Below are 144179 nucleotides of genomic sequence, written 5' to 3' on the forward strand. Positions count from 1 at the left end.
TCATCATTCTTCTTCCTCTCCTGAAATAACATTTAAGCCATAATAGTTTAGATAAAGTAGCTGGAAGATTTGATTTATATTCGGTCTTTCATACAAATACCTTGCCCAGCAAATAGGTATCCCTCATCCTCTTTGTCATCCTCTTCAAATATACTGCCCTCATCATCATCTATGGCCGTCAAAGATAGCATGAGTTAGTAGAACTATGGGTAAAAATAAACAAAGGAGTTCAGATAGTTTAAAGAATGTTACAAAATAGTGTAAATTACCACTGTCATCAAATAGTGGTGTCATCGATGCATCTGATGTAGGCTGAGGGCTAGGTCCTCGTCCTTTCTGATAATCATATAATGACCATGGTTGAGTTAGGTATAATATGGTATACAATATAGGTCACCTAAATGGGGTCATGAGGCATTAGTATTTACCGTTGTTGGTCAAGACTGATTGAGGCAAGGGTGTGTTATCATTCAGGTATTCTTCAGCCATGCATTCACAATCATCAAATAGTGGTGCCGTCAGTGTGAATGATGTAGCCTGATTGTTGGGTCCTGCCCTTTCTATTAATCACAGAATTACCATGGATCAGTTAGGTATAATATGGTATATAGGTCCCCTAAATGGGATAATGAGGCATCAGTATATACCTTTGTTGGTCACGACTGATTGAGGCAAGGGTGTGTTAGCACCCACTCGGTCTTCAGCCATGCAGTCACTATCTTTATTAGATGCCCTTGTGTTCGAACCAATGCGATGCTCAAACATCATGTTATGACGCGTTAACAACGCATGTCTTTGTCCAGATGGAACATGTGATCTCTGTGTCATATTGTAACACCCTCGGTGTTACACTATACAGCCTTTTGCTAAATCACTGCATGTGCATCATGTTTATATGATAATGTATGAATTGTAGAATGTAAATCAATTCCTGTCACTTGAAATGTTCTACGAAAACGTGAAACGAATGTTATATTTCATGTCGCGTTATGTCACTTAGAGTTCTAAACAAATTTTTATTGAACGAAAATGCTATGGAGCGCATATCCGGCACTTTAATAAAGTTTGTAGTGTAAGCTTTGTAGCTGCTCGTGAAATACTTGTGGTCGAGAACGGGATTCGCTAGATAGCTTACTTAATAGCTTGGAAATCGCATTCGACACGAAACCGTTTAAGACTTACCCGAAATTCCTAAGCCGAACAACGCTTTGACGAAGCTAGGTTTGGGAATTTTTGTAGGCGAATTAGATTAAGTAGTGTAATTTCATGGTTGGTTTTAGTAGTTTGACATACTATCTCGAGCGTAAAATAGGTGTAGCCACTGGATTATCGGGTTGGAATTTTAAGCAGCTTTAAAAAGCATACAAGTCATGTTTTTGAACAGTGCCAGCGTCTGGCCACGGTCACCGTGACTTGGCTGGTGTTGCCACCAGCAGCACGCGCGTGCCATCACGTACCGCTGCCTAGGCCACACCACCATTGCCGCGCCATGGCACGCAACGCGCGCGCACACGCGCCCGCTGGGGTCCAGCGAGCCAGGCCACTCTGCTCGCCGTCGCGTCTGCCTGAGTCACTCTGCTCGCCATCGCAGTCGCGTCGAGCTATGCCACCGGTCGCGCTGCGCTCTGACCGCCGTTCGCCCGGTCACCTGCTGCTGCTGACCCTTCACGGCTGCACGTGTATGAGCTTGCACTGCCTGCCTTCGCCATCAAGTCCACGCTCGGTGCGTCGCCATGCTACTGCCTCCCTGGACCGGTGCCAGCCACTGCGGCGCGCAGTGTCGTACCGCCGTCGTCTTGTGGGTCAAGGCGCTGCAGTAGCACATCGTCGTGCTAGACTCGTACGCGCATGTGGAGCCATCACCCGTCACACTGCCGTCCTCTCCCATTTAGTGACTATACCATGCCACGCTCCCCATCACATTGCCTTGAATGGCGTCGCGCTGGCCAGCCGAGCCGCGCCAAGGCAAACCTGTAGAGCTTGGCCCTACCTCATAATTGCTCGTGTCTGGAGCTTGGTCTGGAGTCTAGCATCACGCCAAGCCTGCCACTGTTGTAGTCGTACGATGTTGGGGCGTCGATTTGAGTTTTCCCCATCACCGGCCACCATAAGACCGAGTTGAGTCATCCATCTAATTAGCCTTGCGTAGTCCACCTCCTTCCAATTAACTATGCACTCAACTGGCCCTGGTAGTTAGCTCACGATTGGAGTCGACCCGATGAGCTTTCGTCCTCCAATGAGGTAATGCGGGGCATTCTCCTCGCGGTGGTCCTCCATGGCCGTCGAGGCGGAGTGCTCGGCCAGGGCATCGCTTCTGTGCTCTGGTGTTTCAATTGAGCGGTGCCTTTGCGTCGTGTTGACTTGGTTGCCTTCGCTGTGTAGCAGTTTCACCGGTGGAGCAGCAGGTCACCGGGGATGCCGTCACCGCGCTTGCTGTGAACCAAAATGACCTCATGCTCATGGCCAACCACCCTGCCAAGCCCCATGACTTTGTCCTAGGCCGTCCTTCACGTATCTGGTGAGGCACCTTCGCTCCTATGGTAACGGTAGAGGCGTTGGGCTAGGCTAATTCGCCGGCGCCATTGTCACCATGGCCAAACCCTGCCGTGGTGCATGGCCATGCCTCTGTGCAGCACCAATTGTGGTGTTTAGTACCTCTATCGAATGCGCTTGTGATGAGGAGTGTCGTGGTGGTGAGGACTGTTGTCGAAGGGGTCCGTGCTCGCCGGCTGTTTGGTCGGAGATGACGTGGCCTCTGTTAAGTTCCGGCCAGGGACCTCGTAATGGGAATTCGAGGTGAACCAGGGGGGGTTAAGTGCGAGCGTCAGTGAGAGAGCTGAAATAGTGGAAAGGACTATAGGGTTAATTTAGTTGAAAGCCAGGGTCTCTTTTGCATAATTGTTGGCGCGCGCGTGGGTCTCCCCATGTTGGGACACTGTCGCGCGTGGGCTGAGCCACGTGGGCCGCGCCGGTGTGCTACACATGCGCGCGCGCGGGGCGCTGGAGTGGGTCGAGCCGCTCGCTCACGTGCCGCACTGAGGAATTTGGTTTTTCATTTTCCAATGAATTAATAAATATTTATTCAATTTAGTTTTGAGCTAAACTTTGAAAAATGATATTAAATGTTGTAGGCATCCAAAAAATAGTGAAACAAAATTTGTTACGTTCATAAAAATGTCATCTATCTGTTGGTGTAGTTAGTTTACAGTTAGCTTGTGATAATGATAGAGTCATAAACTCAATTTAGAAAGTTTAGTATTATGTAGATCAATATTTGTAGGAATTTTTGTGGCAAATCGGTGATAGCTTTAGCCATGAAATTTTTATAGTAATCTCATTAGATTATTGTGTACTCACTGTAATTTTTGTAGTCCTATAGTAGGTTGATGAATAGAGTAGCTAGTACTCCCTAGTTTAATCATATATAGAGTAAATCGGATATTAAGAGTAAGAATACTTTTAGTTGCTAAGATAATATATATCATGCTTCATACTTGTTAGTGGTAATAGTAGGTAACTTAGCACCTTAGTCGAAAGAACTCGCTTAGTAGCTTGATAGACGTATTTTTATTTAAGAGTTTCTGTTATCGTATTACTAAGTGTTGCATCATCATTTCATGCATGTAGATCACGAGTTGGTAGAGTTCGTGCCTACGGATGAACAGGACTATGAGGAGGTCATTGAGGAGTATGAGGAGATTCTCGTGCAAGAGGGAGCCCCGGAGCCTTTTGGTGCTGACTTTGTTGACCCACCTGCCTGCCCAAGGACAAGCCCCGGTGCATAACCCATATTTTTAATGATCACTGAATATATATATATATGATGTGCATTTATGTATAGGCATTTTATAGAAACTATATGCATAAATATATCTACCTATGAGTCCTACTAGTACAGGTCGAGTAGCTGCTATGCTTAGAATTTCGGTAGCGTGAGTAACCTACCGTTACTCGCAATAGGTGACAATTATGACCACTCATGATAAAATGGTGGAAAGGAAAATGGTGACCGGGACAGGGATATGGTTTGGGTATTGGTGGGTGTAAGAGGTTGTGTCCTACAGGCCAACAGTGCATAGCTTGGTTACACTTTTTCCCTATTTGTGTCGGTTAAGGACCGGTCGTTGCATTGGGCTCTAGGCAAGTCACAGATTTATTATCCCGAGCATATATTTGGGTATGGGCGTAGGGAAGACTTGTTGTTCTCTTAGTCGTGGGTTCCGGCTCTTTCTGGACCGACTGATTGGAGGCAGGGAATGGTGGAGGTCCTTGCACCGCACTGAGTCTAGGACTCAAGAGCGGGGGCTTGGAGTCCAAGTTTGGACTGGGGACCTAGACCCCATGACAAGAGGGTGATGGGTTGGTCCTGCTTGTGCCTGGGGTACAAGCAAGGCATGTGTTTTTAGGGTATCCAGCTAGGGGCATTGATTCACGAAACGCCAGCGTTCCGGTACGGCTTGTCTATGGTCTAGCACTGTAGTAAGAACTGAAAGATAGAAGGTGATGAAATGGAAACTAATTGCTCAACTCTTGCTTGAAAGTAGAACAAGTGCTTACATAGAATGGCTAGATAATAAATTAATCATGGCTGCTAACAATAACATAAATAAGGACTCACTATTAGTATTGCCTTCTGCAAAAAGGAAACCAGCAAACTATACAGTTTTGCATATCCCTTGGAGTCAGGAAACTATTCTGACTAGTCAGATAAGTCTTGCAAGTACATTGTGTACTCAGGGTTTATTTACCCCTGTTGCAGGTAATGCTTGAGGAAAACTGTTGTGTGAAGGATTCTTCTGGTGGGCACAGACAGGATCCTTGTTCTTTATCGATAGATGTTTATTATTATTTCAGCTGTTTAATATTCCGCACTCTGAATTTGGCAATGTAATAATGAATTTCTAAGAACTCTCGATGTATGAGATGTACTAAGTATTATAACTCATTCTCATTATTAGATCCTTGGGGAAAATGTGGATCTTATCGGGCTCTCCATTGGGGAGTGCCCGACGGAAACCGCCCGTTGTAGCTTGCTTACGGGGTGCTTAGTGTCTGGTGAAAGACGAGCGTCTTCGTAAGTGTGTTATTTCGGGCAGTTCTGCCACAATTGGTACCAGAGCCAATAATGAGTTTATGAGTTCATCACTCTTTTCTAAAACTTAAAAATTTGACCAACAAAAGTTTTGCGAAAAGTAGGATGCGATAAAATTATCTAAATAAGTATAAGCCCTAGCAATATGGTTTATCTAGGATAGCGGCACTAATTTTATCTAATCAGTTTTCTGCAGGTATACTGACTTACATTGCGTAAGAAATCGCTTAGCATACGGAAAGTGAGTGTGCGATGTGCCAAAATTTTTGTGAATGCCGCTATATTCCGACTTGAGTGAACATATAGGTCGATACATGCATCATGATAATAGCATCTTGCTTAAACTAAAGTCCCCCCTACACGTATAATTTGGATTAGTAAATTGATAGGATAACAAAATGAATGCTTTAATAAATGTCTTGTCATCTCTCTAATCCCTTGCTTCTGATCTGGAAGGATGTCCTAAGTGGTTGGTTCCTATCTCTTACAGATGAATCTGAGGTCTGGACGTGGGAGCACCAGTGCCGGGGTGGGCCACGGTCTTGGTGAGGGCCAAGGTGAAAGTGGCCGAGCCAATGAGCATGATAACGGGGAGAGCCATGAGGCTCCACTTTTGGCTCCTCCTCCTCTGCCACCACCACCGCCACCGCCGATGACTCGCACAGAGCAGAAATGATGGTTGCTCACCATGAGTCAGCCCGTGCCATGGAGCTACTGGCACAGGCTATCGGTGGCTTCGCCCACGGAGGCCACGGGGGCAATGGTGGGAACGGGGGTGGTGCTCACAGTCCTGAGGGACCCTGCTCTTACTAGGATTTCCTCAAGCCACACCCGCCCACGTTCACACCGACGGCTAAGCCTCTAGATGAGGAGCATTGGCTTCGCATTCTGGAGCAAAAGTTTATGTTGCTCAACATGACTAATGAGTAGAAAGTGCGCTTTGCAGCATAATAGTTGTTGGGGTCCATGAGTGCATGGTGGGATACCTTCAATGCCATGCAGTAGCTAGATCATCGGGTGACCTGGTAGGAGTTCACCGTAGCATTCAGAGAATTTTATATTCCTACCGGTGTTCTCAACAGGAAGCTGACAGAGTTCCTAGACCTACAGCAAGGGAGTATGTCCATGATGGACTATGTCAATAAGTTCAACCACCTATCCTAGTATGCTAGAACTCATGTGGATATAGACGAAAAGAAGAGGGGCTGCTTCTATCGCGGCCTCTCTTGCGGCTTACAGAAGTAGCTTTATACTAGGAATTATTAGACCTTTAGGGCGATGATGAATGCTGCCATCGCCACGAAGGGCTTGCAGCGGGATTCCCAAGTAGAATGGAAGCGAAAGCGGGTGGCTACGGGGTCTTCTAGTCACCCCCATACTCAAAAAGTATAGGTTGTCAGGTGGGTGCCCTGTCAATCATCAGGTGGGCATTCATTTTGACAGCCCCAGCATACTTCTCAGGCTCCTTCCATGAGTACCGTGCACCTACTCAGTAGGTGCAACATCAGTAGCCCCAAGTATAGTAGGTCCCACCTCGTCTAGGATAGGGAAACAAGCCGGGTGCTTGTTTCAAATGTGGCAAGGGATGGACTCTATGCTCGAGAGTGTCCACAAAAATCAGCCAGCCCAGTCTGCTCAACCATCGGCTAACTCTAGGCTAGTCAAGTGGACAGTGATCAAGAAGAAAGTGCCAGTCAGCCGATCTAGGACAGGTGAATTTCACTGGAGGCTAAGAAGATATTGCAGAATGAACCGGTGATAGCTAGTATGTTTACCATTCATTTCCATCCAGCTTATGTGTTATTTGATTCTAGGTGCATCACATTCATTTATGAGCATGGATTTTGCACACCGACACAATATATCTCTTATGGCTATATCAGTTTGCCTATAAAATCAGTACTCCGGGTGCGCAGATGTGCGTTAATACTCAGACAGACACAGTGAGCTTGGTATTAGGCACTCACACTTACTATCTCCAGTTCATGATCCTACCTGGGCAAGGCATTGATGCAATTCTGGGAATAAACTGGTTACGTGTATATGGGGTAGTCTTGGATTTGAAACAGAGAATTGTCGAGTTACGACTTCCTTCTTCTAAGGATAGGATGTCTCTTCTTGTACCCTCAGATCCAGTCTTACCTGTTGCTGCTCATGCTGAAGCCTCTCCTGATCTTGTCTCTATTCCGGTAGTATATGAGTTCCTGGATGTTTTTCCTGAAGATTTACCTAGGTTGCCACCGGACAGAGAGGTGGAATTCTCCATTGAGCTAGAGCCTGGTACTACTCCTATCTCCCGACACCCGTATCGCATGGCTCCAAAGGAATTGGCTAAAATGAAGAAGCAATTGGAAGGGTTGCTGGAAAAGGGATTCATCCATCCTAGCTCTTCACCTTGGGGTTGTCCAGCCATTTTTGTGAAGAAGGATGGCACTCTTCGGATGTGTGTGGATTACCGCCCTCTTAATACGGTAACCATTAAGAACAAGTATCCTTTACCCCGCATAGATACTTTGTTCGATCAACTAGCTGGTGCCAAGGTGTTCTCCAAGATTGACCTTCGTTCAGGCTATCATCAGATCAAAATTAGACCACAAGATATACCAAAGACGGCTTTTTCTACTAGATATGGGTTGTATAAGTACCTAGTAATGTCTTTTGGTCTCACCAACGCCCCTGCATTCTTCATGTACCTAATGAATTCAGTCTTTATGCCAGAGCTGGACAAGTTTGTTGTGGTATTCATTGATGATATCCTGATATATTCCAAGAACAATGAAGAGCATGACCAACACCTTCGGATAGTACTGGCTCGATTGAGGGAACACAAGCTGTATGCTAAATTTAGCAGGTGTGAATTCTGGTTAGATCGAGTGTAGTTTTTGGGGCATATTTTAACACCTGACGGTATCTCTGTTGACCCCAGCAAGGTGCAAGATGTGCTAAATTGGAAGTCTCCCAAGTCAGTGCACTAGATTCATCAGTTCCTTGGTCTAGCTGGATACTATCGGCGTTTCATTCCAAACTTCTCTAAGATAGCTCAACCGATGACCAAGCTGCTCCAAAAAGAAGCCAAGTTTGATTAAAGCCCAGCCTGTGAAGAAGCCTTCCAAGCTTTGAAGACATTTCTGACCACTGCTCCTGTGTTGGCTCAACCAGATATTGATAGACCTTTTGATGTATATTGCGATGCCTTGAAGACGGGGTTGGGATGTGTACTAATGTAGGATGGGCGTGTGATAGCTTATCCTTCGCGCCAACTAAAAAAGCACGAAGTGAATTACCCCACTCATGATTTAGAGCTGGCTGCTGTGGTCCATGCTCTAAAAATTTAGAGGCATTATTTATTGGGTAACAAAGTACATATTTTTACAGATCATAAGAGCCTCAAATATATCTTCACTCAGTCTAAGTTGAATATGAGGCAAAGGAGATGGTTGGAATTGATCAAGGATTATAACTTGGAGGTACATTACCACCCAGGAAAGGCCAATGTGGTAGCTGATGCCTCGAGTCGAAAGTCATATCAAGTTGAAGAAACACCTTTGTCTCTCAACCATGCAGAGGTGCTGGCTCATATTGCTTTGACCTCAGAATTGCTAGAGCAGATTATTATGGACCAAAGGCAAGATACTTTAGAAATCCCTCATATCAGGAAATTGATTGCCGAAGGGCGTGGCCCTCACTTTAGTATTGATGAGCAAGATGTAGTGAGGTACAAGGATAGATTGGTGGTTCCAGCAAATGAGGAGCTAAAAAGGAAGATTTTGAACAAAGCTCATCATTCAAAATTGTCTATCCATCCTGGCAGCAACAAGATGTACCATGATTTGTGTCACTTGTACTGGTGGTCCAACATGAAGTAGGATATCACTCGGTACGTCACGGAGTGCGACACTTGTGGGAGAGTTAAAGCAGATCATATGCGTACCCCAGGATATTTGTAGCCTTGTCCATTCCTGTTTGGAAATGGGAAGATATCTTCATGGACTTTGTGGTGGGTTTGCCCCACACATCCAAGGGCTATGATTCTATTTGGGTTATTGTGGACCGTCTGACTAAGTCTGCTCATTTTATCCTAGTGGACACTAGATATGCAGCCAAGAAGTATGCTTAGATATATTTTGATCGGATTGTGACCCTACATGGAGTTCCCCTTACTATCATCTCTGATAGAGGGTCAGTTTTTGTCTCATTTCTAGGACCAGCTACAACAATGTCTTGGTACTTGTCTCCTCAGAAGCCCAGCATATCATCCACAAACTGATGGCCAAACAGAAAGGGTGAACCAGGTACTCGAGGACATGTTGAGAGCTTGTGCCATTTCTTTCCTTGAAAAGTGGGATGAATGTCTGAAGTTCACTGAGTTTTCTTACAACAACAGCTATCAGGAGAGCATTTGTATGGCACCATTTGAAGCTCTATATAGAAAAAAAATGTAGGTCACCACTCAACTGGGTTGAACTGGGAGATCGTGGGTACTTTGGGCCTGATTTCATCAAAGAGGCTCGAGAGCAAGTAAGCATTATTCAAAGTCACTTGAAGGTAGCTCAGAGCCGATAGAAAGCTTGTACAGACAAGCGAAGAAGGCCCTTGCAGTTTGCAGTTAGGGATTATGTGTATCTCAAGGTGTCTCCTATGAGAGGGGTGCATCAGTTTGGTGTCCATGGCAAGCTAGCCCCTCAATATGTGGGTCCATACAAGGTGTTGGAGCAGTGTGGCTCAGTTGCTTATCGTCTCTAGCTTCCTGATATTTTATCTGCGGTACACAATGTGTTTCATGTATCGCAATTGAAGAAATGTTTGCGGGTCGCTGATGAAGCTATGGAAATTGAAGGGCTTCCCCTCTAGCTGGATTTGACTTTATATTGAGCACCCTATCAAATCCTAGATGAAAAGGAAAGAGTGACAAGGAACAATGTGGTGAAGTTCTACAAGGTGCAGTGGCAGAACCACTCAGAGGATGAAGCCATGTGGGAACAAGAAAGCTACATATTAAAGAATTACCCCCACCTTCTCTCTGGTTCTGATAGGTAGTTGTTACATTGAAATGTATTTCCTATCTCCTTCCCACACTAGGCACATAAAATCTAAGGTCGAGATTCTGTTTTAGGGGGTAGATTTGTAACACCCTCGGTGTTACACTGTACAGTCTTTTGCTAAATCACTACATGTGCATTATGTTTATATGATAATGTATGAATTGTAGAGTGTAAATCAATTCATGTCACTCGAAACGTTCTTTGGAAACACGAAACAAATGTTATGTTGCATGCCGTGTTATGTCACTTAGAGTTCTAAACGAATTTTTATTGAACGAAAATGATATGGAACGCATATCCGGCACTTTAATAAAGTTTGTAGCGTAAGCTTCGTAGGTGGCGGTGAAATACTTATGGTCAAGAATGGGATTCGCTAGATAGCTTACTTAATAGCTTGGAAATCGCATTCGACGCGAAATCGTTTAAGACTTAGCCGAAATTCCTAAGTCGGACAACGCTTTGACGAAGCTAGGTTTGGGAATTTTTGTAGGTGAATTGGATTAAGAAGTAGTGTAATTTCATGGTTGGTTTTAGTAGTTTGACATACTATCTCGAGCATAAAATAGGTGGTGTAGCTACTGGATCATCGGGTTAGATTTTTAAGTAACTTTAAAAAGCGTGCAAATCACGTTTTTGAATGGTGCCAGCGTCTGGTCGCGGTCATCGTGACTTGGCCGGCATTGCCGCCAGTAGCACGCGCGCGCCATCACACACCGCCGCCCAGGCCACACCACCGTTGTTGCGCCCTGGCATGCGACGCGCGCGCACACGCGCCTGCTGGGGTCCAGCGAGCCAGGCCACTCTGCCCGCCATCGCGTCTGCCTGAGTCACTCTGCTCGCCCGGTCACTGCTGCCGCTGACCCTTCATGGCTACACATGCGTGGGCTTGCCCTGCCTACCTTTGCCGTCACGTCCGCACTCGGTGCGTCGCCACGCTACAGCCTCCTTGGACCTGTGCCGTCCCGCCACCGTCTTATGGGTCATGGCGCTGCAGTCGCACGTCATCGTGCCGAACTTGTACATGCACTTAGAGCGATCACCCATCGCATTGTCGTCCTGTCCCATTTAGTTACTGCGCCATGCCATGCTCCCCATCACGTCGCCTTGAATGGCGTCGCGCCGGCCAGACGAGCCGCACCAAGGCAAACCCACAGAGCTTGGCCCTACCTCATAATTAAGCGCGTCTAGAGCTTGGTTTGGAGTCTAGCGTCGTGCTAAGCCTTCCACTGTTGTGGTCGTACGATGTCGGGGCATCGATTTGAGTTTTCTCCATCGCCAGCCACCATAAGACCGAGTTGAGTCGTCCATCTAATTAACCTTGCGTAGTCCACCTCCTTTCAATTAACTGTGCACTCAACTAGCCCTTGTAGTTAGCTCATGATTGGAGTCAACCCGACGAGCTTTCGTCCTCTAGTGAGGTAATGCGGGGCATTCTCCTCACGGCGGTCCGTCATGGCCGTCGAGGCGGGTGCTCGGCCAGGGCGTCGCTTCGTGCTCTAGTGTTTCAATTGAGCGATGCCTTTGCGTCGTGTTGACTTGGTTGCCTCGCCGTGTAGCAGTTTCACCGGCGGAGCAGCAGGTCGTCGGGGACATCGTCGCTATGCTTGTCGTGAACCGAAACGACCTCGCGCTCGTGGCCAACCACCCTGCCGAGCCCCGTGACTTCGTCTAGGTCATCCTTCACATATTTGGTGAGGCACCTTCGCTCCTAGGGTAGCGGTAGAGGCGTTGGGCTAGGCTAATTCACTGGCGCCATTGTCACCACGGCCAAACCCCGCCATGGTGCATGGCCACGCCTCTGTGCAGCACCAATCATGGTGTTTAGTACCTCTACCGAATGTGCTTGTGATGAGGAGTGTCATGGTGGTGAGGATTGCTACCGAAGGGGTCCGTGCTCGTCGGCGTTTGGCCGAAGATGCCATAGCCTCTGTTAAGTTTTGGCCAGGGACCTCATAACGGGAATTCGAGGTGAACTAGGGGGTTAAGTGTGAGCGTCAGTGAGAGAGTGAAATAGTGCAAAGGACTGTGGGTTCATTTAGTTGAAAGCGGGGGTCTCTTTTGCATAATTATCGACGCGCGTGTGGGTCTCCCCATGTTGGGCCACTGTCGCGCGTGGGCTGAGCCGCGTGGGCCATGCGCGGTGGGCTACGCATGCGCGCGCGGGGCGCTGGAGTGGGCTGAGCCGCTCGCTCGCGGGCCGTGCTGAGGAATTCAGTTTTTCATTTTCCAGTGAATTAATAAATGTTTATTCAATTTAGTTTTGAGCTGAACTTTGAAAAATGATATTGAATGTTGTAGGCATCCAAAAATAGTGAAACAAAATTTGTTACGTTCACAAAAATGTCATCTATCTGTTGGTGTAGTTAGTTTACAGTTAGCTATGATACTGATAGAGTCATAAACTCAATTTATAAAGCTTAGTATTATATAGCTCAATATTTGTAGGAATTTTTGTGGCAAATCGGTGATAGCTTTAGCCATGAAATTTTTACAGTAGTCTCATTAGATTATTGTGTACTCACTGTAATTTTTGTAGCCCTAGAGTAGGTTGATAAATAGAGTAGCTAGTACTCCCTGTTTAATCATATATAGAGTAAATTAGTATTAAGAGTAAGAATACCTTTAGTTGCTAAGATAATATATGTCATGATTCATACTTGTTAGTGGTAACAGTAGGTAACTTAGCACCTTAGTCGGTAGAACTCGCTTAGTAACTTGATAGATGTATTTTTATTTAAGAGTTGTTGTTGCTGTATTAGTAAGTGTTGCATCATCATTTCATGCATGTAGATCACGAGTTGGTAGAGTTCGTGCCTGTGGATGAACAGGACTGTGAGGAGGTCATTGAGGAGTACAAGGAGGAGATTCTCGTGTAGGAGAGAACCCCGGAGCCTTTTGGTGCTAACTTTGTTGACCCACCATCTGCCCAAGGCAAGCCCCGGTGCATAACCCATATTTTTAATGATCACTTAATATATATATATATATATGATGTGCATTTATGTACAAGCATTTTATGGAAACTATATGCATAAATATATCTACCTATGAGTCCTAATAGTATAGGTCGAGTAGCTGTTATGCTTAGGATTTTGGTAGCGTGAGTAACCTGTCATTACTCGCAATAGATGATAATTATGATCACTCATGATAAAATGGTGGAAAGAAAAATGGTGACTGGGCATGGATATGGTTTGGGTATTGGTGGGTGTAAGTGGTTGTGTCCTGTGGCCAACAGGGCATAGCTTGGTTACACTTTTTCCCTGTCTGTATTGGTTAAGGACCGGCCGTTGCATTGGGCTCTAGACAAGTCACAGATTTATTATCCCGAGCATATACTTGGGTATGGGCGTAGAGAAGACTTGTTGCTCTCTTGTCATGGGTTCCGGCTCTTTCCGGACCGACTAATTGGAGGCAGGGATGGTGGAGGTCCTTGCACCGCACTGAGTCCGAGACTCAGGAGCGGGGGCTTAGAGTCCAAGTTTGGACGAGGACCTGGACCCCATGATAGGAGGGTGATGGGTTGGTCCTGCTTGTGCCTGAGGTACAAGCGGGACATGTGTTTTTAGGGTACCCAGCTAGGGGCATTGATTCATAAATCGTCGGCGTTCCGGTACTGCTTGTCTACGGTCTAGCACCATAGTAAGAACTAAAAGATGGAAGGTGATGAAATGGAACTGATTGCTCAACTCTTGCTTGAAAGTAGAACAGTGCTTACATAGAATGGCTAGATAATAAATTAATCATGGCTACTAACAATAACATAAATAAGGACTCACTATTAGTATTGCTTTCTGCAAAAAGGAAACCAGCAAACCATACAGCTTTGCATATCCCTTGGAGTCGGGAAACTATTCCCACTAGTCAAATAAGTCTAGCGAGTACATTATGTACTCAGGGTTTATTTACCCATGTTACAGGTAATGCTTAAGGAGTACCGTTGTGTGAAGGATTCTTCTGATGGGCACAGACGGATCCTTATTCTTTATTGATAGATGTTTATTATTATTCCGTTGTTTAATATTCCGCACTCTGAATTTGGCAATATAATAATGAATTTCTAAGAACTCTAGATATATGAGATGTACTAAGTATTGTAACTCGTTCTCATTATTTGATCCTTGGGGGAAAATATAGATATTTCGGGCTCTCCCTTGGGGTGTGCCCGATGAAAACCGCCCGCTGTAGTTTGCTTATGGGGTACTTAGTGTCTGGTGGAAGACGAGCGCCTCCGTAAATGTGTTATTTCGGGCGGTTCTGCCACACATATGGCCAGACAGCAACTCATCGCATCCTTCATCATCGGCCTCCTCATGAGGTGGACACCAATAAAGAGGTGTTGCCCTGGACTCTAGGATAACCCAATCACTGGATTTCACTATGGATCCATGAGCTCTAGATGCGCTTACAGTGGGCCACACAAGCTCAGGAACAAATAACAGGTTCCCTATGGCGATAGAATCCCGGTGAAGGGTGTCCTTTTGCACCTCCCTTCGTCTTTTATTACCCACTACTTTGACCTCCTTTTGCCTAGGCGCCCTATAACTTTTTCGTTGTTGTTCGCGTCTAGCCTCCCTCTGTTCTGGTGTCATATTTACATATCGTTCCCTAAAGTACTGTACAAGGGATTCATCAAAAGTAGCAGGGGTACCACAATCATGACTCAAATTAGTATCCACATAGTTTTTTGTACATGGTGTTTTATTCAAGTCAATGATGCTACTGTTATCTACACTCATCACCGAGCATTCACCTACATAAGAAATTTTATTCATTATTATTAGGTGACACCATTATCCTAAACAACACAATATATATATATATATATATATATATATATATATATATATATATAGGGAGAGGCTATTCAGCAGCCGGCTACAAAATAAGTTATTCTGTAGCCACCTCTATTTACCATAATTTTATATACTAATTTACCATAATGTCAATACATATTTACGATAGTTGGGTTACTATAACACATGGGAATATTTACCATAACGTTATAGTAAACCACTTAGTAAGGAGTTACTGTAAATCTCGTAAATTAACATAGTAATTATCGTAACTCAAAGTGGCTACAGAATAAGTTATTCTGCAGCCAGCTATAGGATAGTAGTTCTATATATATATATATATATATATATATATATATATATATATTATGACTGGTTAATATGGAGCCAATCATTATTCTCAGTGTCAACTGTGTTTTCAATGTCGGTTGCAACGTCACCATCTACAAACAAGTTGCATGCTATTTTAGATTAGTAATATTAAACACACAAGCATTACAGGTAGTGTGACATAATAAAGCTAAGAATGTCACCTATAGATAGTTCATCGTTTTTAGAATTGGTTTTTTTCTTGTGATATGCTTCACGTCGCTTTCTATTAATTTTGCTCTGTTGTTCTTCAGTCATTGCCACACGACGCTCCACAAGCCTTGCTCTGTCCCTTTGCCTTTTAAGTTCCTGAGGATCGGAGACTTGTGTAAGTGGATTAGATCCACTTTCAATGCCTGGTTTTTTTAGAAGATAGACTTAACATCATTAATTATTAGATGTTAAAATTTTCACATACATATACACATCGACATCAGTATTTACCTTCATTTATCTGGTTTGACAAGTCTCTCAATGGCATGCGACAACTGTGATTTTCATTAGGCTCCATGCAGGAAAGAGGTCTAAAAATAGATGAAGACAATTTTTTTTAAAAAAAGAAAAATAGTCTTTTAGATATAGAAACAACGATCTTCTAAAAATATGATCGTTCTTACAGTTGTAAACAAAAAACTGTGAAACCAAAGTGGCTATAAATTATTTCATGCTAGCAAGTTAAACAAAATGATGACATATTTTCTCAAACGATAACAAAATGATGATATAACCTATTTTGCTAAATTAGAAATAATATTTTATGCATGTACCTATGCACTCATATGTACTCCCTCCGTACCTGGAAAGGAAGTCGTCCTGGGCCTTGACACCGTTTTCTCAAAGCATGTCGCTGAGGCCGTAAGATGGACTACTTGGACGTGTTTGCCCCTGGAGAACATTTCGGCTGCCTGCTCGCCCGCTTCGTTTCATGCGCCAGGACGCTTGCCTCCCTTAATCGCGCACACGCTTGCCTCCCTTCCTCTCCCGTAGCACGCTCGCCTCCCTTCGTCTCCCATAGCACACGCTCGCCACTCGCCACTCGCTTCTAGTTAGGGTTTAGATATTCGCACGCCTCTCCTCCTCGCCGCCGGGCTAGAGTCCGACGCCATGAAGGTCGTTCACGCCATGGAGGAAGCGCTGGAATCAGAGGTCGCATTGGACTCGGAGATGACAATGGACTCGAAGATGGCGTTGGTTCGAAGATGGCGCCGGACTCCGTCGAGGTGGTGCCGGACTCCGTCGAGTCTCCATGCGCTCGCTGTGGCACGTTCCATGCCAACGACGACGACGGAGAAGCCTGCTTCCAAGCTCGCCGCCGCGCTCGCAGGTGTGCCCGTTGTGGTCTTCTACATGAAGACTACGATCTGACAGCATGGATATTGCATGACATGTAGAAGTTTGATTGTGAGATGTACATTCCTAATGTGGAGAAGCTTGAAATGAATGGTGAAACCATAATTCTGCCTGAGCACGTTCAGAAGAAGTTGGACGAGCACATTGAGAAGATGAAGCAAGGCGCCATGGAAGATGCAAAGAAAGATCAGTAAGGTTACATGTCTCATTCATTTAACCTAAGATACATGCATCTCCTAATTTGCTGCATAAACTAACTTGCATCTTCTAATTTGCAGGGTGACTAGCAATGGTTTCAGCTAGCAAGGAAGCTTCACATGAGATTTGCAATGGCAGCCGATCTTCTCTCTCTAGTTTTTCTTTTTGCATGTGAGGAATCTTGATGTTGTTGCATCCTTTAACTTTCATGGCTTCCTTCAAAACACTCTGAAGTGTTACAAAAATTATGTTTGTTTTGCGCGGCGAATACTCCATGAATGCCTACAAAACATGTGTTGAAGAAATGAATCAATGAGTACATTAGTTGTTCAAGAAACAATGTAACAAGTGAGCAATTGATCCATTTACCTGTTGCGCGGCTGGAACTATATCTTTAATTGTTTTTGCATCATTCTTGTATTGAATAGCTTGAATAGCTCTAAAAACCCCAAGTCTAGAATGTTAAAATCCAAAGAATTGGGTGATTGACAAATTAGCCGAATGTCAAACCCATCTTGCTTAGCAGCCTCACAAAAAAGGGTCATCCACTTTTAAATGAGAAGGTGCATTATCTTGTTGTATGAAAATTGGCTTGTTCACATCTTCTCTTGGCCATTTGGCTTGAATGGCAGGCAAAACTCTATTTACCATGAAATCTCTGATCACATCCCTTGTGATTGAAGTTATTGGCTTGATTACTTGCTCTCCACGAAGACGATTTTGACTTCTTCTTACAGCATTTTCATAAGTGACAAGTGGAAAACAACCAATTTTCCCATCAAAAATACACTCTCCATTCCTAAACCTTGGCCGAGCACAAACGCACAAAAACATGATCCTAGAGATGTAATTCTTGTTCTTACAAGTGCGATGTGGTTCATCTTTCTCGGGTAGCAAGTAGTATTTCTTAGATTTTTTAGAGGTACAACCATTTTTCATCAATGAACACAAAGTCAAAAAAATCCTTAAACCTTGGATCACCAACCAAACCTTAATCATGTCAACACGCCACTTCAACCGAGTCTTCTTGTTGGCATCGGTGAGGTACGGTTTGATGCTACTAGAGTGGCGCATAAGCAAACATTTTTTTCAAATACCTTTGTATCCTAGATTTGCTAATACCAAGTTTACTAGACACATCTTCTATGGCCATTCTTTGCTTGAGAGGAATGTTGAGCAATTGTTCCAAATCAAGAAGGACCGCCTTACGACCACATCTACCCTTCTTTTGACTACGAACCACAACCGGAATGTTATGAGCAAGTTGGTTTTTACCTCGCTTCCATAAGCGCTGAACTGATCGAATGTGTACTCTAAATTGATCAGCAACAATTCTTGTATCTTTCTTGCCTAGTGTCCCATTCTTGCTTGTAGCCAACAATGCTTGGTACACTTGTTTTGTGACTTCTTCTGTCATGTCCTTCCTTTGATGGTTTACTTCAACGGTAGCCTCAACAGCATGTTCTAGTAAAACAAAAAAAAAGAACATTCTTCTTGTTAGCCACGGCTTACATAAAAAACAATCAAAAAAGGAATGAACAAACTAAAAAAAATACCAGGCAGGTTTTTGTACATAATCGAAGTCAACCACACCATATTCATCTAGTGTCAAGTTCAAATCAAATCCTGTCAAAAAAAGGAAACAACAAACTCAGAAAAGGTGGAGCTCGAAGGAAACAACAAACTCAAAGACGGGAACACATTACCACTGCCGTTGTGATCTTCAAATATTGGCTCGTTGAGATCGAAGGCAAAATTGTCGTTATCATCTTCTTCTAAGCGAACATTCAGATCAAAGCCAGAATCTCTTGGATCAGCCATTGCATGCTGTAGATGGAAAGAGAAGAGGTAGAGAGAGGAAAGGTGGAGCACGGTATAGAAAGACACCGTTTAATCAGGCACGGTGTAACCCAAACGTCGGAGAAAAAATGAGACATGCCTTCGATGAACAAGAGAACAAGGTAGGAAGGGAACCAGGCGTTTAAGGAAGGGGACAAGCAAGGTTCCATGCGTTTAAATACAACAAGCAGCGAGCACTCGAAGCGTCAGGCGTCCTGAGCACAGCGTGAGGCCAAAACTTTCAAAAACCAGCGCCATCACCAAGCAAACTCGAAAACTAACGCATGCAGCGAGCACTCCAAGCGTCGGGCGTCCTGAGCACAGCGCCATGCATCCTCCTCTGCGCGCCAATTTGAAAAAATTGAAAAAAAAACGCATGCAGCGAAAGCAGCGGCTCAGCGCGCGCGCCATGCGTTGCCGAAACAGTGTCATGCAATACGCCGCGAGCCATACCCGCGAGCCATGCAAAAATCACTCCTACCAACAAAAAATTGCGTCCGCGAGGTATCGAACTCGGCACCACAGGACTGACGCCTCGCTGCACTAGTCGTTTGAGCTGGGGTACGTTCTCGTATGGAATGCACCTACAACCGTATTTAATAGGGGCAGACAGGGAAAACTCTACCCTAATTAATCACTCATTGGTATGCACAATCATGTCCTAAATGACTTTCTTTTCAGGTATGGAGGGAGTACAAGTGATCAGTCTGAGAATTGTCTAATACTCCTAGGTTTAATACTATACCTCTACACATTTGAAACATGTTTGCAAAGCCTCTAAAATTGGAATGCTATCATGTTCTAGGTGCAGATTTCGTTGATTGTGCCCTACATACCATCCTACTCAAATTTGTTGGAAGGCATGGTTAACAACAGCGATACCTGAACTGTTGACTTTCGTCACTCTTCTCCTAGAATGCCTCGAAGGTGGACTCCCCTTTCAATGCGACCCAGCGTCTTCCTCATTTGGTAGTACTAAGGAATCAACCAGGTTGACAAGACACTTAGAATTTAATCTACAGAGATGAAGTATAGTGAGTTTCTATTTATCAAGACGGTTATAAATTGAAAAATGCAATATACAATCTGTCCCTTTGAAGCTATCATACCTGTAGTTAAAAGGGGTAATGATAGACCCATGTGTTTCGTTGAACTGAATTAGAGCATGACCTGCAGATAGAATAATGTTCTGCATTCATATTCTAGCAATAGGTAGCCAAAAAAAGATTGCTCGTGCAGACATCCATGCATGTCAAAGCCGCCACTGAAGAGTAGTCCCTAAGAATGCATCTTTGCTAATTCAGGATTAAACAATAGAGATAAGTCGAATTCACCTAGTATGTTGACATGGCATCATATTATAATATTAATAATGATAGAAAAAATTCTTGTATCCCAACCAGATAAGTGAAGAAATAGTGCACTATATATTGTTGTTTTGAGGATGATCCCTTCAAGTTTCAGGCTGGCAAACTGGAGTAGTACAGGGGAAAGTGTTAAGCATCAGGTATATGCTAAAATTCTATTAAACGTAATTAAGAGAGAAAAAATCATTGTCTATTGATCCTTGACAGCATTGTTTATCATAGCCAATTTATCCTGAGCAATGTTGCATACAGGAGCTAACTTTTTAGTTTCCGATATCACAAATGGATGACAACTTGATGATCACCACAATGTATGATTAGAATGTACTCGACTATAGGCAGCTCAAGTACTAAGATGAATATCACAAGTATCTTCTGAATATTATTAGCAAAAAAGTTTCTGAATAAAAGAACAGAAGCAATAAATTATCCCGGATTGGTCAGGTCATCAATGTTGGCAATCAGTATCCTAGCGCTACCTTCACCTGACCAAATTGCTATGCATTGAGTGATATTTTGTTTAAAAGCAAGGCAAATATATAGTCATGTTCACCTGACCAAATTGTTGTGTTCCATCATGTGAGACGACGACGTTGTGACATCTACCTACCAAAATTGGCATACTGTTAATAAATCAAGAACAGAAGCCGTAAGGATATATAGAACTAAATGAGAAAAAATCACTATGAATAGTTCTGACTGGCTTTCCCAGCACCCATGCTGACAGACAGTGAGACAGGTTTTACCCAGCACACATGCTGGCATAGTTAAGTTCTTGAATCAAGAAAAGGGAGGCATCCAAGTATGCATTTACATATACTATAATAAACAAACACAAAAAACATACTTCTAACCTTCAAAACAAGTAACTACGTAACAGGTACATGGATTATCTAAACATGCATCAATTACATGTAAATAACGACCTGCACATACTCTCCCTTATGGACAAAAGTAAGAAAAGGGACATCTGCATCTGTGACTACATGCTCATACATGGGTTGGCTTGCTAAGGATGAGGTTTAGAGCATTCGTCTATATTAGCAAACAAGCACATACTTACCATTAGCATTGTTGAGCGATGCACTCAACGAGAACTAAAAGCTCCTGCAGTGCATGGTAGTGGTCCTCCAGTGAAATAGAGGAATCATTTAATAAGTAAGCAATAGCAATCTTAATCAACACAGCAGGGGATGGCATCTTTAACTTCTCAATCAGTTCTTGCAGGGAAGTTGTTTGTATAAAGATAAGGCAACCACTAAAAAAATTGTTTTTACATCTTCCAAACATTGGTCTGGACCCTGAAGATCAACTTTACAACTAAGAGAAATAGGAGTTTCAGGAAAATCCTAAATTAATGGAAACAAAACTTAAAGAGAATTCTAATTTTAAATTAAAAATATTCCCTCAGCCCTGCAGTAGTCTTGTCACCTTAATCTCCAACTATTATATTAGAAACTCGGACCCAATACTATGTCCAATTCTTCTGTCCTTCTCTCAACTTATCTGAAGCTGACTCCCTTCCCACATCAATGAAGTCGTATGAAAACACGAATAAGCACAGGCCGCAATTTTCAATAAACAAATTGAACCAGATTATAAAATAACATAGGTTCAAGCGCTACTGGGATTTGCATCCTCCTCGCACTTGGATGGCTGGACCTGACATTGCTGATTGCTCTCCCAGCACAAATGGCCAATGCTCTCAAAGGTCGTCAACTTGTTACACATACTCACATGCCATTATCCCAGGACCACGCTTCCACAGCAGCAATCTTCAACATCCCAAGTACTATCTAAGCTCCGAAGTAACTTCCCTCAGCTATCAATTCCACTAAAATCTACTAGTACTGAAAAGTAACAACTAACAACTCTCATACCAGCAATCTTTACACACCCACCCCAGGAAAACACTCCACAAGAAGCAACATCACACAGGCGCAGTTGCTCGTAAGCAGATGCCAATATTTGCAGAAGTGGCAACAATCAGGTTGGTGTCAGAATCGAGAGAGATAATTACCGTCATCTAGGGCGATCACGGGGAAGTCAATCCACACCTCGGGCCATGCCGCGAGGGAACGCGCTGCTCCCACAGCATCATCTGCGATCTGCACGACAGCAGCAGGCGGAGGCGGGGCCGCGGTGGCCTGCTGTGATTCGACCGCAGCCAACACACAGGCGCAGTTACTCGTAAGCAGATGCCAATATTTGCAGAAGTGGCAACAATCAGGTTGGTGTCAGAATCGAGAGAGATAATTACCGTCATCTAGGGCGATCAGGGGGAAGTCAATCCACACCTCGGGCCATGCCGCGAGGGAACGCGCTGCTCCCACAGCATTATCTGCGATCTGCACAACAGCAGCAGGCGGAGGCGGGGCCGCAGTGGCCTGCTGTGATTCGACCGCAGCCAAGGCGGGGGTGGTCAGGCGCTGGAAGGAGGGGGCTGCGGCGCAGGAGAAGCTGCCACGGAGGGAGTCGCCGATCTCAGCGAGGTGAGAGAGGATGCCCGTGAGGAGCAACGGGGATGACGGCGCGGTGAGGTGTGTGGACGGGGAGCGGTGCGAGGACACGGGTTGGTGACGGCGGCTCGTGGCCTGACGGCACTGGTCGACGCAGTTGCTGCGGTGCAGGAACTTCGCCTACGGTGGCGATGGCACCTGGCTGAGGGATCGGGAAAGAAGGAGAGGGCGAGGGCTGAGGGATGGGGAAGGAAGGAGCGCGCGTCGGGGGCGTGAGTTGAACTGTCTAGAAGGAAGGATCGGGAAGTAATGGAGCCTGATTGACGTGCGTGATTGACTATTGGAAGGAAGCTCGCATAAAAAGCCGGAGCCCGACGTAGCGAGTTTTGTTTCCCCTTTTGAGCTGATCGTATGGAGCGAGTGCGCGTTGTCTTCTTGATCTGATAGCATGGAGCGGCTTTAGTGTCGCGCCTGTGGACGGAATAGTTATGAATGTTTTAGTTGTAGAGATAGAGATGATGTTTTTAGTTCATTTTTTTTAACTAATTAACTTGTCCTAAATGTTATTGCATTTTAAGAAGGAAGAAACTTCTGCAGTAGTTACGATGATGAGAAGAGTCATCACTGCTACTTATACATAGAAAAGAGGCATACCGATCCATCAGAAGTTGTGTAGTTTGGCACATCTCCCGATTGGAACTCCATATCGTCTGGAATCAACTGTTGCAATTGAATAGCGCAGAGGAAGAAAAGCATTACTCAACAAAACAGTATTGACTGACATTAGTTAATTAAAGTTTAAACAAGATGTCTATGCTGGTATCCTGTGACAAAAAGCAGCGATGTATATTTACCAAAGCGATAAAGGACTAAAGGAGTGAGTAAGCAGAGCATAATTCCTAGAATATTCAGAAAGAATTCCCAAACTTCTTTAAGCATTTGACACTTTTGACTATGAAGCAGCTCCAAGCATGGCAAAATCACTCACATGGTTGGACACAAAGATCTGCACCGGCCCAGCCTCCGCCAAGAAGCCCAACTGCAGAGTCAATAACACACAAAGTTTAAACACCAAACCAATCCTTGCAGTCACATCCTCCAACACCAAGATCATCACCACCCAGCTAACCAGAACACCAATTCAAGTCCAATTCGAACGAAGCAAGCACAAGCCGGAGCGGGGAGGCAAGTAGGCACCCACCTTGTTCACCATGGTGACGACAGCCTCGAGGATCTCGCCCTTGAAGGGTCTGAAGACGACGCACTGGTACTTGACGGGGAAGGTGACGTATCCCGTGCCTTCTCGGATGAGCCCCTTGCCGATGTCCTCCACACCCGTGATCGCCACCACAAACCTGTGCCGCCCGCTGCAAGGCAAGAACGAGAGAAACCCGGCAACCCGCGTGCCATCTCAGCGCCGCCCAAGCCGTCCTCCTCGTAAGCCTAGCCAGGTTCAGGAGGGGGATGGGAAACCCTACCTGCAGGTGCCCTCGACGTCCTTGATGAGCTTGGAGACGAGCTTGTCGCGGAGGTGCGGCTCGAAGTGCCGCGGGTGCAGCTGCATGTGTCCGCTCCAGCACGATGTGGAAGAACATCTTGCTCCGCTCCCCTCGGCGGCAGCCGGCGGCGAGTCGAGTTGTGAGGCGACCAAGTCTGTTCTGATTCTGAATGGGCTAGTGCTGATGCTTCTCTACTTCTCTTCCCCGCGACACGAGAATAATAAAGCGGTGAAACACGTTTCAGTCGTCCGATCCATCTTCTGGTGCATCGTAACCGTAACACCTCATCGCAATCACAGCATCACACCACTCGGAACCGAAAAAAAGCCATTGAAGCCCACTCATAAAAAAATTAAAAATAAAAAACCTGAAGCGCCGCCGATGCCGCCGCCGCCGCTGCCACCGCCACAGCCGGTCCGCTTCTCTTGCCCTACATGTAGGGGAGGGCCACCCACTTCGCACCTACTTGTCAACGACCCTACATGTAGGGAGAATATGTCACCTGCTCTCTTATACTTCTAATGAATTCATACGTGCTTTGCACCATTGTATATGTCAAAATGAATCATATCATTTTCATGGAATCTTGTTACCGTCTATGCTCTTTTCCTAAGTCTACTCCATTTCTAAACCTGCATACTTTTTGTTTTTACACATGGCATATAAGGCCTCGTTCGGCTGACCTTAAAAGTCAGCTTGTTCGGCTTCTTTTTTTTTTTTTAGTCGGAACAGTGTTTTTCTCTCACAACAATTCAGTCGGAACAGTATTTTTCAGTTAAATTCAGCCAAGCGAACGGGGCCTTAAATCTTTGTTTCTTCGTAATTCTGTTTACTCGTAGGTCATTTAAGTGGTTTACTATATGTGAGAATACGGTCCATGAGAAAACCTACGAAATGTTGAAGGACTTACTTAGAGAGTTCATGGATCTAGATTAGAATAGAGAGAGATTAAGAATCACGTATGCACAATGGCGAATCTAGCCAAATCGGGCCATATATTCGCCCCTGCGTATGCACTTAACTTTATTTGTGTCCTTTCTCCTTACACACTGTTATCCTTGGCTCCTTTCTACTAAGAGTAGGCCCAACGCTCCACGGTGTGCATATGCCTCAACGTGACAGCTAGGATCGGATGCCACTCTGGAGCAAAAGCATTAGCTTGTAGATTGTCAGAGTAACCTGTAGAGGTCACCAGTGCCTCAAGGCAAAAAACGTGTGGTCCAAGCGCTTGATACGAAAAAGCAAGGCAAGAATAGAAAAGCAACCGGGTACTTTTGGTGCATTGAGGAAGGCTGATGGGACCGAAAGTCTAGTAGCTTCACTGATTTGCGTTGAAAGACCATATGCCTCTATCCATCCAAATCTACGTATAACCTGAATTTTGAACTGAGACCACCATCGACAGACCTGCATTGGTGCTGCCCTAACCATACCGGTGGGATACTGGCTTTTTTATCATTACATCTCACTTTCTAGTCTCACATCACCGTTGGTTGCCCTTGGTTAGCGGTAGCTTTGCTACTTCAATACCAATAGCCATCCTTCGAGGATATAAAAGATAGAGAGAAAAAAAAGGGGGGGGGGGGGGGGGGGGGGGGGGGGGGCGGGGACCCTAAATGGCATTATACCTTATTTTTATTTGGTGAAACCCCAAATGACACTTCTTATCTTGGTTATATTCATCTCTGCTTCATAGAACGTGTTTGGATACGCGTATTAATTACTAGCTACCTAACAATTAGCTCTAGCGTATCTAATTAGGTGAGACTAACTTTTTAGCCAACCTAAGCTAATTTAAGTTAATTTTTAATCCAGCCAGTAACTAGTCTAACTTACCAAACATATCGTTGTGTTGTTCCAAGGGAGTGTAATTTAATTATGTAGCATATGAAATGGCTGTGCTTGGGCGTACTTGCCAAACTATTAGTTTTGATTTTGTAACGATTGGTACTATGGTGACCAGCGATTTGACTCTGTCACTTGGGTCACAGAATTCGCGGGTTCCTCTTCCTACATATTAAAAAAACATTTTACAAGATTTTAGGTGCGACCGACCCGGCCGGGCCGTGAACGACAATCGGCAGCACGACCGGCTTGTCCAACGGAGCCGATGCCGATTCCATCCATGCCCTGATGCCCATGGCGCTTGCTCAAACGCGACCAGGCCCCTCAGTCCGTCCCGTCATGGTTCACGGCGCCTCCGCGACAACGCAATTCATGCGCGCCGCGACGGGGACGGCGGACCCGACGCAGCAGCAGCAAGGAAGGGCCGTGTGCCCGCGGACGCCGGTCGACAAAAACATCCTCGCCCCCGGAGGGCGCGCGCCCATCGGATCCAGCCGAATCGCAGCGTGCACGAGCGCGGAGCGACCCGACGCGAGCTGCCCGGGCGCTCCGGCCTTGTGCTTCTGCATTGGGCCCGGCCGCGATCCAAATCCGGGGAGGCTCTCCTGTCTCCTCTACCTATCCGAACAGGTCCGTCCGAGCATTGTTATCGTCTCTCTTTCCGTCTTGTCACTGTCTCCGAGCCCTCCTCTTGTTTGCATTGCTCTTAACTAGCATTGAAATGTCTCGTAATTTTCTGAGCTTGAAATTAGGCTGTTACAGCCATGCTGAGTTGAGGAGAAACGTCTTAGCATTTTCTGGACTTGAAAAATAAAGATTGCGGCAGCCATAGTAGGTCGAGATAGTCTGATGGAGAAACATTTCTTAATTTTTTCTTCTTCTGAAATTTGAAAGGCTGAGAGACTTCTTTTTGAACAGGGGGACTGTTCTGATCACATTTGTGCTTCTCTCAGTCATAGTAGTGCTAAACAACTTTTGTCTTAACAGGCAGAAGAGTACTGGCCAAACTTGTCTTGACTCACCCATTGGATCTGCACTGGATTACCTATCACACCGCACGCATGTGTTTACTGTCTATAGACGCTGAATCTCAAGAATCTTTTCGCCATCAATTGGCCGCGACATTTTGGCGATTTCTCTGCAGACTCACTGATGGCACATTACTTTTGCATTTAAAAAATGCAATTTTTTTTGTCTCTTTTTTACCCGAAAAAAACTCCCTCCTTTCTTGACCCCTCTTCCTTCCCCTGAAACGCACGCAGACGCAGGTGAGCCGTGAGCCTGAATTCTTATCCACGCCACGGCGCCACCCCACACTCCCGGAACGTAAGCCTAAAGATCAGAGAAAGAGACAGACAGACAAGATTAAAAGAGTGACAAGGAAAAGAAACAGAAAAGAGAGAGAGAGAGACCCTCGAATCTTTCAGTTTTTCCCTGTCTTCATGTGTCTTTGTTATAGAGACGCTGCCTTGTCGGGGCAGCAGACTTGGGACGAGAGAGAGGGGGAGTAGGGGAGGAGTTGGTGAGCGAGCTCGGGGTCAGCGGGTGACGCCCAGAGGTTGTTGCCTCGGGGGAATTCTTTGACCCCCATCTTCTTCCACATGTCTTTGGACTCGCTGCTGTTCTTTTGGTTGGTATATGCTTGGATCTCTGACTCCGCTTGTTCCCCGAAATTTCCAGTTCTTGCTTCCTCTTGGTGGAGGAGGAGGAGGAGGAGGGCTAGCCTGCACCCTGCAGGGGAGAGAGAGCAGGAGGAGACGGAGACATGGGTAGCTTTGTTAAGCTAGCGAAGAGGGCGGTGGAGACGGACGCGCCGGTCATGGTGAAGGTGACCAATTTCTCCTACCTCGTCGAAATCGCATCTTGACTCTGAGTTTCTTGGGCTTCCTTGGTGATTTCTTCCTGATGACGTCCCTTTTTCAGATACAAGAACTGCTTCGAGGGGCCAAGGATGTCATGTCGCTTGCGCAGGTATCTGACCATAATTTTCTCGATTTGGCTGTGCAATGATTTCATTCTTTGTGACGGTGATTTAAGGTTAAGTTCTTATGTTGCCGAAGTGGGACATTCGTATGTAATCTAACTAGTGGCATGCGTGTCTCTTAGTGTCCTATTAGCGACCCGACCATATGATATTTATTTCTGAGAAATTAGTTTCTGTTCTTGACTTTTTGTAAATCCTGAATGCAGGGAGTTGTTTACTGGCAACCTCCTGAGTCAGCTCTGGATAAGATCGAAAAAATCGTCAGGGAACCAACAGTCAGTAAGTATGGTTCTGATGATGGACTTCTTGAGCTTCGAGAAGCACTTCTCGAAAAGGTAACTTCTTTTTATCATAGAATATAATATATATTTTTCCCATACACTGACTAAGCAGGCCATGCTCTTGAGTATTACCACATTGCCATGCCTTTGCCATTGGGGACTAGGGATCCTGCTTCTAACCCACTACACCGTAACCAAATTTTAATAGAGATATTTGATCTTAACTCACAGTCGCATCAGCAATCTCAAGTGATCGAATCAATGTTCAGAAATTAGTTTTGTCAAAACAAGGGTTCCAAAAAATATTTTTGTTCTCAGAGTTACATTCCTGGGAAGCATCTAATTTTCTGAATATAGGCAGAGTGTGTCATAAAACTCTCTATTCATCAACTGAGAAATGGGAACAATATTCATTATTGTGACTCCTTTGGAAATTCAGAAGAGAAAATCATGGTGGTGCTAAGAGTTGCAAAGTCTCTCTGCCATGTTGTTTGTCTAACAGTTGAGATGAAATCCTGAGATGATTTAGGTGCTCTAACCATTAGCCTAAATGCTCCACATCGCACAGTTATCTTTAGAATTTGTTCCACCGTTTTGTCACTTATTGGGCTAAGGTTTTTATTGTTGTTTGGACCACCAATGTGTTAAAATTAGTACTGCATTGCAAGCATCTTGTATATCTTTCCTGATGTATACTGTATTTTTGGCAGCTACGCAGAGAGAATAAGCTTACCAAGTCATCAGTCATGGTCACTGCTGGTGCAAATCAGGTAAAACTTACTTTCCTATTTTGCCTTGTAAAGTTTTCAAACTGGGCCTTATGTTTCCCAATTACTTCTGTTTATTTCTTCTTTAGGGGCACACTCTTCCTTTCCTGTTTCACTGCTCGACCTTGAACTTGTCTTACAATCTGGTCTTTTGTTACATTGATTTTTTTCAGGCTTTTGTGAACTTGGTCCTCACTCTTTGTGATGCTGGTGATTCTGTTGTCATGTTTGCACCATATTATTTCAATGCCTACATGTCATTCCAGATGACAGGTGTTACTGACATATTAGTTGGTGACTGCGATCCCAAGACACTTCATCCTGATGTTGGTAAGATGACTCTCCTCTTCTTCCTGTTTCATTGGAAAAATTGGTGAGATGTCTTATATCAACTGTCTGTTGTAAGAAATTTGTTGTACTTAGTGCTGGTTCAGGAGCATCTGCTTCATTGGCACATGTTAAATTTCCCTTAAAGTCTACATATCTTTTAGCTGATGAGAAGAATATGCTTTTGTAAAATGCAATGCATGTAGTAGAAGAAATTATGCATTGGTTGTATTTGATAATATTTTGTTTTGGACATTACAATTATGTCTAAAAATGCAGATTGGTTGGAGAAGGTTCTGAAAGAAAATAACCCTATCCCTAAACTTGTTACTGTTGTCAATCCGGGGAACCCCTCTGGAGCTTTTATTCCCAGGCCTATGCTTGAGGTAATCTCTCTCCACAAACACTTGTGTTTGGAATCACTATCCAATATTTTCTAATATTGCATTGTCATTCCAGAGAATTTCAGATCTGTGCAAAAATGCTGGTGCATGGCTTGTGGTTGACAATACCTATGAGTAAGTCAATACTGTAAAGTGATAACTTTTCACAAGCAAGTATATAATCTTTTGTGGTATCTGTTAGAGAGAACTGAGAACAGCCGTGAGTTAGTTGTAGTCAAAGGGACAGATCATATAAGCCATTAGAACTCTACTCCCTCCTCTTGAATCTGTGTCCAGATGAAAGCCACTCTGACGGCGTATACAGATAGGATTTCTAGAATGCCCTGTTCGCTTGGCTGATAAGCCATGGCTGAAAGTATTGTTGGCTGATTTGTTATGAGAGAAAAATATTGTTCGTTGGCTGAAAAAGTTAGCTAGTTTCCACAAGGAAATGAAAATCAGAATATTGTGCCTATAAGAGATGATGTCAGACTATGTCGAATACAGTTATCCTGTGTTTGGTTTTTTGGTTTGCGATAAGTACTCTTATTTAAACTCATTCCAGCTTCTAAGCCTTTAAAAATACGTTTTAGTCTCTAAACTTGGTGATGTAAAAAATAAGCCCTCCAATCACACATACTGCTTTATGCAGGGTTTATGTTTGCCTGAAAGAGGCAGGTGTTCAGGTCCATGTTGAGGAACTAATAGTAATTAATAAAGGACCTTTTCCATCTAAGCTTAAAGAAACATATAAGTTTTTGTCGTGGAGCTGCGATTAGCCAACCGCATTTGAAGTGGTAGCATAAAGAATGGAGTCCAAACATGTCTTAGTGGAACACAGAAAGTGGCTTATCTTTTACTCCCTGCAAACGAATTCTGCTCCTTATTGTAATTTAGTTATGATCTTTAGTATTTGAGTTTTGTAAGACTTGATGCTTAGGTCTGTTTTCCTATGCCTTTTTGCAGATACTTTATGTATGATGGAATGGAGCACTATTGCTTAGAAGATACTCATATTGTCAACCTCTTCTCATTCTCAAAGGCTTATGGAATGATGGGGTGGCGTGTAGGATACGTGAGTGCATCATACTCTTCGTTTATCATTTTCTTATGCTTTACTACCACTTTTTGGCTGCTGCTGCTGCTGTTAATTGCCACTGTAACAGTTAGTCATACATGAATTGTGTGCTGCAGATTGCGTTTCCAAATGAAGCTGATGGCTTCCACGATCAGCTCCTCAAAGTGCAAGACAACATACCTATCTGCGCTTCCATCATCGGGCAGCGCCTGGCGCTCTACTCACTGGAGGCTGGCCCCGAGTGGATTAAAGAAAGGGTGAAAGACTTGGTGAAAAACCGAGCGCTGCTCGTGGAGGCGCTGTCCCCGCTCGGTGAGGACAATGTGAAGGGCGGGGAGGGCGCCATCTACCTCTGGGCCAAACTGCCGGACAACTGCTCCGACGATTTTGAGGTTGTCAGGTGGCTTGCAAACAAGCATGGTGTCGCCGTGATCCCTGGCAGCGCCAGTGGAGGCCCCGGATACATCCGCGTCTCCTTCGGAGGGCTCAAAGAAGAAGACACCAGGCTCGCTGCTGAGAGGCTAAGGCGTGGCTTGCAGGAGCTGGTGACTGACGGAATGGTACAGTAACGGGTCCATTGGTGTAAGTACGAGCGTAACATCCAGGTTTTACATAACTCCAATTTTTCCAATGGTATAATTCTGCCGGGATTAATTCGAGAGAAGAAAAGGAACCTTATTTTCAAGAATACATTGTTCGGAGGAGAGCCGGGACTGAATAAAAGGCATCCGGTCCGCAGAGTCACCTATTGTTATAAAATATAAATAAATAGTACATATATCGTCAGTGAGTACTTGTTTCTGTTTGACTTTCAGTTATCTATATTCTGATGGCAGCAATTGTACACAGTAAAAAATATAAGCAAGAATGATTAGCTGTTCTTGACGCACAGAGCTGCCTGTTAGTAATTTGCTTGGCTTAGCTTGAGAATGAATACTTCTGTCCAAATAACGTCAGCATATACCTGCAGAATCAGCATCGCATTCTGTAATGGCATGGATAATTCATAATTCAAGTGTCTGCAAGTAAGCTAGATCTACTATATCTATAAAGCAGTGTTAAAAGGAGTCCTCAAGTTTGCACATAGAAATTACCAGAAATAAAAATAGAACCAATGTTTTTTTAATGACCTAATAGTCTAGATCCAAAGGAAAATTTATGCCACATATAATCTACATTTAAATGTTTTTCCCGTACCTACGGTGTTGTAAGCCACAAACTCTTCTCCTATTTTAATAAACATGTCTTCAAGAAAAGATACAAAAGTCATCAAGACCAATAAAGTTTATAGAAAATTTACAGACATCAAATTACGATTGGAAGAATAATTTTGAGGAAATTATGTCAATTTATGTAATCCTTATTTTTAAGTATGTTTCTTCTCTTAAAATTAATTCTGAACTTAAAATTGAACTCATAAAAAATATTAGTTTGAATTCCATATGTATTACTATAAATGAAGTTACAAAATCATTTCTTTTCCTCTCATGGCTAAAAACTGCTATGTTGATCCTAGAAATCAAGATGTGACAGTCTCTACGAAAAGATACATATACTAGTAAAAAAAATTGGAAGAAGTATAGAAAAAGTAAATTGTAGAATTCAATGAACTTTGTAGCTATGGGAGCCATAACAATTTACACGCATGGCAGACAATGAAAAACCATCAAACCATGTCCCGATCCACATGAAAAACCATGTTGATCCACACGCAATTCTTTCTTACGGTGCATACATTTGGCCCCCCTGTCCCAAGATCCTGGCTTCGCCAGCACCAGCAGTGCAGAAGCGGCGCATCAATGTTCACTAGACGTCCAAACGTGGCAGCGTGCGCGGATAACGAATAGCCTGTTCGGGAGACCGTATCGTATCGTGGATTATTTACTACTGGCTGGTTTGGTGTGAGAGAAAAACACTGTTCTCAGCTGGAAATTTACGATCGTTTACGAGCAAGCGAACAGGCTTGCACTGCTGCCCCTGCATCCGTGCGCTGAAAGAGACGCAGCGCGAGAACAAATGACAAGGAAGAAAGAAAAAACCCACAGGAAATGCTCAAGATTTATAGTAAATATGTGCAACATTTGTATCTTAAAATAAAGTTATTAAAAAACTAGATTTAAATATATTTTCAATGATATTAATTATGTACCATAAATATTAATATTTTTTAGTATATATTTAATTAAAATTATTTTTTGAAAAACGAAAACGACGTATATTCAGGGAAAGAGGGAGTACTGGTATCCGCAGGCCGTTACGCTACTGAAAAAGACACAGATTGCAGCTGCTACGAGTTGGTAAAGCAGAGTAGCAGACGAACAGGTCATCAAGAAAACGGTGTTCATTTGGAGGCAGGGATGGGACGCTCCGTTCTTTTCATGTGGTCAGTGTGAGGCCAGCCGGTCCAGTTCGTTCTTTTTCATGTGGTCACTGGTCAGTGTGAGGCCGGCCGGTGCCGGTCCGTTCTGTTGATGCTGAGGAGTGAGGAGTAAATGGCTGCAGGAGAAAGCTGGTGAAGCACCAGCGCTGCCTTCAATTCAACACTGATGAGCACTATTCAAGTTCCTTGAATCATACTAGAAGAGTAGGGGCTCGTTTAGATCGCGGTTAGGAATCAGTATTTGGCATCGTAGCATTTTCGTTTGTATTTGATAATTATTGTCCAATCATGGCCTAACTAGGCTTAAAAGATTTGTCTCGTAATTTACAATCAAACTGTGTAATTAATTATTTTTTTATCTATATTTAATACTCTATATATGTATCTAAAGATTTGATGTGAAGGAGAGAGTGAAAAAATTAGGAATCTAAACGAGGCCTACGATGCTACTAGTAGTGATATTGCAATCAAGTTGGGGGTTTCTTGGTCGGGCGTCACGTCATGGCGCCCCGGACGTAACATGTGTTTGCTCCAATTTCTGGGCAAAGTTTATGAGTGGCCAGTGCACAGCGCCGATGCCTTGTCTGAATTCTGAACGAATATAGATGGTTTAGAGAAATATTAGAGAATTTGTGAGAGAAAAACACTATTTTAAATGAAAAAATAAACGAATCAAGCCAAGTTTAAGGGCACGTGAACGGAGCCATACTACTACAGTATATACTGCCATGCGGGTGCAGCAAGGTCAAGCGCCCCGCTACCAAACCCCAACTAAACTCAGCAAGCTCCTGGTCGACTATTGAGCAGGATCATTTGTCGTTAATCTGTCATTAATGGGTAGAAACAGGAGTACTAGTGACAGTGTGACACCGTCATAATTTCATTATTGTCCTGTTAAATGTTGCCACCCATCGCATCCCATTGTGAATTGCTGCCGAGTGCCGACCGCTCGGCCTGGAGTTGTACTTCCACGTTAAATGTTGCCACTCATCTCAGGTAAACGGATCAAAACCGATCGAACAGTGGCTCACCCGCACCAGCAGCAACAATCTGGGGAAAGAAAAAGAATGGAGGTCCGGCCACTGGCCTTGAGAAATGGATCCAGCACGGCGTTGCACTGACGGTCGCCCGCCAAAGGGCCATGTGGATGCAGCAGCCACCGGTCGTGGTCGTCGTTGATCGATCTGTCTGATATGGTCCCGAGATCGATCTCACTTAGAGCAGGTATAATAAGGTGTTGGAGCCGGCGAGATGAGCTCCAAGTCATCAGAAAAGTTGCCACGTTAGGAGAGAGATGGTTAAATGGGCGTTTACCTTCTCTTCTCGTCGGCTGAAATGCAGAATACGAGATGAAAAATGTACCTTGCAGCCAGATGTTGGCTGAGAGCTAGCTGGGAGTCACCGTTTAGTTCTTATGTATTGGGAACCAACTGTAAAATATTAATTGCTTGTGTATTGATATAACTGACCTCTCAGCCAACCTATTATATAAATGGACTATATTGCTTACTATATGTGATGTTGCACTTACATTTAGCCAGCAGCAGGCTAAATTATTAGCCTTGCTCTTAGTCACTTGCCATCTCTCATGACGCACGCTGCTGCTACCTTTGGTGTTTGGGCGCCATCCATAACTGTCACTCTAGCTCGCAGACACAGACATGCAGCAACAGCTAACACCTGTCCCGCCCGTGGTAAAAGAGGGCAGGAGATCAATGGTCCCGTTCGCTTTGCTGAAAAGCTATGGCTGAAAGTACTGTTCCCTAATTTATTGTCAAAGAAAAAAACTATTCGTTCACTTAAAATAGTACGACAATGCCGCAGTTTCTTTTTCAAAGGTTGTTGGGCATGCTGGTGTGAGAGGAGCTGCCGAGGAAAACTTGCTTGTTGCTAGAAGCAGGACGGCGATAAAAAGGCAACCAGACGGTTGAGGAGAAGTGGAGGACGATCGACCCGATCGAGGCCTTTAGGCTTTCAGATCCGGTGTGATGGAATTTAAAGCATTTCTAGGCGTAGATCAGTGGGTAATTCTTAGCTTAGATGAGAGGACTTGCTGATGTACCTCATGTCGAGCGTAGTCGCGGCCATGGTGCCGCCGACGAGATAGCAGTGACGTGGAGACACGGTCCAGTGGCGGCGGTGAAGGCGACGGCGCTTTCCGTTGCTTACAGCGCGTCCTTCTATATCGAACTAGGGTTACGACATGGTGGAGCGCTGGCGGCTACGGTGAACCTCGTTCCTTGTGCCCCAGCCTCCACCATCCTTTTATGGCGCTGTGCGCCCCCGATCAGGGCGCGGATCATGGTTGGGCCAATTGGTGGAAGATCAACCTAACATTATCTCCCTTGATCTCACCTTATGACTTAAACTTAACTTCTTTTTTCTTTTTCACATTCCATCACAGATCAGTGCATAGAGCGTGTCTGAAAGTGCATTTGCCCCCTATGTGGGTTTTGGTGTGTTGATGACATTTAAATTAGGGACTAATATGATCTTAATGAGATATGTCGCAGCTATTAGTCCCATAAAAGATTCAAATAGTTGATAAAAATGAAATGGTATCCCTCAATTCTTGAAGTTGTAAAGGCGGACGAACTCAAAGCGCTCTCCAAATGTTTTATTTTTGTTTTTGAGTTTAGGATCCACCGTACTATAAAGAGGGATACAAACTTAGTTGGTCTAAGAAAGATAGAGTGCTCAAGCATAAAAATAAAATCAACAGAGAGACACTCTAACACTTCATGGGCACGTAGAATATTTTTCAGTGACTGTTGGTCTCGAAAGTCCCGACGTAAGCCGGAACTCCCGACCGTCAGAAGTCATGACTCATGCCGGAACTCCTGACACCCAATCACTTAGCCTACGCGGTGACTGTGGCCGTTGAAAGTCCCGACGTGAGTCGGAACTCCCGACAGTCGGAAGTCCTGACCCAAGTTGGGAGTCCCAACACCTAAGGTTTTGTTGGTCGGCTGTCTGCGCCCGTCGGAAGTCTCAACCCATGTCGGAGTCCCGACACCTGGGGCTTTGCTGGTTGGTTGTATGTGCTCGTCGGAAGTCCCGACGTTTGTCGGGAGTTTCGACATTGACTTACTCTTGCGGACTTCTGACCCTGCATGAACAGTGTTTTCTGTTAAGGTCGGAAGTTCCGAGATCCGCGTCGGAACTTCCAACGTAGATCTGAACGGTTACATTTCTACTATAAGTATAAATAACCCTCTCTTCACTTCTAACCGTTACGGACTTATTCACAGCTCACCAACCTTCGTGCTAAACAGCTCCCAAGCAACAAAGGCACCCCTCTCCTCCCTCCTTTGCTCCAATCTTCAATTCTCCTGGGGTTTTGAGTGAAAGGAGAGTAGATTAAGTGAGAGAATCACTTTGGCAAGCTTGAGCACTTGATTTCTTCATCAAGCCGATTGGATTTACATCTATTACTCTTGGAGCTTTGCACCTAGCCGGCTAGGCGTTGCCCAAGAGCTTCCATCTTGTGAAAGAGCCTTGGGAAGTTTGTATTACCCTTGATTTCTTAGTGAAAAGCTCAAGTGACCTTTGTGGTCGCTTTGAGAGAGGCAAGGAGGTGAAAGAGACTCTGACCTTTGTGGTCACCTCAACAACGAGGACATAGGAGCTCCTTTGTGGGGTTGCCGAAACTCGGGATAAATCCTTGTGTTCCGTATACTTGTTGTTGTGATTGCTAGAGATTACTTGTATTTGTTTGTCTCTCTCTCTTCCGAACTTCATTTTAGGGTTTGGACTCAATCTACGGTTTGAAGGTATTACGACGTCAAGGGAGTGACCCAACATCTTCACCAAACCACTAGGAAGTAGGGTTGTAGATTATTTATCCGCAAAGTTAAATTTGACACTATTTTTGTAGTTCACGTAGGCGTCGAGACTTCTGACATTTGTGCCGGAACTTATGACGACGTCGGGAGTTCCGACCCAAACTGTCGGGACTTTTGACATTGACTGACAAATTTAAACTTAGCATTTGCAGTTAATTTTTAGATACGCCTATTCACCCCCCCTCTAGGCATTGTTAGATCCTTTCAATTGGTATCAGAGCAAGGTCTTCTTTTAGTGCTTCACCGCGTAAGAAGAAACAATGTCGGAGTCCGACAAGATGCAAGCCATTGCCACCGAGATGGCCAAGAAAATAGCTGAAGAGTTGATGGCTACTCAAGTCAAGTTCTTCCAAGATGAAATGAAGAAGATGCAAGATGAGATGAGCAAGATGAAGGAAGAATTGAGCAAGAAGGTTGATGATGCAATAAGTGGCAAGAATGATACAACAAGTGACAAGAATGAACTAAACAAAGATGCTGCTAGTGATATTGGAGCCGGTGAGCATGCTCATGGAAAGGGAATATATTCAAACATGAGCTTTGACTATGGACAACTCATTAAAGGTTTACCTCTACATACTCCTTCCGTCAACATTAGCAAGCCACCTCACTTTGATGGAACAAGATACACCGATTGGTCTTACAAGATGAAGATGCATCTCATTACCGCAAGACTTTGGGAAGTTGTGGATGTTGGTGTGATGATTCCTATCGATGAAGATAGAGAGATAACTCCAGAAGAAGTGCACAATCTCCATCAAAATGCACAAGCTATAGCATTGCTTGTGTCAAGCCTAGCTCTAGATGAGTTTAGAAAAGTGAATAGAATGGAGAGTGCAAAACAAATTTGGGATACTTTGAAAGTGTCATTTGAAGGAGATAGAAGTGTGAGAAAAGGTAACATTGAGTTACTTCATAGTGAATTGGAAAAATTTGTGTTCTTACAAAATGAAACAACACAATCCATATTTGATAGGCTTATGGCATTGGTCAACCGCATAAGAGCTCTTGGAAGTACCGAATAGGATGCCAACAAGGTTGCTAGAAAGATGTTGAGAACCTATAGAGCCAAGAACATCATGCTAGCGTCCATGATCATGGAAAGGCCCAATTATTATGAAATGACACCCCAAGAAGTTCTTTCAAAACTCAAACATCATGAGTGTCTAGATGAAGATGCAATCAATGCTCACAATTAAAATCCTAATGTAATGGGATACAACAAGAGTGCAGCCCTTAAAGCAACTCAACAACATGAAGGTCAAGGTTTAAGTCAAGAGAAGAAGAAGAAAGTGAAGGATGATTTCTCAAGTGGAGAAGAAGATTTTGACGCGGAGGTTGCATTTGTGATTAGAAATCTTAGAAAGTTTATGAAGAAGAAGAGCAACCGCAAGACATATGGTGATGGAAAGAGAAGGTACAAAAAGAGGTTTTGCTATGGATATGGTCAAACCGGTCACTTCATAGCCAATTGTCCTAATGAGAAGAAGAAGCACAAGCATGACAGGGATGAAGACAAAAAGAACAAAGGCAAGAAGAGAGGTGAAGCTCATCTTGGGGAAGAATGGGAGTCAAATGATAGTGACTCTAGTGATGATGAGAAGAAGAAGAAGAGAGCCGCAAACATCGCCATCCATCACTCTTCTTCACCGACCATGATCTTTCCCAACTTAACTTTACCACCAAAACTCTTCCCCCAACCTATCTTCACCACCGAAGCTCTTCTCCAACCTCATCGATAATGACTACTACACTCTAACTTGCCTCATGGCAAAAGGGGAGAAGGTACATGTTACACCCGATCCCTCTAGTGATGAGTATGATAGTTGTGATGAGAACATAGAAGAAATTGAGGCAACCATGATAAAGAAATTTGGTAAAAAGGCCTTCACTAAAATAAAAATGCTAATAAAGAAATTAGAGAAGAGGGATAGATGCTTAGAGATGCAAGGAGATATAATCACTCAAGAGAGAGAGAGAAAAATCTTGTACTTGAAGCATCTATCATCGAGGAAAAGATGAAGGTTGAGAAGTTAACCGTAGAATTATCTTTAGCCAATGACTCAATTGAGAAATTGACTAAGGAACATTCATCGGTTAATGATCAAGTAGCTAGCCTCAAGAATGAGAAGAGTATAGCTCAAGAAAGCCTCACAAGATTGGAAGAAAAATACCAAAATCTTGAGCTAAACTACAGTACTCTTTGGGCTAGCACTTCAAGTTCTCCTAAGGCAACCAAAGACTCTAATGTCTCCACTAGTAATGATTGTGAAAGATGCTATAAAATTGATGTGAATGTATATACAACTAACCTTGTTGGGTTAGAGAAGAAAGACAAGGAGATTCATAGGTTGAAGATGATCTTGAAGAATGGGTGCAAGTGTGAAGAGCAATCCAACAAGGTTACATACAAGTCAACAAGGTACCCATCAATTAAGGAAGGCATTGGCTATAATAGGTATGATGGAAAGGCCAATGGAAGGAACATGATCAATGGTGTGCCTTGTGTGAAGTTCAACAAGGGCGTTGCTCTTGATGAGCTTATATGTAAGGTCAACAACAAGGTCTACATTCCAAAGATCCAACCTACAAGTGATAAGACAAAGCAATCCGAGGCCCCCAAGCCACAAGCACCACTTCCACGGTGCTATGCTAGCGACTATATGTGTTGTTGGGGAAAGGATAGCAAGATTGTGGTTAAGTATGTTGGTGCCCAAAAGAGGAAGGAAATTATGAGTGTTTGGGTACCCAACTTTTATGTGACTAACCCCCTAGGACCCAAAACTTTTTGGGTACCTAAAACAAAAGCTTGATTTGTCTTTGTAGGAATATTCTTCCGGTGGAATAAGTTGGATGTTGGATAGTGGATGCACCAATCATATGACTAGAGAGAAGGACATGTTCACGTCATTCCAACCAAGTCATGATCAAAGTGAGAATATTGTGTTTGGTGATAATAGAAAAAGGAGAAGTTCTCGGATTGGGTAAAATTGCTATATCAAATGATAATTCCATTTCAAATGTTTTATTTGTGAATTTGTTGAGATACAATTTGTTGTCCATCTCACAACTTTGTGAGATGGGTTACAGTTGTCTCTTTACGGATAAGGGTATGGAAGTCTATAGAAGGGAGGATTCCTCTATTGCATTTATGGGTCATTTAAAAGGGAAACTCTATCTAGTTGATTTCACATCAAATAGAGTAAATCCTGAGACTTATTTAATGGCAAAATCTAGCATGGGTTGGTTATGGCATCACCAACTTGCCCATGTTGGGATGAGAAACTTGGCTAAACTTTAAAAAGGCGAACACATCCTTAGACTAACAAATGTTTCTTTTGAGAAAGATAGGATTTGTAGCGCATGCCAAGCGGGAAAACAAGTTGAAGCTAAACATCCCGTCAGAATGTTGTGACAACTGAAAGGCCATTGGAGTTGATTCACATAGACATATTTGGACCCATCGCTTATATAAGCATTGGTGGTAACAAATATGGTTTTGTAATTGTTGATGATTATTCTCGTTTCAATTGGGTATTCTTTTTGCGTGAAAAGAGTGAAATCCAAGGTATCTTCAAGAAGTTTGCAAGAAGAGCCCAAAATAAGTTTGATGTCAAAATCAAGAGAGTTAGAAGTGACAATGGGATGGAGTTCAAGAACACAAACATTGAAGAGTTTCTTGATGAAGAAGGAATCAAGCATGAGTTTTTGGTTCCATACACTCCACAATAAAATAGTGTTGTGGAGAGAAAGAACCGAACACTCATAGAAGCCGCAACAGCAATGTTGGATGAGTACAAGACTCCAACCAACTATTAGACGAAAGCGGTCAACACGGCATGCCATGCCATCAACCGCTTATATCTTCACAAGAAAAGAGAAAAGACCACCTACGGACTTCTAACCGGTAAAAAGCCTAAGGTGCACTACTTTAGAGTTTTTGGATCCAAGTGTTTCATACTTAACAAGAAATCCAAAAGCTCTATATTTGCACCAAAGGTTGATGAAGGCTTCATGCCTGGTTATGGTACTAACGAACATGGATATCGTGTTTTCAATAAAACCATCAGTTTGATTAAAATCGCGGTAGACATGACTTTTTATGAAACCGACGGCTCTCAAAAGGAGCAAGTCAATGTTGAGATTGTAGGTAATAAAGAAGCTCCACACAAAGCAATCAAGAAGCTTGCCATTGGTGAAGTAAAACCCGTCGAAGACGAAGATGAAGACCATGTTGTGCATGATGATCTTGATCCAACCATTCATCATGTTTCATCCAATGAACATGGTGAAGCTTCCACAACAAGAAATAATCAAGATGGGAGATCAAATGAAGCACAAGGTCATTCTCATGAAGATGGTGTCAACAATGAGCAAGCTGAACCTCAACTCAACAATGAAGAAAGAAGTGAAGTCAACCCTCCACAAGCTCATGATTGTGATCCTCCAATAGATCATGACCATGATGATGATGATGGCCCCATCCAAAGATCAACTTAAGTGCCACATCCTAGAGTGCATCAATCCATTCAACGGGATCATCCTGTTGATAACATATTGGGGAGCATTCGATGAGGGGTAACTACACGTTTCCATTTAGCAAGTTTTTGTGAACATTACTCGTTTGTTTCTCCTTTGGAACCTCATAGGGTGGAAGAGGCACTCAATGATCCGGATTGGATGATAGCCATGCAAGAGGAGTTGAACAACTTCACTCGGAATGAAGTCTGGTCCTTGATGGAAAGGCCCAAGTAAAACGTGATTGGAACCAAGTGGGTCTTCCGCAACAAGCCAGATGAGCATGGCATGGTAATAAGGAACAAGGCAAGGTTGGTGGCTCAAGGATTCACTCAAATTGAAGGCTTGGATTTTGGGGAGACCTATGCACCAGTGGCTAGGCTAGAATCAATTCGTATTCTACTTGCCTATGCCGCTCATCATGACTTCAAGCTATATCAAATGGACGTGAAGAGTGCATTTCTCAACGACCCCATATCCGAGTAGGTGTATGTAGAGCAACCACCGGGCTTTGAAGACCCTAAGTATCCAAACCACGTCTACAAGCTCGACAAGGCGCTCTATGGGCTAAAACAAGCCCCTAGAGCTTGGTATGATTGCTTGAAGGATTTCCTACTCAAACAAGGTTTTGAGATAGAAAAAGCCGATGCTACTTTGTTTACTTGCAAAGTCAATAATGATATCTTTGTTTGCCAAATATATGTCGATGACATAATATTTGGTAGTACTAATGTATCTTTTTGTGAGGAATTTAGTAGGATTATGACAAATAGGTTCAAGATGTCCATGATGGGAGAGTTGAAGTTCTTCCTTGGATTTCAAATCAAGCAACTCAAGGATAGCACATTCATAAGTCAAACCAAGTACACCAACGACATATTGAAAAAGTTTAACTTGGACAAGGCCAAGCCCATCAAGACACCCATGCCAACCAATGGACATCTTGATCTTGATCAAGGAGGAAAGGACGTCGATCAAAAGGTATATCACTCCATGATTGGATCCCTTCTTTACCTTTGTGCATCTAGGCCCGATATTATGCTTAGCGTGTGCATGTGTGCAAGATTTCAGGCTAATTCGAAAGAATGTCATTTGATGGCCGCTAAGAGAATTTTTTGATATTTAGTGCACACTCCTAATCTTGGCTTGTGGTATCCTAAGGGCTCCACTTTTGAGTTACTTGGCTATTCCAATTTGAATTATGTCGGTTGCAAAGTAACACGAAAGAGTACTACCGGGACTTGCTAATTTATTGGCTGATCCTTGGTGTCTTAGAGCTCTAAGAAACAAAACTCTATTGCTTTATCCATCGCTGAAGCTGAGTATGTGGCGGCCGGTGCATGCTATGCCCAACTACTTTGGATGAAGCAAACCCTCAAGGACTTTGGATGTGAGTTAACCAAGATTCCACTTTTGTGTGACAACAAGAGTGCCATTAAGTTGGCAAACAACCCTATAAACCACTCTCGAACAAAGCACATAGACATTCAGCATCACTTTTTGAGAGACCACGAAGCCAAAGGAGATATCGCCATTCATCATGTGAGCACCGAAAAGCAACTAGACGATATCTTCACAAAGCCCCTAGATGAGTCAAGATTTTGTGCTTTGAGGAGTGAACTAAATATCATTGATTCTCGTAACGTGGTTTGATGTCTTGCACACACCTTGTTTGATCTTGTTAGGAGAAAAGAATTAAGAAAATATTGTGTGACACTTTTAAAATCTATTTTATAATTTTCATGAGTGACTATTGCTTTGTGTTGGTTGAATGAAATCTAGTCACTTGTGAAAATGTTAGTGTACATCATATTTTTGCCCCCTATGGTATAGTGAGTTTAAGTTTAGGTGTTTTTCTATTTCCCTACGTCATAAGTCCCTATGTAGGTCGGAACTCCCGACGACCGGAAGTCATGGCTCGCGCCGGGACTCCCGACCGCCAGAAGTTCCGGCCTAAATACCGGAAGTCCCAACGCAGATCTGGGTTGTCTGTTTGAGTTGACCGTGCCGCATCGGTTGTTCTCGGGTTAACACTCATTTATACCTAGCCCGGCCATATTATTGCGGTTATTCTCTCCTTCTCCACACTCCCGTCGCCCCTCATCCCTCTCCTTGCATCGCCCTCGTGTCTCCTCACACCGCCCTCACTCCTCCACGCGCCACCGTGTCGCACCCCACCCGTGGCTCTGGCCTGCTAGGAGCTCCGGTCCCCATCCCTTCCGGTTGCACCACTAGGGGTCCTACCGGCACTCCCGATCTCTCCGCTCCCTTTCCACCGCCCGTGCTTTGGCCTTCTTTCTTAGCTCAATGGTGGAGGTTCCGTTCATGGAGGTGCTAGTGATCGTCGATTTGTTCGTGGCCTGCGGATTTTGTTTTCCTTCGTCTTCTTTCCTCGCTCAAGGTACTACCATGGCGCCCTAACCCTAATGCAATGTACCTTGTGACTTGCCTCTATTCTTTCTTTCTCTCTACTCCTCTATCCTCCTTGTATGAATGTGTGTCATGATTTGAAGCCCCATGAATGGGATGGTCACCATGTGCGTCGAAAGTCCCGACGACCATCGGAGGTTCCAACCATCGAAACTCCCGATGATAGGCCAGAACTCCTAGTTGTCGAAAGTCCCGACTCTAGCTGGGACTCCCGACCCAATGGTCATCACTCCATTCATGTTTCTCCACTTCTCGATATTCATTCGCTTCTCGTTGTCTCGTTTTTAGTTCCCCTTCGTGTTTTTCACAGCATGGACGGTGGCAGTCCCTCGCGTCGCAAGGAGAAGAGGTCCAAGAAGAATCAAGACCATGTCATTGTCCCTAGGCCATCTGGTTGCACCAAAGAGGCATGTCCCCATACTGGTGCTGGTGGTTCTCGTGCTGTCCGTCGCCGTGACGATCAAGGCTCATCGGCTGCCGCTCCTCCTCCTGCTCCTGCCTCTGTTGGGGATGTTCCTATTGTTGATATAGAAGAAGAAGCTCTTGAGCATGCTGGCCACACCATTGCTGCTCCACCTTGTTCGCACCCTGACTCGCGGTCTAAGTTTCGTCACTGAGCTTGTTCCCTTCCCGGGCGTTTTGCCAATCATGCGAGAGCCTGCCATGGCTCCTAATCCTGCTGGTGGCTGGACTCCTCCTCTACTAGTTGACTACCATCATCAGGTTCAAGACATTAGATCCATGAGAGGCAGAAACCTTTATGCTGAGGACGAGAAGGATCTCTGGCTTGAGTATCGCTTCTGGCACCCGTTCCACTTTGACTTTTATGATTCCATTATCTATTAGAAGTTTTTGAAGAAGAGGGAGCCACTGGTTCTTCAGATGAAATGTATTGATGCCTATTCTCTTGGTTTGTTCAAGGAGCCCGAGCTAGAGCAGATGGTTTATGATATACGCTCAATGGGGCTATCCTACTTGCTAGAATTTAGGAAGCATTGGAACAATAAGCTTATCTGTCAATTTTATGCTTCCTATCACCATGAGAGAGACCCTACCGGTGCTATTGACATTATTCATTGGACCACTGAAGACAAGCACTATAAGGTGGATTTCATTACTTTCTCTCGTCTTCTTGGTTTAAGTCAAGCCGACCGCACTGCACATGAATTGACTGAGTATGAGGATGTGGCTTTGGAGGAGTACCAGCATATGTATCTTGATGGACATACAGCTGATGGACAGACTGTGTATCTAAAGCCCTACTACTATGTTCTCAATAACATTCTATGACAAATCTTGTATCCGAAGCGAGGTGATTCCACTTTCCTTTGTGATAATTCTCAGAAGGTGCTTCAGCGATTTGGTGATGATTTTCAGCTATTTTCCATTAGCCGATATATTTGGAACAAGATACATGATGCTACTGAGGATCCAGTGAAGCATCTTCCCTATGCACCTTACATCATGCATGTGATTGAGCAAGTGTCTGGCATCTGGTTCCCCATAGACACTCAGCACAATCTCCTCAAGATCTCCAACAAGACATCTATCATAGCTGCAAAAGAACTGAGGAAGAAAGCTGTTGCAGTCCAAGCCAAAGGCAAAGGTGCCTCGGGTTCTCACTCTCGTCATGGTGCTTCACCACTTGATGCTGCTGCTCGCTCTTCTAGTGCCGAGCCACTCTCTTCTTCCTCCTCTGGTAAGAAGCCCAACAAGTTCAAGTTCCTCATGACCTACATGTTTGGACAATATTGTGCTAGTGCTCAACGTGAGCATGATATGCAAGAGAGGCTCTATCGTTTGGAATAGTAGGCAGGTATTGTGTCTTCTCCTCCACCGCTGTTTGTGCCTCCCTGTGATTCTTTGGCACTCTATGATGAGGCTTGTGTGGCATATGAGGATGATGCGGCTTCTCGCCCTCATGGCAAGAGTAAGGCTACTGAAGAAGATGAGGACTACATGGAGGAGGATGTTGATGAAGACGACGATGGTGGTGATGATGGTGACCAAGATGATGATGATGACTATGAGGATGAGTAGTCGGTTCTTCACGCGGCCTACCCCTTTTGGCACTTCTTGACAAAGGGGGAGTGTTAGGCTTTGATCTATCTTGTAATAAGTTAGTTGGTCATTTAGTTTCGAGACTTTAAAACCTTTAGCTTGTATGAACTATGACGTGTGGTGTCTAGTATGTGATGGACAACTATACATATGTGTTTGTGATGCTTGATTGTAGGACAAGTAATGGTTATCTATCTACCTTATTAGCTTGTGCTTGTCTCTACTTGTGATGGTGGATGTATTTTGGATGGCCATGTGCTGCTTCAAGTTTCTACTTTGAAATCTTGGCCATCATATTCTCTTTTACTTGTTGTGTGAAATAACATATCAATGATATCATATTGTATCTCTTTTTGTGGATATATATTTGTTCACACAAACTTGTTACACCCCACAGATTGCAAAATTTAGGGGGAGCTTTTGTCTTGATGTATGCAAATCATGTATAGATGATTCTAATTGAAATTGAAATTCATGCATACATCAAGGGGGGGCTCTTCATAAATTTTGGGTTTCAAAAGCTTTAAATTCTTTCATTCTTATAAAAGCCTAAATTGGTTGTCATCAATTACCAAAAAGAGGAAGGTTGAAAGTGCATTTGCCCTCTATGTGGGTTTTGGTGTATTGATGACATCCAAATTAGGGACTAATGTGATCTTAATGAGATATGTCGTAGCTATTAGTCCCATGAAAGATTCAAAGAGTTGATAAAAATGAAATGGTATCCCTCAATTCTTGAAGTTGTAAAGGTGAACAAACTCAAAGCGCTCTCCAAAGGTTTTTTTGAGTTTAGGATCCACCGCACTATAAAGAGAGATGCAAACTTAGTTGGTCTGAGGAAGATAGAGTGCTCAAGCATAAAAATAAAATCAAAAGAGAGATACTCTAGCACTCCACGAGCACGTAGAATATTTTTCAGTGACTGTTGGTGTCGGAAGTCCCGATGTAATTTGGAACTCCTGACCGTCGGAAGTCACGACTCATGCCGGAAGTCCTGACACCTAGTCACTTAGCCTGCGTGGTGACTATGGCCGTCGGAAGTCCCGACCCAAGTCGGGAGTCCCAACACCTAGGGGTTTTGTTGGCCAGCTGTCTACGCCCGTCGGAAGTCCCAACGTACATCAGGAACTCTCGACAGTCGGAAGTCCCGACGTACGTCGAAACTCTCAACAGTCAGAAGTCCCGACCCATGTCAGGAGTCTCGACACCTGGGGCTTTGCTGGTTGGCTGTCTGCGCTCATCGGAAGTCCCGACGTATGTCGGGAGTCCCGACCGTCGGAAGTCCAGATGTTTGTCGAGAGTTCCGACATTGACTTGCTCGTGCGGACTTCTGACCCTATGTGAACAGTGTTTTCTATTAAGGTTGGAAGTCCCAAGATCTATGTCAGAACTTTCAACGTAGATCTGAATGGTTAGATTTCTACTATGAGTATAAATAGCCCTCTTTTCACTTCTAACCTGTTATGGACTCATTCATAGCTCACCAACCTTCATGCTAAACAGCTCCCAAGCAACAAAGGTACCCATCTCCTCCCTTCTTTTTCTCCAATCTTCGATTCCCCTAGGGTTTTGAGTGAAAGAAGAGTGGATTAAGTGAGAGAATCACTTTGGCAAGCTTGAGCACTTGATTTCTTCATCAAGCTGGTTGGATTTGCATCTATTACCCTTGGGGCTTTGCCCCTAGCTGGCTAGGCATTGCCCAAGAGCTTACATCTTGTGGAAAAGCCTTAGGAAGTTTGTATTACCCTTGATTTCTTAGTGGAAAGCTCAAGTGACCTTTGTGGTCGCTTTGAGAGAGGCAAGGAGGTGAAAGAGACTCCGACCTTTGTGGTCACCTCAACAACGAGGACATAGGAGTTCCTTTGTGGGGATGCCGAACCTCGGGATAAAATCCTTGTGTCCCGTGTGCTTGTTGTTGTGATTGCTAGAGATTACTTGTATTTGTTTGTCTCTCTCTCTCCCGAACTTCATTTTAGAGTTTGGACTCGATCTACGGTTTGGAGGCATTACGGTGTCAAGTGAGTGACCCAACATCTTCACCAAACCACTAGGAAGTGGGGTTATAAGATTATTTATCCGCAAAGTTAAATTTGGCACTGCTTTTATAGTTCACAGTAGGCGTCGGGACTTCTGATGTTTGTGTCGAAACTTCTGACGACGTCGGAAGTTCCGACCCAAACTATCGGGACTTCCAACATTAACTGATAAATTTAAACTTAGCATTTGCAGTTAATTTTTAGATATGCCTATTCACCCCCCTCTAGGCATTGTTAGATCCTTTCAGTGTCTCATCGTCATGGTCAGTTGCCATTAGATTTAATAGCTACAATACACCTCTCTGTTTTGAAATAGATACTCAAATAGGCCCTTAGTATCCATAAATTATAGGCTTTCCCATAAACCCATGTCGACTATGTGTTCTCTAAACGCACTGGGTGGTTAGCCTTTGGTAAGAAGATCCACAAGTACTTGCTTGGTACTCATAGGCTCAATGCTTTCAAAATGATTCTAGATTTTCTCCTTTACAACATATAACTTAATGTCAATGTGTTTGGCAGCACACTTGACCTGTTGTCTTAGGAGTTAACTACTTTAAATGGTTATTGCTGTTGACTACCATTGTTAAATCCGGGTACTAATTTCCTTAACCTCCTTTTGTTTGTTCCTTAAGCCTCATGTCAAGCTATACTATGGTATGCATCACTGATGACACCACAACTATTTCTTTGGAGCTTTTCCACAATAATACTTAAACTGCAAGTGTTAGCAACTGCTGTGGATTTCACTATACATCTCCTCAAGACTTAACATTTGTACCCTCAACTATTTGAGAGTACTTGTTCTTTCTTACTCAGCATGAGGCCTATGATACTTTGTAAAATTGCAAGACATTTTCAACTCCACTCCAATGATCTATATCTGGACTGGACTTCTGCCAAAATATCCCGGATACATAAACTATGTCAGGGTAAGTTCTTACTTGTACTTGTACACTCATCAAGCTTCCAACATCTGAAGCATATGGAACCATGTTCATTTGATTGATCTCATATCGATTTTCTAGAACACTTAAAGTTCCCCAATGTATTACCCTTGACTATAGGAGCAGACATAGGTTTACTCACATGCATACTTTATTTCTTTAGAATCTTTTCTAAGTATGCCTTTACGATACTCCTAATACCCTATTTTCTTCTATCTCGGTGAATTTCTATTCCTAGAAACAATGACGCTTCACCGAGATCATTCACATTGAAACTTGAGGATAAAACTTCTTCTCCAATGACAGATTAACATCACTACTAGTGAGTAGAATGTCATCTCTTCATAGGATGTGGAAAATGAATTTTCTATTCTTGATCTTCGCATAAACGCTATTGTCCTTCTCATTTTCTTTAAAACCCAAACTTTCTTATCATTTTATCAACTTCAAATACTACTGTCTAGAGACTTACTTTTAATACATAAATGGATTTCTATAGGCGACATCCCATACATTTTTTCTTCCACAATAAAACCTTTGGGTTGTGCCATGTTAACATTTTCATACAAATCCCCTTTGAGGAATGCTATCTTTACATCCATCTGATGTAACTCTAAATCATAATGTGCCAATAACACCATCTTGATTCTAAAGAATCCTTGCATGAGTCTAGAGAGAAAACTCTCATCGTAATCTATTCATCCTCTTTGCGTAAAACATTTTGCTACAAGTCATGCTTTATATATTTCTACATTCCCTTTGGAGTCATATTTTATCTTGTAGACCCATTTACAGCCTACTGTTTTGGCTCCATTAGAAATTTCATCTAAGTCCCAAACATCATTGGTATTCATCGAATTCATTTCAACTTCCATAGCTTCTTACCATTTAAACGAGTAAACGCTTCTCATGGCTTCTTCAAATGAGGTGGGATCACCCTCCATTTGAATTTCTTTACTAACATAGACTTCATAATCATCAGAAAAACTGGTTTACTAATTCTTTGAGACCTTCTGGGGCCTCAGCTACTGGTACTTTCATATGGAGCTGTTGTTGCTCTTCATTACCAAGAGACAATTGATTCTATAGGCTCCTGTATTACAAGATCCTTGTTAACATTATTTATCTTCTTTGAAGAGCTAACAATAGGTGTTGTATTAGTCATACAACATCAACAGGTAATAAGAAACTTGTTGCTCCTGAGTCACTGGAGTAGGCACGCAATCCCTCTTCTCTTCAAGTCTTAGGTCTCTACATACCTCTACGTACCATGCTCCCCCAGATCTTCCTATCTTTTTTAAAAATGGTGTATCTTCAAATATCTTATTTTGGATTTAATCTGTTAAAACCTCATATGACGCTTTAAGCACCACCTTAACATCTTTGAGGCTGACTATGCTATCTTCCTGTCAGAACTTTAAAAGGTCCAGGAATTTAGCTATTTCTCTGCTTAGGGATATCATTGTTGTAATCGTTGTACTCCTCCAACGGCCGCATTCATCTTAATTGAATTGATCTTTATCTCATTCTTAATGAAGAGTATTTTTCTTAATTGATCTTAATATTCCCCCTTCGAAATATGGCATGGACTTTACTGCCATAATTTTGAGAACTTATTCAGAAAACCTATAAACGAGGAGACACTTATAACTTACTTCATTCACATGATTATGTTATATAAACAAAGTTATTTCTTGATCCATTTAGGAGTACACTTTCCTTATTTCACTTCAAGAACTCAATGAGGTCTTTCATTAGCAGTACTTTTGCAAGTCACGCTGGCATCTTTTCTTATCCTTTGGTTAGTGTTGACCATGACGATGCATTTCTATCGTGCCACGGTCAAATACTAGGACAGCATAAGAGCTACCCAAACTTCTCTCGCTATGCGGGATACAAAACATGTGAATCATTACAAAACTTCTCCCGCTATGCAGGATTGACTAGTATAAGTACTATACCAAAACTTCTCTCCATGCGGGATACATCTATATGAAAACTTAGCCATGACGACTAAAACATTCACTTATACTTCATTTTCTAATTAAATCTTTCCGTCGGTTACAATTTAATCAGAAAATTAGTAAACTAACAAAAAAATTGTCATAAACTGACTTGACTCAAGCCTTTTCATTCACATACCCCAGCATTGCAGCCCGTTGACATGCAGCCGAGTGATCTCGTCGATTAAAAATAAAACATGCAATATGCTTCTGCATCAATTCTACATCACCGTTGGGCAGAAAATAGAATTAATGCATAAAACTCATAAATTAACTTGAAATCCATGTAACTACTTTTTAAAATTAAATTCTCCCGTTGGTTCGAATTTAATTGGAAGATAATCAACATCATTGCAGCGGAAACTTGATAATGAAATGCATTCTTTTAGTTCAGAAGTATTTCTTGGTCCTTATCTACTCTCTGAAAAGTTGACCACGTTGGTGTAAAATTTATCAGAGATTTAAACTTTAAACTTAAATTCATTATAATATTATCATCATCAACGTTTGCCAGAAAATAACAATAGCATAATCTTACTTAAACAAAAACGAACACTCCTCTAATTTAAATTTTCTAGTTGGTTCCAATTTAATTAGAGAATTAACATAATCATAGTTTACTAAATATAACTGCTCTTGGAATTAAATTCTCCTGTTGGTTCGAATTTAATTAGAAGATAATAAACATTAAACTTTACAGCGGAAACTTAAACATAATTGGTGAATTTTACCCATAGAAAAATTCTCTTAACTAATTTTCTTTGAGCCATTCATCAATTTCCAGAAATTAACCATTTTACTGGAAAAAGAATAAGAAAAAATGGACTCAATTCTTTACTGTTTCTTCGGCCCGGACTGCTTTCAGCCCGGCCCACCTTGCTTGCGCGCGCTACGCCTTCCCAGGGCGCAACCTGGGCCTAGGCTGGCAAAGCCACCCGCTCGCTCACGCCTGCCTGGGCCGGCCTCTAGCCTGTCGCTTCTGCGCTGTTCGATGGAGATCAACGGCTGAGCGCGCGTCTCGGCGAAACAAAACAACATGACGGTGCTGCTCCCCCCGAACCCTAGCTCACTCCTCTCTTCCCTTTCTCTCTCTCAGTGGCTCAACACTGAGCGAGTGAGCACAGAGAGCCACCGGAGCGAGCCCACGACGGAGGGATGGTGGCGCCATCGCCGGCCCCTTCACCGGCGCGCGCTCCCCTTCAGGTGAGCGCGCCGCCGTTGAGAGGCCTAGCGGCGGCGCCCTAGCAAGCGTACCCTGAGCTCGAGCCAGCGGGCTTGGCTTTCTTCTCGCGCTCCGGCGAGGCGACAACGTGGTAATCTTCTCACACGACGGCGGTGGCGACAACGGCGAGGAAAACCCAGGTAGGCTCCTCCCCCCTGTACGTCCTTCTTCTAGGTTAGGGTTAGGGTTGGGTTCGGGGTCGAACCCTCTGTTCATCTTCCCCGACTGGCTCTTTGCGGGTTAGGGTTCGTGTTCGATCCCTCTGCCTCTGTGCATCTTCCCCGACTAGGGTTTGGGTTCGCATCGAACCCTTTGCTTAGATCCAAATCGGATCTCTCACCTCCTTCTAATTGCTGCTACCCCTAGCCTTTCCTTACTCGTTTTCTTCCCACGCACCTCCGAGGCGGCGGTAGTGGTGTGGTGGGTTTAAGGTGAGCCCGCCCGTTTCTTTTCTTTTTTGCTAGGGTTAATCCTCTCTTTCTATTTGTTTCTCTCTATTCTACCCCGGTCTAGATCTACACACTAGAAAACCTGGCTCTGGTACCATTGATATTACTGAAAGCACTTCTAGGCGTAGATCAGTGGGTAATTCTTAGTTTAGATGAGTGGACTTGCTGATGTACCTCATGTCGAGCGCAGTCGCGGCCATGGCGCCGCCGCCGAGATAGTAGTGACGTGGAGACGCGGTCCAATGGCGGCGGTGAAGGCGATGACGCTTCCCGTCACGTACAGCGCGCCCTTCTAGATTGGACTAGGGTTAGGACATGGTGGGACGCTGGCGGCTACGGTGAACCTCGTCCCTTGTGCCCAAACCCCCACTGTCCTTTTATGGCACTATACAACGGGGGGCATCAGCCAGTAGAAAGGCTGAGCGCCCCTGATCAGGACGTGGATCAAGGGTCCAATTGACCGTGGAAATCAACCTAACAAGATGGTCTGCTCATATCAGATGATCAGAAAACTTGTCAAGTGTGAGGCACTGGGCTTTCAGTCGGGGATGAATGGTTGGATTGTGCACTTGTGTGCAGGCAACGATCGATACATGCATGCGCTGTGGCCTCGACTCGACGGACTTCACTTTCAGAGAACCCCATGGCCATTCATCTCACTCCAGATCTGTGCAGCGAGGTAGTAGGAGTAAACATTCAAGCGTAACAGCACCGAAGACTGTACATGCTCGTGGCGGCTCGCGTGCCTGCATGGTGCTGTGCTGTCTAGGGGTTGCCCGACGCACAGGCTGACAGCCAGATCCACTGGAGATCTGAGAGAGTGTAACGTGTGGCTTCCTATAGTTCCTAGTACAGCACGTACATGGCAGAGACGACAATACAAGCCAGAAGACACCCCTACTGGCTACTGCTGCGACGGCAATGCGAGATCCGAGTTACAGGCAGGCAATTGGATTCTTGTTGGGTTCGGGGCCATTTCGTGCGAGGATCCCTGCGAGACTCCTGCGTTCCAAACGGAGCTATAATAGACGATGACGAGTCGACGACGACGTGGGGGTAGTTACGGCAGCTCGCAATTGCGGTTGGCGGGAGGCCATATATTATTGGCCCATGAATGCCGCGCGCGCCCAACAATTCAACGAAGAGAAGGCAGGCACACACACCCGCAGTTATTGCGGCGAGCTGTGGCTCCGGGACACCGGCTATGGACCAAGACAAGAGAAGCAGCCGTGGCCCGTTCGCCTTGCTGAATCTTGGCTGAAACTGATTAAAAATACTGTTCTGGCTGAATTGTTGTGAGAGAAAAATACTGTTTTGACTGAAAAAACAAACCGAACAAGTCGAAATATTGTATCTGTATCTCGGCGGCCCCCATGGTGTCTCCAACGCCGGCCACGCCCGGCTGGCCTCTCTCCAATTTCTTCTTCCTTTCAGTTTCATCTTCCCCCTGCTCGCGATGCTAAATGCATGCCTGCCCCTAGGCTATACTCGATCGTCAGAGCAGTACCATGCCATCCTTCTACCTGCCACTGTCGTCGTGAACCACTGAACCCTTAATTTGGTCATCACCAAGTCTCCGGTTTGGTTTGCTCACCACGGTACTCAGCTTGAAGATCGGAGTACGTACAACGTGCTGACTCGAGCCAAGTACTGCAACCAAGGCCTCGTTTAGATTGTGAAAAAATTTCAACCTGATGAATAGTAGCACTTTCGTCTTATTTGATAAATATTGTCCAATCGTGGACCAACTAGGCTCAAAAGATTCATCTCGTGATTTCGAACTAAACTGTACAATTAGTTATTTTTTTTACCTATATTTAATACTCCATGCAAATGGTTAAAAATTGATGTGATGGAGAGAGAGTGAAAAAACTTGGAATTTGGATGGCATCTAAACAAGGCCCAACAACCACTAGGACAGTGCAGTGCAGAGCTAGCCTGCACTATAGGTATTAGGCATGCAGTAGCAACAAGGCAGCACTGTTCTTTTTTTATTTATCAAATCACAGTCACACGCACCGTTCGTTTCGCTGAAAAAACAAATCGAAATACTGTTCTAACTGATTTGTTGTAAAAGAAAAATACTATTTGACTGAAAAAATAAGCTAAAAAAGACGGATTATAAGAGAAGCGCACGTCACACGGCCAGGGTGCTTCTTCACGTGTGACGGGGCCATCCATCCGTGGCGCCAACCTGTTGGCGCTGGCAACCAGCTCGTGCTAGCTTGCCGTGCAACTGTAAACATGTACACGTACGACCGTCCTTGTCCTTGTCTCTTCCTTGCTCGCTCGCTGTGGTGCCATGCCATGCAAACGCTTGCAGCCACGGCGAAAACAGCTCACACGTCATCATTGGAACGCTAGAATTTCATAATGAAAAACTGTCAAGATCTCAATGTGAAATGGTAAAAGCATTTCAATGTCAATGTGCCTTTTCAGTTTGTTCCAAATTATTGGTTAATCTAGCTTCTCTCCTAATAAGTGCATGTTGTTTGAGCTATAGCTTTTGGTTTCTTGGCTCAAAGACTAGCTCTTTGGGAGGGGCAAATCTACGTGTAGTCGCCAGGGCCACTTAGCCCTGAAACTTTCTGAAAACTCACTAAAAGTTCTTACATCCACCTGCAAAATACTCTTTCAAATAGAGAATCGACACATCTTTGACCTCGTTGCTAAGTGCTTGACCCTGACATGGTATCCTGGATTCGCCCCTGCTTTCTAGCTTCTGGTTTCTAGATTTTGTCTTTTTTTTTATTCACTTTTGTAATAATTTTTTAGTTTCTAAACACACTAAAAGCTAGAGAAGCCCCCTTAGCATGTTTTTTAAGCTTTTAGTTTATTTCCTCAGAAGTCAACTTTTCAAATCCCAGCTCAACGGTAGGACTGTTTGTTTCATCTTTTGGCTTCGGGCTCACAGAAGCCATAAAAAAACTAAAACAAACGAGCCCTAAGTCAAACTTCTCTACACTGTAGATTTAAAGTTTTTCAAAAGATATATTAACATCTACAAGTTCAAATAAAATATGTTTTATCTAGAGACAATTTGTAAAGAAGTTAACGAGACTAATTTGATATTGTAGATGCTAATTTAGCCAAATTTAGAGAAAGTTCGAATTAATAAAAAATAAACTATATATATGATTTAAAATGGATAGTGTTTTGGATCTTAGACACAGAGGAATTACCGTGGGCCGGTAATAAACAGTAAAAAGGAAGTAAATGAAAGGCTATTTATTAAATGGGCCCACGAACAGGCCAAAAAGAACCAAACCCGGGGAGTCTCACTGGAGTCTGAAGTCTGAACTGGAAAGCCGGTGCACGGCCTCCCCATTTCCCTCCTTTTCCTGTGATCCTGTCGCCCTCACCTTCCAGGTCTCCGCTAAAACCCCCGAGGATTACAGGGGCAAAGCAGAAAGTGAAAGGCCGGGGCGACTGATGATCGAAGGAGAGAGAGAGAAGGCGGCCATGGCCGCGCGCGCCATAAATGCAAGCGAGTCGGTGGATCCACCCCCTCCCTCCCCAGTCCGCCATTACCACCGCCTGCCACTGCCAGTAATCCCTCCTTAAATCCCCGCACTGCCGCGCCACCCACCCAGCGGAAGGGGCGCGGGCAGCGGCAGCTAGCTAGGGTTTGGCGGGGCGGGGGAGACCGATCGGGGGCGAGACGATGTGGGCGGCGGAGGCGGCGTTCTCGCGCTCGGGGTCGTGGCGGGAGGCGGAGGACGAGAGGGAGGCGCTGCGGTGGGCGGCGTTGCAGCGGCTCCCCACCGTCACCCGCGCGCGACGGGGCCTGCTCAGGTCGCCGGCTCCCAACGGGGCCGCGGCCGTCGCGGGGGACGACGTGCTCTGCGAGGTCGACGTCGCCGGGCTCTCCTCCGGCGACCGCACCGCGCTCGTCGACCGCCTCCTCGCCGACTCTGGTGACGCCGAGCACTTCTTCCGTCGCATACGCAGCCGCTTCGACGCGTGAGTAGTACACTCCTGCATTTAATTTGCTCGCCCGTCAATCCGTCATCATGCTTTGCCCTGTGTCGCTGTCTCCCAGTCCCAGTTAAAAAATTATTTTGTCTCTCCTCGTCGTCTCTCTCTGCGTCCGGAGGTGTACGAACGCCCCCACTTCGCAGCCTCCGCACGGCACGCGCGGGCGGCGCGCTGACGAGGGACGAGCTTGCGCAGAAGCTTCTAGAAGCGCTCGCTACGTTCAGTGTGGTGCGGCCAAAAGGACCCACGCACGCGTTGCCTGACATGTGGGCCCAAGCGGCCCATCCGCAGGGTTTGGGAATTGGGAGGGAGCCTGGCAGGTGCTACCGCGGATAGGCTTCGCCTTCGCGGTTAGTGATACCGATGACCAGTGACCTCGAAGATTTTTCTTCTCCGAACGGGCTGTTCAGCCATAGCATCAATTTTTAGGCACTTGCACGGAGTATTAAATGTAGGTAAAAAAAAATAACTAATTATATAGTTTAGTTGGAAATCACGAGATGAATTTTTTAAGCCTAGTTGCTCCACGATTGGATAATATTTACCAAATAAGACGAAAGTTGTACTATTCATCGAGTTCAAAAAATTTGCAAAGTGAACGCGGCCTCAGAATCAGAAGCTTCCAGGGCATGGCCCACTGACGATTGGGCCTCCGCGTGCGGACGCGGAAGCCGGAGGCAGAGCACCAGCGGTCAGCCTGTTCGGGCGGCTGTTAGTAGGTTCACGAAGAAGTACTCCTGACTGATTTATGTGAGAGAAAAATATTGTTTTTGTTGAAAATTTATGATCGTTTACGATAAGTCATAGCCAAATAAACAGGCTGGCTATGGCTTGTCAGTAAACAATTGTAAATTTTCAGTCAAAACAGTATTTTTTTCTCATGTAAACTAGCCAACAGTGCTTCTTCACGAACCAGCAACGATATAAACCAGCCAACCGAAACCCAACAGGCTGTAGGATGTAGACAGATCTGACCCGTGTAATAGCCCCATGTTCACTTCGGGACGTTAAATCCCAAAGCATGATCCGACGTATAGAAATTTAATAGATACAACTTTAAAAAAACTGATGACAGATAAATAGCAAAACTCTAATTTTATTTAGCGACTCGAAAAAAAAAAGTCATTGATTTACTAATGGGGATGCTCTAAATAAAGAACAGGTCCGGACAAATTAAAGATAATTCAACCGTCAACCAAATCAGAAGGTTCCACGGATACATCCCAACGCAGCAGCGCGCATTACATTTGTTATTTGTTGACTGATGAAAAATTTCGAACAAGTCATCTCTCGCTGCTAGCTAGTGCTAGTGCTAGCTGCACGCATGTGGCAAGAACCACGTGGCCCTCAACCTAAACGCAGCTAGCGAATACATACAAAACTCAGACGGCACGAACTCCGTCCGTTCACCATCGCCGCCGTCTCTGTCCTCCGCCCACCTCGTCTCCCCACCGTTCCAGAGCCGCGGATCCGGCCGGCCGTCCGGTCCCGCAGGTCGTACACGCCGCAGACGCGAAGGTTCCACTTCCGCCCTAACCCTACGTGCCGTACCTGGCATTGCTGGTGAACCCTTCGTCACCGTCGGCGTCCACGGCGTACCTGTAACCGACGCGCGGAGGGCGACCGCGAAGAGAGACTGGTCCTCCAACGCGCCGGTAGACATCACCTCCGACCATGCCCACGTGCCGCCGCCGCTGTCATCATCGTCGTTCGAGTAGTCCTGTTGGAACACGCTTAACCCCATCACCACCGGGCTCAAGAAGATGGTGTAGACGCCGCCGTCTTCCTTGACGATGCTCCAGCGGACCATCAGCAGCTTGTTGTTGTCGCTGGAGGAGGTACCGCCGCGTCCTGCGCCTCTTGCTACTCCGCGTCCCCGCGAGGCCGGGCTCCAGCTCCTCCTTCCACGGCGTCTGCTGGATCAAGAACCTCTCGCGGGCGACCTTTACTACTAGCCTTCTCCAGCCGCCGCCGGTGGCGAGGTCGAACGCGTAGAGGTTTCCTCGGTTGTCGACCGCAGGAGACGTCCTCGTACCATGGATGAGCCCGCCGCCCACCGAGATGACTTTGCTCGTGCTACTCGTATGACGAAGTGATCACCAGATCGCCTGCTGGCAGCAGCGCTGGTAGATTTTGCTCGTGCTACTCGTATGATGAGCTGCGTACGTGCCCGCTGGTCGCTTATGTCAAATAATTTGCCTCCTTCGGAAGCACATGCGTAAATTTGTATCGCGGCATCACATGTTGTGCTGATCTTGCTTTTGGGCTCTGAAACTCTGTTGTTTTTCTGGTCTCCTCGCTCCTGCAGAGTGCATATAGAGTTCCCCAAGATCGAAGTGAGGTATGAGGATCTGACAGTGGACGCCTACGTGCATGTCGGGAGCAGGGCGCTACCGACCATCCCGAACTTCATATGCAACATGACAGAGGTTGGCCCATAGCTCCTAACTGCAGAATTTTCGTCAATTTTACGTTCTTCATTATATCGGTTGTTCGAAACTAGTTCTCCATGTGAAAGTGACGATTAAACAAGTTTTCTACAGCAGTGGAAGAATTACTGCATCAGTTTTACTCTTGTAGAATTTAAATATTGACATCCTTATCTTGTTCTCTTTAATAGGCGTTTCTGAGGTGTCTGAGGATCTATCGAGGGGGAAGAGTTAAACTGCCAATTTTAGACAACATCAGTGGGGTAATTCGCCCATCAAGGTGCGTGTGGAGAATCTGTTTCCCCCCTGCATATCATTGTTTTTTATTTATGGAACACCAAATTAAGCTCTGCTTCAATGTGCACATGCATTGGTTTGTGCTGCAGAATGACACTGCTTTTGGGCCCTCCAAGTTCCGGGAAGACCACCTTGTTCCTTGCTCTTGCTGGACGGCTCGGTCCTGGACTAAAGGTTTGTAACATCACATCAATCACTTTTCTGTCTTTGAATGCTTGTTCCTCAAAAATGATGGGTGACTCTTTGTATCTGGGTTAATTCAATTCATTCTTTGTCCATCACGAGGCTGGACTGCCGGACTGGCATCTTCTATTGACAATGGATTCTCATCAGCAAAATGAGCCTTTTCAGGCCCCACAACTTGTTACTGACAGGAAGCACCCAAATTTGTTGTAGATGTCCGGGAACATTACTTACAACGGCCACCATTTGAACGAATTCGTGCCTCAGCGAACATCTGCTTATGTCAGTCAGCAAGACTGGCATGCTTCAGAGATGACGGTCAGGGAAACTCTGGAGTTTGCCGGGCGCTGTCAGGGTGTTGGAATAAAGTATGGTAGGTCACTGCACCACGAATTAGTCAAGTTTTGCTGTTCCTTGATTGTTTGATTTTTGACATCAACCAACCTGCAGACATGCTTGTTGAACTGCTGAGGAGAGAAAAGAATGCGGGGATAAAACCTGATGAGGACCTAGATGTGTTCATGAAGGTAGGCTACATCTAGGCAGAATGATTATATAATTATTTAATTATTGTGTCATAAATATTGTTCTCAACTTTTCAGGCGTTGGCTCTTGAGGGTAAGCAGACAAGCCTCGTGGCAGAGTATATAATGAAGGTATGGTATGGGATGCATCTCTTTCAGCTATTTGTCTATGTGCTTTGGACATTCTCAAAACAATGTTTCTTTTGTGTTTGCTATATTATTTTTTATGCTGACCTCATTAATTTACAAATTCTTTATGATTTTATTCTACAACTGTTAGTGGACACACTCTTTTCTAAATCTTATTTTTCTCATTATTTTCAAAAGCTGTTAGCACATTTTTTTTTGGTAACCTATTGATTACTTTACTGTGCCAAGACTTCTGAATTGCTAATTTTGATCTAGCCAAGATTTTAGGGCTGGACATCTGTGCTGATACTATTGTTGGAGATGAAATGATCAAAGGGATCTCCGGAGGGCAAAAGAAACGCCTGACAACAGGTTACTGCATATTACTGCCATTTATGTATGCTAGTGCTGTCAGTATTGCAATTTGCAATGTTGCATGCTCTTTTCAGTGTGCAAGTTGTGCTAATATCGTGGTACTTGCAGGTGAATTGCTAGTTGGTTCTGCCCGTGTGCTGTTTATGGATGAGATATCGACAGGCCTTGACAGTGCAACTACATATCAGATTATCAAATACCTAAGGCATTCCACACATGCCCTTGACGGCACTACAATCATATCCTTGCTGCAGCCAGCTCCGGAAACATATGAGCTATTTGATGATGTCATTCTTATAGCTGAAGGTCAAATCGTATACCAAGGTCCACGTGAATATGCTGTTGATTTTTTTGCTGCTATGGGATTCAGGTGTCCAGAAAGAAAAAATGTGGCTGATTTTTTGCAAGAAGTACGCACCTCTGCACTTTTTAATTCTATATCAACTGGAATTTCTTGTGGATTCACGTTGCTTCCATTGCAGGTTTTGTCCAAGAAAGATCAGCAGCAGTATTGGTGCCACTATGATTATCCATACCAGTTTGTTTCTGTATCGAAATTTGCTGAAGCCTTTAAAACATTTATTATTGGTAAGAGATTGCATCAGGAATTAACTGTGCCATACAACAGACATCGCAATCATCCTGCAGCCCTTTGTACATCAAATTACGGTGTCAAGAGGCTTGAGCTTCTCAAGTCCAACTACCAGTGGCAGCGTCTGCTCATGAAAAGGAACTCATTCATATATGTCTTCAAATTCATTCAGGTATTATCAATTATGATTTGCGTGTATCAAACTAATATATAATACATGCACTAGGTAATAATGCTGTTGAACGGTTGATACAAAAAGCTTATGCATTAACATAAGAGCTAAAACTTGCTCAGAGTAAAAACCAAAAACCACATTGCCCTCACTAACCTATCCTGATTTTTTACCTCAGAATTCTCAATAATATTGTGAAATTGTGAAGTCACTCATCTAACAAATTAATGCAAAAAAAGTTATCCTATCATGCTTAAATATTGAATAATAGCTTATGATTAGATTGATAAACACGTATTCTTACATCTTTGTGCTTCCAATCAGATGTTGTGAGTTTGAGATTAATGGCGTATTTTAATTTTTGTTGTCAATTCCAATCAAAGACGTTTTAACATGCTCTCTTTTTGGCAGCTTCTTCTTGTTGCCCTTATCACAATGACGGTGTTTTTCAGATCAACAATGCACCATGATTCAGTTGATGATGGAATCATTTATCTTGGTGCCCTTTACTTTGCAATAGTTATGATTCTGTTCAATGGCTTCACTGAAGTCTCGATGTTGGTCACAAAGCTTCCTGTTCTTTACAAGCACAGGGACCTGCACTTCTACCCACCATGGGCATATACACTTCCTTCTTGGCTCTTGAGCATTCCAACCTCACTTTACGAGTCAGGAATGTGGGTGCTTGTAACATATTATGTGGTTGGTTATGATCCCCAATTTACAAGGTAGTTGACACTATCTTTTTTCCATTTTTCTTCTGACCAGAGCGTCGAAGTCATTTGACATTAGAAAGTTGATCCTTTTTCATCTGCAGATTTTTGGGACAATTTTTGTTGCTTTTCTTTCTGCACCAAACATCTTTGGCTCTTTTCCGGGTCATGGCCTCTTTGGGCCGCAATATGATAGTCGCTAACACCTTTGGATCATTTGCTTTGTTGGTTGTTATGATCCTTGGAGGATTCATCATAACCAAAGGTTGAGCCTCTCTGTTTTCTTATTGATAACAATTCAAGATTATATGTACCTAATGTTCCCTCGATAACTAACAGAAAGCATACCAGTATGGTGGATTTGGGGTTATTGGGTATCTCCTATGATGTATGCACAAAATGCTATTTCTGTCAACGAATTCCATGGGCACTCTTGGAACAAGGTAATACTTGACTTTAAGTCCTCTCTCGTTTCAGCAAATGCACATGTGTTTTGTTTTGTAGTTTGGTTGTACACAACCAAAAACATCGATACATATGTTCTGAGGCTATAATACCAAAATGACTTAAGATATAAGTATTAATTTAATTTTCTTCTTGTAAACCTATTTTATTTTTCTATTTATACATGCTTGCTGTTTTTCAGCAATTTGGAAACCAGACCATCACAATGGGCGAAGCGATACTTACTGGATATGGATTATTCAAGGAAAAATACTGGTTTTGGATCGGTGTTGGAGCATTGTTTGGTTATGCTATTATTTTGAACATCTTGTTCACAATGTTCTTGACACTTCTCAACCGTAAGTATGCTTACCTTTTAAGGCCAAAACAAATTGACCCTTAAAATATAATCCTCTCAGTCCCACTCAGTTTTTTCTCCTTCACAGCTATCGGTAATCTGCAAGCTGTTGTGTCCAAAGATGAAGTCCGGCACAGGGATTCTAGGAGGAAGAATGACAGGGTATCCCTAGAGCTAAGATCATATCTGCATTCAAATTCACTAAGCGGTAATTCTAGAAGAATGAATTATTTTTTCATAACACCAACATGACAAAAACAATTCCCCATTCATGAAAGTGCTTTTGCCATGAATATTGACTGCGTTCCACTTTCAGGTAATCTCAAGGAACAGAAGGGGATGGTGTTACCTTTTCAACCCCTTTGTATGTGCTTCAGGAATATCAACTACTATGTTGATGTACCAGTGGTACGTCAGAGCTGGATCATTTGCAATGAGGTTTCTCAGAAAAAAAAAAGATATGTATCTATTCATTCATAATCCAGTTCTGCTAGCAGGAATTAAAAACGCAAGGTATAGCAGAAGACCGCCTGCAGCTGCTTGTTGATGTCACTGGAGCATTTAGGCCAGGGATACTAACAGCTCTTGTTGGAGTCAGTGGAGCTGGCAAAACCACCCTCATGGATGTTTTAGCTGGCCGGAAGACTGGAGGTCTCATTGAAGGAAGCATCACTATATCCGGGTATCCTAAGAACCAAGAGACTTTCACTAGGATATCCGGATATTGTGAACAGAATGATGTCCATTCACCTTGCTTGACTGTGATTGAGTCTTTGTTATACTCAGCATGCCTCCGGTTGCCTTCTCATGTTGATGCAGACACTCAAAGGGTAAGACTTGATTGGTTATACATCACATGCGCCTTTTGTCCTCCTTATCCTTTGCGTTCCCTTTCATAGGCTTTTGTTGAAGAGGTGATGGAACTTGTTGAGTTGAATCCCTTAAGTGGTGCTCTTGTTGGTCTGCCTGGGGTGAATGGTTTGTCGACAGAACAACGTAAAAGGTTGACAATCGCTGTGGAGCTTGTTGCAAATCCTTCTATTGTGTTCATGGATGAGCCTACATCAGGATTGGATGCTAGATCTGCAGCCATTGTAATGAGGACAGTGCGGAATATTGTTAATACAGGACGGACTATTGTTTGCACAATCCATCAGCCAAGTATTGACATATTTGAATCATTTGATGAGGTAAAAGGAGTAACTGAGAAGTCATTATATAGCTATCAATTCCATAAACACGAGAGTCGTTTCATACTGACAAACATTCCAAAGGCCTTACATATCTGTGATGAAATCTCTACTGATTAGTTATAAAAAAACTAATTAGTGGATATTTCAACACAGATATGTTTATAGACTTCCAGTTTCACTACGAAGGAAAACAGTACAATATTTTTTTTGAACGGAATATCTACTTTAACAACCATCGTGATGAGAATTTTTTAGTCTGAACCCTGATTGGTGGAAGTTCCATTGGTCTCATTTACTGAACCTACTATTTCCCCCCTGATGTTACTATTTATAATGATTACAAAGTTTTCCTCTGCTAACTTACTTACATATGCTGCTCAGCTTTTATTCATGAAGCGTGGAGGGCAACTTATATATGCAGGCCCCTTAGGTGCCAAATCGCGTAATCTGGTTGACTTTTTTGAGGTATGTTTTGCAGTATGTGTTTTCTCACTGACGCAAACTTACACAAAGCCTCCGTCCTTACACTCTCATATTTGGGAATAGGCAATTCCGGGAGTGCCTAAAATAAGGGATGGCTATAATCCAGCTGCATGGATGTTGGAAGTTACGAGCACTCAGATGGAGCAGATTCTTGGAGTGGATTTCGCTGAATGCTATCGGCAATCAAAATTATTTCAGTAAATAAATATACCCTTTTAAAATTCTCTTAGGTTTTTATTTTCACCTTTTCCTCACCATTTGTTTATGCTATTGTATTTCAGGCAGACCAGAGAAATTGTTGAGGCCCTGAGCAGACCGAGCAGCGAATCGAAAGAACTTACTTTCGCCACAAAGTATGCTCAACCATTTTGTGCTCAGTATATTGCTTGCTTATGGAAGCAAAACTTATCGTACTGGAGGAACCCTCAATACACCGCAGTTAGATTCTTCTACACAGTTATTATTTCCTTGATGTTTGGGACCATGTGCTGGAAATTCGGTTCTAGAAGGTATGCTCCCTTGTTGATTTTCCTGATAGCAATTTATCTGAATACTTACACATGGTTCTCTTTCTGGTGAGCTGAACCGAGCACATTTTTTGTTGATGTGTAATTGTCAGGGAGACCCAACATGATATATTCAATGCCATGGGTGCCATGTATGCAGCGGTGCTGTTCATAGGAATCACCAACGCTACTTCTGTTCAGCCTGTGATCTCCATCGAAAGATTTGTATCATACAGAGAGCGAGCTGCTGGGATGTATTCAGCGCTGTCTTTTGCATTTTCTCTGGTAATTCCTGTCAGAGTGTTATCCCTCCTTAGAAATCATTATTGCTCAGAACATTGTGCTAACAATGGGATCCCGCTAACAATTACTCATTGGCAGGTCACTGTGGAGTTCCCTTACATCCTTGTGCAGTCACTCATATACGGTACAATCTTCTACAGTTTGGGATCATTTGAGTGGACAGCAGCCAAGTTCCTGTGGTACCTGTTCTTCATGTACTTCACTTTGCTGTACTTCACTTTCTATGGCATGATGACGACGGCGATCACTCCAAATCATACGGTCGCGCCTATTATTGCTGCTCCATTCTACACGCTGTGGAATCTCTTCTGTGGATTCATGATCCCAAGAAAGGTATGGGAGAAACTAGCGCCCCCATAATTTGCACCTAACGTCCTGTAGCTGATTTCTAAATCATATAGCCTACCAATAATTGTGAATTTTTCATGTGACGTCTCGTCCAAAAAGTTAAAAAGTGTTGCTTGCATTCCAGAGTTGAAATGCATTTTTTTATTTTCATTTGGGGGACTGGAGTCCTAGGTGGGCCCATATTTTTTGTCGGGTTGGGCTCTAGCTGCAGAATGCATGAGTCCTATCTGTTATGGGCCCAATAGTAGTCCGGTAAAGGCTATTGTCCACAACAACTCGAAACCGCACTTGCCAATGATTTCGAAGAAAGAGAGAATTAGCCTCCAAAAAAGTGTCTTCCTTTCATGGCCTCTTTTTTTTTTTTTTGAACTTACATGTAAGGCCTCAAAACGAAATTTCCTTACTTATATGGCCTTCTGTCCATTTCAGACACTTACGGTGTTAAGTGGGTCATTTTACCCCTGGCAAAAAAAAATTAAATGTAGAATTTAGTCTCTCTGTTTTAGATTTGCACAAATGCATCACCATAGACCATATGCAGTAATGAATGGTCATCTGCGCACCAGAAGGTCCACAGGAGCAAAATCGGACCATCTTTGAATGTTATATTCTGCTATCAAAATGAACACCGTTCCAGGAACATGATTCTCGGTTAGACCAATTGTACCGAGAAAGCGACTTTCCTACTAGCCACCAAATTACATGCATGCAAGTTAAGATCAGTCTTGCTTGTTACGAGCCTGCCGCGCACGACGCCTGAGCTCTGCCCTTTTCCACCTTACGATTAGCATGCAGAGCATCAGAGTGTTCACCGCATGCTGTCTCCAGGAGACCCATTGCGGAACCCAAACCTAAAATAGGTCTCTAACACAATACTTATAGCCTCCAATAGAATATCTATATGGAAGACCCATTTTAGATGTCAGGACAGGCATAACCCAAATTTGAGTATCTTCTCTCCTGGAGTTTTATTTGCAGAAAGGGTTGTCTTTTGGTCTCGTTGTTGAAGAAGACCAAAAATATATATTGACTCTTTTGCCTGTAGCGCTATCCAAAGGACGAATGTATCTTGTATTTTGGGTCGCGGCTGTTAGAGTCAGAACATGCAAATATACAGTTACTGATTGAAACGAAACTGCTGCGGCCTCGCGTTTGCTTCCCCTTGCCTCCTCGCGGGCCCTCTGCAGCCGACGCGCCGGGGTGGCCACGGCCAGCCGCCGGGCAAGCTGCTGCGGCCTTGCGGGCTCCTCCCTTTGTCTCCTCCTCGCGACCCAGGACGACCTCCGGTCGGGCGAGCCAGACCAGGCGGGCAGCCGCCCCTCCCCCGCGCGGTCGTCTGCGGCCACGCACGGTCGGCTGCGCGCGGGCTGGTTCCCGCGCCGAGCCGGATCCGCCCCCCCCCCCCGCTATCCGCCGGCGACGGGAAGCCTAGGGAGTAAGGGTCGTCGGCCATGGCTCGATGGCCTCCGCCTCTGTCTACTTTTTTTTTCACCGATGCGAATCGAGAAGCGGTCTGTGTAGTGGAGGGAAAGAAGGAAGGGTAGTTTGGACATTTCTCGTATCTGAGATGAGAGATTTAACGGTGAAGGCTAACATAAATGGACAGAAGGCCATATAAGTAAGGAAATTTCGCTTTTGGGCCTTACAGGTAAGTTTGGAAAAAATGAGGCCATAGAAGAAAGACACTTTTTTGGAGGCCATACATGTAATTCTCTCTTGAAGAAAAGGTCCTCTCTCTCCCCCTCCCTCTGTCTCAAGGAAAAAAAGTTAAAAAGAAGTAATATTTTTGGTCCAAGTTTGTTTTTCTTTTACTTAGAGAGTTTGAACTATTTATCCTAAAATTTCTACTTCTAAAATACCTTGAATGGGTAGCTCATGTAGACACTACATGTTTTTTTTTTGAAAAGCTAGCATGATAGAGTTTTTTTTCCGGTATATAGTAACAAAGAAAAAAAGTTTGTAAAAAAAATGTTCGATCAAGACACCGTTACAAGATCAAGATGACCGGGTTCCAATCCACACTCTCGTTGGTTTACTCTCTGGGAACTATTTGTCTGACAACCCCTTTGCTCCCGTGTCAGGGGCAATAGTGTTGACACTGCATGTTATACCAATGTTATTTGCACTTCAGCTTCAGCTGGAGGGTGCTCTTCGTTGCGGCAGCAGCAGCACTGACCGATTTACCGTCTGTTTTCTCTACGCAGCGCATCCCAGTGTGGTGGAGGTGGTACTACTGGGCCAACCCGGTGTCTTGGACGCTCTACGGGCTCCTGACCTCTCAGTTCGGCGACCTGGACCAGCCCCTGCTGCTGGCCGACGGCGTCACCTCCACCACCGTGGTGGCGTTCCTGGAGGAGCACTTCGGGTTCCGCCATGACTTCCTCGGCGCCGTCGCGGCCATGGTGGCCGGCTTCTGCGTCCTCTTCGCCGTCGTCTTCGCCCTGGCCATCAAGTACCTCAATTTCCAGCGGCGATAAGAGATAGAGGAAGAGGGTCACCCGCCACCGACAGACCCCACCCAACGAAGGGAACAAATGCACTGCAGCCCAGCCTACATGCATACTCCGATCCGTGCTGTTGCAGCACGATGAATGAATTATGAATGGATGTACCACCTTGTCGTATTGTCCCAGTTAATTTGCCCGCCCAGAAAAACTTTTCGCCGGTAAATAATCTTCCGGTCGGTCACGGGAGCGAGAGAGAAAAAGTAAAAACTGTATAGCCAGCTTTTCATGTACTCTTGCTGCCTTGGCCTCTCCCCTCTCCATCGTTATACGGTGGCGTCGCTTCATGCAGGTCTTTTTTGACCGCGCCTTTTTCTCCGGCGCCCACGAGCGGCCGCCGCTGCGCCTATTGGCGGTCGACACCTGCGGGGCCTTTTGACCGCTTTGCCGCTTTGGCATGCAGCCTTCGTCCTGCGTGATACTCTCTCTTTTGGATGTGTAGCCGGCAGCCGCAGTGCTTCCAAGCGCTGCAAAAGCCAGCAGCGTCTTGGGAGTGTCCAGTCTCCGGCCTCTGCCATCTATCAGTCGAGATCGAGGTGAGTGCTGCGAGTGATCGACCCGATTATGCAAAAGGACGAGCATCTTTCTGCCGGTACGTGGAACAGGTCGAGGCCAAGCTTTATGTGCGTGTACCTGTTGTTCCTGCCTGCATAGCAGGCTCGCAGCTCGATCGAGAAGATGGCAGTTAGTACTACTCTGCTAGTATAGCATTACTACAGCGTAAGCAAGCTAGTGAAAAGTAAAATGGTGCGTGAGGCCGTGAGTGCATGCATGATGCATGCGAACCGTCCGTCCGTCCGGCCTGGCGGCGTCTGTAGTTTGTCTGCATCCGCCGCACGTTAATTTGTCGGCTGCCCACGTCCGGCTGGCTGGTCAGTTTTTTTTTCCAGCCTCTCGTGGAAAAATCAACTGCTACAGTATTTTTCAGCTGCTACAGTGCGGAATTAATGTCAGCCGAACAGCTTAGGCAGGCAGGCAGGCTGCAGCTGCAGAGCCAACGAACAATAAGCCAAAGGCCAGGCGTTTGGTTTGTCCCTTTGCCTGTGCGTTCCTAGCTACGGCATCATCATGCATGTCATGTCTCGACGACGGACGGACGGCGGCGGCGTGCCCATTGGCTTGACCCATGGCTCGCGTGGGTGGACGGCCCGGCCGCCGTCGTCTGCCTCTTCCTTCCTCGCTGGATTTGCCGAGTTGCATGTGGTGAGTGATCGAGCGTTCGATCCATATCCGCCGCCCATGCCTCCAGCAGCTAGATAAGATCACTGCCGATGGGCCGTTGATGTGATCGCCGCCAGCCTGAGCGTACGTCCGTGTCGACCACGCAACGCCCACTGATCGATGGATCGATCTCCTCTGCTAGTGTGAGCTAGTTAGTGGTCAAGCATGGACAGCTAGCTCGATTGGTTGGTCGGTCCATGTATCGAGGTCGGGTCCAACGTGCGTACCTGTACGTACGTACGCGGCTAGCAGTAGTAGCTTATCGCCGTCTCCCTCTCTGATCAGGCAGGCGCGACCATGCCTGCCGGTGCCGGCACGATTTCGCCGTTTGGGGTGGTTACTGGGGATCACCGGCGGCATGGACCGGATTATTCCTGCAACGTACCTACTACTCCTTTGCAGGCGGCCCGCAGCAGGTATGTAGCTGACACCGCCGCGCTGGGCTACTACTATGATCTGCTGCAAGAGAGCATGCTGCTCTTTCCTTCCACCAGCTTTGCGAGCATAGCTGGAAGCTGGTGATAAACTAATGGTAGGGCTAATCATGATCCAACTGGGTTAGGTCGATCGAGTAGCTAGCTAGCTAGTAGATTTTGACGCCATGCGTATGGGATGCAGGCAGCTGGGGCTTGCAGACTCCGACAACGCCCTGTTGGCTTGGCTTATAAGCCATACTTTTTCAGCCAACGGATAGTATTCTTCTCTCACAATAAATCGTCAACAGTACTTTCAGCCATGGCTTATAAACCAAGCGAAGGACATTTTGTTAAGCTGATCTCACCCACTGGAAAGGATCGGACCGGAGATGCGGCCAAAACGGCCACCACCGGGAATAAACAGAGCAAGTAGGATAGAGGAGCAACACTAACATACTACTCCTCCAGCACTAGGTGACGGCGTATGCTCCAAGAGAAACGACCAAATTTATATGACGACGTCCACGACGATGCTAACGCCAAAGAGTGATCCTGTCGATCTGATAACATCGTAAACTAAACAAACCCAGTAATTAGGCCCAATTGAAACGAAGGATTTAAAAAACAAAAACAAAAAGTTTTGGAAATAGTACGATAGGTATGCACATGCAAAAACAGACAAACGAAAATCACATGTATTTTGTATATGAATGGATATTTCATATTTGAATGAACAGCCCGTCGCGGAACGCATATAAAGACACGCGCAAAGCAAGGACGTACTCCTATGTACCCCCGGCCGTCCGGCCAAAGTGTACCAGTACAGACGCGTACGTGCTGGCAACAAGGTGAATGACACAGCAGCAAAATCTGTGCGCCGGCCTGCCACGGAAGTAGTACGACTGTTTGGATTTCATCCCTTGCGAAAGATTCGTGGATTTTGGAACCATGACCATGAGAACGTACGCACGCATTGCTATTTTCAAATGAAAGATTCCACGGTACAACATAGGACGATTTCCATCTTGCTGGACACTCTATTCCACAACTACTGTGTCTTCTACGGAAATGATCTTTAGTTTTGATGAGGATCCAGCTTATACCGTGGATAATGAGTGCTCGTGTAGTGTAGCGGAGCCGGGAGGAGCCACCCATTTGCAGCTCTTGCGGCTTCGCATGTTTTACAGATCTGTTTAGACGGAGGCGGAGCTGTTTCTTCGGGGGGCTACAGTGATCTACATTTCTCAACAGTGCCAGATCGTAAGTTAGGCTCCGTTCGGCTTGCTCAAACTTGCTGAAAAACACTGTTCTAGCTGAATTATTGTGAGAAAAAAATATTATTCCGACTGAAAAAGAAGCCGAACAAGCTGAATATGAGGTAAGTCGAACGGGGCTTTGAAGTTGGAGCCGCGCAGCAAAGCCCCTCCAAATGGGGCCTAACTCAGGCTGAGCCCGACGACGTTGCCGGCGTTGACGTGTCCAAGTGGTCCATCGTAGTGGCATTGACAGTGACCGCATGCTCAGCTCGGGTAGAGCCCAGCGACATTGCCCGGCGGCGATGTGCTCGAATGGTCGAATGTGTATCTAGACGTACAATGCGTAGCAAAATTGATGTATTAAAAAAGTTAAAGCGAGTTATAATTTGGAACAGAGAAGATACTAAAATTCATTATGATCAATCAAAGCTACTACTCGACGAGAAACCCTCCGGTGATCACTATCCAAACCTATAATTGATTAGGCGAAGAAGGGACGACCAAGGGTATATGTGATGGATAAGTCTCTGTGTTGGCGGGTCTTTGTGGGGCTACAACAAGGACAACATCCTTGACTGGCTAGGACAACATCTTAGCATCTAGGACTAGCATCTAGGACCGCATCTAGGACTAGCATCTAGGACTAGCATCTAGGACAGTATCTAGGGCTAGCATTTTGGCATATGCTTGGCATCTTGGCATATGATTGGCTGGTTAGCAGCCTATAAATATGTATCCCCAACCCCTCAGGTTGGCATGTCATTTTATGTGAGAAATAAACCAAAAAATTGCCCCAACTCCTAGTGTCATCCTCTCTTGATGAGAGTAAAAATTCTGCTACTACCAAGAGTAAGAATTCAGCGACTAACAAGTGGTATCGGAGCCGTACTATCCTATAGCAACAGCCCCAGCTAGGAGCAGCAGCAGCTCCGGCCGCTCCTGCTCACTCCTCTCCCTCTGCGCACCCTCTCCCCATGCAGCACCCCCGGTAGAGCGTCATGTCCGCAGGGCAGTCTCAGCGCTCGGTCGCCTCGAGTACGCGGCGTCGGCAGGAGCCCGAACTTGCCACGGCAGAGGAACACGAGCGAGCGGTGGCAAGGGCATCGAGGCTGGCAGCGACGGAGCTGGCAGCAGCCAGAGCGGAGGCGAAAGCAGCAGCGGCGGCGGATGCAGCGCGTGTAGCGGCAGCAGAGGTCGAGGCTCTGCACGGCAGCATCAGCAGCTCCGTTTTTGCTGACGACAGCGCCGACGTGGACCTCGAGCTGCTGGGGAGGGAGGCAGCGCGAGCGTAGGTAGCGTAGTGGGTAGCCGCGCACGCCCACGAGCGCGGCGGCAGCCCAAATAGGCGCGGATGCACCGGCGGCGCTCCTGGAGGAGGCGCGCACGGTGGTGGCGCTCCTGGAGGAGGCGCGCACGACAACGGTGGCGGATAGGTCGATGAAGAGCGTGGCCTTTACAGGCAGCATGGCTCTCTCTCCTCAGATCGGTACTGTGGTTACCACGGGCTCCAGGATGTTGTTAGGGACGTCAGCTCCGGCGGTGGGTGGCCTACCCTCACTAAGACCAACTACGTCGAGTGGGCTGCGGTGATGAGGGTAAAGCTCCAGGTGCGGCACATGTGGGAGGCAGTCTGGTACGATGACGTCGACTACGGCCAGGATCGACGGGCGCTAGATGCCCTCATCGCTGCAGTCCCGTCCGAGATGCAGTTCTCGCTTACCAACAAGCGGATTGCCAAGGAGGCTTGGGACGCCATCGCTGCGGCACGCATTGGCAGCGATCGCGCCCGCAAGTCCACACTGTAGGCACTTCGCAAGGAGTGGGAGAACCTGGCCTTCAAGCCAGGTGAGGACGTTGATGACTTTGCTCTCTGTCTCAACACTCTGTTGCAGAAGATGGTACAGTTCGACGATGACACCTACGACGAGGAGAGAGCGGTCGAAAAGCTCTTCCACTACGTCCCCGAGAAGTACAAGCAGATGGCTCGCTCGATAGAGTCCCTGCTAGATCTCTCCACGATGTCGATCGAGGAGGCGATAGGTCGTCTCAAGGTCATCGACAGCGATGAGCCACAGTCTCTCTCGGGGCCCATCACCACTGGCGGGAAGCTCCTTCTCACTCAGGAGTAGTGGACTGCCTGCCAAGGTGACCAGAAGAAGGGGGAGCCTTCTTCCGCGATAGGCGGCTGCAAGCGTGGCAAGCTACGTAAGGCGCACAGAGACACCTAGGCCAGGGCACGAGGACGTGCCGAGGGTGATGCCCGTGGAGGCGCCTAGGGCGGCACCGCCAGTAAGCACAAGACGACACCTGCCGCAACTATGGCTAGCTTGGTCATTGGGCCAAGGACTGTCGACAGCCACGACGCGGCCATGCCCACGTCGCACAGGCGGAGGAGGAGCCGGCTCTCTTCATGGCACATGCAAGCATCGAGCTACCTCCAGCGGCACCGGCAGCAGCGACTCTCCTCCACCTTGATGAGTTAAAAGCGCACACCCTCCTCGGCAACTGCTCCAGCAACGACAAGACTGACGGGTGGTGCCTCGACACCGACGCCACCCATCACATGACCGGTCGATGGGAGTTATTCACCGAGCTTGACTCTAGCGTCCGAGGCTCCGTCAAGTTTGGGGATGCCTCCGGCGTGGAGATCAAGGGCGTCGGCTCCATCATCTTCACCGTCATGTCTGGTGAGCACAAGCTGCTCACCGGAGTTTACTACATCCTCGCGTTGAGGAACTCCATCATCAACTTGGGACAGCTGGATGAGAACGGTTCACGCGTGGTGGTTGAGGATGGAGTCAAGAGGATCTGGGATCACCATCGCCTCCTTCTTACCAAGGTATCCAGAAGCGCAAATTGACTCTACATCCTTAACGTGCAGGTGGCATAACCCCTCTGTCTCGCTGCTCGTTGGGATGACGAGGCATGGCAGTGGCACGAGCGCTTCGGGCACCTTCACTTCGAGGCCCTAAAGCGGCTCAGTGCCACGGAGATGATGCGAGGCCTATCGTGCCTCGACCATGTGGAGTAGCTCTACGATGTCTGCGTGTTGACAAAGCAGAGGTGACTCCCCTTTCCCTAGCGGGCGAGCTTTTGAGCCAAGGAGAGACTCGAGCTTGTGCACGGGGACTTGTGTGGCCCGATGACACCGGCCACACCGAGAGGATGACGCTACTTCCTGCTGCTTGCCGACGACCTCTCCTGCTACATGTGGGTGATGGTCCTTGGTAGCAAGGGAGAGGCTGCGGACGTCATCAGGCGCTCATAGGCTGCTGCAGAGGTAGAGTGCGGCCGCAAGCTGTGTGTGCTGCGCACCGATAACGGCGGCGAATTCACGGTGGCTGAATTCATGTCATACTGCACTGATGAGGGCATTCAACGCTACTACTCCACGCCGTACAGCCCATAGTAGAACATCGTCGTCGAGCAGCGCAACCGGACGGTTGTGGGGATGGCTTGGGCCCTTCTCAAGCAGAGGGGGATGTCGACTGTCTTCTAGGGAGAGGTGGTGGTGTCGGCCATCTACATCCTCAACTGCTCACCTACCAAGGCGCTCGACGACAGGACGCCATACGAGGCTTGGTATGGGCGCAAGCCGGTAGTCTCCCACTTGCGGGTCTTCGGCTGCCTCACGTTCGCTAAAGAGCTTGGCCACATCAGCAAGCTCGACCACAGGAGCACTCTGGGAGTGTTCATCGGCTACGTGGAGGGCTCGAAGGCCTACCGCATCCTTGACCTGAAGACACAGTGTGTGCGCATGGCATGCGACGTTGTGTTCGACGAAGGGCGAGGATGGGCGTGGGATAAGGCGATGGACGACGGCTCGGCTCCGATGTACGATGACTTCACTATAGAGTATGTCCACTTCGAGGGAGCTGGGGGAGTAGGCAGCTCTTCTTCGACGAGCATGTCTACCCTAGTCCCCGAGCCTCCACCGACCCCGACGACTGCTACTCCGACAGCACCACGCTCTCTAGCCAGGACCTCGGCTGCGATGAGTTCTTCGCTAGCTCCACCACAGTCGGCACCGCCACGCACTCTAGCACCGACAGGCACCTCTCCGGGCACATCTACTCCAACACCAGCTCATGTCGAGCACGGCCCGGTTGAGCTCGCTACTCCGCTCTCTCACGATGAGAAGTGCATCGACGCATACCACGACGGCGAGCCGTTGTAGCACCGTACGATGGAGAACCTTCTCGATGACTAGCCAGTGCCAGGACTGGTGCCTCACGACCTAGAGGCGCAGTTGCACCTTGCATGTGACGACGGCGAGCCTTGGTTGTTTGCAGAGGCCGAGAGACACACGGCATGGCACGCCGCGATGCAATTGGAGATGGATGTGGTTGAGAAGAACCACACCTAGGAGCTTGCTGGCCTTCCTCGTGGTCACCGCGTGATCGCCCTTAAGTGGGTGTACAAGCTGAAGAGGGATGAAGCCGGCGCCATCGTCAAGCACAAGGCTCGCTTGGTGGCATGAGGTTTTGTGCAGCAGGAGGGGGTCGACTTCGACGACGCCTTTACTCCCATGGCACGGATGGAGTTCGTGCGACTCCTCCTTGTGCTAGCTGGCCAGGAGGGATGGCGTGTTCATCACATGGACGTCAAGTCGGTGTTCCTTAATGGTGACTTGAAGGAGGAGGTCTACGTGCACTAGCCATTGGGATATGTGATCCCCAGCAAGGAGGGCAAGGTGCTCCGCCTGCGCAAGGCCCTCTATGGCTTACGGCAAGCACCGAGGGCGTGGAATGCTAAGTTGGATTCCACGCTAAAGGGGATGGGCTTCGAGCAAAGCCCGCATAAGGCGGCCATCTATCGATAGGGCAGTGGAGGAAATGCTCTGCTGGTGGGTGTCTACGTCGACGACTTGGTGATCACCGGCACCAAGGATGCGGAGGTGGCGTCATTCAAGGAAGAGATGAAGGCCACCTTCCAGATGAGTGACCTAGGGCCTCCCTCCTTCTACCTGGGAATCAAGGTGCACCAGGATGACTCCGGGATCACGCTTCGATAGACCGTCTATGCCAAGCGCATCGTTGAGCTAGCTGGGCTCACCAACTGCAACCTAGCTCTTACTCCGATAGAGGAGAGGCTGAAGCTGAGCCACGACAGCACGACAGAGGAGGTGGATGCTACGTAGTATCGGTGTCTTGTGGGGAGCCTTCGCTACCTCGCCCACACACGGCCAGACTTGGCATTCTCCGTCTCTACGTTAGTCGATTCATGCAGCGACTGACGACGGAGCACCAGCAGGCTATGAAGAGGATCATCCGCTACGTTGCAGAGACTCTCGACCACGGCCTCTACTACCCTAGGTGCCCTAGGGCGGCACACTTCGTCGGGTACAGCGACAGCGACCACGCCAGCGACATCGACACCAGCAAGAGCACGAGCGGGATCCTCTTCCTCCTCGGCAAGTGCCTCATTAGCTGGCAGTCGGTCAAGCAGCAGGCGGTGGCCCTGTCCAGCTGCGAGGTCGAGTACATAGCGGCCTCCACCGCTTCGACCCAGGCGCTCTGGCTCGCTCGATTGCTTGGTGAACTCCTCGGCAGAGACACTAGAGCGGTGGAGCTCAGGATGGACAGCAAGTCCGCTCTGGCCCTGGCAAAGAACCCTGTTTTTCATGAACGGAGTAAGCACATCCGGGTGAGGTACCACTTCATCCGAGGCTGTTTAGAGGAAGGGAGCATCAAGGCGAGCTACATCAACACCAAGGACTAGCTTGCGGACCTGCTTACCAAGCCTCTTGGAAGGATCAAGTTCCTTGAGCTCTGCTCCAGAACCAGGATGGTTCAACTTTTTCACAAGACGACGCACAAGACTTAGGGAAAGAATGATTGATAAGTCTCTGTGTTGGCTGGTCTTTGTGGAGCTGCAGCAAGGACAACATTCTTGACTGGCTAGGACAACATCTTAGCATCTAGGACTAGCATTTAGGACAACATCTAGGACAGCATCTAGGACTAGCATCTAGGACAACATCTAGGACTAACATCTTAGCATATACTTAACATCTTGGCATATGTTTGGCTGGCTAGCAGCCTATAAATATGTATCTCCAACCCCTTAGGTTGGCATGGTATTTTATGTGAGAAATAAATTAGAAAATTACCTCAACTCCTAGTGTCATCTTCTTTCGATGAGAGTAAGAATTCTGCTAATGCCAAAAATAGAATTCAGGTGCTGACAATATAAACTGATGGGAGGCACTTTCGTCGACTATGGCCTTTGTTTGAAGGTGGTACCTGACTCGTTTCATCTTTTGGATAAGTGCATGAACTTTCCCGCCCTCACGCACTTTTTGTAATACAAAAGCTACTTTGCCTGGCTCCATCACACGAATTTTCTAGCCACCTGATTTGATCTTTATTCGATCTGTGGTGTCCGTCTCATAGTCACGCCATACATGTAGCGACTATGCCTACGCGTACTACTTAGGCCTAGATATTAGATCGATGGTGACGACAGGCACATAGCGCGTACGGAAAGAAGACAGTTATTATATAGAAATGTATATACGTACCGTGCCTCTTCGGTGCGTCATTTAAGCTGTTTTTTTTTTTTGCTGACTCGTGGGTGCCATGTCAGCTGGATTTTGGGAAACACGTCTTTATCCCACATGTCAGCTGGATTTTATTTAGTAGAAAAATCTATATATAGTAAAAAAGAATGGCCCCACCTAATAAATACACTTAATTAATTTACTATCATGTTATTATGGATTAATTTTGTACTTACACTAGAGTTGAACTACACTTACCGTGGTTGATTAAGTGTAATCCTAGGTATTATTGATGTAACTAGTACTAAGTGAAAGAAGTTTATTAGGCACATGTTTGTCCTCATAACCTATTTAGTTTGAATGTACTTTTATTTTGATTTGTTTGCATGAGCAGTGCTCTCAGAATTTAATTTGTTTATTTTCTTTGATTTGTTTGGTTCATACAATGTCCTCAGATTATTTTGGTTTCCATAGAAATTTTCTGTTCTTTGTATTTTGATTATTTTTATTTATTTGTATTTGTAATAATTTCTTTGTATTATGTTTATTTGTTCTTGTTTTTCTTTGTCCTAATTTATGGTGGATGTAGGTGTTACATAATCTGAGTGATATTAATGTTTGTTTCACATAGAATTCAGCTTGTTTTGATTTTCGGGTGATTTGGCCTTTAGGATTACTCGTGTGACCATAGGTCTTCAATCACCTAGATTTTTATTTTCGTTTCATTTGTGTGATTTGTTCCCTCAAATTGCTTGAGTAATTAGAGATGACAGAGCACTCAATTTTCAAATAGACAGATCCTTTTGCAAATGCCAGCATTTACACAAGTTAAGTTTGTAGAGACGACAGCTTTATCTTACGAGGTAGAGTTAGTGTAAATTCGTTTTTCATACCAAGCAGGTCCTAGATGCCTACGAGTCATTAACTTGGATTTTTTTGGTATTATAAGATCATTATTATATAAAAGAGACCGTTATATAAAAGTAGCGAGACTGTTAGTTGTTGTCTTGGAGCAACGAGTCAATTGCGTCACTGTTGATAAATAAAAAGTGCCAGGCCGGGCCTTAACAAAATCCATTACTTTTGACCGAATAATGGGTGTTGACAAATGGGTGGTGTGTCATGTGTCATTTTTTATACGTCATCAGCAATGGCTATATAGCACTTGTCAGGTCACAGGTGATGTTGTTTAGTGACGGGCTTTAGTTGCAGCTCGTTACTATTTCTTTTTTGAGGGAATGCCATTCGACAAGCTTTATTAATTCATACAAATAGTTACATCGCTCATTAGAAATTCAAGAATAAAACTGTCAATTTTAGTTAGCCATTTGTGACGTGCGCTGGTGACGGCCGCGGATCCGTCATGGCTCATGACAGTAAGTTATTGCCCGACACTATAGGCCTGTTCGGCTGGTATTAAAGCCGACTGAAACTGTTTTATTATAAGAGAAAAATACTGTAGATTCTAGCTGATAAGCCGGCTGATAAGTTCAACCGAACATGCCCTGTATATTTACAGTTTTTCACTTAGTGATTGTACATAGCTCCAACAAGATATTATGGAATCCACTTTTGTCCTTATCTGCTTAGCGACTAATTCACACCGTATTTTAGCTAAGATTTGGCCATTGAATCATGTTCCTTTGTCCACTTCATGGGTTAGCACAAATTAAAAGGGGGTGAAAGGATGCCCGAATTTGTGCTTGTGGGCCCTCCTGCTTGACGAAGAACCTACTAGACGATAAGAGTGATGGAGGCAGTGTATACAACATTGAGTACGGTTTGGCTTATATGATTGAATTAATGGACACTAGCTAGTATCAGACATGACACCTGGGGCACTCGGCAAACTGAGCATGTCATTTTGCCGCCTCGATTCAATGGACTTGATTGTGACGGCCGGCCGGGAGAGCCTTTGTTTATTTCTCTTGACCTATTCCCCTCATAAAATTTCTGTAGACGCACACAAGGCCATCATGACCACTATATATACAGCCTTTTGTCAAAAGAAAACAAAACAAAGTCAAGTTATGTTTTATAATCATCAAATCGTTCCTAGGTACGTAGGGACTCTTTTTTTGCATTTACAAGGATGACGCACATCAACACACACAGCTACCCATGAGTGCACCTGTTATCAGACACCTACAAATTAAATCAAATTAAATTAATTATTGAAATTACTTGTACTTGCACAGTAATTTTGTGGGCTGCGTAACTAGAATCCTGGTGGGTGGAGTTGCACCCTACCACAATAACAGACTATATAAGGTTGCATCCCCACATAAAGCCTCATCAGGCAACATACACCGACATCCCTTAGGGACATCATATAACGACATATCATCTCAAACAATACAATCTACCAACATCGAACATCATGAATCGACATATTAACTCACAATGAGAGCTTGAACTTATATACATACATGTCTTGTATTCTTGTGTTACCATCGAGCTCTTGATCCGACACATAGCTCCATATATTTGTAGCATGTAGCTCTGGTTGTTGTGGTCAGTGCTTAACTTTCTTTGGTTCGTGGCTCACTTTCTGAAATAGCCTTTGTACTTGGCAACATTTAACCTTCTCCTCTTGATGAAACAAGCGCAATAAGCATGTTTGCCAAAAAAAAACATATATAGCCCCATAATCATATTGCAGGTAACAAAACAGTGGCAAATATCAATTGAATGAGGTGCTTAATTGATGAATGAATTAAATGTTGACTATTTGGGATGTGTAGAAGAGATCTTTTTAGTATTTGTGGACATAGTATGACAAAACTAGAAATGTGGCTTATAAATGTGGACGGTGGAGAGAGTAGGTTAGGGAATAAAATGTTTTAGATATTCTCAAGGTTCCATCGTGTGGTAACTAGCACCATTTTTAATAATGTTATCGTGCCTGATTTCACAAAAATCGCCCGACATTTTTTCAACATATTGTGCAGTCACGATTGATTGTGCTTGAGAAACAATAAAGGCGATCCCTCATTTTTACACAGAAAAGGGATCTATGAAAAAGATTACGTTGCTTCTTTGCAGAAAAAAATATTATGTTGCTGAAATAACTAATTATGTGATACCTGATTTTTGCATACCATTGTTCATATAATCATATGGCGTGCTTTTCCACTGAGCTCTCAGTGCTCCTTGTCCTGTCAGCTAGGAGACACTACACTCCATCCCTTCCCTATTCTCTTTTGCATCCACCAACCAGCACCGTGGCAACCTCAGCAAGGGACATCGCATTACACCTCACCACCCAACGCCCTCACAAACTTTGTCCTAATGTGTCCCCAGTGTTTACACCATATCGATATCTATATATGTATACGTATATATGGCGACGATTGCAACACGTGCAAATACTTCCATTGCTTAGAGTTTTCTTCTTGGCGCATTCATGACTAATGCTATCGCATAGGGAGAGTATATTCAGTAGCCGGCTACAAAATAAGTTATTCTATCGCCACCTCTATTTACGATAATTTTATATACTAATTTACGATAATGTTAATACATATTTATGATAGTTGGGTTACTATAACACATGGAGATATTTACCATAACATTATTGTAACAACCCAAAAATTCACACATCAAAAATCACAACTACAAAATTTTTGTTTTTGCCCTATGTGATGTTGAGTGACACATGTAGAAGCCCAACCCTAGTTCTGGATTGGATGTGATCCAACTAGTTTAAAATCATAAGCATAGTTTGGTTTTATGCCACATGTGTAATTAGATTCCTAAATAAATAAATCATGCATGCATCCTTAATCCCACTTGTGATTTGGATTCTCTTGCCTTATGTGATATTTAACTAACTTACTTAATATTATGATAAACCCTAACCAAATTGGCAACAAATAAAAGAGAAAGGAAAGAAGAGGGGGCAGCAGCAGCCCAGGCCTGCTCGGCCTTGCGAACCAGCCTCGCCTGCCCTTTCACGCGCGTAGCCCACGAAGCCAGCCCAGCATCGCCGCCCGCACGCGCACAGCCGCTGACAAGCCGAGCCCGCTCGTCAGCCATCACGCGCAGCACGCAGCCACATCGCGCCAAGCGCCTGACGACCCGACCCCGCTTGTCAGCACAATAGCATCTTCTTCCTCTCGCCCACGCATTCTCCACCACGCGATCGGGAGCCGACCAGCGTGGCAGGCGCGGGCCCAAGGTCACGCAAATCGCATGACCTTGTTCCCCTTGCGCCACGCCTACGCTACCGCACGCGGGCCGTCGGATGCGCTGCACGTATCACCACCGCCCGATCGCCGTCCGCCATTGAAGCCCTTGGAGCTCGGCTATAAAAGCCAACGTCCGTGAGCCCTAACCCTCAGCCCGTTCACCGCCACCGCTGGTGGCACAACACCACACAACATCAAGCCGAGAGAGAGGGAGGAGGAAGAAGCAAGGAGGAGAAGGAAGCCACGGCGGGGAGGACCTCGCCGGAGCCAGGAGCGCCGCCCCGATCAGCTACAGTGATGTAGCTGCTCGGCACGGCACTGCAGCGCCTCATCGTGGCCTCGCCTCGCCACCGCACCACTATCCTACCGCCACAAACCCTGCGGTGAGCCATCTTGCTGAGACCACCTCCCTAGCCAAATGGAACGTGCACCGCCATGATCGAAACATTACTGAAGCTTCGAGCTCTGGCCTAGCCCAACTGGTTAGCTAGGAAGACCACCATGGCCACGCTTGCCGAGACCCAGGACACGCCGTGCGCTCTGCCATTAGCCAAAAGGAGGACCCTAGCCATGATGTTGTACATCGGAGCAGGAGCGCACATGCACGGACACGTTCACCATGGCCGAGAGCACAACCATGGCGAGACCACCACATCTTCTACATTGCGGTAAAGGCAACATTGACACCCGACTGGCTCCGCCATGTTGAGAGACACACTACGCTCACCTTAGCCGAGGAAGAAGCCCACCGGAGCCCTGCGTTGCCGCACCGCACCTCGTCGGAGCGCCACTGCCTCTGCTTTGCCCCCATCACCATGATCGGAGCCACTGGGAGTACCAGGAGCTCCTCCAACATGCCCACCGTGGTCATAGAAGCACCGTGGAGCTCACGCGCTTCTCCAACTAGGTTCTCGCTACCACTGCAGCCCTGTCCATGCACGCCGATGAACCCACGCTGCCGTTCACCATGGCTAGAGCCCTAGGAAGCCCTAGCTGCCACCTTGACCCCACCACTACGTTCGCTGAGGCTTGGTGATGCTTTTGGCTACCTTAATCGTGCACTAGTACCGCCCGAGAAGCTCACCGGTGACCTCACCACCGGCGGGAGCCCCATCGGGAAAGAGAAGGGGGTTTTCCCATCACTAAGCTTCGACCACGACCATGTCTCGAGCAGTTTTGCTGAGCAGCTCAAACCACGACCACGTCCCAAGCAGCTCTGCCGAGCAGCTCCGACCACGACCTTGCCGACCATGTCGACCACATCCCGAGCAGCTCTATCGAGCACCGACCATGACCACGTCGACCACATCCTGAGCAGCTCTGCCAAGCATCGACCACGACCTCGTTGACCACATCGTAAGCAGCTCCGCCGAGCACCGACCACGACCTCGCCTACCACGTCTTGAGCAGCTCCACCGAGCACTGACCACAACCTCGCCGACCACGTCCCGAGCAGCTCCGCCGAGCTCTAACCACGACCACGTCATGCACGTAAACCAAACCTTGGGAAGGAGTAAGTGGACCAAGTCCTTCATAGACCGGCTCTGCGGTCTATGCACCAACGCACGCAGGTTCACCATGAACCGCACCTCACCTACGCCCGTGGACCATGGCCCGTTAGTGGCCCAGTATGACGACTTGGCCACACCAGCGCGCGCCATGTGGCAGGCAAAGCCTAGCCCGTATCCAGGCCCAACTGGCCCAGTTTGGACCCGGCCTATGTTGACCGTTGACTAGTCAACGTTGACCAATTGACCGGACCCACATGTCAGCGACCCAAGGGCCCCGGTCCCACCTGTTGGAACTAATGACGTTGATGACATCAGTGGGACCCACCTATCAGCTCGGAGCCGAGATGATGATGCCATGCTGACATCTTGCTGGCGTCAGCATGCCACGTGGACCAGTCACAGTGTGACACGTGTTAGCCCTGAATTAATCAGCCTTTTCCTGGGGAGGTGTTGTGGTGGCACGATAAATGGAAACTCTGATGAAGACATTCTGGCTTGGTCATCCCTAAGGACTTACTAGTACTCAGATTCACCGGGAAGCCTTACATACCACTTGCCCTATATGGTGCGGGATAGCCGGACTACTTGGTAGGATATTGCCACTACTGCTAGGTTGATAGCGGATAGTGTAAGGAGGTACGGGGCACGGAGGATTCCCCCACACCCTTCTGAGACTTCATGGAGACCTTGTGGACCCAACTCATGACTCATAGTTTTAGCCACCCCAGACTAAACTTGGGGTGTACCAGGGCTGAATGGTAGAGTGGCATTATCCTAGGCTAGCAAGCGGCCGGAATCAGCCTAGTTGACGACGGTCAGCGAAGAAGGCAGATCTTGTGGTTATGTAAAACCTCTGCAGAGTGTATGGTTGATCGATCTATACATGTGCCGACTTATCGGCTATGGACCTTTCTTGGGTTTTGCTTAAACTAGATAGAGAGATGAGTCCTCTTCTTTCCCTGTGAGAGAGTGTCGGTCGTAGCCAGGGGCTACGGGCCTTAAGACAGTGCCAAGAGGGAGTTGGCCTGTCGTTTGAGTGATGGTATGGTGATGGTGTGGAGATGGTGGTATATTGATCCCAGGATCGAAACCTGGCTCTGGACGGAAATGGGGTGGAATGGGTGTGGGAATGGTGTTAAAACTTAACCAACTATTATTATATACTTAATATGCTAAAACATAGGAAACCCTAGCCTTATAGGTTCCTTTTGATTATATCCCACTTGCATCCAATTTCCACAAAGCAATGCTCATAGGGTGGGAGTGGCCAGTACAAATCGTACTAATAAATTTTGGCCCACAGGTTCTGCTGAGGAGTTTAGGTCTAAGGAGTTTGACGGTTGAGGGGTTCGTTCCTATGCTCGAGTTTGGCGATCTTATCTTCAAGCTGTTCTGAATGAATGCTACTTTTGATTCTGCCAATGCGGCGATGTAATAAATTATGTAATTCTACACTATTTGTACTCTGATATTTGGTATCAGAGCGCCATACTTGACCATAGGACAAAACCCTAAAAAATGGACGATAGAATAGGACATGAACAACCCTTCTTTCGGTTATATACCGACCCTGCATTTACTTTTATGCAAGGCTTATCTATTATTGACCTGCTAACATATGTTCCTTAAAACATGCAGATGGCAACGAACGTTGACTGGCTGCCCCTAGGACCGCTACCTCTGGACCATGCCAAGCTTACCTTCGACCTACGTGAGCTCGGGGGGTTTTGCACAGACCCTCTACCGAGTTCTCGTCACGTTAGGAGTCCCTGACGAGCTTGTCAAGGTCACCTACACCGGGAAGCCAGCACAGGAAGGAGGAATCGAAGGACCAATTGTCACCTTAGTCGAGTTCCCAGCTAGCACTACCTTACCTTCTGTCCTAGCTTTCACCGAGTTGACTATAGAGGACACAGTTGAGGAGGGACTACAAGCTATCTCACACAAGGCACTTCGTAGAGTGATGAGGGACCACTACGAGCACCTGAAGATGACAGAGTTTCGTCTACTTCCCCAGGCCCTCGACCTCAACCTTACCCCTAGTGAGCAGAGTTTTGCAGCCGACAGAGTTATCCTTGCCGAGGGGGACAGATGCCTTCGCATCTCGGCTATCCACCTACTGGAGCAGGACAGGTACATGACCTAGCTGGAGCAGAGGAGACGTCAGGACCAAGCCCTTCTGTGGGAGTACCAAGAGCGAGACTCACAGGGAGCATAGGAGCGAGCTAGTCTACTTAAGATAGTTGTCAAGCTACAGGACGAGCTCAACCATCGTGAAGAAGTCCACAGAACCGAGGTCACAGATTTACAGGACAAAGCCACCGACCTAGGCAATAGGAACTGCTACCTCGACAGTAAGGTCTTGGAGTTGCAAAGAGAGTTGGACGACAAGAAGGCCGAGTTCAACCGCAGAGGAGACAGAGAGAGGTCCAAAGGGATTGATATGCTAAAAATCCAATCTCGGAACAAGACCATGACTCAGGATTTAGAGGAGTTCAGGAAGAAGGCCGTTCGCAACTAGGGTCACCTGATTGAGGCACTCAGGCAGAACGAGTTCCTACAGGACAAGTGTGAGAGGACATGGCAGGCTTGGCGGAAGTCTGACAAGAAGCGCCTCAGGGAGATGAAGGGTATGTGGGATCAGCTACCTAAGGAGATTCGCAGCAAGACGAAGCCTAAGATAGAGGAGTTTGAGTTAGCCCCAACTCGCCTCAACCTAGACGCCTGCCCTACCCTACCTAGAGCCAAGCCTACTAAGGAGCTCATCGAGGCCTTGAAGTACGTGTCCTAACTTCACAAGTCTAACGAGGAGATCGAGATCAAGAACAGTCGTATCCCAGCTGTAGAGTATGAGTTAGAGTAAATGACCCTACATGGTCATGAGTCATGTCAGTGGCTTCCATAAGTTGTACCCCATGATGTACCCCTTATGAGATGTAATATGAGACCCTATGCGTAGTACGATTCTCGCAAGTCTTCAAGTGTAGCTACTGGAGATGATGCTATGTAATAAAACCCATGTAATGAATGTTTTGGATCTTATTGCATTTTATAGACCTTATTGCTTCTTTGTAATGAGTGTTGGATAGAATAAATGTTTTTCCTTAAATCATCAAAATCATGTAACCATACTAAATTATAAGCACTTATGGCACAAACACTAAGAATCCTATGATTCATGTTGCAGATGCTGAACCGCCGATCTAATCGCCTAATGAACCGTGGACGTGCGCCCATCCCCGAACCAGCCGAACCAAATGGGGGCATGGTGGCAACAACCGTGGTCGTGGCCATGGCCGTGGACATGGAGGGATACCCTTCAACCTGGAGAATACCCCGCCGCCTGAGGAGAACATTCCACCACCACCACCACCACCACTGAACCTGGTAGAAGTGATGGCACAACAGACCCAACTTCTTGTAGCTCTTGTTAATGGAGCAAACCGTCGCTAGGGAGGCTAGTAGAATGACTTCCAAAGGAAGCTGGAAGGATTTCTGAAGCTAAGGCCACCTACCTATGATGGCATCGACCCTGAACCACTTGTGGCCAATGACTGGCTCAAGGAGATGGAGAAGAAGCTTGACCTCACCACTTTCACCGACGATGAGTGTGTTGGAGCTGCCACACACTAGCTCACAGGTGTAGCATGTGCCTGGTGGGACAGTTTCAGTGATTCCCATGAGGACCCTACCAACATCTCATGGGAAGAGTTCACCGAAGCATTCACTGAGTATCACATTCCCAAGGGTATCATGGAGGCCAAAGCCAAGGAGTTCCACAACATCAAGATGGGAAAGGATAGGGTGACTAAGTACACTACTTGTTTCACCAATCTTCTTCGCTATGCACCTTCCTATATTGTGAACTCTGAGAAGGAGAAGCTGTACTATTATCACAAGGGACTTAACCCACACATCAAGCTGAAGTTTGGCGATATTGAGAGTAGCACGCTACGTGCACTGGTGGATCGCTACATCTAGATTGAGAAGGACCATGCTGAAGCTGGAGAGGAGTATAGGGAGAGGAAGCATAAGCCTGAGGAGTCTTTCCATGGCCGTGATCGCAAGAGGTTCCACAGATATGCACCATCCAGGGAACGCTCTCGCCACAACAGGGATGACAACCCTGGATCGAGTAGGGGTAGTGGAGGCTACACCGCCAAATACTCCCGCCCTGCTCAGGATCATTACACTCGGGACCGTTATGCCCAGGACCACAACACTCAGGACCGTTTCAACCATTCCCGCTCTGTGAATGAACATCCAGCACAGAACCGCTCTACACCAAGCACTGGAAACTAGAAGGCACCCACGCTAACCCCTACAGGCGGTATGCCTTTCACCTGCTTTGCTTATGGCCAACTAGGTCACAAAGCCACTGAGTGCCTATAGAACTCAGCTGCTCAGAAGTCTCAATTCAAGGGATCTGCTACCCATGGGTGTCTCAACCATCTGGACACCGAGGAAGCATAGACTGCCCCTAACGTTGTGTATGGTATGTTTTTAGTTAGTGGCAATACTGCACCAGTTCTATTTGACTCTAGAGCAACTTGTTCTTACATATCATCCAAGTTTGCATGAGAGCATGACCTACCTGTAACCCCACATGAAAAGCCTATCATCACTAGTTCACCTTTAGGAGACCTAAAGTGCACACACATCTGTAAGGGAGTGAGTCTTACCATTGAAGGTCTTGTCTTTGAAGCCGACCTAACCCTGTTAACTTCCACAAGCCTAGAGGTCATCCTAGGTATAGATTGGCTAACCATTCACTAAGGTATCATATCTTACTCACCTAGATACGTCCAAGTGACCCACCCATCGGGCCAAGTCATTAGATGTGAACCCCAGTCCAGAAAGTCCACTTCTATCATGTGTGCCCTTAAAGCCAGTTCAGAATCACAGAAAGAGGAAAAGACAGTTCATGATGTGCCTGTGGTCAGAGACTATCCCGATGTATTCCCTAAAGAATTACTAGGTATGCCATCAGACCGTGATGTAGAGTTCATCATTGATCTTTTGCCAGGAATAGGACCTATTGCCAAGAGACCCTATCGCATGTTAGTTGATGAACTGGCTGAGCTCAAGAAATAGCTTGATGAGCTCATCTCAAAGGGATATATCAGACCTAGTGCTTCACCCTAGGGATCTCCTATTCTGTTTGTTAAGAAGAAGGATGGCTTAATGAGAATGTGCATTGATTACCGGAACTTGAATGCAGTCACCATCAAGAACAAGTACCCTCTACCAAGAATCGATGATCTGCTTGATCAGCTTTGAGGTGCCAAGTATTTCTCCAAGATTGATCTCAGATCTGGCTATCATCAGATGAAGATTCGAGAGAGTGACATCCTGAAGACAGCTTTTGTGACTAGGTATGGGTAGTTTGAGTTCACCGTGGTGTCCTTTGGACTCACAAATGCTCCCGCATACTTCATGAACATGATGAATAAGGTTTTCATGAATATACTGGACAAGTTTATGGTAGTATTCATTGATGACATCCTTGTCTATTCACCCACCACTGAAGAACACGAACATCATCTGAGAACTATGCTTGAGAAACTAGCCTAACATCAGCTCTACGCAAAGTTTAGCAAATGCGAATTTTGGCTACAGAAAGTTGCCTTCTTAGGCCATGTACTATCAGCTGAAGGTGTTGTAGTTGACCCAGCTAAGATTGAAGCTGTGAAAGAATGGGATCAAACTCGTAACGTGACTGAAGTCAGAAGTTTCTTGGGATTGGCCGGATATTATCACCGATTCATTGAGAACTTCTCCAAGATAGCACATCCAATGGCCAACCTCCTGAAGAAGACTAAGGAGTTTGAATGGATGCTCGAGTGCAAACAAAGCTTCCAGGAATTGAAATAGAAGCTTACCACAACTCCTGTGCTAGCATTGCCTGATATGAGCAAAGATTTCATAGTCTATTGTGAAGCATCCCGTTAAGGACTTGGTTGTGTACTGATGCAAGATGGAAGAGTGATAGCATATGCGTCTCGACAGTTGAAAGAACATGAGAACCGTTACCCTACTCATGATCTTGAGTTAGCAGCAGTTGTGCATGCCTTAAAGATCTGAAGACACTACTTGATAGGCAACAAGTGTGATATATATACCGATCACAAGAGCTTGAAGTATGTTTTCACTCAGGAAGATCTAAATATGAGGCAACACCGATGGCTAGAGTTGATCAAGGACTATGACCTGGAAATTCACTATTATCCAGGAAAAGCTAATGTAGTCACAGATGCTCTCCGTTGCAAGAGTTATTGTTACACTTTGATCACTAAATCCATACCACCTGAGCTCAAGGAAGAGATCGATGATTTCCAACTCGAGATACTACCACATGACTTGTTGAATGAGCTCCGTATATAGTATGATCTCATAGATCGCATCCGTCAAGCTCAGAAAAGTTGTGAAGAGATCGAATATCTTCGTGGTATGATGAAACTAGGCTACAAGACCAACCACCAAGAAGATGAATAAGGAACCATCTGGTTCAAGAACAGAATCTGTGTTCCATCTGACCCAGTACTACGAGAGGAAATTCTATCAGAAGCTCACAATTCGAAGTACTGTATCCACCCTGGAGGTTCAAAGATGTATCAAAACTTGAAGAAACACTTTTGGTGGAAAGGCATGAAGACAGACATTGCGGGACATGTGGCACGATGTGACACCTATAATAGAGTCAAGGCTGAACATCAAAGGCTAGCAGGATTGTTAAAGCCTCTTGACATTCCTGAGTGGAAGTGGGAGAGCATATCTATGGATTTCATAGTTGGATTGCCCCGATCATAGAAAGGCAATGATTCCATCTGGGTGATTGTTGATCGTTTGACCAAGATTGCTCACTTTGTACCAGTTAAGACCAAGACCAATGCTAAAAAATTAGCAAATCTCTATGTTGAGCATATTCTCAGACTACATGGAGCTCCCTCTAGTATTGTATCTGATCATGGTCCTCAGTTTGTGTCTTGATTCTGGGAAGCTCTACACAAGTCCATTGGAACCAAACTTGATTTTAGTACCACTTATCACCCACAGACAGATGGATAGACAGAACAAGTAAATTAGATCTTAGAAGACATGCTTCGCACTAGTGTACTGAATTATGGCTCTGATTGGGAGAAATGCTTACCCTATGCAGAGTTCTCTTACAACAACAGCTACCAAGCCAGCATCAAGATATCGCCGTTTGAAGCTCTATATGGCAGACCTTGTAAGACACCTTTGATGTGGTCTCAACCGGGTGAAAGATCATTCTTTGATTCCGCTAAGATCCAAGATGCAGAAGGAGTTACTCAAGTGAAGGAGAATTTGAGAATTGCCCAAAGTCGATATAAGAGCTATGCTAACAAAAGAAGAAGAGAACTTGAGTTCAATGTGGGAGACTTCGTCTATCTCAAGGTATCCCCGCTATGTGGAACTGTCAGATTCCATGTGAAAGGAAAGCTAGCCCCTAGACTTATTGGGCCATACAAGATTCGTAAGAGAATTGGAAAACTCGCTTACAAACTTGAGCTACCTGATGAATTGGTGGGTGTACATCCCGTATTCTATGTCTCACAGCTACGCAAGTGTTTAAGAGTGCCCGATGAAGTAGTTCCAACCGATACACTTGACATCCAGAACACTCTTGAGTATAAAGAGCATCCTATTAGAATTCTGGGTAGAGATACCAAAGAGACCCAAAGCAAAACTATTCCTATGTGCAAGATCCAATGGAGCAATCACACAGAGAGAAGCAACATGGGAGAAAGAGTCTGACCTCCGGCTATGACACCCTTACCTATTCGAAGAGTACGTTACGCTTTAATCTCGGGGATGAGATTCTATTAAAGGGGTAGGACTGTAACAACCCAAAAATTCACACACCAAAAATCACAACTACAAAATTTTTGTTTTTGCCCTATGTGATGTTGAGTGACACATGTAGAAGCCCAACCCTAGTTCTGGATTGGATGTGATCCAACTAGGTTAAAATCATAAGCATAGTTTGGTTTTATGCCACATGTGTAATTAGATTCCTAAATAAATAAATCATGCATGCATCCTTAATCCCACTTGTGATTTGGATTCTCTTGCCTTATGTGATATTTAACTAACTTACTTAATATTATGATAAACCCTAACTAAATTGGCAACAAATAAAAGAGAAAGGAAAGAAGAGGGGGCAGCAGTAGCCCAGGCCTGCTCGGCCTTGCGAACTAGCCTCGCCTGCCCTTTCACGCGCGTAGCCCACGAAGCCGACCCAACATCGCCGCCTGCATGCGCACAACCGCTAACAAGCCGAGCCTGCTCGTCAGCCATCACGCGCAGCACGTAGCCACATTGCGCCAAGTGCCTGACGACCTGACCCCACTTGTCAGCATAGTAGCATCTTCTTCCTCTCGCCCACACATTCTCCACCACGCGATCGGGAGCCGACCAATGTGGTAGGCGCGGGCCAAGGGTCACGCAAATCGCATGACCTTGTTCCCCTTGCACCATGCCTATGCTACCGCACACGGGCCGTCGGATGCGCTGCACGTATCACCGCCGCCCGATCGCCGTCCGCCATTGGAGCCCTTGGAGCTCGGCTATAAAAGCCAACGTCCATGAGCCCTAACCCTCAGCCCGTTCGCCGTCGCTGCTGGGGGCACAGCACCACATAGCGTCAAGCCGAGAGAGAGGGAGGAGGAAGAAGCAAGGAGGAGAAGGAAGCCACGGCTGGGAGGACCTCGCTGGAGCCAGGAGCACCGCCCCGATCAGCTACAGCGATGTAGCTGCTCGGCACGACACTGCATCGCCTCATCACGGCCTCGCCTCACCATCGCACCACCATCCTACCGCCACGAACCCTGCGGTGAGCCATCTTGCTGAGACCACCTCCCTAGCCAAATGGAACATGCACCGCCATGATCGAAACCTTGCTAAAGCTTTGAGCTCTGGCCTAGCCCAACTGGTTAGCTAGGAAGACCACCATGGCCACGCTTGCCGAGACCCAAGACACACCGTGCGTGCTGCCATCAGCCAAAAGGAGGACCCTAGCCATGATGTTGTACATCGGAGCAGGAGCGCACATGCATGGACACGCTCACCATGGCCGAGAGCACAACCATGGCAAGACCACCGCATCTTCTACATTGCGGTAAAGGCAACATTGACACCCGACTGGCTTCGCCATGTCGAGAGACACACTACGCTCACCTTAGCCAAGGAAGAAACCCACCGGAGCCCTGCGTTGCCGCACCGCACCTCGTCAGAGCGCCACCGCCTCTGCTTTGCCCCCATCACCATGACCGGAGCCACTGGGAGTACCAGGAGCTCCTCCAACATGCCCACCGTGGCCATAGAAGCCCCGTGGAGCTCACACGCTCCTCCAACTAGGTTCTCGCTACCACTGCAGCCCTGTCCATGCACGCCGACGAACCCACACCACCGTTCACCATGGCCAGAGCCCTAGGAAGCCCTAGCCACCACCTTGACCCCACCACCGTGTTCACCGAGGCTTGGCGATGCTTTTGGCTACCTTAATCGCGCACCAGTACCGCCCGAGAAGCTCACTGGTGACCTCACCGTCGGCGGGAGCCCTATCAGGAAAGAGAAGGGGATTTTCCCATCACCGAGCTCTGACCACGACCATGTCCTGAGCAGCTTCGCCGAGCAGCTCAGACCACGACCATGTCCCGAGCAGCTCCGCCGAGCAGCTCCGACCATGACCTCGTCGACCACGTCGACCACATCCCGAGCAGCTCCACCGAGCACCGACCACGACCACGTCGACCACATCCCGAGTAGCTCTGCCGAGCATCAACCATGACCTCATCGACCACATCCCGAGCAGCTCTGCCAAGCACCAACCATGACCTCGCCGACCACGTCTCAAGCAGCTCCATCGAGCACCGACCACAACCTCGCCGACCACGTCCCGAGCAGCTCCACCGAGCTCCGACCACGACCACGTCGTGCACGTAAACCAAACCCTAGGAAGGAGTAAGTGGACCAAGTCCTTCATAGACCGGCTCTGTGGTCTATGGACCAACGCAGGTAGGTTCACCATGAACCGCGCCTCACCTGCGCCCGTGGACCACGACCCGTTAGTGGCCTAGTATGACGACGTGGCCGCACCAGCACGCACCACGTGGCAGGCAAAGCCCAACCCGTATCTAGGCCCAACCGGCCTAGTTTGGACCCAGCCTGTGTTGACCATTGACTAGTCAACATTAACCAATTGACCGGACCCACATGTCAGGGACCTAAGGGCCTCGGTCCCACCTGTCGGAACTGATGACGTTGATGACGTCAGCAGGACCCCACCTATCAGCTCGGAGCCGAGATGATGACGCCATGCTGATGTCATGCTGGCGTCAGCATGCCACGTGGACCAGTCACAGTGTGACACATGTCAGCCCTAAATTAATCAGCCTTTTCCCATTTTCAGAGATGATTTAAACTTCAGAAATTCATAACTAATTCACACGACCTCAGAAAAATACGAATCCAGGACCAAAATTCATCTAAAATTGAACTTTACGCAATGAACCCTTGTTTGAGTGCATTTGGCTCTTTTTAAATTTTCATTGCTTCTTTGTGCTATTCTATAGACGTCGCTAACGTGACTATAATTCGATTGTATGTAGGCTCGAAGGAGAACCAGACGGACGAGGATCGTGAGTACTGTGAGGAGTACGGAGATGACTACACTGAAGGTGCCACATCCCACCCAATCTTGTAGCACCTATTACGCATGGCTAATATAGAACTGCTACTACTTTACTTTACTGTTACTATCATACTATGATAGGACTTGCATGGTAGTATGCTTACTTGATGGCCTTTACCTTGACACAACCTTACCCCTGCATACCCTGCTATTAGGCTAGACACACGCTTACTGCTATATTTCATTGCTTATACTTCTACTACGCTTATACTACATTAATGCGTGGTGGAAACTAAAGTTATCTGGACTATGGGGAGAGTGCTGCGTTTGTGACTTGGGTGTGTGGAGGGTGAGGGTTGTGTCGACCAAGTTGGAGTATACGATGAGCCTAGGGCAAGTTTTGCCACGGGGTGCTACCTGGGCACCCCTAGAAATGGATACCTGTGGTGGGTAAATGGTATATAAGGTGGTCCTGGGTGTGAACCTTTGATGGGAGGAGCCCGGGGTGGAGGTGCTATGGTGGCACGATAAATAGAAACCCTGATGAAGACATTCTGGCTTGGTCATCTCTAAGGACTTACTAGTACTCAGATTTATCGAGAAGCCTTACATATCACTCGCCCTATATGGTGTGGGACGATCGGACTACTTGGTAGGATATTACCACTACTGCTAGGTTGATAGTGAATAGTGTAAGGAGGTATGGGGCATGGAGGATTCCCCCACACCCTTCCGAGACTTCATGGAGACCTTGTGGACCTGGCTCATGACTCACAGTTTCAGCCACCCTGGACTAAACTTAGGGTGTACCAGGGCTGAATGGTAGAGTGGCATTATCCTAGGCTAGCAAGCGGCCAGAATCAGTCCAGTTGACGACGGTCAGCGAAGAAGGCAGATCTTGTGGTTATGTAAAACCTCTACAGAGTGTATGGTTGATCGATCAATACATGTGCCGACTTATCGGCTATGGACCTTTCCTGGGTTTCGCTTAAACTAGATAGAGAGATGAGTCCTATTCTTCCCCCATGAGAGAGTGTCGGTCGTAGCTAGGGGATACGGGCCTTGAGATAGTGCCGAGAGGGAGTTGGCCTATCGACTGAGCGATGGTATGGTGATGGTGTGGAGATGGTGGTATATCGATCCTAGGATCGAAACCTGGCTCTGGACGCAAATGGGGTGGAAAGGGTGTGGGAATGGTGTTAAAACTTGACCAACTATTATTATATACTTAATATGCTTGTTGACACCGTTTTTTTGCACGTGTCAAAGTAATCGGAGTGGACCAATCGGCGAGGGGAAAGTTATTGAATACTTTGATAGCCAATGAAAGCCAGTTTGTAAAAATGGTTGCCGATAGTTGGTGATGATCGATGGAAAGGTTGATTTGGACTCGGGCGTTGCCGATGAGGTTGAAGGAGTTGTTGTCGATGCCGATGAAAGGAGGCTTGAAGACTACTGCCGATGAGACAGGGAGTATGCCGATGAAGGAAGACTTGACGACTACTGCCGATGAAACAGGGAGTATGCCGATGAAGGAAGACTTAAAGACTACTGCCGATGAAGCAGGGAATATGCCGATGGGAAGGAGGACAGTGAGATTTCCATCGTAATTGAGGCGGACAGGGAAATAAATAGGAGTTGATTTCCTTTTCTATATTTGTTAGGTTATGATTCGTGTAAGAGTCACGTGTTTCCTTAGATATGGGATTGGTGTCCTAGTTGTGTTTGGTTGTGTCTCTTTAGATTAGGGTATAAATATGGAGTAAGGGGCAATGTAATAGAAGATATCAATCAATATCAAAACCAACTTTTTACTCTTATTTGCATCTACTTACTTTTCGGCGACTTCGTCAATTTGCATATTTTCCCTTTTTATGAGTTCTCATTGATTCGGCGAGCTGCATCGCTTCAGTGCGACCTTCGGCGATTCTCGAGTTCCGTGTGAGCACCTCTTGGCCGTGACTTCCGGGCGTATCGCTGTTGTCAGGATCAAAGTGTTCGTGTCTTCATCCTTGTCGATTAGTAGGTCAAATCGACTGGCACGCTTTGGATATCGATTCGGGTATTAGCCCTTTGTGTTTGCATATCACTTTTGCATCAACACATCTTTTGGCACGCCTGGTGGGACACTTCAACCAATATGTTCAACTCCGAGATCGATCCAGGGAACATTATCGCAGTATCAGAAGAAGATCTCAAGGAAGAACAGAGGCAGGCTATGGAAAAGGCTGTAGAAGAATACAAGCAGCTTTGTCTGAGATCGTTTAGCTTGAACAAGAGTGGACAAGTCATCCAGAAGCAAGATTTGCCGTTGCCTCGGCAGGTTACCTTTGACTCCAATCCTGGTAAACTTCAAGAGATGGTTAATTCTGCAGTAAATCATGCTTTGATTAATCATTCCAATGTGCTGTCCAATACTGTTCATAATGCTGTGGTTCGAACTCTCAAAGAAGGACAAGCGGCACCACATTATGTTGGGCCTGCCTATCATCAACCAGAGCCGGCATCTATCAAAACTCCATCGGCTCCTTCGGCCGTTGTGGGTACAGAAGCTACTTCCCCTCCAGTATTGGCAGGTTCACCTAATATTCAATCTACACCGATACAGTCAGATCAGGTACTACCAGGAGGGCGAATTCAGCTTAATACAGATCTATCGGCATCAGCTATGTCAGGCCCTGTGTCTCAGAATAACCAGATTCCTACTAATTGGTGGGGATATGGCATGCCTCCAGAGTCATCTGCTTTCAATCCTAGATTACCTCAGGTATTTGATGCAGCAGGAAGAGCGCCTATATCATCGGCCGTTTCGCCGATGGCTCAAGTGCCTCAATATGCCGCGACTACTTCTGTACAACCAACTCCAGGAGGTTTCCAGATGCCTATGATTCAAACATTCAATTCAAGTCCATCGGCGAGCGTACTGCCGATGCAGCAGAAAGCCCCTGCTTTGAGTCAAACTGGGGTTCAGTTCATGCCTCAAACCAGTTATAATTATCCAACAATATCAGCAAATTACCAGCCATCGGTAGGTTTTGTGCCGATGAGTTCTAATAATGATTGGTCAGGACAGTTACCTGTTCAACATACAGTTCAGCGAAATCAGCAGGTTGCAGGGATTCAACAAGGTCATATACAAGCTGGTCTCCAGAATCAAACATCGGCAGCCCAGCCGATGAATCCTTTCCAACAGGTCAATGGACCACAAGTAACGGCAAATATGCCGATTGCTGGAGATCGTGGGCCACAAAGATATGTGGAGGGATGTCAGCAGGCACCTCCTGTAGAAATTCAACCAGTTCGTCAGCAGGAGGCTGATGCTTTTTGGGCCGATAAGATAGCAGAGATTATGAAGGATCAATTTGGGATAAAACCCAAGGTCAATACTTATTCTTATCGGACTCCATACCCTCCTGCATACGATTTAATTCCTCTCCCAAATCGGTACAAGGTACCAGATTTCACTAAATTCTCTGGGCAAGATGATACATCAACAATGGAACATGTCAATCGCTTCATTATTCAATGTGGAGAGGCAGCTAACAGAGATGAATTAAGAGTTCGTTTATTTTCGTCATCTTTGTCTGGATCAGCATTTACATGGTTCATTTCATTGCCACCAAATTCTATTATTACTTGGGTTGATCTAGAAAAACAATTCCATAAGTATTTCTTTGCTGGAATCCATGAAAAGAAGCTTACCGATTTAGTAAAATTGAGACAGCGTAATGATGAATCGGTAGAGAGCTTTGTACAAAGGCTACGAGATGTAAAAAATAAGTGCTACAGCCTGGTGCTGGATGATCGGCAGCTTGCCGATTTGGCTTTCCAAGGGTTATTGCCACATCTTAGGGACAGATATGCTTCTCAGGAATTTGAAAGCCTTAGTCATCTTGTGCAAAGGATCTCTGATCAAGATACTAGGGTTTTTGAACCTAAAAAGAACTGGAGTAAAAAGGTATCATTTGTTGAAGAAGTAGGAGATTCTGACTCTGATGAAGAACCAGTTATCGGCTTAGCTGAGTGGGTTAAGAATAAAAAGCCGATATCATGTCCCTTTGGTCAAAAAGAGCCAGAAAAGTTTACCTTTGATATCACCAAGGCCGATAAAATATTTGATCTTCTGCTTCAAGAGGGCCAAATTAAGCTGTCACCTAATCACGTGATCCCATCGGTAGAAGAGTTGAAGAAGATTTTGTACTGCAAATGGCACAATGCAACTTCACACAGTACAAATGAGTGCAAGGTATTCAGGCAACAGTTACAATCGGCTATTGAATCTGGGAGAATTAAGTTTGGTATTTCCAAGACCCAGAAGCCGATGAAAATTGATCAACACCCTTTTCCAGCAAATATGTTGGATGCCAAAGGAAAGACCAAGGTGTTGACGTCAGAGTCTGCTGAGAAAAACGCGTCAGTAGACCCCCAACATCGGATAACTACCGATGATGCAAAAAGTAAGGGTTTGCTAGGAGAAAGCAGTAGTTCCAAAAAACCTCCTCGACCTGGCATTGTGATTACTCATCGAAGGCAGCAGGAGGGTTGGCATCAACGTAATGACCGATATCGGCAACAGCAAGAAATGAAACGTCAGGAAGAGTGGAATCGACATAAAGATCATTGGAGATGTCCGTTCTTCATCCATTGCTGGGAAGAAGGTATTAAATTGCCAACTGTTGAAAATTGCCCTGAGTGTAATGGTTATTACGGAGTCAATCGTTCAGAAAGGAGGTTTCAACGTGTAAATCAGGGTTTGTCTATCAACGAGCCGATCAGAGGCAGAGCATCAGTGCATGATCGGCTGGGGGGCAGACTTAGTGTACATGAGAGGCTTGGTAAACGCGCTGGATATTTTCCAAGGAATCAAGAGGAGCTTGAGGAGATGGCAAACGCAAGAGTTCCCGATGAGGAAATATTCTACAGGGACCCTAATATACGTCGCGTAGAACCAACTAGGACTTGTTATCAGCCGGTTTAGAAGACCAAGTTTCCTCGATGGTGCCCAGAGGGTCTGACAAAGACGCAGAGAAGGAGGATGCAACGTGAGCGTCAGGAGGATTTATACCAGGAGGAAAATTCCTCCAATGAAAGGCCTGGTCATCAGCAGTGGCAGGTAAAACACAAAAATAAGGGTCCATCGGCAGATGTTAATATGGTATTCATGTTGCCGATGGAGTTTCTGGCAATATCTGATAATGAGGAAGAAGTTGTTCTCTCTGATCAAGTGGCTCAGCTAATACTAGATCCAATGATGGCTGTTTTTGAGAAACCTACCGATGACGAGAGACAGCATCTTAAAGCTTTATTTGTGAAGGGCAGAGTTGATGGGCAGCCTGTGTCTAAGGTACTTATTGATGGAGGGGCTGCGATTAATATTATGCCTTATGTGATGTATCGGAAACTTGGTAGGGGAGAGCAAGACTTGACCAAAACCGATATGATGTTGAAAGATTTTGAAGGCAATGTGTCACCGGCTAAAGGGGCAGTGTGCGTTGAATTGACCATCGGCAGCAAAACCTTGCCAACGACGTTCTTTGTTATCAACGGCAAGGGTGCATATAATCTGCTTCTAGGGAGGGATTGGATTCATGCTAATTGTTGTGTTCCTTCTACAATGCATCAATGCCTCGTACAGTGGATTGGGGATAAGATTGAGGTCGTCCCGGGTGATTCTTCTTATATCATCGCATCGGCAGAATCAGATACTTATGAGCGAACCAAATGCATATCAGGAGAAGCTTGGGAAAAAGAGTTCCTTAGAGTTGCTGATTATGAGATTCCACCGATCCAAGCAGTCGGTTCTGAAGAGGAGTTTTAATGGATAGGTTTGCCGATGATGGAAAATTAGGCCAAGGGTTCACATCGGCAGATGATTTAGTAGAAGTAGATATCGGTGATGGTGATAGGTCGAGGCCTACTTTTATTAGTGCTAAGTTAGATTCTAAGTGTAAACAGCGAATAACAGATTTGTTAAAAGAATATAAAGATTGTTTTGCTTGGGATTATACTGAGATGCCTGGGTTAGACCGATCGATAGTTGAACATCGGTTACCTATCAAATCTGGATTTCGGCCACATCAGCAGCCAGCGCGCCGATGCAACCCTAATGTACTTCCTGACATTAAGGCCGAAATAACTAAATTAATTGAAGCAAAGTTTATTCGGCAATGTCGATACGCAGAGTGGATCTCTAATGTGGTTCCTGTTTATAAGAAAAATGGAAAACTTCGTGTTTGTATTGATTTCAGGAATCTCAACAAAGCCACACCGATGGATGGCTATCCAATGCCGATTGCTGATTTGTTGATTGATGCTGCGGCTGGACATCAAATTATTAGCTTCATGGATGGTAATGCAGGTTACAATCAAATATTCATGGCTGAGGAGGATATTCCCAAGACTGCTTTCAGATGTCCAGGACATGTGGGGTTGTTCGAGTGGATAGTCATGACGTTTGGTTTGAAAAATGCCGGTGCTACTTATCAAAGGGCTATGAACTTTATTTTTCATGAGTACATCGGCACATTAGTGGAGATCTACATTGATGATGTAGTGATTAAGTCTGAGGATATCACAGCACATTTAGCCGATCTACGAAAGATACTGGAGTGCACAAGGAGGCATGGATTGAAGATGAATCCTAATAAATGTACATTCGGTGTATCGGCAGGACAATTCTTGGGTTTTATGGTGCATCAACGGGGCATTGAAATCAGTGGGAAGTCTATTGATGCAATTAACAAGGTGATTGCTCCTGCCAATTAAGACTGAATTGCAATCCTTGATCGGTAAGATTAATTTCATTAGAAGATTCATATCTAATCTGTCGGGTAAGATCAAGGCTTTCAGCCCACTGCTTAAATTAAAAGCTGATCAGGAATTTGTATGGGGAGTTGAACAGCAATTAGCCCTTGATGAAATTAAGAAATATTTATCAAATCCTCCAGTGCTAGTTCCACCTCAACATGGGAAGCCTTTCAGGTTGTATTTGTCAGCTGATGATACAGTTATCGGTTCAGCTCTTATTCAAGAATTTGAAGGGAAGGAGCGTGTTGTTTATTATTTGAGCAGAAGATTAGTGGATGCTGAGACGAGGTATTCGGCTATCGAGAAATTGTGTCTGTGCTTATACTTTTCTTGTGTCAAATTAAGGCATTATTTGTTATCTGCCGAGTGTATGGTCATATGCAAAGACGATGTGGTCAAGTATATGCTGTCGATGCCGATATTAAGTGGTAGAATCGGCAAATGGATTTTAGCATTATCAGAATTTGAGTTACGCTACAAATCAACTAAGGCAGTTAAAGGGCAAGTGATGGCTGATTTTGTCACTCAGCATTGTAATACGGTGGATTCTTTGGGGATTGCTCCCTGGACACTTTTCTTCGATGGGTCCACATGTGGTGAAGGAGCAGGTATCGGCATTGTGTTAATTTCACCTCAAGGAAAGAAGTATGAGTTTTCATTGCCGATTGTTGCTACAGCGACAAATAATCAAGCTGAATACCAAGCCTTGATAAAAGGGTTAGAATTGCTGAAGGAGATACGTGCCGATGTTGTTGAAATCTTTGGCGATTCTATGCTAGTTATAAATCAATTAGATGGAATTTATGAATGCCGAAGTGAAGCTTTGATTCCATATTATGAAAGGTGTTTGCAATTGTTGAAAGGATTTAGAGATTTTCGTCTTGAACATATCTCTCGATTGCATAATGAGGAAGCTAATCGACTAGCTCAGCATGCTTCAGGGTATCAGCCTATTCAGGAAGTGCTAACATCGGCAGTTGATACCGATGACTGGAGGAAAGAGATTGTCGATTATTTAAAGGATCCATGTAGAAAGGTCGAGAGACGTATAAGGTTCCAAGCTACCAAATATGTGCTCCTCGATGATGAATTATATTATCGAACTATAGATGGAGTTTTACTCAGATGTGTTAGCAATGATGAATCGAAAAGCTTGATGGGTGAAATTCATGAAGGAGTATGTGGGGCACATCAATCGGCTTTCAAGATGAAATGGATGATCAGAAGGAATGGGTACTATTGGCCGACCATTCTTGAAGATTGTTTTAAATATTTTAAGGGATGCCAGGGGTGTCAAAAGTTCGGTAATATTCAAAGAGCGCCTGCATCGGCTATGAATCCTATAATCAAACCATGGCCGTTCCGGGGATGGGCTATTGATCTCATTGGTCAGATCTATCCGCCATCGAGTAAAGGACATAAATTTATTCTGGTTGCTACCGATTATTTCACAAAGTGGGTTGAGGCAATTCCTTTAAAGAAGGTGACATCGGTCAATATGATTGATTTTGTGAAAGAGCATATTGTTTACCGATTTGGTATTCCTCAGACTATCACTACCGATCAGGGTACTATGTTTACATCAGGAGAATTTGATGAGTTTGCTGTAGGTATGGGAATTAAAATTTTAAATTCTTCTCCATATTATGCTCAAGCTAATGGTCAAGCTGAGGCTTCTAACAAAGGGATCATCAAACTCATTAAGCGCAAAATTGAAGAAAATCCTAGGAGGTGGCATACAGTATTAAATGAAGCCTTGTGGTCATATCGGATGTCATGCCATGGTGCAACCAAAGTAACGCCTTATCAGTTAGTATATGGACACGATGCAGTGTTGCCTTGGGAAATTAAGGTTGGCTCTAGACGAATACGTTCTCAAAATCAGCTGACAGCCGATGAGTATAATACTCTTATGAAAGATGAGTTGGAAGATGTGGCGGGTCATCGGTTAAGGGCTTTAGTTAGTATTGAAGAAAATAAGAAGAGAGTAGCTAGATGGTATGACAAGAAGGTGAAAGTAAAAGAGTTTGCCGATGGAGATCTGGTCTGGAAATTGATTTTACCGATTGGGACTAAAAGTTCAAAGTTTGGGAAGTGGTCTCCTAATTGGGAAGGTCCATATCGGATAAATCAGTCTATTCCTGGTAATGCATATATTTTAGAAACCCTCGAAGGGGTTGTGTTTCCCAGAGCGTTAAATGGAAAATATTTAAAGAAATATTACCCTAGTATCTGGACAGATGCATAAAAGTATAAGTGCCGATAACAGTATTATCGGCTAAGAATTATGCAAGGGTATCAATGTCTCATAAAGTGCCGATACAATAAATAAGATTACACGTTCAGCAAGGATTGGATAGCTAATATCGCACGCAGGCGAATCTGGTCAGCTTCTTCCATTTCTTTGATATCGTCATCGGCAGCACCTTCCACAGGCTTGAGTTTCTTCTTCATGGCTAAAGCTTTGCGAGCTTGGATATCTCTTTCTTGCTGAAGGGCTTTGACAGCATTGGGTAGCTGGCTTTCTTCTTGTTGAGCATGAGTTAAGGCTGCATCAATTTCTTTCAATTCAGCCAATAGAGCTGCCTTCCTTGCCGATAGATCCAAGATTTTCTGCTTAAGTGCAGCACCCGAAGTCTGCAAGTTGACGATGCCCTTGTGCTTCTCATCAGCGATTTGTTTCAGTTGTAGCATCTCTCCTTTAAGTTGAGCTTGAGCTGCTCTATCGGCAATGCGCTGAGCAGCCCGTTGATATTGCAGTTGACGGCTTTCTAAGTGAGCTGCTGGGAAGAGTATTTCTTCAACATCGGCAGGGACCTGGCCACGAATTGTTTTGAAGATTGCCTTTGCGGGGTCCGAGTCATCTACCAGTTGGGCGGTACTTTGCTGTAGCAAGTTCAGGAGGGTTTCCAACTTGGATTTAGTTTCTGCCGATATTGTTCCCAGTGCAAGGGAAGAACTTGTTTCCTCTCCATCGTCGTCAGAAATGTCAATGGCAAAGGAAAATAGGCTGTTCGGGGAATCTTGTTCCTGAAAGAAAGACAAGGAGATCAATCAGGGGTAAGTATGAGTATTGTAAAATCAGATAGGTTGATCGGTTTACCTGTTTCAAGGCAATTTCCTGTGCTTGACTGGAGGAAGCAACCTGGAGTATGTCGTGTGGATCGGCTGAGCTTGCCGATGGGATATCCTCTGTGACTTCATCGGTGGTAGGCTCTTGAGGTATGATGACCGATGACATTGGGGCAGATGTAGGGATCGGCATAGACCTTTGTCGTTTTGGCTGTGCTTCAGTATCTGTTGAAGCTTTGCGCTTTGCTTGGACATCGGCAACGATCGGCTGGGGGGCATCGACACTTGTTGGTTGTGAAGCTTGGGCATCTGGTACGTTTGCCGATGTACCCAATTGTTGCTGTAAAACAAGTGTGAGATATGATATTTAACAAATAGAATGTAAAGTCAAGAGGCTACCTCTGAAGGAGTGGTGCTTGATATCGGCGGAATTGCCGATGATGATCCAGTAGCAGCTCTTACCCCCTGATGATTAAGGTTAATATAGTTTGTGATTGGCATAAGTGAAAATAAACAAGGTTGTTACCTTAAAGGCTTTGACCAAGGTTGTAGCAGCGGCCGATGGAGTAGCCCTGGATATAGCCAATTTTGACTTAGAAGTGATGGTCTTGGTACGAATCTTCTGGTGGGTCAAAGCGGCTAAGGTGGGAGCGTTGTAGCCGATCGGCGATGTTGGGGAAATAGGCCGGAGGTTGAAGGGTTTCCCACTTTTGCTCACCGATGGTGCTGGGTGGTTAACCTGTTACAAGGGAGTCAGTTATTGATAAATGAAAGGAAAAGCAAAAGGGAGTTCAAAGAAACTTACCGCGTCGTCAGGGATAGCATATTCAGAATCGATCATGTGCCGATATGTGTGAGCAGAAGTCGCGAACAGTTGCTCTTTCCACTCTCGCCACCATTGCTTGTATGACTCGGTGATGAAAGATATTGGTGTCCAGGTGGATATATCAACATCTGTGGTATCGGCATCAGGAGAAAGTTGTACTACCTTGTTCCAGTCTGTTCCGCAGGTGATTGTTTCCCTGGGTTTGATCACATCGGCAAAGCAGAGTTTGATTGGCAGTTGCCCAAAAGCCAATTGGCGGGATACTGCCGATGGGTTGTAAAATTCATATGTAATGTTGGTGTTTTTCCCGCTGCCGAATGTGTTTACTGGAATTGCCCTGGGAGTGATGATAGCCATCATAAGCTCATTATCTTGATTCAGAGTGTCATCGGCAAAGTTGAAAAGAAGGGGGAATCTGTTTTCTTCATCGATATAAGGCACCCAGGCCCTATGATCACGAGAAAGACCATTATAGAAGCTTTGAAAGAATCTGCCGATTTGGTCTTCGTTGGCTTCTGTTCCAGGAAGGACAATTATGGCTTCACCAAAATTGAGGGGTGAGCGTGTTGCCGATTCATCATCCCCAAGCACATAATCTTCGGCAATTTCTCGTGGGAATTGTTGAGCAAAAAAGTCCCATTGCAAACGTTTGTGCATATGGGCATTCAGCCACATGTTGATGAACCACCACGGGCCTCCCAGGTTGCCGATGGGTTCGCCAAGCAGAAGTTTCTGAGACACTTGGTGAAGAAGATGATAAGTGGAGCTCAGAAGGTATCGGCCAAGAGGAAACCTTACGCCATTAGCCAGAAGTTCAGCTGCAGGGAGGAAGGCGTTGGTTGGTCCTACTGATCGACCACAGAAGATAAATTTTTCTAACCACATATTCAGGAATGTGGCATGTTCCCTCTGGCTAGGTGTCCCGGTTTTCTGGTATTCTTGAATATATCCTGTCCAACCGCCGATGTTACGGGTATTCACTCTATATTCAGGCTTTCTACCATAGATGGAGCCTTCATCGGCAGTTGAGATGTCCAAGCCAGTAAGCATGTGGACATCGGCAAGGGTAGGGGTAGCTGGGCCATGTCCAAACATAAAAGTATTGGTCGTATCTGACCAGAAATAAGCAGCTGCAATTATCATTGATTCATTTTTCTGCATATCGGCAATAGAGAGCCTGATACATTGGTCTAACTTTCGTTCTGCCCAGTATACTTGCATCGATCTATTAACCCTCAAATACCAATCTTTCCACCCTTTGGTGGTTTTGGGCCAAGATCGGAATGTGTCTTTCCACAAGTTCAGAGAGAAATTTTGGGCTCTAAAGGGGATTCTGTTGACCTCTGCGTTGATCAGATCGGTTGGATCTGGGTTGCCCATTGGTCCAAGGCATTGGACGTGTGGCTGATCGGTTGGGATAATTAATTTGTTGCGCAGTTCCTAAGGTTATGGAATCCAGAAGACAGAAGAAAGGAAAAATCACCAACCGAATAAATTTGCAAAAAGGTCAAAGTAAAAGGTAGTGGAAGTAGAGCGAACCGCAGGGACGTCGAAGTTGATGGCCATTGTCTTGAGGAAGGTGGAGATACGAGCCGAGAACTTGAAGTTAGCGCCGGAGAAGGGTTCTTGTTGGTTGAGGTCGCGCGGTTGTTCGTCGGAGTCGCCGCCGGAGAGAGAGAATGCCAAGGATTGGAGGCTGAAGATAGAGAATGAGGGTTCCGGAGAAATCTATTTATAAGCCGGCCAGAATAAGGGTATTTTGGACTTATCTCTATGACGCGTGCATATAGGTCAAGGCGGTGCAGGGGGATATGGTAACTATTCGCGCGATAATCAGGGGATTGTACAGATGAGTTGATAACAAGTAATCATGACTTGGAAAGGATATTGATACATGATATTTTGATTCTTAAAATGGCAGCATTATCATGTTAAGATCTTGCCGATGGGTTGTTGTTTTGGTATCTCAATCAAGGCAAGAGTGGTTGGCGATTGTGCGATATTTACTGAAGTGTGTGGATCAAGATTAGATTTGATTGGATTTGATAACAAATCAAGTTTTGGCTTAGGGAATGAGTTACGGTAATTGGGCAAAGGCAAGCGTTATCTGGAGTAAATTTCGGAGCATTAATGGTTTTATACTCCGAAATTGGGGGGCATGTGTTGACACCGTTTTTTTGCACGTGTCAAAGTAATCGGAGTGGACCAATCGGCGAGGGGAAAGTTATTGAATACTTTGATAGCCAATGAAAGCCAGTTTGTAAAAATGGTTGCCGATAGTTGGTGATGATCGATGGAAAGGTTGATTTGGACTCGGGCGTTGCCGATGAGGTTGAAGGAGTTGTTGTCGATGCCGATGAAAGGAGGCTTGAAGACTACTGCCGATGAGACAGGGAGTATGCCGATGAAGGAAGACTTGACGACTACTGCCGATGAAACAGGGAGTATGCCGATGAAGGAAGACTTAAAGACTACTGCCGATGAAGCAGGGAATATGCCGATGGGAAGGAGGACAGTGAGATTTCCATCGTAATTGAGGCGGACAGGGAAATAAATAGGAGTTGATTTCCTTTTCTATATTTGTTAGGTTATGATTCGTGTAAGAGTCACGTGTTTCCTTAGATATGGGATTGGTGTCCTAGTTGTGTTTGGTTGTGTCTCTTTAGATCAGGGTATAAATATGGAGTAAGGGGCAATGTAATAGAAGATATCAATCAATATCAAAACCAACTTTTTACTCTTATTTGCATCTACTTACTTTTCGGCGACTTCGTCAATTTGCATATTTTCCCTTTTTACGAGTTCTCATTGATTCGGCGAGCTGCATCGCTTCAGTGCGACCTTCGGCGATTCTCGAGTTCCGTGTGAGCACCTCTTGGCCAGTGACTTCCGGGCGTATCGCTGTTGTCAGGATCAAAGTGTTCGTGTCTTCATCCTTGTCGATTAGTAGGTCAAATCGACTGGCACGCTTTGGATATCGATTCGGGTATTAGCCCTTTGTGTTTGCATATCACTTTTGCATCAACAATGCTAAAACATAGGAAACCCTAGCCTTATAGGTTCCTTTTGATTATATCCCACTTGCATTCAATATCCCCTTCCTCCCGCAACCGCAGCGCGCGTTAGCCGCAACCACCGCCCGCGCCCACGTCGCGTGTCGTGGGAGCGCCCCCCGCGCCTTGACCTCTACAAAACGGAGCCCACGCCCAAGCCACCCCCTGCTACCTCTCCTTGCTCCCTCTTGCGTCGCCCATGCTCGAGGAGACTACCGTGCTGTGGACACCGTGACCCGCCGTCCACCGAGCTCGGAACCGCCACATGGCCTGCCTTCCCCGAGCCGTCTCCGACCCCTTTCTTCCCCGCGGTGAGACCCCCATGCTCCCCTCTACCTCCCCATGCCGTTTAAATTGAGTTTTGTGGCTTCTAGCGCCATAGCCGCAAGCGCCGTCAACCTTCGGCCATCGGCCATGGCCACCACCGCCACGGCCACACCCTCCGACCACCTCTTTGGCCTTGGCGAGTTCCCCTGCTCCCGCTCTCTCTCCCGGTGCCCTCGGTTCTCCGAACCATGGCCCCTAGCCCCTGTACCGCATGCTCCGGCGACCTCTACACCGCCGACAATGGCGCCTTATCGCCAGGAACACTGTTCCGTCCAGCCACCCCTTGCTCTCTCTCCCCTGATCTAATTCTAGCCGTCCGATCTTGATCCTACGGTTCACGTTAGAAGATACCCCTTTGCGGGTGATTATGCTAAAGAGCCCCTCAAGTTCGGCCAAATATAACCCGCCGTCCTTAGCGTATTTCCCCAAGTACGCTTTTTCGTTTTGAAAGCGTAAAGTTAACTGTTTTAGTTCAAAGTACGTTTTTAGTATTTACATAAATGCCATTTGTACTGTTTTGCTTATAAAATCGTCGTTTTAGCTCCGAAATGGTCCATTCAAATTGCGTTAGCTTCGTAATTTCATAATCTACATGTTAGTACCACTGTTAATCAAGTTTGTAACTTTTAAATTTTATAATTAGTTTTAATTACATATATTGCTTTAGGAAATCCCGTTTAAATCATAACTTTCGCATTTTAGCTCCGTTTTTCGTGAACTTCGCGTTGACGTGATCGTAGCGAGACATAGATTATTTTTATAAATATTTTATCTTGTTTTATATACTATTTTTGTATACTATTCTAATTATAGGAATGTTTGCTTTGCATGAATGCCTTTGGAATGTTGTATGTTACCGTGTTGGTCGCATTCAGACGGTGAGGAGAACATTGGAGACCAAGAATTCTTCGACGACTAGCAGGACCAGCAAGAGTTTGTGAACCAAGGCAAGTATAGCATGGGCCTACCTTGATGTCCTATTCACTTTAATCATTTACTCATATGCATGTGTCTAATTTTGGTAACCATAAGGATATTCTAGTCATTGATGACTTATTCCCTTGACTCCTATGGGTTAATTGCATATGGGTAGATTGCTAGTGCTCTAACTGAACATGATCTATACAATGGTGAATGGTTCTATGGAACTAAAAGTATAACATGATTTATAACAACTGTTCCATAGGGCGAAGGTGCAAATGACTTTTGATCATGTTGCTCCCGACCCTCCATAAGGACTTATCTGTCGGCAAAAGCTGGGACTGACAGTGCAACCAGTGAGAGTCATATGGCTCTGACTTTAGCTCAGTAATAGGACCTTTTCTAGCTAGTTAGAGGTTACCTTTATGGCATAAAAGGGGCTTGCCACATTGGGTATAGGGCTGCCTCTGTTCCTATGTGTATAGCCACGATGGATATATGCATAGGAAAGGGGGGGGGTTCCTACATCTGCCTGCCGAGGAAACCTAGCGGCCCTAACTTGTTAGAGAAACCTATAAATGGCTTCATAGTGTACCCTGCCCGCTCACCTTGGCAGTGGCATGGGAGTAATTAACCCGGGCATATGGGAATCACGACTCGCGATGAATGTGCACCACCTCTGCAGAGGGTAACAAACTGTTATAACAGCCGTGCTCACGGTCACGAGTGGTCCAAAAAACTCACAGAATAACTGGTTACTTGTTGATGATCATTTAAGATGTTCTATGATGTTATATGATACACTTGACCCTGATATATGTTCTTATGGGATTAAATGGGAGCTTAAGCATAATTTGCTAATACCTGATAATAAAAGCTTGTCTTATTAAAAATGCTAACTATAGTAAACCAGTGTCAACCTTTTTGAGCTTCATAACCCCATGTTAACTTGTTAAGTATGGGATATACTTACGCTTGTTTATTTTCTTTATTTGGATAAAAATCCCGGATGGGTAACAGATGACAACGGGTATGAGGAATTTCCTAGAGGATTTTTTGGCTTGTGGTCAACCAGTTGACCTTCCCTATGATGGTGTTCCATGTGAGAGAGTTACCTTTTATTTTTCGCTGTGATGTATAAGACTAAGTTATATTATGATTCTTGATGTAAGAGACACCGTGATGATACTTTATGTAATTTGTCAGCTTGTGTGTGTGATTGATCCCTGGGCACACATGAGTTAGTATATTCAATTTTATTCTTAAAATTGGGTGTGATAAATTGGTATCAGAGCCGTGTTGACTGTAGGACGCAAGCCTAGTTAGAAAACAGTCATTTTAGCATCTTTGCTCCTCTGGTTTCTTGCTTACTGTCTTAATTCTTATTATTTTATTAAAACATTTATGCTTTTCATACCTTAATCTATTATATAAAATTGTTAATTCTAATTCTATCTCACTTTAAATCTATAGATGTCTCATAACCCAAAGACTGTCCGACTCAGCACTGCTGGCTACCGTGCCCTGTTTACCCCACGAGCTCCACAGGCGGAGAAGGAGATTGTGATTATCTCCGACGATGAGGAGATGGCTACCCGACACCTGCACCTGCTCCTACTCCAACTGTCGCACCGGTCTATCCTGTCATAGCTACACCTAAGGAGTCGTCGGCTACTTCCCCTACACCTGCACCATCCCCAGCTGTCCCTGTGGTGGATGAGGAGATAGGCTAGAAGTGCAAGTACTACTTCAAGACAGCCCCAGAGACGGCCTACTACCACACCCTCCCCACTCACGTGATGGATGACTACTACCCCGACCTACATGCCTCCATCAGCTACCACTATGTAGAGTACCAGCATCCATTGGAGGCCACCTTCTAGAAGGTAGAGCTGGTGGTCACCGCTTGGAACAACATCAAGAATGGACATGAGGTTGAGACTATCCACCGTGCTACTGCCAGGAGGGCCCATGCCTTGGATGGCATGGAAGATGCAGCACAGGACGCCTACATCCACTACCATGGTCGTCGTTTTGAGGCCATGAGGGAGGATCATTTCAGGTTCCTTCCTCGCAATGATCATGAGGGTGTTTGGCAGGTCTTGACTCCACCAGAGAGTGACCCAACTCTGGAAGCAATGGTGCAGCATGTCCATGCTATGCAGGGGGTGGATGAGGAAGTCAAAGGAGAACTGCGTGCATCCCAGAGGGCTGAGAGACGCCTCCAGAAGCAAGTGGATGAACTTCGAGCTCAACTTGGGCAGCCATCGATCTACAAGAAGAAGCGCCGGTCCTTCACTATGATTGACACCGCTCCATAGGTGTTAGGTGCCTTGATTAGGAGTACAACGTCGTTAGTTCGTGTTTCATATTTAGTCTTGTTTGGTCTTGTAAACTTGGATGATTAGATGTTTTAATTTGTGAACTTGGTTGATTTGGTATTTGTTTGATTGCTGAAAGTTTGTGGGCATGTCCACAACTTCCTTAGATTTGAACCTTAAGTTTAGATGAAATCTTAATGCAGATGTTTCGCTTTATCTTATCTCTGTTGTGCTGATTTCTGGAGCAGCCTGTGTTCTTTATCTGGTATCTCAAAATCTGGGTTATCAAAAATTCTAAAATTTTTGTGGAGATAACTAGACTTCTGTATCTTTCAAATGTCTCTAGAATCACGTCAATAGCTGTTCAGGTTTGTGAGATCTAACTGTCACAAGTTGTTGTTCCTGCGTAGTCTGGAACCCAGAACAGATTTAGTTTAGCTCTACTTTTGACCATTTGTGTGTTAGAATCTGTAAAAGTGATCTACATAAAAGTTGTAGCTGATCTCCTAAGCTTTCTAACAATTCTTGGTACACATCTGTTTGATCTCTGAAACTCGAGTTATAATAGTTTTACTGAACTACTAAATTTGAATCTTGTCCAGAAAATTCTCAGCATTGTTTCTTATCTTTTGTAAGCTCTCTATAATTTGGAAAATCTCTAAATTTTGCGCATTTGTTGGAAAACAGATGGCCGCAAGAGGAGGAAGAGGCAGAGGCTATGGTCGTGGACGTGATGCTCTCATAAATCTACCACCACCGCCACCTGTGACCATGGAACAAATATTGGGAATGCAAGCGCAGTTGATGCAAGCTATGATGCAGCGCTTGGACAATGAACCTGCAAGAGGACCACCGCCTGTTCAGGTGAGAGATAAGCATGGAGAGTTTATGAAGGGTCGTCCACTGGTGTTCACTCATGCCTCAGACCCTATGGAGGTAGATGGTTGGCTGCGTGCTGTAGAGAAGCAACTTAACATAGCACAATGCAACGATCTTGAGAAGGTGTTGTATGCTTCTGGTCAACTCCTGGGAGCAGCTCAGGATTGGTGGGATTCTTTCTAGTATAGACATCCCAACAATGCTCCTGCTATCACCTAGCAGGAATTCAAGGATAATTTCTGGTCTTATCATATCCCTGATGGACTCATGGAATTGAAGTAGGAGGAATTCCGGTCCCTCAAACAAGGAACCATGACTGTGGCGGAGTATCATGACAAGTTTGCTCAACTGTCACTGCTATGCTCCAAATGATGTGGCTGAGGACATGGATAAGCAACGTAGTTTCCTCAAGGGACTCTATGATGGACTGTAGCTTCAACTGATGTCCAACACCTACCCCAACTTTCAGTCATTAGTGAACCGCGCTATTGTAATTGACGATAAGCGCAAAGAGATGGAAGCCAAGAAGAGGAGGCTTCAAGGGCAAGCTTCTAGAAGTAACACCCGCCCGCGTGCCTATCCCCAGCAGGGTTTTCAACAAAGGAATCAAGGACCATCTAACTAGGGAAACCATGGTCAGTATCCTCAACGGAATTAGTTCCAGCAATGCCCTTAGTACCAGCAATAGTATGGTAATCAGCATCCCCCGCAATAGACTGGCAATTCGGCAACACGCCAGGGACCATCCAACAATGCTCCTATGAAGAGTGGTGCACCCAATAACCCCAATGCCTGCTACCGCTACGGAGAAGTAGGTCACTATGCTCATCAGTGTCCTAAGAAGTAGAACCAACAAGCACCTCAGAACCAGACTGGCAATCAGAAGTTCAACGCTCGACCACCTCACACTACGAAGGTGAACTATGTGTTATCTGATGCAACTCAAGAGACGCCAGAGGTCATGTTGGGTATGTTCAACGTCAACTCTATCTCTGCTACAGTACTTTTTGATTCTGGTGCTTTACATTCTTTTATTTCCCAAGCTTTTGTTAGAATGCATAGCATACCTTTGTGTGCCATGAAAAAACCCCATACTAGTAAATTCACCAGGAGGTAGTATACCTGCTACGTATTGGAGTCCTTCAACTAGCATTTCCTTAAGGGGGGTAGACTTCAAAGTGAAACCAATTGTGTTGAGAATAGCGGGAATTGATCTTATTCTAGGAATAGATTGGATGAAACAACATCGGGCAGTGATTCAGTGTTAGGAGAAATCTATGGTTGTGACATCACTCAATGGAGATAGAATCTATGTAGAAGTGGTAGTGCAAGCTCATCCTACAGCCACAGTGAACTAGCTAGATGGTGAAGCCAATAAACAAGATTGTGTCATGGAGGAGTTCCCGGATGTCTTCCTCGATGACTTGCCAGGTATGTCACCTGACCGAGACATTGAATTTGTTATTGAATTATTACCTAGAACTACACCAATAGCTAAACATCCATATAGAATGGGGGTTAATGAATTAGAAGAGCTTAAGAAACAACTAAAAGAGTTGCAAGAAAAAGGTTTCATACACCCCAGTTCTTCCCCATGGGGGGCACCTGTGATCTTTGTGGATAAGGATGGTAGTCAATGGATGTGTGTGGATTACCGTTCACTTAATGAGGTTACAATCAAGAATAAATACCCATTGCCTAGGATTGATGATTTGTTTGATCAGTTGAGAGGATCCCATGTGTTCTCCAAGATTGATCTCCGCTTAGGGTACCATTAGCTAAAGATTCGAAACTCAGACATACCCAAGACATCATTCCCTACATGGTATGGATTGTATGCGTATACCGTTATATCTTTTGGATTGACCAATGCACCTGCATACTTCATGTATCTGATGAATAAGGTGTTCATGGAGTTTCTAGATAAATTTATGGTGGTATTCATAGATGACATATTGATATTCTCCAAGACTGAAGAAGAACATGCTGAACATATAAGGATGGTCTTGCAAAAGCTTAGAGAACATAAGTTGTATGCTAAGCAGAGCAAGTGTGAGTTTTGGCTGAAGGAAGTCTCTTTTCTGGGTCATGTTGTCTCCAATAGTGGAATAGTAGTGGATCCAGGCAAAGTGCAAGATATATTGAATTAGAAACCACCAACCACTGTAAGTGAGATTCATAGCTTTTTGGGATTGGCTAGATACTACAGGAGGTTCATTGAAGGTTTTTCCAAGCTAGCCAAGCCTATGACAGCTCTATTGGAAAAGAATGCTAAGTATGTATGGTCGGATAAATGCCAGGCAAACTTTGATGAGCTAAAGAAGAGATTGACTACAGCTCCAGTATTAATTCTGCCCGATTTAAGCAAGAACTTCTCTATATATTATGATGCATCCCATTTGGGCCTTGGATGTGTGCTTATGCAAGAAGGAAGAGTGGTGGTATATGCATCTAGACAATTAAGAAAGCATGAGTTGAATTACCCTACTCATGACTTGGAATTGGCAGCTGTGGTTCATGCTTTGAAGATCTGGAGATATTATCTAATTGGGTATAAGAGTAATATCTATACAGATCATAAGAGTTTGAAGTATATCTTTACCTAGTCAGATCTAAATCTGAGACAACATCGCTTGTTAGAATTGATCAAAGACTATGATTTGAAAGTACATTATCACCCGAGAAAAGCAAACGTCGTAGCTGATGCACTTAGCAGGAAGAGCTATGCCAATGGACTTCAGATGACATCTATGTCAGCAGAGTTGTGTGCTGAAATAGAGCATCTCAACTTGAGTTTTGTCACTAATGCAATGGAATTGGTGATAGAGCCTACTTTGGAGCAAGAGATACGCAAAGGTCAATTGGAGGATGAAAAATTTAAGGAGATAGCAGAGAATGTAGTGCTTGGAAAGGCACCTGGATTCAGAATGGATGAGAATGGCACTCTTTGGTACGAAAAAAGGATATGTGTACCTGAAGTGAAGGCTATCTGTGATGCAATTCTGTAAGAGGCCCATGAGTCTGCTTATTCTATACATCCCAGAAGTACCAAGATGTATTTGGATCTCAAGGAGAAGTATTGGTGGTATGGTTTGAAGAGAGATGTGGCAGAGTATGTGGCTTTGTGTTACACTTGTCAAAGAGTGAAAGCTGAGCATCAAAGACCTGCAGGGTTGCTACAACCAATGAAGATTTCTGAATGGAAATGGGAAGAAGTTGGTATGGATTTTATCATAGGATTGCCCCACACTCAAAGAGGTTATGATTCAATATGGGTAATAGTAGATCGACTCACCAAGGTTGCTCACTTTTTACCAGTCAAGACTACCTATACGGGTGCAAGACTAGCAGAGTTGTATATGGAAAGAATAGTGTGCTTACATGGTGTTCCCAAGAAAATTGTGTCGGATAGAGGCACTCAGTTTACATCGCAATTCTGGCATAAAGTACATAGATCTTTGGGGACAAAGTTGAATTTTAGTTCTGCTTACCACCCGCAAACTGATGGACAGACTGAAAGGATCAAATAGGTTTTGGAAGATATGTTGAGAGCTTGTGCACTATAGTATGGTGATAGTTGGGATAAGAGTTTGCCATACGTAGAGTTCTTGTACAACAACAGTTATCAGAAGAGTCTCAAGATGGCACCTTTCGAGGCGCTGTATGGACGTAAATGTAAAACGCCTTTGTTCTGGAATCAGATGGGAGAAACTCAAGTGTTTGGACCCGATGTCCTTAGAGACGCGGAAGAACAAGTGAGAATGATTAGAGATAATTTGAGAGTGGCTCAGTCCCAATAGAAGAGTTACGCTGATACTCGTAGAAGAGAGCTGACTTTCAAAGTTGGAGATTATGTGTACTTGAAGGTGTCACCAATGAGAAGTGTGAAAAGATTCAATATGAAGGGAAAGTTAGCACTAAGGTATATAGGACCTTTTAAGATCCTAGAGAGATGTGGAGAAGTAGCTTATCAGTTGGAACTGCCTGAGAGTTTGTCAGGTGTGCATGACGTGTTCCATGTTTCCCAATTGAAAAAGTATTTGAGGGTACCAGAAGAGCAAATTCCTTTGGAAGAACTTGCTATCAAGGAAGATCTTACTTATGAAGAGTATCCGATAAAGATCTTGGAAACTGCTAAAAGAGTTACAAGAAGCCGAACTATAAAGATGTGCAAGGTGCAGTGGAATCGGTATACAGAGGATGAAGCTACTTGGGAAAGAGAAGAGGATCTGAGAAAGACTTATCCCCAACTGTTTGAGTAAGCAATCACCCGAATCTCGAGGACAAGATTCATCTTAAGGGGGTTAGAATTGTAACACTCAAAATTTCAGCCTTTTTAAAATAAGTGGATTTGATTTAATTATGTTATTATGTGAACATTGAAATATAGGAAAGAAATAATTTTTGTGAAAATAAAATCAAATATAAGGTTAGTAACATGTTGATGCACTCATGCTGGAGCATTGTATTTCATATGTTGAGTGGTTTTTGTTTTAAACTCAAAAGAATTCAAAATCCATTTAAAAATACTTTTGAAAAAACTCTAAAAATAAAATGAAAAAGGCTTCTTCATTTTTCCCCTTCCTTCTTCATTTCGGTCCGTTGACCTTTTCTCCCCACCACGCCAGCCCGGCTCGGCCTCCCCCTGGCGCCCCGCGCCGGCCTAGCCCCGCGTTGGCCCAGCTCCACGCCGGCCCAGCACCTGCAGGCAACCGCCGTGCCTCCCCCTTCCCTCTTCAGCCGCTGATAGCCAGCCCCGCTCGTCAGAGCCGCCCCCTTCCTCCCGCAACCGCAGCGCGCGTCAGCCGCAACCGTCGCCCGTGCCCATGTCGCGCGTCGTGGGAGTGCCCCCCCCGCGCCCCGGTCTCTACAAAACGGAGCCCACGCCCGAGCCGCCCCCTGCTACCTCTCCCCACTCCCTCTCGTGTCGCCCGTGCTCGAGGAGACTGCCGCGCCATGGACGCCGTGACCCGCCGTCCACCGAGCTCGGAATTGCCATGTGGCCCGCCTTCCCTGAGCCGTCTCCGACCCCTTTCTTCCCCGCGGTGAGACCCCCATGCTCCCCTCTAACTCCCCATGCCGTTTAAATTGAGTTTTGTAGCTTCTAGCGCCATAGCCGCGAGCGTCGTCAACCTCCAGCCGCCGGCCATGGCCACCACCACCACGGCCGCACCCTCCTGGCCACCTCTTTGGCCTTGGCGAGTTCCCCTGCTCCTACTCTCTCTCCCGGTGCCCTCGGTTCTCCGAACTGTGGCCCCTATCCCCTGTACCGCATGCTCTGGCGACCTCTACACCGCCGGCAATGGCGCCTTGCCACCGGGAACACTGTTTCGGCCAGCCACCCCTTGCTCTCTCTCCCCTGATCTAATTCTAGCCGTCCGATCTTGATCCTACGGTTCACGTTAGAAGATACCCCTTCGCGGGTGATTATGCTAAAGAGCCCCTCAAGTTTGGCCAAATATAACCCGCCGTCCTTAGCGTATTTCCCCGAGTACGCTTTTTCGTTTTGAAAGCGTAAAGTTAACTGTTTTAGTTCAAAGTACGTTTTCAGTATTTACAGAAATACCATTTGTACTGTTTTGCTTATAAAATCGTCGTTTTAGCTCCGAAATGGTCCGTTCAAATTGCGTTAGCTTTGTAATTTCGTAATCTACATGTTAGTACCACTGTTAATCAAGTTTGTAACTTTTAAATTTCATGATTAGTTTTAATTACATATATTGCTATAGGAAATCCCGTTTAAATCATAACTTTCACATTTTAGCTCTGTTTTTCGTGAACTTCGCGTTGACGCGATCGTAACGAGACATAGATTATTTTCATAAATATTTTATCTTGTTTTCTATACTATTGGTGTACTGTTCTAATTATAGGAATGTTTGCTTTGTATGAATGCCTTTGGAATGTTGTATGTTACCGTGTTGGTCGCGTTCAGACGATGAGGAGAACATTGGAGACCAAGAATTCTTTGACGACCAGCAGGACCAGCAAGAGTTTGTGAACCAAGGCAAGTATAGCATGGGCCTACCTTGATGTCCTATTCACTTTAATCATTTACTCATGTTCATGTGTCTAATTTTGGTAACCATAAGGATATTCTAGTCATTGATGACTTATTCCCTTGACTCCTATGGGTTAATTGCATATGGGTAGATTGCTAGTGCTCTAACTGAACATGATCTATACGATGGTGAATGGTTCTATGGAATTAAAAGTATAACATGATTTATAACAACTGTTCCATAGGGCGAAGGTGCAAATGACTTTTGATCATGTTGCTCCCAGCCCTCCATAAGGACTTATCTGTCAGTAAAAGCTAGGACTGATAGTGCAACCGGGAGAGTCATATGGCTCTGACTTTAGCTCAGTAATAGGACTTTTCCTAGCTAGTTAGAGGTTACCTTTATGGCGCAAAAGGGGCTTGCCACGTTGGGTATAGGGCTGCCTCTGTTCCTATGTGTATAGCCGCGATGGATATGTGCCATAGGAAAGGGGGTTCCTACATCTGCCTGCCGAGGAAACCTAGCGGCCCTAACTTGTTAGAGAAATCTATGAAATGGCTTCATAGTGTACCCTGCCCGCTCACCTTGGCAGTGACATGGGAGTAATTAACCCGGGCATATGGGAATCACGACTCGCGGTGAATGTGCACCACCTCTATAGAGGGTAACAAACTATTATAACAGTCGTGCTCATGGTCACGAGCGGCCCAAAAAACTCACAGAATAACTGGTTACTTGTTGATGATCATTTAAGATGTTCTATGATGATATATGATACACTTGACCCTGATATATGTTCTTATGGGATTAAATGGGAGCTTAAGCATAATTTGCTAATACCTGATAATAAAAGCTTGTCTTATTAAAAATGCTAACTACAGTAAACCAGTGTCAACTTTTTTGAGCTTCATAACCCCATGTTAACTTGTTAAGTATGGGATGTACTTACGCTTGTTTATTTTCTTTATTTGGATAAAAATCCCAGATGGTTAACAGATGACAACGGGTATGAGGAATTTCCTGAGGATTTTTAGGCTTGTGGTCAACCAGTTGATCTTCCCTGTGATGGTGTTCCACATGAGAGAGTTACCTTTTATTTTCCGCTATGATGTATAAGACTAAGTTATATTATGATTCTTGATGTAAGAGACACCGTGATGATACTTTATGTAATTTGTCAGCTTATGTGTGTGATTGATCCCTAGGCACACATGAGTTAGTACATTCAATTTTATCCTTAAAATTGGTGTGACAGTATGTTATACTCACCGTATAAATATGTGTGGCTTTAGGACTATTCCACATAGACATATATTGTAGGATAAGGTATTCACTTGAGTGTCTGTTCCAAGATGTTGAATTAGGTGTTGTAATTCTTAATTTCGACACATTTTTCAGGTCAAAGCAACCAATGGTGACACTTTTCTTAGTGGTGCATAATTTTATGGTGCACCTCTTGACTATCTGAGTAAGGACAAGTTAGCACTGCAAAGGCTCAGAAAAGCTGCTGAGAAGGCCAATGTTGAGTTTTCCTCCACTATGCATACTAAAATCTATGTCCCCGTTTATCATTGCTGATGCTTTTGATGCAAAGCAATTCAACATTACCATGATCAGATATAAGTTTGAGTCTCTTGTGAGCAATCTCATAGAGGGACTGTCATCCTTTATGTGATCTGTCTCAAGGATATTGGCAGGACGATGGATCCAAGTTAAAATGTCGTACCAAAAAGTGTCCACGATTTTTTTCCCATGAATACATGCGGGTACTATGATAACACTAACTACACTAAATAAAAGGTTAGATAGAATTTGCATTGCCTCTAGAAAGATTTATTTATTAAGTTCTTTGGACTCTACAGGTAGTTTTGAAATATCTGTTTACATGTCTTACCTCGTATCCTATTTCAAAATTTTGTAGTTTAATTAGAATATTTAGGTGATTGTATATATATAATATTCAATACAAGAATAATCTATACATGATCTTCTTGAAAGATTTCTTCAGTGTAAAGACATCTTCGTTTTTCATGCATGCCCGTGCTAACGCTATGGTAAAAACAAAAGGACAATATATCAATTGGAAAATAAAAACAAAACTCATGCTCAAAGTCAAAGAGATAAATTATGGATGCTTAAATTTTGTCCTCCATTATCTACCAGCGTGTCTATAAAATAGACTGAATAAACAATTAAATAAAGATAGAAAACTAAATTAATGAAAGGATCATTGCAAGACATCAATCATCTCATAGCTTCGGACAATATCACAAAGCTACTAAAAACTATAACCTTACCTTCACCTCAAACATTGTGTAGATAAATAGATTACAATGAAAGAAATGGATATCAGAGATTTCTTCCTGCCAATATAAAACATTATCTTAGCCGTATCACGGAAATGTCTATAACGTAGAGTTTGTAAGCCTACGACGCCGCGCACTCCGTGACTGTGTTAAATTCATAAACTTTGCTTTTTGGATTAAATGTCACTTTAACATTGGTATTTAATTTTTACAGTATTGTTATCTTATCGTGCGATCCGTGTATTTTTAGTATAAATTGTTAGTTATCCCGTAGCAACGCATGGGCACGCTACCTAGTTTAATCAAAAAAGAAATGGTGTCTGATGTCTACTATCGCGATAGACCATGGATTGGGGAACGGGAATATGGGGAAAGGATTCAAAATGAACAGACCCAAGGGCAATTTCAGCAAGAAACAGCAAGCGGGGGCGATGGAACACGTGAGCGTGAAACCAAATGAAAGGAGGAAAAAGTTGTCCCTTTTGCAAATACAAAAAGGAAAAGTAATTAAATGTAGGCAGATTTGACAATGTTCTCTGAAATACAAAGAGGTTCCTTTTGTCTTAATTATCTTTTCTTCTGTGTTAATTCTCTTTCTTTTTGCTCGTTGCCATATATGCTGGTGCATGCAAACATGCAATGTGTATATGGATAGCACAATAATTTTCTACTTCCTATTTTACCGTGATTCATCTATCACATGACAGGCAATATTCAATCAAGGAGAATGGCACGATCAATTAGTAATTAAGATTAACCTGTAATCAATGTGCATTCGGAGATATCGTAGGATCGCTGGCGTGGACAGACGGACGAACCAAAACAAATATCATACCAAAAAATATCCACACTTTATTCTTTTTTTTTTGTTGTAGGATTATATATATATATATATATATATATATATATATATATATATATATATATATATATATATATATATATATATATATATATATATATCACTCATTTTTATTGACAATGCTCTACTGGGAGTGTTCCTGATCGATAACCAATACCTAGGCTGAAAGGCGAGCTGTCGGGAGAAAAAGACGAACAGGTGCATTCAAGCTTGCCCTCTGGTCTATGCCTGTTCTGTAAAAAAAAATTAGCCTGGACTTCTACTGTACAAGTTGTTGTATTTGTACTCTACACAACACACTCACACCACCACACACATGCACACCACTAGAAGCTACAATCTATATACCTCAAGCGTCCTTTTGGAGATCACTGAAGCCACACGAGCCTCATAGACAACGGGCACGTCGTAGTTCCATTATAGCACCACGCGAATGTCCAGGACCTGTACGAAACAAATATGGGAAAATACCCCGGGTGCCACACCCGGCCGATCCACAACCGGGATTTGAACGCGGGTGGGTGGCCTCCACGGCTCACCACTGCGCTACAAGGTTTCCCCCACATCATGTGGCATCCACATGGAAGGTGGCAGGGCTCCTAAATCCAATTTAGCCGGTCATATTTGGCCGGCCCTGGCCTGACAATGTCTGTAGTACAGACAAAATGTGTTGTAGACATGGAACGCCTACATGGTGAGCCAATGTATGTTCTACCCATCTATCGGTTCACTAATTACGCTGACATATATATGGTTCGCTGTCATAACACAAATGTCCCTCGTTAACATGATTGAAGCATGCATGCATGTGTGACAATAAACATGGAGAAACTAATCCAACAAGCAAGGCACTCAACGAAAGGATGCTATCTGAACACGTCCTGCAACGTACTATATATGATATAATGCCTCATTAGATTTAGATATAGATAGGTGTACACGGTACACCTCAATGAACACGACCAGCGGTAAGAATAGGGAAACCGTTTTCTTAAGCTTTCGATAAAGCTGAACCAAGGTCTTTTGGTCAACGCTGAATAGATAGGTCAGATAATTTACGAGTAACTTGTATGACTAGTTCTTGGTAAGTTGAATGAAGGCGGAGGGTGTTACATACTTATATAATATAATTCCAGAAATTTTGGTCAAATTTGTAATCTTCAGATTGTGAATTCTAGTGAAACTTCATCCAGAGAAATTAAAATCCAGTGGCCGATAATTTTAATCAGGCTTATCGGCTTTATCCGCCGATATCAATATTATTCTTGCACTTGTTATATTTAACATAGCTCTATCTTATCTTACTATTATAATTGGAGGCCTCCAACTGAAATTTTACATCAATTCTTACAAGACGTGCTAAAAAAATATAAATCGTATGATTTCAAAAAAAAATCATAATGGTCTGGCTATCAATTCGGTAGACTCTTAACATCGTTATAATAATAGTCATTCTAAAAAATTACTCAAATCTATCGCAATGAAAAATAATTTAAACTAACTATTGAGTATCCAACAAGGGGTCACGTAAGGGTTAACGCCATGACAGTACGATTAACCCCCTGACTGATTCTCCTAATCAGCCATAGGGGCTAAGGGGTTACCCTATCATGTACGCTTATGCGTACGCTCCAATCCAATATGGGAAGCCTGATGGTCCTTAATAACGGCTTGCTCCAAAGAATGGCCCCATCATCCAGAAGATGGGCCCGGAGGGCAAATCCAAGTCCAAGTCCCCCGTGCCATGGGGCTAGGCATGGCCCACCTGGTTCCCGACATTGGAAGGCGCCAGCCGACCAAGGGCGGACAAATACTTATGTAATTGACATAAGATTTACGAAACCGTACTAAAACACATATTGATGGGCTAGTACAAGTAACTTTGATTAGCTCGTCCACGAGCATGGGAAATTTCTAGCATTTCAAATGTTTTCTAGCAAAAAGGCAGTTGTATTTACTATATACATAAACTCTGCCAATAGAGAGAGAAACCGGAGCCTTCGGCCTTCTATACTTACAACAACTCTTCTATGGAACCGTTGTACCAATAAATCTACTCACTCTGTCTTGGAATATAAAGTATCCTAAGAAATTATTAGGTAAGCCAAATGATACATGTAGCTTTCACTTAAGTATAGAGAGATCTAGTGCTTACCGGGCCATATTTTAAGTCTGGTGGTCGACCATTACGGTAGTTTCATATGTGATTGGTGTTTTGGGGAGTTAATTCACCAAGAATATCTTATAATTTATTACTACAAATTTTAAATGCTTCAATACCCTATATTTCAGGAGTGAGTGAGTATATATCAATCTAGCCATGCACATACATATAGGACACGGAAGTAGTGCCGTGTGCAAAAATTACCTCCGCTTGAAATTTTACCTCCTGCTGATGAACCCACTTGTGAGCTTCTCCGCCACACAGCAGAAGTTCATTTGGCCTCAAAATCAGATGCATGCTTACATGATGAACATGAAATAAAATGTCCCATATGTGAAATCTTTAGATGTTTGATTTTTCCTCGAGAACAATAACAATGTGAAATTGATTTCAAATCATCTGAATGACCATCAATGGATGATGTGACGGCTTATCATTCACATCTAGTAAACTACCACCCGTATATATATTAACCTCAAGAATAAGGGAAACTCCTACGATTGAAACGGTGCATTGAGGAAAGTGGGCATTCTTTCATGACAATGTGAGCTTATGCTCTTTACCTTTTGGGATGTTTGGAACTTTGGATGCAGGATCATGAAATGCAGAGAGGAAAGCCTTTATATCTGAGTCAAGAAAGATACACAGCCCTGACGTATCTGGTAATCAGTCCACACCCTTTCCTCTATGCTTTCTCGACTTGATGTTTTATTAGGAAAAAAAACGAGACCCAACTTAGGAGGAACTAGGCGTTTTTTTATTAAGAAAATGGGCACCCAAATTCAAGCCGAGAGAGGATTTGAACCTGGGTGGTTGGGTGCACGACCACACCTCCCACCCAACTAGTTGAGCGAGGCTCACTTCCTTACTTGATGTTATTTGGAATTTGCACCTTGATTATAAATGAGATACATGTCCTTTTTTGTGTGATAGGTGGCATCTCATAGCCTTGACCGAACTTAAGTTCTTCGGCAAACGACCATCAGCTTTTATGATTGAGTCCATTTTCCAAGGAACAATGTTCAAAGGTTTGGATTATTTATATGCCTTGTTTGGTTCTAGCATACGGAAAGATTGGCATCTTTTTTTTATCCCCAGTACCCCCTTTGTTCTTTATGTTCGTTGTTCACAAACTTCAAACTTGTAATGGTTAGTTTGCCTGCCAAAAAGATGTAGTTGGGCAGCAATAGGCATATTTTCCCCAGGTTATGTGGTCACTATTTGCTTCTCTTAGTAGGCTTATTATACAAGTCTTAAATCATTAAATATGGAAAGAACAGATGGAATGATCTTATCATGTGTATTAGATCCAATGGAGCAAATAAACTGCTGTCAGATCACCCAGCCACAAACTACCATTAGTCAGAATGGTTATTCATTAGTGCCCATTCTCTGGAATGCTGTATTGAAGAGTTGAAGTGCAACCACAGCACATGGTTCTCTCCACTGAATGCTCCCCCACACATTTTGAGCTGTGCACAAATTTCACGTCGCATCGTGATACATGGTTTATTCTTGATTTGTCGTCTGCTTTGTCAGGATCTTGTGGATGTGCATTTTGTGGGAACTGTAGTGCAACTTGGTGTTGATCCTCTCCGGTGATAACGGAAGTGTTACCTCAACCAAGGTTACAACCGCAAGCTCTTTTTGCTAATTATTGCGCTCGATGCTGTATCCTACTACCTGCTTTGTTTTCGTCTGTGACCGTTTCTCTCTTCCAGGTGGTGTAGATTCTGCAGGCTTGCCACCATTCGTGTTCTGTGGCGCACTGGCCCTGCTGCTCCCCTTGTGCCTAATGTACAGTTGTTTTCATTCTTTTCTTTGTTTACTATTATTATGGCCGGTGCTCACAAAATGGCTGACCTTGTAACATTCACCGATCAACTGCATGATCTGTATGTACAGTTCATAGCACCGGATTGGTGTAGTTTGTCGGTATGAAATGCTGTCATCCAGGTGCCATTTGATCGTCATCGAGTTTTATCTACCGTGTTGCCCTGTGATTTGCTGAATCTTATTTGAACCTGCGTGTTCAGCCGGAAGCGAGGCTATGGGAACATTTGAATGAGATAAACTACTCGGCTAGATATTTCCTTGCATAGCAATTGCTTCCTCGAGGGACGATTCGAGGGCGAGGCCACCGGCCCGATGCCACACCGCCGCGCCGCCCGCTGGCTGGTGGATCATTGTATCGCATTGCGCGGTAACCAGAGTCGTGCCGATCCCTTTCCGCTCATCAATTCCCGTCCAACTCCTGCAATTTCAAGCCGCCTGACATACGGTTGGCTTCTGCCGGGACGACCTGCTTTGCCGGCCACGCGCTCAGGCAGCCGAGGTTGGTTGAACAACAATGCCTCAGCTTTCGTGGCGTCTCTGGAAATGAAATGGATGACTTGGGCACGACGAATGCTTTCGCGGCAACTCCACCCGGCTGCGATGGTTTACGCGCGCGACGTGTCATTTGCGTGGTATATGTACGTTCACGCAGTGGCCCGGCCGGCCGTGTATATAGCTAGCTAGTGACCTTTCAGTGATTCATCTAGTCACCCCCTATCTATCCGCATTGGAGCCTAGCGCGCGCGATCGAGCGCACGGTGACAATGCAAGAGGCCGCCGATCCGACGGTGGACGGACGAGGGGATATGATGAGATCGAATCCAAGACGCATAAAAGGTAGGCAGCGACCCGACCCTATACATCCTAGCTACGTGCATGGTGCTCGATCCTGTACGTTTGCAGTGTCGCCTAGCCACACACACACATCGTCTACGACCGATCGAGCTGAAGCTTACTACTGCTTACCCTAGCTAAAGGCCTGCACCGTGCGTACATGCTGCCTAGCTGGTGTGTCGATCGATCGTGTGCCCGTGTGCATGCACCATGCATGCCGTCCCAGCGCCCGGCCAGTCACGCGCGGCAACAGCTAACGATAAGTGTCTGTAGTGGCTGTGGTCGATGTTATGGTAAACAAGCCATGCAGCAGCATGCATGATGCATGTATATATAGCAGATTGCACTCAGAGAACAACACTGCATGTGCATACTAGAATAGCTAGATAGAAATCGTGTGTGACGTGATTCGACCGATGATGGCAAATAAAATTAAGGTGGTGGTGCTCTGATCGGTTATCTGTCGATATAGATGCATGAACGACGACGACACGATCGAGAGTGATCGACGATGAGTGGCCGACGTGTATTCCACAACTTAGCTTATTTACCGTGGTGTCGTCTTGTGACGACGATCAGCTAGCTACTAGCTCAGTAGCTCATCAGTCATCACCATCTCACCTCTATATATATATATATATATATATATAAGAGATAATATTACAATACATACTCCATATCATGATCCTTGATTTGATATTTACAACATCAATCATTCGAGCGTGGAAGACCATACAAAAGAATATCCATATCCAGAAGGATAAGACCATGCGCGACGGACGACAGTGCAAAAGGAATATACAATCACTCTATTGTAGCTGGACAATTATTCTCCGTCCAGCTGTCCAGGCAACAGTAAGAAGGAATAATTGAAGACTTCGCCTCGAAGGCTCATTCAGACGATAAGCATGAAGGACACTCTCTTTGTGCTATAAAGCGAGGCGCCGGGCGCATTCATTCAGCATCAGATCGAAGAGCCAAGCATCCCACCGAAGACCACCAGCCTCAGACACGCAATCTCATCCACCATCCACTCCACCAACTCTCCACTCACACATACACCATGAAGACATGACCTCAGAAGGACTCTGAGGATCGTCCACCTGTAATAGTAAATCATCCACTACCATTGTATCACTCCACCTTTGTAAATTATAGAATAAAGGAGGTCTTCGTGATCTTCCTGCGCTTGTAAGGTAATCCCTAAGGTTTGTGCTAAGTGCTTGGGGTTTCCCGAAAGGGAAAGCCGTATGTAAGCTTGCTCTTTAAAAATGAATTAAGCTTTCCTGTTTTAATCCCTGCCTTCCTTTAAGCTCATTTATATGGGGCGATGTCTCTATGCTAGGGACCCTAGAGGAGAAACCTCTGCGTGTGTTATTCTCGTGTTAGTCCTGGTAGCGACGTTTGTAGAGAACCCTATGTACGCAGAGAAGTGTTCCCTTCGAGTGGAACTGCCTGGAGAGGCGATAGAGCCTGAGTCCTGTGTGTGCGTGGCTGGGGATAGCTAGGGAGAAGACCGTGTTAGCCTGTTTCTGAAGCGAGCTGGTGATACATACGGTGAGTACCGAGTAGGACTGTCACACGCACAGGCGCACGACCGGCTGAAACATTGATCTCGCCAGCCTACAAAATATCTTGTGAAATATTAATCAGCATATTCACTAATCACACGTAGATTCAATAATCGCATGCATCCTGCATCCATAAAGCAATACAAAGTGCTTCAAATAGTTACGCGCGTAGTGCTCGAATAGTGAAGAAGTTGGGTGCCTGAGCTACTCTCGGGTGAGTGCTCGTGTACTGTTCATATTCCGAATTTAAATAGTAGCGAGTATTTTAAATAGTGCCACGAATTTGAATAGTGAACGATGAATTTGAATAGTGCTATGAATAGTAACTCATGAAATTTAGATTTGAATTTTGAGTTCGAGTTTGTTGCAGCAGTTTAGCATAACCTTGTAGCAGTAGTATCGGAGCCTGGTTTCGAAAAAATTAAATTAAGGGATTTACTATAATCTGTTGAAGATTAAAAAGTTACATTATATAAATTTGGAAGTGAATACATAAAAGATAGTCAATACTAAAGAGAATATAAATATAAGGTGCAGACTAAATAGCTCTGAAGAACATACTTGGCATATCTCTCACGGACAGATAAATTTAATAGTTGATTTGATACATAACTTTTACATATCTTGGGGAAAGAGGCAAGACGATCTAGAACTAAAATTTGACAAACTGCAAAAGGATCATAAGCACCTTGAAGAGCGATATTCAGATACCAATAATAAATTAGAATTAGCTTTACAAATTTTAGAAGAAAGTAAAGTTTCTCTAGGTAAAATTAGCCAGAATAGTGATTATATTAAAAAAAGATATAACATACCTATATAAGAAGTCTGATAATATTAATATTATTGAGCATAACAAAGAAATTATGTTATCATCAGCAGGAATAGTTGAGTCCACTAGATCTTTAAATTCAGAAAAATGAAAGTATCTGAAAGCCTCTCTAGAAGAGACAAGTCACTCCAGCTAGTAAATAGAGACATAAGACCTCTAGGTTTTAAAGATAAACTAAAGGGAGGATGTGATGATATTCAAACCTTAGAAGAAATGATAGACGTAGAAAAAGATCTTGATAGATATCAGAAAGATACTTTAAGAAAAATAAGGCCTCAACAAATATATCAAATGGTTTGGTTTGAAAATAAAAATGGATTATATAGAATATCTAGAGAAGTAGAATTAAGTGTATTAACAGAACCAGTTCTGTTAAGAATTGTTAGTAAACAATTTGAGAATGCTTTAAAATATTCAGGGTATAAATATATACATCAGGAAATGTATATCATTGGAATTAAAGGTATGACAAGGAAAAATTAGGAACTAAGGTTCTAATAACTTTATTAGATAAAAGATGGGACTCAATAAATAAAGCAGCATTAGGATCTTTAGAAGGAGATATGAATGAAAATATGTTAATAACATATATAGCTCCAGATTTAATAATGTCAGTTAAAGAATTTATAGATAAGATGGCATTTGGATTTCAGACTAAAGGATATGAAGACTTTAAAGGAACGAATCTATTAGTAAGCATTGAATTTATAGGAAGGTTAACCGACAGAAGTGGAACCAGATATAAGGTAAATGTGAACAATGTTGTAGAAAAGTATGTAATCTAAAGGAATAAAATTTATGAGTTCTTTGAAAATAAGTTTTGAAGAAAGAGCAGGAGAAGAATGGAATATAAGCTCGTTAATAGAGCCAAAAATTTTAAAACAACCTAAAGATTACATAAGCTATGAAAATAATAGAGGGTTGACTAGTATTAGGTTTGTAGATTATAAAGAACAAAGTTTAGATGATTTAGAAGCATCCAGTTCAGAGGCAAAACTAGACAAAAATAGAAGGATAGCATATGTGAATTTATGGAAAATTAGATATAGATAATAAAATAAAACATTATGAGCAAAAGTTAAGCAAAATTCATAACGAATACAAACCTCTATGATATATCAATGGGATGCTATAAGAGAAAAGTAACTCTACTTTAGATGAGAGTTATATAGACTTAATAACATCAAGAAAGGTAGAGAGTTAAATGCTAAGAAGTTTAGCATTCCAATAAAGAAAAATGAATTTATGTCAAAACAAATAGATAACAGCGTAAGGGAAGCCCAAAATGAATTAAAACATAGCAAGGATAAGCTAAAAGACATAGAAGATAATGATATAAGCGAAGAAGGGCAATGGAAAATTAATAATAAATTGTTACTAGAAAGCTATGAAGAAGATGATGAAGATGCAATTGAGATATGCAGTAACAACACAATAACTCTCATAAACTCCTTAGAAAATAAAGAGTTGCATAAAAATAATGCCATAGAAGCAATGAAGATAGATCCAAGTACATCAAAAAGAAGACGAGGACCTGAAATAAAGATAAAAGGAGAAAGTGAGAGACCAACTAGAAAACCTGGAACTTAGCCACCAGAAAAAGAAGAACCTGCATATAGATATATACCAGGACAATATAAGCATATGGGTTCAAAAAGAAGAGAATTTGAAAAGAAGGTATAATTTCAGAATTATAGAAGCGATGGTGCTATATTAAATTTAGCAGCACATGATCCTATAGATTGGTCAAATATAATTAGCATATGGAAAGGATTGATAGTCCAAAAGTATATACAAAATCAGCATAATATTGGAAATAGAGTAGAAGATATGATTACATATTTAGAAACATTTTTAGGTGAATCAGTCAAAGTTTTATGGGAACAATGGGTAGAAGCTTTCCCTAACCATTATGCCCAATTAAAAATGGCTGCTAGTAACCCATATAATTTTGCAAATATTATATCAAGCATTGTAATAGGTGAAGATCCTGAATTAGGATTTACTATTTTACAGAATGAAAGATTAAAAGAAATAGAAAAAATGTCACTAACAAGCTGGAAAGGAATAAAAGAATTTTCTCAACACTATTTGTATAATGCTACGACTGCTAAGCAAGGCTATAATCAAGGTATAGTTGAAAGATATTTCAATAAACTATCAGATCCTTTAGGTTCTATGATATTTGAAGAATATAAAAAAGAAATTATTGGTAAAGAATATAATATTTCTCAGACTATAACATTCGTTTTCAAATAGTTAAGAAAAACATGCACGAACATACAAGCCCAAAAATCAATGAAACAATCAGATTATAATTTTTGCAATAAAATAGTCCAAATACCATTGACATATGGAGAAGAGAGATCTAGAAACAAGAAATATCCTAAGAATTATAAGAAAGGAAATGTAAGGACAAAGAGACGTTATTTTCTTAGAAGATCAGATAATAGAGCTCCATTCCTCCATAAAAGGAATGTAAGAAGATATAATCCTAGAAAAATTATGATAGTACACGTGGATGCTTTATTTGCAACTCACCGGATCACTTAAGCAAAACATGTCCTAACAAAGATAAGAAAAGGTATTCCAATAAGCAAGAAGAACAAGAAAAGGTTCAAATAATAGATAGTGTGAATGAGAATATTTTAGTCTGTGATGATGATATAATGGACGATGAATCTATATACTCAATTATAGAGACAGATGAAATAGAATAGAATGAAGAAAAAGAATCAAGTGATGAAGAGTTAGACTTAATTGATGAGTTAGCAGGATTAAAGATAGAAATGATGGACAAATAAACTGCGAACACAAGTGGGATCATAAAAAAGGTGATTCTAATATAAAATGTGTATTTTGCATATATTATCAAGATCCAGCAAAAAGAGCAACTTGTAGGCTATGTTTAAGACAAGCATGTATGTCATGTCTAAAATAGCAAAGTGATATGAAAAATGACTCAGAAGTTGAAATACTATATAAGGAAAATAAAGTGCAATCAGAAAAAAGTAATTCTAGAGAAAAAGGAAACAAATATTTAAATAATATTCCACAAGAGTTTCTCATTCCTAGATTAAGTTTTAAGACTGAACAAACTTTGTCATACTTTACTCGTGATATTATAGATATAATTTGGAAGAAATATGCTGAAAGGCATTACAAAACCTTTCATGATATATAAAACTACTTTATGAAATTATACCAAGGTAAACAAAGGCATCTAGGAATAATTGCAAATGCAAATACTTTTCTTTTACTTTATCTCAATGATAAATTAATCTTAAGCCTCATAAAAAAATCTAAATATTGAGGGCTAATATAAATTTAAAATATTTCAGAAGCATCCAAAGAAATATTGGAGATGATATCTCCCTACAAACTATTATTGATCATGGATTAGTCCATGATATATGTGGCAGAACCACCCGAAATAGCGTACTTACAGAGGCGCTCGTCTTCCACCAGACACTAAGCACCCCGAAAGCAACTACAACGAGCGGTGTCCGTCGGGCACACCCCAAGGGAGAGCCCGAAAGGTCCACATTTTTCCCAAGGATCCAATAATAAAAACGAGTTACAACACAAGTCCATCTCATACATTAGAGTTTCTTAAAAAGTACATTATTATAATACCAAATATAGAGTGCGGAATGATAAACAGCGGAATATTAAAAGATAACATCTAGCGATAAGATAACGAGGATCCCGTCTGAGCCCAGATGGATCCTCCACACAAGGAACTCCTCAAGCAGTCACCTGCAATAGGGGTAAATAAACCCTAAGTACATAATGTACTCGCAAGACTTATCCGATCAGTGGGAATACTTTCCCGACTCCAAGGAATATGCTAGGCTTTATGGTTGCTGGTTCTCTTTTAGCCAAAAGCAGTACTAATAGTGGGTCCTTATTGATACATTATTATCATCAGCCGTATTAAGTTTTTATCTAGCCAATCTATATAAGTACCTGTGCTACTTTCAAGCAAGAGTTGAGCAATCGATGCTGTTCCTTCTCCTTTTCCACTTCCAGTTCTTACTATGGTGCTAAACCGCAGACAAGTCGTACCGGATAACCCGGCGATTCGCGAATCAATGTACCCAGCTGGGTGCCCCGAAGACACACGCCCCGCTTGTACCCTAGGCACAAGCAGGACTAACCCACCACTCTCCTGTCCTGGGTGTCCAGGTCCCCGTCCAAACTTGGACTCCAAGCCCCCGCCTCTGAATCCCGGACTCAGTGCGGTGCAAGGACCTCCACCACCTCCTCTTCCCATCAGTTGGTCCGGAAAGAGCCGGATCCACGACAAGAGAGCAGCAAGTCTTCCCTACGTCCATACCCAAGTATGTGCTCGGGACAATAGTCTGTGACTTGCCTACAGTCATATGCAATGACCGGTCCTTAATCGACACAGACAGGGAAAAATTATAACCGGGCTATGCCCTGTTGGCCGCAGGACACAACCCCTCACACCCACCAGTACCAAATCCACATCCCAGTCCGGTCACCATTTTCCTTTCCATTGTTTCATCATGATATCATAGTTTAATCACCTATTTGCGAGTAACGGCAGGTTACTCACGCTACCGACATCCTAAGCATAGCAGCTACTCAACATGTACTAGTAGGACTCATGGTGGATATATTTATGCATGTAGTTTCCATAAAATGCCTGTAACGTAAATGCATATCATATAAATATATTCAGTGATCATTTAAAAATAGGGGTTATGCACCGGGGCTTGCCTTGGGCAGGTGCCGGGTCAGCAAAGTCAGTACCAACAGGCTCTTGGGCTCCCTCCTATGCGAAAAGCTCCTCCTCGTACTCCTCGATCACCTCGTCGTACTCCGGCTCACCGACGGGTACGAAGTCTACCTGTTCGTGATCTACATGAAATGACGATGCAATGATTAACACTACGGCAATAGAAATTCTCAATGCAAAAGTACCTCTATTAAACTACTAAGTGATATCTACCCACTAAGGTTTAAGCTACGTACCAACACTACTATCAAGTATGAACGTGTCATACATTCTCACGGTGACTACGGATAATCCTACTCCTAATGCCAGTTTACGATACATACACTAAAGCAAGGATAATAACTACGCCATTAAACGACTCGCTCTACGGCTACTCATTTTACAGCAAGTATGTAAAGGTCTAAGGACCCTACTGTAACAATTTCGAAGCTAAAGCTATTGACGGTTCGCCACAACAATTCTTCCAATCCTTGATCGATATAACTCTAAGCTTTCTATTTAAATCTTATGAGTCTACCATCCTAATAGCTAATGGTGAACTAACTGCACTAACAGGTAGATGACATTTTTGTGAACCTAACAAACTTAGTTTCGCTATTTTCGGACAACCATGCAATTTAATACGATTTATCGAAGTTGGATTCATAACAAAAAATAAATAAGCATTTCTAATTCCAGGAAGTAAGGAAAACCGAAACCTCTGTCGCCGGCCCACAACGCGCGGCCCGGTCCAACGCGTCGTCCCGCCCGTGCGCGACAGCAGGCCGCCGCGCGGCCCAGCCGGCCAACAGCCCACGACGGGGAAGGCCTGCGCGCGTCAGCAAAATTGCACGGGCACCCCCGACGTACACGGTATTTGCTACGAGACCTATGGTACTATTTTGCTAGTCTGCAGTTTTACACCTGCACCCTCTAACTTCTATGTCTTCACCACGGCTAAGTCCCTGGCCCCCCAGGGCACGCACCGGCGCGATGGCACGGCACTGGGCGACTACACCGATCTCACCCGAACCTCTACGGTCTACCTAAGGGGTCGATAGGTACCTTGATGACAAGTCAAAGCTACTAGAGGCGACACGACGAGCAGAGGCGCAGTGACGAACTCCCTCCCCGGCGGTGGCTCCTGACCTGCAAAGGCGGTCGCGTTCCCGTGAGCAACAGCGAAGGCGAGGCCAACACATGAGCGCGCGAGCACTAGGGAGTATTCACCGACACCATGGCGTTGACGGTTAGGTTGGAGGCGGTCTGAGCAAGGCTGGCCACGTGAGCTCACGGTGGTACGGTGGTGCCCGACGGTGGCACTACCGCGGCGGTGGGGCTGGCCTACTGCGAAGCTACGGCTGCGGTGCACGGGATGCTCAGGAGGATATGGCGAGACTGTGGGTGCACTGAATCACCGTGAGGTGTACTACGGGGCTGGCTCGCCGATGGAGGGCGTCGGCTCAGCCTTATGGACCCGGTGGCACGGTAATTCGAAATTGGAGCACAGTGAGGTGAGAACGGCAGCGCGGTAGGGTAGGTTGGATGACCGGCTGCCTAACGGAGCTGCAAGCAGTGTTCGCCTACACGGCCGTGTAGACCGATTACTCAGCATGTAATCGCTACTCGGTAGCCGAACGTGCAGTTTAGGCCATAAACGGTAGGTTACACGGGATCGCCGTGTAAACAGTAAAAAACGGCCGTGTAATCGGTCTACACGGCCGTGTAGGTGAACATTGGGTAATATTTTGAAAATAAATTATTTTCAAAATATTACAAATGTTTATGATGTGTAATAAGTATCATTAGATTAGTTATGGAATATACTTTCATAATAAAATTATTTGAATATACAAATATTAATATTACTTTCTACATACTTAGTCAAACTTAAAAGAGTTTGACTCCTCGATAAGCGAGATGTGTACTTATTTTGGGATGAATGGAGTATTTTATTAGGCACTTAGGCTATTAGGTCTAGCACTTAGGTTCTTAATTCTATATTATTGGACTAACCGTTGTTGTGTAATTCTATATTATGATATTATCTATGTTATAGGAATATATACACATGTTATTATAGTTATTTTTACAAATAAAGTAAAAACGAGTAATCCGTGTAAAACCGTGTACACGCCGTGTACACGGTCTAAACGCTACACGAGACCTCGCCGACTGTCTACCGTTTACCGTTTACCGTTCAATTGGCCAGGACACGCAGGTCGTGCGCGCGCACGGCGCAGTGAGCGCAGCCGAGCGTGGCGGTGGGGTCTAGCCCGCGCGGCAGAGCACGCTGGCAAGCTAGCAGGGGTGGTGACCGTGCTCAGGACTCAGCTAGGGGCCATGCACGATTTTTAAAGCGGTTAGAAAACACGCACGCCGTGTTCCAAACGCTAAGCTAATTGCTAGATGCGCAAAGGGGTACAGCGAGTCATCAACCACAGTCGCGACATTGAGCTACTCCTTAAGCTAATTGTTCTACAAATAATGCCAAAGATGACTTCGTCGACCTCTTCTAAAACTTACACGAAGAACGTCGATTCGAATGGTTTTGCGTCGAATCCCAAACCCGACCCCCGGGACGTACTCGCTAGCCATCCATGTATTCAACCGCACATTTTTATCGCCGTTCGCAAAAACGTTTTATAACATTTTATTTTAACAAGAATTCGATTAAGATAATGAACACGTTATGTGACACGAAACATAACATTTGCTTTCCCGTTTCATAAAAATGTTTCAATGCCAAACATTGATTATAACGCCTGTCATACACATATGCACATAATTCAGATGCTTACGAAATGTTTCAGCAAAACATTACAATGTAACACCAGGGTGTTACAATATATATGGTACACTTGAAGAAATTTTCCAATCAGAACTTGGAATAGCTATCAAAGAAGCTGTAAGAAACTAGCATGTATTCAAGGGAAATACAAAATTAAGTTTTGTTCTAATCCACCAAAATTTACACAACCAACAAGACCAGCATGCCATGATATATATATCACAAAGGGATTATACAAATTTCCTACTACATAGACTTCAGACTCATGGCAAAATTATGAAGAGCTGTTTGTAAAAGACACGAACCATGATAATTGGAGAATTTTCAGTGAAGCAAAAGAATTAGAAGGAAATACCAAATTTGCTTCTGAATATTATATGATGTATCAAAATAAAATAATAAAAGTATTCTTACGAGAATACTATGGAAGATATAGTATAATACAGAGAGAAGTTGGTAGGATAATAAAGCCTAGTTATAGCAAAGAATGTCAATTACGAAAAGAATATCGTGAATTGTTGTCCTGGTATGAAATATGGCAACCTGAAGAAGTGGACAACGAAGAAAATATTGAAGAGTCAATATAGACTCAGTTCAATATATATATATATATATATATATATATATATATATATATATATATATATATATATATATATATATATATATATATATATAAGAAATATACTTCCTATGTTGATAAGGTGTTATCAACAATTCGGCCGGGGGAAGATATTAGATAATACTACATGTCATCATCCTTGATTTGCTGTTTGCAACATCAATTATTCAGGCGTGGAAGACCATACCAAAGAATATCCATATACAGAAGGATAAGACCGTGCACGATGGAGGACAGCGCAAAAAGACTATACAATCACTCTGGTGTAACCAGAACAATTATTCTCCGTCCAGCTGTCCAGGCAACAATAAGAAGGAATAATTGAAGACTTCGCCTCGAAGGCTCCTTTAGACGATAAGCATGAAGGACACTTCCTTCGTGCTATAAATAGAAATGTCGGACGTATTCATTAGGCATCGGATCGAAGAGACAAGCATCCCATCAAAGACCACCAGCCTCAGACACACACTCTCATCCACCATCCACTCCACCAACTCTCCACTCACACATACACCATGAAGACATGACCTCAGAAGGACTCTGAGGATCATCCACCTGTAATAGTAAATCATACACTACCGTTGTATCACTCCACCTTTGTAAATTATAGAATAAAGGAGGTCCTCGTGATCTTCCTGCGCTTGTGAGGTAATCCCTAAGGTTTATGCTAAGTGCTTGGGGTTTCCCGAAAGGGAAAGCCGTATGTAAGCTTGCTCTGTGGAAATGGATTAAACTTTCCTGGTTTAATCACTGCCTTCTTTTAAGCGCGTTCATATGGGGCGATGTCTCTATGCTAGGGACCCTAGAGGAGAAACCTCTACGTGTGTTGTTCTCGTGTTAGCCCTAATAACAGCGTTTGTAGAGAACCCTGTGTGCGCAGAGAAGTGTTCCCTTCGGGTGGAACTACCTGGGGAGACGATAGAGCCTGAGTCCTGTATGTGCGTGGCTGAGGATAGCGAGGGAAGAGACCGGGTTAGCCTGGCTCTAAAGCTAGCTAGTGACGCATACGGTGAGTACCGAGTAGGACTGTCACAAGCATAGTCGCACGACTAGTTGAAACATTGGTCTCGTCAGCCTGCAAAAGATCATGTGAAATATTAATCAGTATATTCACTAATCGCACGCATATTCAATAACCGCATCCTGCATCCATAAAGCAATACAACTACTTCAAATAGTTACACGGATAGTGCTTGAATAGTAAAGAAGTTGGGTGCCTGAGCCACTCTCTGGTGAGTGCTCGTGCACTGTTTATATTCCGAATTTAAATAGTAGCGAGTATTTTAAATAGTGCCACGAATTTAAATAGTGAACACCAAATTTAAGTAGTATTGTGAATAGTAACTCGTGAAATTTAGATTTGAATTTTGAGTTCGAGTTTGTTGCAGCAGTTCAGCATAACCGTGTAGCAGTGGTACACACACATATCTCCCTAGGCGGAGTAGGTTTACAAGTATGTTTAACCAAAAGAAGGAAAAGCTAAGCGCATGGCCGTTGACCGTAATACCCAACACGGGAAAATCCTAACATAAACCGCCCGACAGGGTCAGGTCACATCGATCATCTGATCTGCTGTACTGGCTGGAAGAAACATATGGACATGGGCACCGGCCCAGTGGCGGAGCCTGAGCTAAAATCAAGAGGGGTTCAATTTCATAAGCTCATGCCACACCTAACTAACTACTTTCCAGCTTGCGTTTGCTCCATAAATAAGAGAAGCCAGCAAGTAAGATGAAAAATGAGATGAAGTGCTTGTGCATATGTAAAACTTATTTAATGACATCGTGAATGAGCTCCAACATCATTCAATACAATGCCTGCTAATGCTCTAAGAAGAGAAATGCTTGCGAAACATATATTTTCTTTACGTAGTATAGCAATTGTTGTAGGCAGCAGTAGCCAACTGTTATGGGAGCTAAAAAAATCTATAGTGCCTGATAGCAGTTGCAACGTTTAGAATAGAAGGTATTGCTAGCCATAGTCCACGTCATAGAGGCTATATATATCTTAGTAAATTTCAATCCAGCATATTGCACCAAGCTAGCATGAAGTCCAGCATATCAAGTATCAAGCATAAGTAACAAATAAAAGTCATTTTTCTCCTTCCTACATGTAGACTAGGGAGAGAAGGAGGGAGGGAGGGAGGATAGCAGTTCAAAGACTTCGGGCGCATATATAGCAGTGCAAGCTATTTTTTAATCGAAGCACCATGTGCTGAGTTCGATAAGAGGTGCTGGGATAACACCAGACGAAGAATTCACTCAAACATATTACACTTAGTAACGTACGTCGCAGCTGCTCATGTTTCTCTCTTCACAAAACTCCCTTGACCAAGGGGGGCCGCAGCCCCCTATGGCCTTCACGTGGCTCCGCCCGTGCACCGGCCGGCACGGAGAGATTAGATACGCCAGGCAGACGCACCATCCATGCGCAAAACCATCGACATCTCGCACTACCAACAAGTTTTTTCTTCCAGGTAGCCTAAATAAACCAACAGGGCAACAGGCAACAGTCCTGAAAGCTTGTTTCGATCAGTTAGAGTAAGTTATATTAGATATATTAGGACTAAAAATTAGCATAGCTTAGTTTGAGTTGAGGCCTTTGCTACAGTACTCACAAATGACCTCCTAGTGTACGTACGTTCTTTTATATTGCTATATTTTTTGTTCCAATGAGCGAGATTATGTCCATTTCATTGACAAAGAAGAGTGTGTGCTACTGCATGCCTACTGGTGCTAGCTAGCGCCTAGCTGCAACCCTTTCGATCAAAGCTGTATTAATCTCAACTTGCACGTACGGCGCATTCTAGCTAGCCTCGATCGTATCCAGATCGATGTACAGCTCCGTTCGCTTAAGCCGTACTTTTTCAATCAACAAACAGTATTTTTTTCTCACAACAAATGAGGCAACAATACTTTCAGTCATGCCTTATCAGCAAAACGAACAGGGCAGTAGATTAATCACCAACCAAGTAGTTCTATGTTAATTTTTGTCTTGATTGACCAAAATCATCAAGAGAGATATATTCACGCACATAACGACTTTTTCTTAAGCGTCAATCTAGTATAGTGTATAAGTAGAAGACATGCATATACATACATACATGCACGCACACCTAGCCTTGATCATGGACTATCTGATCCAACCCGTCTAGAAAAAACAAAAAACGGCTTGACCATACTAGTGTATTAGGTGGGCCGGGCTCGTGCCATGATTTTCAACTCGTATAGCCATCGTTTGGACGCATGGCTATACAATCTCTTACCGAGAACCCGACTTAACCTAGAAAAAAACCCAGACCTAGTTTGATGTGTCTGTTAGGTGAGCGTGGGTTATATAAATTACTTAAACTCTGGTTGGCAGGTTCTGTAAGTAATGTAGCCAACAAATAGCTTAGTTAAAAATTAAAACACTACAATTTATTGATGAGAGTACTGAGAGTATATATCAAGGGCCAGCTCTTTCGTATTCCGATCATTATTACTGAATATAATTAAATCTTTTTAAAAAAAAGTAAAACGAATTATACCCTGAAATTTGTTGAGAAAGGTGTCCTAATTAGTTGGTGGCAGCATGGTTATTCCCTGATTAGTTAGGATATAGATTTGCAGCATCAAGCTAAGAGCAACCTTTTCTATCCCTAATTAATTAAGCCGTCTGATGAGATGTCACTAATATATTCATATGCTAGCTGTTAGGTTAGACTACGTGCTTAAACGACGAACACAAAACAAAAAGCCATTAGCTGCGCTAATGTGAGGACGTGTAATGAGACAGCGCAAATCTTTTCTTGTCGCCGTGTGCGTTCGTACGCGACAAACATTAATGCGTGTCTCCATGTCACTTTACAACCTTGGTTTTCATTCCGTGCCAAAGTAATGCCACCATTTTCCCCCTCCCTGTATTTGTTTCTGCTGTGGGAATATTCGTGAAGATCAACGTCAGTCTATTATACATAAATGGGCCTTTCTTAACTAGCGTACTGTTGCAGTCAAACCACAGATGTAATAATTTGGTAACATGAGAACCTATATAACTATTTTCCTAAAAAAATGCTTAATTTTCATAATACTACAAATAGGATGAAAAAACTCAGAATTTAACAAACTGAGATAGATGTGGGTACCGACCAGGAGACAAATAAAATCAGAGGTTTATTCCAATATTTGATTCGGTTGAGATTTCACGCTCCATTTACACTATAGTAAGATTCACAAACTTTTCTTTTCTAGAAAACCTTTCCACTGTTATAGTTCTTTTTTGCTATTACTGAATAATGTTACTAGGTGTTTTATTGGGAGTGGGGGGGGGGGGGGGGGGGGGGGGAAGAGGCATCTTTTTCACTATGAAAGGTGAAAATGAAAATGCCACCTTTTCTTTGTTGGAAGGAGCAAGAGGAATAGTGAGCCAATTGGTCTATCTTGTTCTTGTCTTTCTTTTTTCAGATTCCAACATGTAAAGATTCCTTCTCTTTTCAGCTGAATGGCTCCAAAACGTAGAGGTCGGCCCAAGGCTAGGGAGTAAATAGGATGCCAGGCCACGGACATGGGATGCCCCAAAAGAACCACACTACACTGTGCATTTTCTATTATTAGCTGCTGTACTATTGTCTGGTGATACATTCGCTGTCGCCATGCAGTTGGTTAGAATTGTTGTGTCAGTACAACGGTATGTATAGCATGTATGTGTCCTGCGTGTGAAACGCAATTGACTTGTCAACGAGCATATGCAGTACCTTCACCGAACTACTCCCACGTACAGATTGTACGGTGTTCCTTCTCAAAAGAAAAAATAAATTGGAAGGTGTGGATACATACCTTGATATGAGTATATGACTGACTCGATGTCCTGCCATGTCACTGAAATCTGTGCCAACCAAATAGCGATATTAAAAAAAAAATATCCCACGTGTTGCTGCGAAGACTACGAAGAATTTAGAATGAAAATAAGCGAAGATAATATGGATAGCTTCATGTATTAAGATGCTAGAAATTTTAATAGGATAACATAGCTATTAGTAGAAGGTGATATGGATAGTTAGTGGAAGATAGTATGGATGGCTTGTTGCATGATTTTTTGGAGATAAACTTGTAGTGGAGATTAGCTTTATACTCCCTCCGTCTCAGGATAGCAGGCGCGCGCATCTAGGCTGGGTAGTGCTAAGGAAACAATAAGGAGAGTTATCATGGGGATTAACTTTTAAAACAAATCAGGAGATGTGTCGATTATATTAAAAAAATATCCTTGGATGGGTAGTGCTAAGGAAACAATCGAGACAACTGACTCGACTATGGACAATGGTCGGTTAGACTAGGACCTCATCAACACACTCCACACAAGCACAAGATTGTCTCGTACTCAGCCCTACCGAAAACCCAACCGCTCTACCACCCCACAAGGTCCAAGCCATACATACATACCATTTCAATAACTGAAAAAGATCACCCATGCATGTCATGAGATGGAATAGATCAATTATAGGAAGGAAGAAGATGACAATCCAATCATTCAAGAGGCATATATTAGTTTGGAGGTGAGATCTCATAGTGGGCCCCATCTACATATGTGACAGCTGATCCCGTTTCATGTTAAGACAAGAGCAGGGACAACCGTCCAGGGAAATTTCGGTTTGCTCATTGGACATTCACGGTGACTAACTTGTCCTTTCAAGAATTTTAGAATTGTCCTTTGTTTGTATGGCGGTTTCAACTCACCAAGTAGAAGAAAACAATACAAAACGGCAAGCTAGCGTCGCACGTAGCTTAGCTGACAATTTGTCTCTCTCTCCCATTCTTGAGAAATTGAAGCTGCTAGCTGCTGCTACTAGGCGGTGTCCAGGCGAGGAGCATTTATCTTCGGTGAAAAAGGCAGAAAGCTAACAACGTATACTATGTTTTATAAGACAAAAAGCAGGAGCAAGTGTATATATACAACTGTGTAGATGTATATATATGAGAAAACGGGAATTTGTCTATGAGAGAGTGGCTCACACCTGACATATATATTTTTTCCATGGAAAAAGCTATTGAGTATTTTTCAAGTAATAGAGGAGGACGGTGCACAATCTTTCCCATGCATATGTAGGTGTCCATGAATCTATACATACCAACAGGCAACCAGCAATGAGTGGGTACTAAACAGTAATCCTTTTGAGACGACCGAGAAAAGGAGGTGGAAATCTACCTAACAATTGGCACATTTTAGGAAGTGCAGCTTTTGAAGCTATTTTCTTAAGACAGGCGTGTAAATATCTTAGCTAGTATTCCTCCGAGCATGTTATTGAAGACTCTCGTCATCATGGGTCTTATTGAAAGTATGACGTACTAGAATGGTATGTAACTTAAATGACAACAACGACTGTACTTTATGTTTCATTAAAAATAAATAAATTTAGAGTCTTTTAAATGCTTACTTGAATTAAAAAATAAATAAAAGTGTTGATACTAAATGCGGTCACATATCAGAAAGTGCTAAATCTCCAAGGCCACACACGCTCGATATACATAGCCGAGGGAGGTCTCCACGACGTGGCCGAGACTAGCAAGTCAATGAGGCCGATTTGACGCTCATTCTTCACACGAAACACCCACGAACACCTCCTGGGAAGACTTGTCGGGGAGACGCACAACGGGGTTATCATCACTACACCAAAAGCGAGTAGCATTGTAACAATTTCAATGATGTTTTTTGGGGGAAAAGGAAACTATGAATCAGCAAAAGTAATTTTCAAATAAAAACCAAATGGTACAATGAGAAAATAAACTAGATACTCACGTTATTTGCATAGATCACCTTGTTGTTAAGCCTTAAGCATTCACTCGTGAATGTGAAGACTGGAATGTTTTATTCCGTAATCTAAAATAAAAGCTATAAGAACATTTAGTTGTGTTTCTTTGCCAACGTGTTGCCGCACGAAGTTACAGGCCTGAGTTTTTTTCTACCTTCCATAGAATATTGGAGTGAGAACCAAAAAAAAGAACCACATGAACGTGTCGTGTTTCTGCTAGAAACCATCCAGCAGGGTCAGTGCCGGTGGGCTAGCTAGCTAGCTGCGCCGTCGTGCCGTCCGTCGCGCGGCCGCACTCGGCGTCGGCCAGCAGGTAGCTCTGGAACCGCAGCCGCGCTGTCGCTGCGCCCCGCCAATTGCAGACAGGCCCGTTTGTCCGCGGCTCTCCGCCGGCCTCGGGATTCTTACCTAATCAGTGATCGCCAATCGCCGGAAGCAGCAGCCCTTGGCCTATTGGGTCGGTGGTGTCTGTGTTTTGCGACCCATCTCGAGCCAACCAGCGTTAGGCTTACAAGTGCTAACGAACAGTATTTTTCTTTGACAACAAATCAACCAATAATACTTTCAGTCATAACTTATCAGCCAAGCTAGCAGAGCATCATTACATGTGTTCGGACCGTCCCTTGTTTTCCTTTTTTTTTGAAAGTCTGTCCTGTTTTCCTTGCTTGCAGTTGCACTGGTGCCGCCTCTGGTAACAGAACCGACCAAATTATAAGAACGTAAGTACAAAAATAATCACCGAAGTGATCAAATTCCTGTACTTAAGCTCCC

General features: G+C 44.5%; 3 protein-coding genes, 1 long non-coding RNA gene and 2 pseudogenes across 4 annotated transcripts; 3 read left to right on the forward strand and 3 right to left on the reverse strand.

The window, feature by feature from the left end:
• Window positions 1-16736: 16736 nt before the first annotated feature.
• Window positions 16737-24341, reverse strand: LOC136449507 (DNA-directed RNA polymerase II subunit RPB7-like; annotated as a pseudogene).
• A 2822-nt stretch (window positions 24342-27163) lies between these two features.
• LOC136451522 (aromatic aminotransferase ISS1-like) lies at window positions 27164-31565 on the forward strand. The gene is made up of 10 exons (XM_066452219.1): window positions 27164-27414; window positions 27537-27684; window positions 27780-27827; window positions 28047-28175; window positions 28832-28891; window positions 29062-29218; window positions 29495-29601; window positions 29675-29733; window positions 30565-30673; window positions 30793-31565. Exons 2-10 carry the CDS (start codon window positions 27622-27624, stop codon window positions 31243-31245), a joined length of 1185 nt encoding a protein of 394 aa, XP_066308316.1. The 5' UTR covers window positions 27164-27414; window positions 27537-27621; the 3' UTR covers window positions 31246-31565.
• Window positions 31566-56034: 24469 nt separating this feature from the next.
• LOC136449508 (ABC transporter G family member 31-like) lies at window positions 56035-68313 on the forward strand. Its single transcript, XM_066449552.1, has 24 exons — window positions 56035-56530; window positions 58854-58974; window positions 59166-59254; window positions 59361-59445; window positions 59668-59827; window positions 59905-59981; window positions 60057-60110; window positions 60389-60479; window positions 60591-60892; window positions 60965-61246; window positions 61658-61974; window positions 62064-62224; window positions 62299-62402; window positions 62606-62762; window positions 62850-62969; window positions 63078-63169; window positions 63259-63591; window positions 63661-63951; window positions 64336-64419; window positions 64501-64634; window positions 64719-64946; window positions 65057-65228; window positions 65325-65579; window positions 67799-68313. The coding sequence occupies exons 1-24, from the start codon at window positions 56232-56234 to the stop codon at window positions 68069-68071; spliced, it is 4281 nt and encodes a 1426-aa protein (XP_066305649.1). The 5' UTR covers window positions 56035-56231; the 3' UTR covers window positions 68072-68313.
• A 735-nt stretch (window positions 68314-69048) lies between these two features.
• Window positions 69049-73362, reverse strand: LOC136454239 (uncharacterized; annotated as a pseudogene).
• A 29476-nt stretch (window positions 73363-102838) lies between these two features.
• On the reverse strand, window positions 102839-104470 carry LOC136451523 (uncharacterized). The gene is made up of 4 exons (XM_066452220.1): window positions 104257-104470; window positions 104130-104195; window positions 103762-104070; window positions 102839-103688 (listed from the first exon to the last, which is right to left on the reverse strand). Exons 3-4 carry the CDS (start codon window positions 103921-103923, stop codon window positions 102993-102995), a joined length of 858 nt encoding a protein of 285 aa, XP_066308317.1. The 5' UTR covers window positions 103924-104070; window positions 104130-104195; window positions 104257-104470; the 3' UTR covers window positions 102839-102992.
• Window positions 104471-124349: 19879 nt separating this feature from the next.
• Window positions 124350-125279, forward strand: LOC136451524 (uncharacterized). Its single transcript, XR_010758606.1, has 3 exons — window positions 124350-124419; window positions 124931-125018; window positions 125113-125279. It is a non-coding gene; the product is annotated as an uncharacterized lncRNA (long non-coding RNA).
• Window positions 125280-144179: the final 18900 nt, after the last annotated feature.

Source organism: Miscanthus floridulus, chromosome 5, assembly GCF_019320115.1.
Source record: "Miscanthus floridulus cultivar M001 chromosome 5, ASM1932011v1, whole genome shotgun sequence".
Taxonomy (NCBI): Eukaryota; Viridiplantae; Streptophyta; class Magnoliopsida; order Poales; family Poaceae; genus Miscanthus; species Miscanthus floridulus.

Bases quoted from the DNA above. Each gene is read 5' to 3' on its own strand.
- LOC136451522 (XM_066452219.1), top strand. From the start codon at position 27,622: ATGGGTAGCTTTGTTAAGCTAGCGAAGAGGGCGGTGGAGACGGACGCG. The intron at 29,602-29,674 runs GTAATCTCTCTC...TTGTCATTCCAG, and splicing joins TTCCCAGGCCTATGCTTGAG to AGAATTTCAGATCTGTGCAA. The intron at 29,734-30,564 runs GTAAGTCAATAC...GCCTTTTTGCAG, and splicing joins GTGGTTGACAATACCTATGA to ATACTTTATGTATGATGGAA.
- LOC136451523 (XM_066452220.1), bottom strand. From the start codon at position 103,923: ATGCCGATCCCTACATCTGCCCCAATGTCATCGGTCATCATACCTCAA. The intron at 103,689-103,761 runs GTAAACCGATCA...TCTTTCTTTCAG, and splicing joins AGGAAATTGCCTTGAAACAG to GAACAAGATTCCCCGAACAG.
- LOC136449508 (XM_066449552.1), top strand. From the start codon at position 56,232: ATGTGGGCGGCGGAGGCGGCGTTCTCGCGCTCGGGGTCGTGGCGGGAG. The intron at 59,828-59,904 runs GTAGGTCACTGC...ACCAACCTGCAG, and splicing joins GGGTGTTGGAATAAAGTATG to ACATGCTTGTTGAACTGCTG. The intron at 60,480-60,590 runs GTTACTGCATAT...TGGTACTTGCAG, and splicing joins AAAGAAACGCCTGACAACAG to GTGAATTGCTAGTTGGTTCT.